This window comes from Symphodus melops (genome assembly GCF_947650265.1).
Source record: "Symphodus melops genome assembly, chromosome: 8".
NCBI lineage: Eukaryota > Metazoa > Chordata > Actinopteri > Labriformes > Labridae > Symphodus > Symphodus melops.
Window position 1 is genome coordinate 16,162,136 of NC_136698.1, and position 101,020 is coordinate 16,263,155.

The 101,020-nt window shown below is 40.6% G+C and overlaps 7 protein-coding genes across 11 annotated transcripts in view; 4 read left to right on the forward strand and 3 right to left on the reverse strand.

Moving 5' to 3' along the window:
* The window catches only part of glis1b (GLIS family zinc finger 1b), a 71,494-nt gene extending 42,435 nt beyond the window's left edge, over nt 1-29,059 (reverse strand). The window contains exons 1-3 of the mRNA XM_079349550.1: nt 28,683-29,059; nt 1,742-1,934; nt 1-398 (exon numbers count right to left, since the gene is read on the reverse strand). The exon at nt 1-398 is cut by the window's left edge and continues 1,100 nt beyond it. Coding sequence (XP_079205676.1) covers nt 1-398; nt 1,742-1,934; nt 28,683-28,962 — 871 coding nt within the window. The 5' untranslated portion in view covers nt 28,963-29,059. The remainder of the gene's footprint in view (nt 399-1,741; nt 1,935-28,682) is intronic.
* A 2,544-nt stretch (nt 29,060-31,603) lies between these two features.
* On the forward strand, nt 31,604-34,834 carry dio1 (iodothyronine deiodinase 1). The gene is made up of 4 exons (XM_079349577.1): nt 31,604-32,022; nt 32,117-32,260; nt 33,024-33,223; nt 33,572-34,834. Exons 1-4 carry the CDS (start codon nt 31,686-31,688, stop codon nt 33,635-33,637), a joined length of 747 nt encoding a protein of 248 aa, XP_079205703.1. The 5' UTR covers nt 31,604-31,685; the 3' UTR covers nt 33,638-34,834.
* Nucleotides 34,835-36,642: 1,808 nt separating this feature from the next.
* On the reverse strand, nt 36,643-51,533 carry ssbp3b (single stranded DNA binding protein 3b). Of its 4 annotated transcripts, XM_079349562.1 has the most exons (18): nt 51,335-51,533; nt 50,559-50,631; nt 50,345-50,406; nt 50,178-50,262; nt 43,901-43,990; nt 42,683-42,757; nt 42,359-42,421; nt 42,185-42,248; nt 41,339-41,412; nt 41,071-41,135; nt 40,938-40,986; nt 40,614-40,649; nt 40,451-40,505; nt 40,289-40,353; nt 38,561-38,639; nt 38,326-38,354; nt 38,140-38,241; nt 36,643-37,988 (listed from the first exon to the last, which is right to left on the reverse strand). In XM_079349562.1, the coding sequence occupies exons 1-18, from the start codon at nt 51,388-51,390 to the stop codon at nt 37,959-37,961; spliced, it is 1,152 nt and encodes a 383-aa protein (XP_079205688.1). In that variant the 5' UTR covers nt 51,391-51,533; the 3' UTR covers nt 36,643-37,958. The 4 variants fall into 4 exon arrangements, with proteins under 4 accessions (XP_079205688.1, XP_079205689.1, XP_079205690.1 ...); XM_079349563.1 differs by lacking the exon at nt 42,683-42,757; XM_079349564.1 differs by lacking the exons at nt 50,178-50,262; nt 50,345-50,406; nt 50,559-50,631; nt 51,335-51,533 and adding an exon at nt 46,061-46,196.
* A 632-nt stretch (nt 51,534-52,165) lies between these two features.
* On the forward strand, nt 52,166-61,655 carry acot11b (acyl-CoA thioesterase 11b). Of its 2 annotated transcripts, XM_079349554.1 has the most exons (17): nt 52,166-52,424; nt 53,356-53,554; nt 54,379-54,448; nt 54,890-54,950; nt 55,043-55,144; nt 55,238-55,381; nt 55,463-55,616; nt 55,723-55,816; nt 56,547-56,666; nt 56,830-56,968; nt 57,076-57,131; nt 59,149-59,215; nt 59,320-59,403; nt 59,765-59,898; nt 60,162-60,293; nt 60,490-60,616; nt 60,750-61,655. In XM_079349554.1, the coding sequence occupies exons 2-17, from the start codon at nt 53,365-53,367 to the stop codon at nt 60,957-60,959; spliced, it is 1,884 nt and encodes a 627-aa protein (XP_079205680.1). In that variant the 5' UTR covers nt 52,166-52,424; nt 53,356-53,364; the 3' UTR covers nt 60,960-61,655. The 2 variants fall into 2 exon arrangements, with proteins under 2 accessions (XP_079205680.1, XP_079205681.1); XM_079349555.1 differs by lacking the exon at nt 55,723-55,816 and having other exon boundaries at nt 52,172-52,424; nt 55,238-55,373.
* A 2,089-nt stretch (nt 61,656-63,744) lies between these two features.
* fpgt (fucose-1-phosphate guanylyltransferase) lies at nt 63,745-66,700 on the forward strand. The gene is made up of 4 exons (XM_079349556.1): nt 63,745-63,871; nt 63,968-64,135; nt 64,226-64,318; nt 65,252-66,700. Exons 1-4 carry the CDS (start codon nt 63,796-63,798, stop codon nt 66,652-66,654), a joined length of 1,740 nt encoding a protein of 579 aa, XP_079205682.1. The 5' UTR covers nt 63,745-63,795; the 3' UTR covers nt 66,655-66,700.
* A 2,010-nt stretch (nt 66,701-68,710) lies between these two features.
* tnni3k (TNNI3 interacting kinase) lies at nt 68,711-80,461 on the forward strand. The gene is made up of 25 exons (XM_079349551.1): nt 68,711-68,826; nt 69,119-69,227; nt 69,375-69,460; nt 69,714-69,811; nt 70,089-70,199; nt 70,288-70,386; nt 70,509-70,647; nt 71,139-71,283; nt 71,362-71,466; nt 71,612-71,706; nt 71,804-71,953; nt 72,040-72,123; nt 72,396-72,452; nt 73,034-73,126; nt 73,213-73,270; nt 73,353-73,547; nt 74,508-74,612; nt 74,700-74,752; nt 75,667-75,719; nt 76,228-76,360; nt 76,682-76,791; nt 77,926-77,985; nt 78,081-78,250; nt 79,367-79,446; nt 79,963-80,461. Exons 1-25 carry the CDS (start codon nt 68,787-68,789, stop codon nt 80,040-80,042), a joined length of 2,508 nt encoding a protein of 835 aa, XP_079205677.1. The 5' UTR covers nt 68,711-68,786; the 3' UTR covers nt 80,043-80,461.
* A 144-nt stretch (nt 80,462-80,605) lies between these two features.
* On the reverse strand, nt 80,606-94,014 carry erich3 (glutamate-rich 3). The gene is made up of 14 exons (XM_079349549.1): nt 93,752-94,014; nt 91,873-91,966; nt 90,794-90,919; nt 90,620-90,691; nt 90,324-90,452; nt 88,540-88,698; nt 88,120-88,329; nt 87,742-87,922; nt 87,188-87,374; nt 86,722-86,945; nt 86,476-86,625; nt 85,860-86,234; nt 84,639-84,773; nt 80,606-84,532 (listed from the first exon to the last, which is right to left on the reverse strand). The coding sequence occupies exons 1-14, from the start codon at nt 93,769-93,771 to the stop codon at nt 81,174-81,176; spliced, it is 5,421 nt and encodes a 1,806-aa protein (XP_079205675.1). The 5' UTR covers nt 93,772-94,014; the 3' UTR covers nt 80,606-81,173.
* Nucleotides 94,015-101,020: the final 7,006 nt, after the last annotated feature.

Here is a 101,020-nt window from a genome sequence, read left to right on the forward strand (position 1 = left end):
ACTGTGAGGCCAGGGACAGGCAGCGTCTCTTCTGACTGCTAGCACTGAGCAGCCGCGCTGAATGACGGGAGCCAGTTGGTGACAAAGCCAGCGGGGAGGAGCCATTTTCATTATTAAACGGCACTGCGTCCCCTGATACAGCAATGCTTACACCACTGACAGTGCACACGCCATTACTGTTGCTAACTTGTGGTGTCCCAACTACTTGGCCCGTCCTGCAGTTCTGAAACCCAGCCTGAAGGGTGGCTTGGACCCTGGACCCGGTGTTGGAGATCTTATAGCCCATTGGGTTCTCCTGTTTGATCGGGTAGTGCAGAGAGGAGTGAGGCCCATTGGCATTGCCACAGCCCTGGCCGGGTGAGGCCCCCGGCAGGGTCCTTTGGAAGCCAGCGGAGGATCTGTAAGGAGAAAAGGACACAGACGGGAATATGAGCGCTATTAGCTTGCAGCCTGATGACAGATTGTGGCTGGTTGATCCTTCCCACCAGCAGCACTATGCAATGGCAGAGCTTTGCCTCCTGCAAACCATTCACCTTCAATCTTCCTCTAAGTATTACGAAAAGTCAAGTCATTGTAAATTAGCATTGACTTGTTGGCATTAGCAATTAGCTCTCTTTTTATTAATTAGGCCAGTTTATGGATGCAGGTATAAGGTGATGTTGCACACCAATGCCAAAGATTCAAAGTGTTTTCATGAATAAATGAAACAGGATCCTGTGGTAGTGAGGGGACATGAATGGGCATTTATGGCTAAGTATAAGAAAGGGGGGTGGGTGGGGGTGGCTGCTGAGACTGAGAGGCCACTGGCTAGTGTGTCCATCTGACAGGCTTTGATGACACAAAAGGGTTAAACCAAACCCAACTTTGGGGATAAATAGGGAGTCACCTGTTTTTGGTGACATAATTGCAGCCTGTGAAGGGTCACTTTTGACAATACTGTGTATTATGGTGGGAATCTTTGCCCTGCTGAATGGGGAACTGGGGTCAGATTTCTCCATGCGTTGCTGTGATCTCCTACATAATCATTCCTGTCAGTTGGCTCATTATGGATTTTGTCCAAAGCCCCTGAGTGATGTGAGAAGAGCTCGCTTTTCTGCAGGCTGTCTCATGAAGGCATCATCTTTGTCCTCCCCTCCCCCCCACACTGAACACATTGGGGGAAAGAGCAGAGCTATTGCTAGCTTGGACTTTACAGAGCCACAGGCGGACTTTGTCGCTGCTGCTGCTGCTGCTGCTGCTGCTGCTGCTGCTGTTGTTGTTGTTAATAAAGGTTTCACCTCCCCTTTGCTTTTTTTTGGTCGAACGCCATTTCCTGTTTGGCTGCAGCAAAAATATTGAAAGACAATATGTGAGGGTTGACTGTCTGTCCAAAAACTGTTTGGGTTGTATGGTTGAAGATAGAGGGAGAGAAAGGAGGAGGGAAAAGAAGGAGGATAAACCCCATAACCCATGAAAGAAAGCTTTCCTGGGGAGTCCTATGACTTACAGTAGTCAAAGTTGCACAGCAGAAGAATCGCATTAGTGCAACATAAATGTTGTACTTTGGACCCCTTCTCGTTTTTTTTCACGAGATGCCGTAAAGCTTTCCAGCTACATATGTGTGCATTTGCTTTACAAAAGCAAAGATAATGGGAAACACATTGTACCTGCATATTGTTAGTAATACTACACCCACAGGAAGCGTTCAAGACTGGAACAGGAACAACAACCATTTTAAAGTGGCATGACAATGACAGTTTACCTGGTGTCTTGGTGAGGACCGTCCTGCAGAAGGAGGTCCGGTTCAACTCTGCCACAGTGGAGGCTCTGGCTGTAAAGCCCCCCTAAATGACCTCCCACTAGCATTGGCAAGCTCTGCCCACATCGCATCAGGGAGCCGTCGGCGTCACCCAGCTCGCCGTCTGCATCCTTCTCTGAGCAGTAGGCCCCGTTCACTAAAAAAAAAAGGATATGAATCACTTTAGAGTTGAAGTTATTGGTATATGTTAGAGCAGAGCAGTGACCAAAAGTAACAAATTAAAAAGTCGCCGTGCCAACTGGACCCAGTAATCTACTGCTTTGGAAGAATAATCAGTTTAAAGTGGGATCAGTGCCATCAGTGACATGTTGAAATCCTATTAGTTTATTAATTGTCTCCTGAGGAATAATTGTTGGCTTGCGTCTGGTGATATACTGTATGCAGAGCTCTTTGTGGCAGAGCCCAGATAGTGACACTGAGAATACAGCCAGAGAGATTTATTTCCAAATATTATTGCGAGAGTAATTGAGGAACTGTCACCCAATTGGAGATGTATCGTCTTAAGAAAAACAAACTCCCCCAAATGAATGTGTCCGGAAGAGCCAGCCAATTAAAGTGTCACTGTTGTTTCAATTAGGAACTGTAAGTGCAAACGTTCCATGACAATTACCAACAGTAGACAAAGAGGGTTAACATAAATGCATTTGAGAAAATTCCTATTAATTAATACATACTTCTTTTTGGGTGTGTGGGGGGGTTATTAAAGGGGCTGAACTGTTATTTGAAAGTGTTAATTCTAAGAACCTTCAGAAGATGTTTTGTCTTTTATTAAAAAAAACAAACTGATGTAACATAGTCACTGTGATGAAGGTATCATTCAGAAAAATAATATTTCATAACTTTAAATGGTGCGAATATTAAGAAAAGTCAATAAGGTTGTTGTTTTTAATCAAGTATTCTGGTTTTATTCCAAGGCCTAAAGCTCTCTTTATTGTAAACATATTGCTCTGAAAACATATTGGTTTAAAGTTGTATTCAATATATTGCCTTTGTTTTGTGTTTATCTTTTACTTTAGCAGCAGTGTTGAGTGTTTCAAATCTTTTATTTGCCCTAAAAGAATGCTTTACTCTGTCTCTTATGTTTGTTATTAATTGTTTTGCTTGCCTTTATCACACAGTATTTATTTAATTTAATTAGATTCATCATTCAAACTTGAACATCAAGCTATAAAAGAGACACTTTATGAATATCAACGAAACATCACGAAACAAAACAAGAGAGGTGGTGATGAAAGAGAGGACCTCGCTGTATGAGGAAATAATTGTGAAGGGAAAGTCGATATCCCCACACATTCATGTGCTGGCGGCCACATGTCCCCTGTTCCAACTCTCCTAACTCAATTTCTCAAACTCAATTTTCTCCTAATGATGTTATTGACAACGTTATCACACCATGAAGTATTGTGAAAAAAAAGTCAACTAAGCACCCTGTATGTAAAAAGAGTAAAAAGGAAGTGGACACAAATGAAAAAGAGGGATATGGGTTAAAAAATACAAGAAAAAAAAAACACTCCTATATTGGAGGAATATTCAGCGCCATAAAGATTTGGTGGGTAGATGAAATAGGAAACAAAATAAAACAGATATTACAACATGAGTAACAGATGGAGAGGGAGAGTCAACAGAGTAAGGACGAGTTTGGGAATATGGGAAAAAGGTTACACGGACAAACAAAAGACAAGAGAAAACACGGAAACTTTGTGAGCCATGTTATCCACAGTTTAAGTAACATCTTTTGACATATCCCTCCTACAGCTGATGTATCATTAGTCCCCTCTACATTTGTCTATTCACGGGTCACAGCGAAAACACAAAGACACGGAGAAAAGGCACAGCGAGCAACGCAAACAGTCCAGTATCGCCAGGGGACCAAAGGAATAACACTGGTTTCACTCAAAGCCGTTAACAGAACGCAAGATGTTTCTCAGCTCGGGTCTGTTTTCAAGCAATACAAATCACTCTGTTTACTAAAAACCTTTTCTTTTTGTATGACTTTATATTTCACTGCCTGTTGGCTGAGGGAATACAAGTGTGTTTCTGTATGAAGGGTTCAAGGCTCGCTGATGTGCCGCCAAGAGTTTCCCTGCCTCAAGTCAGGAGTAATTCAATCAGGATGGCCAGAAGTGACATGACTCAGTCTTTAGATGACTAACATCATCAGCGGTCGCTTAATTAGGCCTGGACTATCCTTACGCATGAACACAACAATGCAACCAATCAAATAAAATAATGTCATCATAAAACAATGGATGGGCTGGCAGGGGGTCAATGAGGCTTTGACTGGATGCACATGCTCTCTGTCACACACGTATGATCGTCACCAGTACATAAAACGCAAACAAACAACAAGCAGTCCAATAAATGTCACACAAATTATGAGACAACACTTTTGCTATTTTTCTACAACACAGAATATTTGCCAGGAAAAATCCACCATTAAAATAAGTAAGACACAGAAGAGCACTAAAAAGACCATTTTAAACAGACAGATAGTAAAAACAGACTATACATACAATTACAGTCGACGGAAACAGCACTCAGGGCCAGAGTTTGGTTGTCAGAGCACCTAGAGAGGATGTCATTATTTGTTTGGTCGGGTCGTCCAAAATGAATCAGACAAATGTAAATAAATAAACCCTGGCATACATCCGGTCAGATTCATATTCCTGTTTATTTATTGCATGATCACATTTTTCCAAATTAAAAACACATTCTGCATGTTTGAAACCATTTCAATAAAGAAAAAATGTACAGCTGTTACATATGTTTCCTCTGTAGATATGTAAAAGGATTGATAGGAAAACACATTTAAACATTACACAAATACTGACACACTGATAGGCCAGGTAACATAATGAACACCTTAGCTGGCATCATTACTGATATGGGATTTTTAGGGCTGATACTAATATGATGTTGGGGAGAAAAAAACTCTGATTCTGATATATTGATTTATGTAGAGATTGAATTAAATATACACACATTTATTGTGTTGATCCCAAAGATTGCCGTTATAAAATGCTTTTCGAAAAGATGGTCTCTCAACTGTGCATGTACATGCATTACCGCATGTCTCTCTGTAGAGTGAGAATGCTTGTTGTAATCCAGACATCACACTCTGCTATCTGTGATACTGATAGTCACCGGACGCTTATATCAGCTGGCCGATTAATCCGTTGGGCTTTATTACTGATACTAACATATTAATAGTTACTAACATATTAATTCTTAATCGTAAGTAAATAACTAATATCAAAACACTTTTACTCAGACCTGCAAAAACTGATTTCTTTTCTAATTGGAAGCTGCAGAAACAAGATGAACTTAACATTGAGGGATGAGAGTGAAACACACAGGGAAGTGGCGGCCTTTAAACTTAAGTTTCTGAGCTGAATAGAAGGTTGAGTCAGTCCGCTGATAACGAGCTGTGGGTTTGTCACTATTTGTTCAGACTCCATTCATGTGCTGGTACTCATGTGATTTATTGTTAGTGCAGAAATATCAAATACAACTGTTTTTAGTTTAGAAACAGAAAACAGTAAACACTTTTTGACAAAATTCATTACTAAAAAGTAAATTTTAAATTGTATTTGTGTCTAAATTGTCTGAGCTTGATTAAAGAAATCCAGTATGGCTTTGTCACTGAAACCATTGTTAAATCACTTGTGGCTTTAAATCACTTGTGCAGGTAAAAAGAAGATCAAACTTCCAGAACGGGCTAAAAAGAAAAAGACCTGCTTCCCTGTGCTCCTTTGTCAAACACTTGTGATGAGTGCTACATCACGTTGCGAAAGCTAGAGACGCCTTCTGAGTGTCTCCAGTACATTATAGCCGGAGTGTTAAATGAGTGTTAAAAGTCTTGATCCCCGTGCTGCAGAAAGTTTGCGCTCCGGTGATTTAGAGCTTTGCTACATTAACAAAATCAGTCATGCTCTGCTCGGGGAAACAGACTCCTTAACATATGGCGGCTTGGATCGGATCCAACAGTAAATTCAGTTTATATTGAATGTGCCATGGTAATTCAGCGTTGAACATTTCATTGTGTGTTAGAGCTTAGTCTGAGAAAGAGGTGGAGGCCTGAGACAGCAACAGAGAGTAAGGTGAAATGTACAACACTTAACAGCAGCAACAGCAGCAAAGAGAGAAGTCAGTGTTTAAATAAAAGAGGGAGAGAATGTGTGTGTGTGTGTGTGGGGGGTGGGGGCATTCAAATTGTAATTTTAATTGTGAAAAGTTTGTAGTTAAGAAGAGAAGAGAAGAAGTTGCAAGTTCCTTTGGCCGTTTATCTGAGTTCTGGTCGCACATTAAAGGGAAAACTAGCTTTGCAGAAAATTACATCTCGTGAAATAAGCTGATTTCTAAAAGCCAAACTGAAAGGGACAATGCAGCACTTTTCTTATCAATGGGCTCCTGTAAAAATAGTATTGTGACTGCTAGTGAGTAAAAATTGCCTTTTTTTATTTTTCAAATTGCACTTCGAAAAAGAAAATTAGGAAGTGCTATGTAATTAAAACAGCCTATGTTGTCGAATGAAAACTAACAAATGACCTCAAAACAACAACAAAAAGAGAGGGAAACAAACCAATGGTCAAGAAAAAGAAAACACCATAACATTAAGGTTTTAGAAGAGATAGAGAAGACGACATAGAGTTTACCTGCCTCAAATCTCCAGGTAGGGAGATGCAAAGCTGCCGAGCCCAAAGTATTTGTGACTAGTCCAGATTTAGGAAACGCTCACAGGGTCCTACTGGAAGATATCAGGCAGCGGTTGGGCTCATGGTTATAAGCAGCTTAAAGGCTGTAGTCTGGATAGATGGAAGTATGTACAGTACAACTTCACTCTTCCTTACATTTACAGTCACGTTTACCTTATTTAACATCTTTCTTCAGTTTCAGTGAGCACCTTAGAACAAGCAGGGTGGGATGTTACTCTGATATAAACAGTTGCAAACATTCAGGCCTAATTAGGGTGACGCCGTTTGGGCGTGAGATCAGGTAGGCAGTGGCAGAGACAGAGAAAGAAAGAGGCAAAACAATGCCAAAGCACCAGGGGCAAATGTTGTTCTCAGCACAGAGACCATGTACAGATGTGCTGGCTCATCCTCACAGAGAGCCACTGATGTCAGCATCGCTGAGTTAAAACGCAGGCAAAATAAGGAGCCTATTGTTATACGCCCCTTAAAAACACCACCCTTAAAAAAAAAAAAAAATCCCTCATGAACAAGGACTGTAAGTGAAAAAATAATTCCTGCTGTTGATAACATGGTATCTAACAATAATGTGTTACAGCTAAAGTGGCGTGATCCGTTCCATAAATGTCATCACATGGTATCTATCACTCCTCTTCCTCCTGTATAATTAAAGTCGCCCGTTCCTTTCAGAGAGCGTCCCGGCAGCCTGGCTGTAAACTGAGGAGCTCACTGAGACATATTAGAGGAGAAGTCAAATTAAAGGAGCAGTTTGCCTGTTTTATGCTCTACTTCATGTGAATACAAAAAAACAAACGCTTCCTCCAAGAGTGTAATTATAAAGGGATGAACATGGATACTTGAGATCTTGTTTTGGGACCTGTGTGATTATTTTTTGGCTGAGGCTGTGGAGAGAAAAGAGGTCCCAATCACCCACAATGCACTCTGATGTCATCCATTTGTCATGCCCCCTTCTTGTGAAAATCTTTTGGGAATATGGTGCGCAACGCTATAAAACTCTGATGCATCAGCGCCCTGAGTGAACGGAGCTTCCTAATCCTTCCTCTGCTGATTAATGCAGCCAATGTGACCACGGAGGCTGAAAGAATGAGACAAAAGACAGGAACAAGGAAAGAAGGCAGACTCGATATTTTTGATAATTGGAGCACAACTCACTTTTTGGTGGAGGGCTGTGGTCACTGTGACCGTGATTACATTGATTGTTGAACACGCTTCACATACTGGATGTATTTCACAATGGGGATGGCCGGTTGGAGTGCGCTGTAATTGTACACCTATTCAGGCTGCCTCCGGGCCGATGATCAGAGTCATGTTCAAGTTCAGCAGTGTTGTGCCTTGGCTAAAAACTCTCCCCTGACCTCAGTGACTAATAAATGACTAATAAAGCAGGGCAGACACATGTCTCCAATCTAGCAGAAGTTAACCCCCCTGAAACAACAAAGCTATCATGCCAAGATACACATTTATAAACGTGTTATCATACAACGCATTCCAGTCTTTGCAGTATAGAAAAGATCAAACTACATCATCACATAGTTTGAAGTGTGTGTTGCTGTCTCGCTCTATGAAACTCTCTCCTTCTCGCCCCTCTCTAGCGTCCTTAATTCTACTCTTCCATCTGATCAGCAGATGGTCTGGACGGCATTATTAAGTGTAATTGGTGGTAATCTAGGGCGATTTTTTATTTCGGTGACACTTCATTTTCTATAATTCTTGCCTCTCCCTTTTAAGTCACCTAAGCGGCGTGTTAAGTGCCAGAGCAAGACCGTGTTTGTGCCAGCGTTTAATGTGTTCAAGTCTTCGGAGACATGCAGGGCCTCAATGAAAAGCAGATGTGCAGTGCAGATGGATGGATGGGTTAGGAAGAGAGGAAAGGAGAGCCATCAGAGGTGTACTGTACTTAAAGTCTCAGTGTGTGTGTGTGTGTGTGTGTGTGTGTGTGTGTTGGGGGGGGGGGGGGGGGGGGGGGGGGGGGGGGGGGGGGGGGTAGGGGATGCAAACATCTGAACCCAGGGTACAACAAGCTGCCAAAACCGCAAGACAGATGCCTCTGGAAATGTGATTTGACACCTAGACTGGCCCCACTTTGGCTCCATAAATCATAACAATCAGCACTTAAACACTTAATAATGATCATTTTATTCCTGCTTGCCCCCACCTGCTGCCACCTTTCTCCCCCCCCCCCATTCCAACCTCCCTTTTAACACAAGACAGGTCAACAGATACAAGTGTGTGACCGAAGGCCGCAGGACTTCACAGAGGGATGCTTATGTTCTGGTTTTGGGTCTTGTCGGCGGCAGATGTTGTGTATTAAGGTCCAAATCCTGCCCGGCTTCTCCGAATCTCATAACTCATGTCTATATTTGTGTCTGCGGCGTAGTCCCGGAACTTATTTGTTTGTTTTGTAATGGATGTATGATTGAAAAACCTGAGGGCACAAGTAAATGAAAAATAACATTGTCTACGGAGAAAGCTCCTGCTCCTCTTAAAGCAGGTGCAGAGCGAAGGGAAGAAGAAAAACTTTATTAAATTACTGTCGGCGCAAAGAAATGTCAGTGTTTTTGTAACAGGATTACCAGTATCAGCAGACATGAGAACTTTCATGGGGATAAAGATCAATTTGTACTTGCTGATTTCAACTGCTCTCAACCAGGTATTCATGTTCCTGTCCATGTTCTCATGGTCAGCGTGGTCACACTATCGCCTTAGGTCTGATGAAGTGAAGAAGACGCTTTGAGCCTCGACAGCAATATCTCGCCTCAGCTCCAAAAGAATAATATAATGAAATAAATAATATTAACAGCTGACAAAGAGAAACCCTGTGGTCTAATTAAACCTCTCTGTGTTTATGTCTAGTTGTCTGTGCTTAATGACTATAAAGTCTTCGGTTGTGTTGGTGAACGCAGCAGTTGGTTAATGATAAGCTGCCCGTAAAAGAAGAGGGCACATGCTGTGGGAAACAGGCATCCCCACAATACCAGGCTCTTCAAGTGGAGCAGCGCAAACCGCTGTCATGAATACAAACAAATAGTTGGCAGCCAATGACCGTACCATTCCCAACCACCGCACCAAGATTCCCCACCCACCCCAATCCCTCGGTGCCCGCCGAGTCCCAAACACCAAACACTCCACCGCATGGATTAAATGGAAGGCTGTAAAGCACCTATACATGTGAGGAAATATTGAGGGATTATGTGACTCCGCACAACACACGCACCTTTGTCTCTGTTTCTCTAACACACACACCCTTACAAGGATACACTCACAAAGAACTCTAACAGAGTGAAATTGAATGTAAAGCAGCGTCCTGATCACTCCCTATGACCTCCTTCACATCCTCACAGCCAATCGTCTTCTCCGCTGTCCTCCCTGATTAACCTAATTATAATTTTACACTTGTACATGACACCACCTGGTGGTAACACCCTGCCACTATCAGGGCCTTCCAGCCCTTGCTACATATGTAGTCTTTTATCCATACTTGATATCAGATAGATTATTATCATTTATTTGGCATGGACATGACAGGTCGGAACTAGATTGCATTGTTTAGGTGTTTTAGCATACATGCTAGCTCTCAAAACCTATCCACAGGAGGCTTCCTATCTTTAATACAATTAAAGATAGTAAGAAAAGCAATATGACAAGAAGAACAAATAAAGAGAGAATTAATTAATAATAAATAAATGATAGAAAAAAAGCAATACATTGTTCTTGAAATGTTGTCTCTTTTATCTATGGTTTCATTAAATGAAAAAAAAACACAGTTTGTAAACACTGCATGAATGACACACCGACACTAACTACATGTATTATTAGGAATTCATTGCTTAAAGACTTCACTCACAGACCTGCTACTGATGCGCTTTATAACTTTCAGCTGTTTTCTAAAAGTGCCTGGTGAAGCTCGTGGTCATTTGAGAGGATGTAGTTTGTGGTTCTGCCTAATTTTTGGAAATCTTTGTGCCAAGAGGTACGTTACATTCAGTCCACTTTACTAGTTTACAAGTTATAGCTGGAATGATGAATGATGTGCACATTTGCACAAAACATAAATAAAGAACATTTTGCCGCTGTTTAAAAAAACATGTTTAAGCCATCTGTGTTTGCTGCACCAAACTCTCAGTGTAAAGTAAAGACCATGTGATAATATCAGAGGAGAGAAAGTGAAGAGCTTATGAAACTAAGACCAAATCGCAACAAATCCGGGAAAAAGGACGCATAGAAGCTGAGCACAGTGTCTACAAACTGACCTCTGAAAATATCATCAAAGCAACAATTAACAATCACAAAAAAGGGACTTGTCTATTTTTGGTCAAACAGATGGTGACATAATACAAAAAAGTGTATAATCAACAAACTACTTCAAACTTCAAAGCCACTGGTTAGAAGATTTTGCCCACTAATCTGTCGACTGCCAAGATTAATCAGGCATCACAAATCTTTAGATTGAATGCTCAGCCAAACCACATCCTACAGTCTGATTGAAAAACATTGTAAGGTCCAAACAGAGCACAAAGCATCAATCAGGCCCATGCTCTGCCCTCATGGACCAGAGAGACTGACAAGACGTAATGCAGTTGGACGGCAGACATGACAGGAACGTCTGGCCTAGTGACAGACACCTTTACAGGGCTGGTGAACAACCCGGCACCGCATCGAGGCCAACAGGGATCAGAACTCAGCATGGAATCAGTTCACTGATGAGAATAACCAGTGTGCAGTAATCTGCTGTAAAAAAAACAAACATTGCTGCTTAGTGCAGAAGCTGCATTTTTTCCGGTCAGAACAAAAGGCCTCAGTTTGTCCATGTGCCCACTCCAGTCGTACAAGACACAGCCGGCGTCCCTCTGAAACAGTAATGAAACAAGATCTACACGCCAAACATCAGCGTGGCCCTTTATCTGTAGTAACTGCTCTATTAAGACTATAAATCTATACTGTTTCAACAGCTGGGTTCCCATTTGTTATTCTAATGTTCATTTTTCTTCTATGTGGCATAGCAACAGAGGGAAAACTGGCATGAAATTATGCTTATAGGTAAACTAACCATAAATCGATTCAGTCTGTTTTTTATACGTCACGTCAGATTGTAAAGTAAAACGAATGCTGAAACATTAACTACAGAAAATGTAACAAGTACAAACAAAATGTGTTGGATATAAAAAATATATATTATGCTCATGCCGGAATGATCATCAAAATCTTGGTTTGCTTCATCAGCGTCATAGCAACAAGTTATACATTTATCATGTCCCCCCCCCCCCACACACACACACTTTGCCTGATTCTAGGAGTTAGTCATCATTTCCTGAAAGGCGTTTCTATTATTGGGCTTTATACTCCTCTTCAGAAACCAATGTGGGACATCCTTCAGACTACGTCACTCATTAAGACAGTTTATCACTAAATTTAATGGCAGTCCATTCAATAGTTTCTGAGTTATTTAAGTGATCAACTGACTGACAATCATTGTTATCTTCATATTCATGACTACCTACCAAACATTGACTTATTGTATTGTTCCTGTACTATTCCTGATGAGTTACTCGAATCTGTCAAGTACAAAACTCAAAGAACCCTTTCTGTCCTCTTCAACCAGCATCCAATATTTACCAGCAATCCTGAATCTGTGAGAGAATTCGATTGAACACAGATGGCAGGAAATTCCTCGAAAATGGCAGTGGCCAAACTCAACCACAGAACATGAGGGTGTCTTCATGTTAGAGACGTATCGAGGCCCATCTGACAGATGGTCTCTCTTCTTCTCTCACAGCTACGGCTCTTGCCATTGATTTCAGTTTGACAAGAGTGGAGGACTTATGTGACTTCTGTAAAACAAGTGATCAATTTCAAGCAATTACTGTTAATTTATAACAGTTTCGAGACAGCATCGGGAGAGAGAGAAATTAAAAGTTGGAGAAAACATCTGGATAAAAACTTCCTTGACGGTCGGTGGTTTAACTGAGAGGTTGAATTTAACTGTTGGTAATTAGATCACATTTGAACGGAGCAACATTTGAAAATGATTATTTTCTTACCTTCACACAGTGCATATAACCTTCTGTTATTCTCAGAGGGCATGCTGGTTGTCTAAAACAAGGGCCAAACCAGATGTTTTGGTAACCAAAAGAGGAATCTAATTTCACTTCCTACTTCTTTGTTACTTTTGGTTGTTTTGCAGAACAAGAATAAAGGAATGCTACTTTGAGAAAGGGATATGTTCAAAGCCTGCATAGTAATAGTTTTGGCTTTGAAAGTTTCTGGTTAAAGTTGAGGCCACTGCTTCTCCACGATGTCCGCCACTAAATATTGGCCAGCCAGGATGATTAGGGGTTAATTCACCTCAAAAATGGGGCTCTTTGAGGAAATTGAGTTTTTCAAAAGCCCACAATTTGCTTTGACAGTCGAGTACCCGAGGGGAAGCTTTGATTTTGATTTGATGATTTGATCATTGGAGTTATTGATGTTGTTTCATGTCACTAATTTAAGAAAGCTTATCGGCTCAGACAAAAGGGACTTTTGCGTATGTAAACTGATACATGGAATAAAAAACACTACAGAAATTGCATAAGCGACAGCCTTCAGCTGTGTAACAAATTCTGATAATGTGAAGAAGTTTGGTCATGGTCTTACACAATTTTCCTCAAATTAGTTATACTGAAATGCTGGTAATAACTTCAACGAAAAATTATATAACCTAAGACACACTTTTTCAGCAAACCATAAAAAATTGTGAGCCAGGGTGCCAGTTTATAAATCAGTGGGCAGAGCAGGTGGCCTATGTACAAAGGCAAAGTTTGCAAACCCAAAGACCACATGGGTCCCAGTGCTCCTCTGCTCGTACATGCATAGCAAGCACTCTCTCACCGTTTCTCTTTTAAGATGTCCTCTAAAAAAATTGCAAAAGGCCAAAAAAAGCTTTAAAATAGGATTATGAGCTAATTCAAAATCCTAAATTACTGTTGCAAATTGCTTAAAGCCCCTGTGAGCAGTTTTAGAGTGGTTACGAAACCGATTGAAATTAATTGTAATGCCTCGATATGACCTAAAAAAACCAAAACAGTCAATCAGAAACAAGGAATTTCGTAATTTTTAGTAACTATAACTGCTGCCACATGTTGTGTTTCTGTGTGTGTGTCTATGTATGTGTATGTGTATATAATATTTGTTTTCCTAGAGTACACTGCCTAGTGCCTATACATGTACAGGTCAAGATCAACACAGGGATAAGACATACTATTTTGTCCACAGGGGGCCTCAGGTTTTCCATTGAGCAAACCTGTGTTGGGTTTCAAACATACACATACCTAAGGAAGTCAGCAATACCATTCTTTTATTGTACTGGGAGTCTTCATTCACCAAAGGCTTTGGCATACAGGACCACCCCGTTGCCACCACCACACAGACACACACACCCCTCTGGGTAATTCAAGATGGACAGTCCAGCAGACATTATACATCACTCCACATCAAACAGAGCCCCATAGTGCTGCTGAGAGGAGAAAGAGGAGGAGGGGGCTGCAACTCAAAGTCTACCTCTGGACTCAGACAGACTCAAGAAGAGCCCACTGTTTGGGCTTTAAGGCAAAACTTCTGTATCCCCTGTGTATTCAGGGACTAAACACCAAAATAGTACCAACTGACACGTTTGGAGACCCATACAATTTTGTGCACTGGGAGGTCAGTATAGCTATTGACACAGACAGCAGCGCTGCGTGTTACAACAGACAGGGCCACCATCAAAGAGCTTTATGAGCAAATATATTCTCACTGCGTAAGCATTTCAGATGTCCAGGCCATAAAGACCTCCTGTGTTTTTCTTCTCTTGTTTAATGGCTGTAATAAGACCACTTTTATTATGATTTCTGCTCTTGCTGCGTCCCGCACAACGCAAGTCAGCCAATAGGAACTTCTTAGTTGAGACAGGCATTTTGTCTCTGGTGAAATGACTTCAGGGTTGGGAACTTTACACTGTTGTTGTTATAGAGTGGGTGAGACCAAGCGCCTTGAGTAACATTTCAATCTTAGTTTATTTACCTTTTATGATGACTGAGTTTTAAGTGTTTTAAATATATTTCATAGTTTTAGAGAACATGCTCACACAATGACGACAAAGACAAATGGTGCAACAGGTCATTGGTACAACTGACAAAAGACAAGTTACATAAACACCTAAGCCAAATTTCCACCAAGCGGTCTGGTCTGGTCCAGTACGGTTTGATACGGTTTACTCCAGTTAACCCTGATCCTGTTAGCTTTTCCACAGCCAATCAAACCCTTGCTTAGTCGACGGGATGTACGCTGGATGGTGATAGCCGTGTCAGCTATGTAATAGCTTGCCATCATAGCAGCAGCATGACATCGTGTAGCTCGCCAATAAATCCAACGAGAAAGAAGAACACGACACAGTAAACGCTCTCTGCTATGTGTGTTGTTTGGCTGCTTGTTGCCCAAGAGTGTAAAGTCTGAATAAAGAAGGAACCTTGAAGGACTCCGGCCTGCACCATGTGTCAGGCCTTTCACATAAACTGGCATTCATTCTGAAGCTCTTTTACGAACCATAAAAAAAATATACATTTCGCCACCAGACCTGTTTTCCAATATAGTCTCCAAATTCATAAAAAGGTTTGCTTTTCATTTATTTTTATTTGAAGAACTTTGAAATGCAAATGTTTGTTTCCTTGCACATTAGAAAATGAGAGAAGACATCTTAAGAAAGAATTTTGATGTGAAATATGAATTCTGGCCGTTTTACATCATCTCTAACATAAACATGCGAGTTCTCAGTGCAAGTCTTTTTGTGCTGTTAATTGAGTGTACTTTGGCAGGCTGCAGTATATACTGATGCCTCGCCTCGCTCATTGGACTCCTTCATGGCTCAGAGCTCTTGAGGCTTGTAGAAGACTGGCATCTTTACAGTGGCCCAGATTGGCCATATTCTCCAGTCAAATAACAGGGTTTAGCCCGTAAAAGTGGGCGCTGTGGTAAATTACGCATTTACAGCCAAAGCTATCAAGGACATGGCTAACAAGTCCTGTTGACCTTTGTTGAAATGTGGTTAAATATTTCTTAAACTGCAGCCTGTTGTAGCACTCAAATGAAAGGAAATCCTTTCTAAATTTCTTTAAAAAATAAATATTCCATTTAGTTTAAGTTACCGTTGGACTTCTACATTTTACGTTGGAATATGAAGCAGAATGGTTTAATTGTGTATCAAATCGTTCACAAAAATGTAGCAATAATAAAATACACATGGAAAAGGTGATGTATACTGCCATTTATTTCCATCAGTTATGAGTATCAAGACAAAAAAAACACCATTGTTGCATGCGAATTAAGTAATGTTTACGGTTACGTTAACAAATCTGGGGAGCAACTGTTCAAAGTAATTTCACTGACAAAAGTCCAACTCAATAGTTGAATCTGGCATCAGTCCTAAACTGCTGAATTTTTTTTATTGTATAGGATGTCCAAAGCCATCTGAAATGCAGGCCAATATTCACACATTAAAAGGGACAAACTGGGTAATATCTGATAATTGATGAAGGATCAGGAGCAATGTACAAAAACTTGACAACTTAACATTTCTACCAGAACCTTTAAAAAGAAGTTTTGCTTATTAAATGTCGGTTTAGTCAAATCGGGTTAATGTCGGGTTAAGGAGTGATGACGTAACTTTTTGAGCAAAGCAGCTCCCTTCTGAATCCAAAAACCTTCAATTCAAACCAGAAAGTCAAAATCTTGGCTGTTTGGTTCACGGTTGTCATTTTGAATTCTGGTTTTTGCTGATTTTGTTGATTTACTTTCACTGTGAATGTAAATCACAGTTTGAGTGTAACAAATACGAACAAGCAGAAAAGAAAACATGTCAATTTGGTGTGCAATGTTTGGTAAGCCTTTTTGTTTGTATGCCATTATGGAAAATATCAAAGGATTTCACAGTGAAGCAAAACTGTCATAAGATCTTTTCCTTCATTGTCAAAAAAAAAAAAAAAAAGCTAAATCCCTGCAAGGGACATCAAAAGTTTACACAATAAAACTCTCCTCATTCAGAGGAGAATTACTATACCTAAAATATCCTGCACCGTTTAACCACCAAATCCTGAAAAAGCCTGTAACACAGTAGGCCTGTTTGTTCCTCTACAGAAATGCAAACATGCTGTCAAACTCCATGCAGTGCTGCAGGATGCACAGGGCTGTGTAATGCTGTAGAACAAGCAGCAGGTATTTGTTAGTTAATCAGCGTTTGAATTAAGTGTGTTCAGGAGCAGAGCGGCTGTTTTGACTAAGCCATCTCAGCGAGGGCCAGGTCATGGAGACTCCCCGCATTTGTTAAAGATTAGCGGCCTAGTCCTGATGCAGTGAGCCCGGGTCAGGCAGAGTGCAGTGCTCGGACGCGAGGCAAGTTTCACTGTATCTCTACCATCTGCAGCTCTCACACAGCATACCTACAAGCCCGGGTACATGAGACACACTGAATAATGTGATTAAAGGTTAGAGTTCAAAGATTAAAGGTTTTCTGGAGGGGGTGGGGTTGAGGTGGAGTTCTCTGAGGTGAATTTGTACAGAAGTTGTTGCTTTAGGAAGCCACTTTGACAGACAGTCACAGTGAGGTCATGCCACAGAGGTACTTAAGGAAAATACAGAGCAATAGGCCTATCAAGATTGTGTTCTGACTCTTAATGCTAACCTCTTATAATCTGCGTACCATCTGTCTATGATTGTAAATCTTCTGTGTGTCATGTTTTGGTTGGTTCCTCTTTTGCTTCAGAGCGCTCTATCAGATCTGAGCACTTCCAGTCAGAGTATCTATGCTGAATAAAGGAATAACAATAGCCCACATGCTCTCAGCATATCATTAGCCAAAAAGACTAAATGAAAACCAACTGTGTGGGAACAATAAAATAATTTGTCAAGGGAAAAGGCTGCAGATAAATTCTGCAAAGCATTTTCCAATTGGCTGGGGTTTCCGATATGCTGAGCCAAGTGTTCAGCACCTGGCTGTCATGGTTCTGGCGCAGCCTAATTCATTTCAACTTTCAAACACATGCCTATTAGATCACTGTCAGTATGAGCTGAAAGAGCCTGATTAGGCATTTTATCGGTATCAGTCAGCATGCGCTGTGAGCTAACTTCATAAGAACAAAAGTTAGGCGAACAGAAAGGAGAGAAGAGAGAACAATCTCTCGCTCTCTTCTGCTTTCTTCACTCCTAAATGTGTGACGCAACTTCAGTGCGGACATTTTGGAATAAGGAGCCAGTTACTCATCCTAAATGTTCTTCCTAAAAGCGCTGCTGGTGATATATAAGAGACATTTCCTGCTATGGGAAGGTTTATTAGTTACTAGAGCTGTGGGATGATGATTGTCTGAACAGATCCAAGATTCTGAGCCAATCAGTTTGAAGGCGAGAGAAGGTCCTCTCTTAATGAGATAGATAGATAGATAGATAGATAGATAGATAGATAGATAGATAGATAGATAGATAGATAGATAGATAGATAGATAGATAGATAGATAGATAGATAGATAGATAGATAGATAGATAGATAGATAGATAGATAGATAGATAGATAGATAGATAGATAGATAGATAGATGGATAGATGGATAGATGGATAGATGGATAGATAGATAGATAGACAGCCTTTCTTATTTATTTGAACATAACATGCCCATCTCAATCATCATGATCACATTTTTAAGGAATCAAGAATTGGACCGTCTAACAGTTGGCTTTATTTTTATATATCAATAAAACAGACATGTACTCGTATACACCCACCAACACACACAATGCCGTGTCTCACACAGTGTGCAAATGACTCAATACACAAACAAACACAGAAAATCAATTTGTGTTAAGCTGTCCCAAAGCAGTAAATCCACACAAAACCCAAATTCAAAAACCCTCCTAAAAAAAGCTTTGATTTAATAAAGTAAGCACCTAAGAGGTCTTTGAAAATACGTGTAAATCCTGGTTCTGTATTTACGTTTGTATAAACATCCTCTATATTGGTGTTGAATTCTGAATGTTCATACGTCAACAGATCTTTACAAAAATGGAATTTATTTGTGTCAGACGAAAAGTCACAAGACAACTTTTTGACTTTTTACACACAGTGTGAGTGTCGTCCGCAAGTCATTTTTGATGGTTGCAGATGTTGCCACAGTTTATGGCAAGCTGCCAGAGTTTAGTGCAGGCTGTTGATGATCTATTTTAGGTGTAGTAGACAGATGACAGTAAGAGATTTGTTACTGTCTATCTAATCCTACAAAGCCAACATGCGGTATTGCTGACGCGCCTGTGTCTGCTAACTATTTCAAAGAAAGAGTTTCATGGATCGTAGTGACGGATTTGCAATGAATGATGTTTACCTGGCAGTCCTTCTGCATCATTATCTCACTCGGAAACACCTTTTCTTTTATTTTTAAACGTGTATTTGCACAAACTTAATGAGTCAGTCAACATCTAGATCATGTTTGCGTTTGAATTATTTCAAGACGTAGTCTCTGAGGCTTAAATGACGCCAGCATATCTTCGATTGCTGTTGAAAAGTATCACTGGCCTAGCACTTTATTTGCCAAGTAGTGAAACTTACAAGTTTCAAAAACAAAGTTGTGGGTGTCATTTTGGAGTCATGCTACAATTGGTCAACCAGTGTTGCAACACAGCTCTTTTTTTGTTTGCTGGATCCCAGCTCTAATTAGCTGGCTAAGTGTGTGCATATGTTATCAACTTTTAAAAGGCTTTAAATCAACTTTCACGCTTTGAGGCAGTGACAATGATAGGTTGTTGGTTTTTTTTTTATGTAGTGAGTCCCGGGACCCACGTGTGCTATTCTGAGTGGGTCCTGGGGGAGATTGAATCAGTCTCAAGAAGAAAAAAAAAAGGTTTTGTTTCTTGTGTAACACTTATGGTTGATTTTGACGTGGTATGATACGGTTATGATTTTACGGGAGATTTTCACGCACGAAACAGTTTGTGCCTTCCTACACCGTACAATCATGATCCAGTCGAGTATCCTTGGTTGCCTTTTTTGAATTCTCTTGAATAAATGTAAACACATGGGCTTTAACAGTTCTGGTGATTTTGTAATACTCGAGCCCCTCTTACTTTCTCTAGCTGTATTGAAGTAGCAAATGAATTGTTTATATGTTTTTCTATGACATGAGTTACCATAGGCTCTTTATGCACTTTTAAAAATGTCAAGAAACAAGGCACATCTTTAGTATAATCCAGAGTGAGATCAAATATGTGATACATGATGATGCAGTGACAAATTTACCTTACCTTATTTTGAATTAAATTGACTACAGGGGTGTGGACAAAGCTTTGCAGCCTCACAACAAGAGTGCTGCTGTCCTGCTTAGATCACTACGAGCTGCCCCAGAATAACTGACACAGACTCATTACCCCTGAATAACACTTTTTATGTTGATAATAATGACCGTGTCCTGACCTCGTGGACATCATCGTCTCCCTCTGTTTCTCTCTGCCTGTTGGTTTGTTTCTTAAGGTGGCCAAAACTACACAACTCCTGTTTCTCTTCTCGTCCCTTTATCACGACAGGTGAGCCTCGAGTCAAGAGGCTTAAATAATGACCAGGCATACTGAGGAAACTGCAGAAAAACATGGGCATTAATCAGCTGCTTAACATGATTAAAATAACAGTTTTTGAAATATATTTAAGATGAGACACATAAGATGTGAGGGAAGGCAGTTTCTGCTTTATCGTTATACAATCTTATCTTAGATAGCAATCACACACGGATATTAAAAAAAAGAAAAATGACAAAATGGTACAGCTGTGCAGTCCGCCTAGGAGGTTTATGTGCGAGAAACACTGGGGAGAGAGGAGGTGCATCTCTGCGACGCACGGATTCTGAGTTTCCTGCGACCTTTTGAGGGTTTTGATGCAACAGTGACGCAGGGCTGATAACCTTCAGGACTGATACCATCACAGCGAAGTCATGAGTGTGTCCATAATATATCCTCTGCTTTGACTAAAGCTTTAGCACAATCCCCCTCATGCACACAAACACATAATCACACACTGTCAAATCCTCTCACTTATAAAACTGCCAACTGCCAGAGATCCAAAGAGTCCCACATGATGTTTGTGTTAAGCGGGGTATTAAAGAAGCCGACTTCTGGGTCTTAGGGGGAATGTTGAGCATGTTAATGAAGAGTGCATACTGAGGCTGTTACTCAGTGTAATATGGATCCATTTAGCACAATTATTGCACCGCCCAGTTCAAATGGAGAAAACGGTTCCTACATCTAAAACTAGAAACAGTAAAACAAAGAAAACTGAACAATTGTCAGGAAATTGAAAACTACACAGTTGTCTATGAAGGCATTTGGATATATTGAAGGTAAAGCAGACAGATAACAACTAGAGCAAGCAGATAACAGATGTTTCTATTGTTTCCAGTGGAAACTTTTGGACAGAGCTACCAGCTCATCTGTGTGTTATTTTCAGCTCCAGAGGGTGAAGCCAAGAAGACATATCTGATAGGCAGCAACGTCAGTCCAGCAGCCACAAAAATTGGTGTCATTTTCTTCTTCTTTTTGTTGGGCGGCACTTTGTCAGAGAACATACTCTATGACATCTGATGGACAGAAGGAGTGGGCAACGCTTGGATAAGTTGTGGAAATGGATTATAAACATAGTGAACAATGCGCCCTATCCTATTAGAAGTTGTGTCAGAGTGTGTGACAAACCTTCATTTGTCTGGAGTTGGAGTTGGACATGAACAGGGTTTTGGGAGTGATGTTATAATGACAGAGGGAAATATTTCATTTTAAAGTAGAAAGCATGATTATTTTTAGTACTTCGTGAGGAGGGGGGGAGGTGTCTTATTTAGAAGACATTCCCACACAATGAAGCACTGAAACTCACTCTGCAGCGTCACATCATGGGAAATTGCATCTTCTTATCACATTTTCTATCTCCTTGCCCTGATATTAGCCCTCTGACAAACAGCCAGCCCTTTCAAATATAATTGTCTGTAAAAAGTCTGTAAAAATAACCCTAAGCATTACAGATCACAGTGCTGGCAGTGAGCCTCTAAACTTTATTAACATCCAGAGTCAGCCTGGCCAAGCTCCCAGCTCCCTGCAACTTGGACTTGCAGGCATTAACCTGAACAGAGCAACAGCCTAACTTTCCCCAAATCCTCCACTTCCTCTCTTCGTGCAGCTCTGTGCTGTCCAGATATTTTTGAAACATTTTCACAAAACGCACGTCTACCTGTGCTACAATGCTGCCTGTGTGCTGACATAGGATGGACCAGATTATATCTCTTTGCACTCGTGGGACATTCAAGCAATACATAAGCTATAATAAATTGTAAGTGTAAGGTTTGCTTGGCCATGCTTTCAAATACATCACTGGGAGAATGATTCAAAAATACTATGTGTTATAAAACTTGGCTTTCTATCCGGGACAATAATGCATACAGATGTTTATCGGCCAAGACAGAATGCCCAGACTGTATAAACTTCTGAGTCTTAATCTGCAGACGTGCTGGTTGTCACGCTCAGGTTTTGTGATTGATGTTGCCAAATCTTTCACGGACAAGTAAGAGTGCTTTTTTCTTCAAGCAACCTTTATTCCATCACTCCTTTGTGCACTTATTAGTCCTGCTAAGCAAGTTAATGCAGTGCAGGGCCTGGATTGCAATGCACATGACTAGAGAATAAGTAATTCTTCCAGAATGCCGGGCTTCTATTAACGAGCACTAATAAAGTACATAAACTTGCACTATTAGACTTTATAATGTCTTTCATAGTCCTCTGGGGTAGCGCCAGCCAATGGTGCAGTGAGCTGACTGGGCACTGCCCCATGGCAGCTTCCTGGCAGAGCTGGGGAGAGAACAAGAGAGAGGATAAAACTCAGGCTTTTTTGGCTGCTTTCTCCTCTGCTCTAATGAAGGCATTAAAACAGCCTTGGTTGCATAATGTTTGCACATTTGTTTTTGACCCACTCGGTTGAAGCTGATGTTTGATTGGCTCGCTGATTAATCACCAACATACACAGCCTTGTAAAAAAAAAAAAAAAAGAAAAAAAAAGAAAAGAAAGACGCTATTTCAGACACAAACTGTTGCTGTTTTTAAAAAAAGGGATCTAATCCCTACTAATTAACTATAACACTTGAAGAACGTTACACACAACTTAGTTACAGCTAAAAAAGAATAAACAGCTGTTTTAGTCATAACATACTCAAAAATATGCAATCCCCTTAATTGACTAAGATGTCCAGAACTGCCCTTTCACACTCAATATTTGTCTTGCAGCTTATTTAGCCCTGATACTAATAGCCACCTCTCTATCCCTCTTGTCCCCCGCTCTCGCTCTCCAGCTGACAGCTGGCCCAGCCGGCTCACTCTGCCCCGCTCTGGCAGAGGCAGCACAGCGGCAGACGGCCGTCTTCACTACCACAGTCAGAGTGAAGCGGATTTTTCTTTGATGAAACACAGCAGAGTCGAGCCAAGAACAGCAAGTGGCACAGCCGAGATGTAAATCAAAAACCCACCCGTGTGCTAAGTCATACACGGAGAGGTCTGCGAGAGAAGTCGCTGCTGTCTGAAAATGCATGAGTAATAAAGAGTGTATAGACGTGTGGTCAACTGTGGCATGTCTGTCCACACAAAGAGAATACGGTTTAGATGAGGCTTTTATACTGTATATGTTGACTATAGTTGAAAGGTAAAGTAGATCTCAGTTAATACACAAGACCTGGCAGCTTATTCTCCTAATCAGCAGAAATGGAGTGTTTGAAACCTTTGGAGCACTTCTTGAGGCGCACTGTGCTAAAAATAAATTTTTATGACAACATATCTGAGCCAACTAAGCAGATTTCTCTTGATTAAATTTCTGCTGGGAACATGTTTCCTCTTGAATTCCATTGATATTTCAACACTTACTCAACAGGATCATATGTCTGCTCAGTGACTGCTTAGAGTCTTTGGCAGAATAAAAGTCTTGGTTACAGTGAGATGCCGAAGTCATACCACACTGGTCACAAAAGAATGCGAACATCTGACCTGACTGACAATGACCGTGAAGAGAGAAAAAGACAGCGGTGAAGCCGTAGTATTAAATTAATGCATTATATGCGACAAAGCGTTTTTTTGTGGGTTCATGCAGGCTTGACTTAATTTTGCAACTTCAGATCAAACACACAGCCACAACCTCCCATAGCTCTTCCCACTCTTTGAATCCGACCTCAGTCAAGTTGATGCAACACTCATCTCTTCCTCTGCCGCTTATCTCCTCCTTTCCACCCACGTCATGTGAATTTCTGGCCAGGTTTGATGAAGGTGATTCAGCCGAACAGATGGCAGACCAAGGCTTTTTCTCTCACTCTCCCTCTCTAGTGGCTGTGAGTCAGGATGCACTCTCATTCCATTACCCAGCATTCCCTCGTCAGCTACTTGGCCAGACAGAGGTTTTACGGGAATACCGCTTTGGGAATCATCACCAGGGCTTCGCTTTATGAATCAATGGAACATGCTGCAAACATTACACCCTGTAACACCCTTCCCAGGCAGCACCCTCGCATTTGCCCATAACTCACTGCTGAGCTCATGCAAGATGCAAAAACGTGGGCTGAGACTCATGGGGAATGTACTGAGTGGTGAGAAAAGTTGTGAAAGAATGTTACTATCACTGCACAACTTTGATACATAAACAGCCAAGCATGTTTCGTTCCACATGGTTTAGGGGCACAATAGCAGAGAGAGCGGATGTTAGGCTGTTTCTCTCTTGATTCTTGTAAAAATAAATAAATAAATAAAAAAAATACCCGAAAATAAATGCTTTAAAAAAAGGTTTCAACTTTCTCAATCAGCTACGAGAAAGTTCTGGGTAAACCTCAGAGTTAAAGCTCAGAGAAGCATTGGTTCAGTAAAAAAAAAAGAAGGTTCAATCTCTTTTAGCAACAGAGATCGTGAAATCTTCCTCTGAGGGTTGATCAATCTTTTACAACATTGCTGCTTCATAAATTTAAAGGTATTCAGTGCTTAAATTTAGTATTTAGCTCTTTTTCACAGAGAAGAGAAACTTAGAGGCGGAAAGGATTCAGTGGCTCAATCCAGGAAGGAAAAGAAATCTGGTTTTCCTGCATATAAGAAAGGACTTATTGTATTGTTATATTCTTCAGAGAGAAGCAATAAGGTTTTGTTTTGGCTTGCAGGTCGCTTTGTAGTGAAGCTCAAACTCTTTAAAAATGACATTATTAAGGTCAGCACTTCACACTCTCTTTATCAAATATCTTCTGGGAGATGTTGATGACAAAAGACTTTTCCTCGTCTTATCAAATTCTGGACTTCAAAACTTCCATTTCACAGAGAGATTGCCAAACCAGAATATGACACCATGCTGAATAACTGATACTGAATCACTGCTTGGCTTACCATAAGACCATAACTCTCTTCTCATTTTGCCCAGAGTGTCTTAATCCATACAGAGAGAAAAGTCATTCTCCCTTGGGATAAATCAGTCTACACTAAACATTTGACTATATTTAGGATCTTCTAGCTTCTTAGGTTACAAGTATTTAAACGACGTTTAACTAACTCGTCCATCTTTGTCAAAGACTGTCAAAACCTCCTTAGTCAGCGAAAGGACACAAAATTCAATCAAAGAACTGGCTTGCAAAACTGGAAATAATAACTGAAATCCACAATGAATTCATTGTAATAACTTTGCATATAAAGGCAAATTTAAAAAAAAAAAGAAATTCAAAACTCCTCGACACAGCTGAAGCTAACATTTGCCCAGCACTAAAGCAGTACACACAACTTCTGTGACACAGTTCGAAAGATTTACTCCGACTAAAGTCTCCAGACAGAGCATGGGGACATAAATGGTGTCATAAATACTTTTTTCTTGTTAATTTCATTATCATTGTGTTTTGTTGAAAGTTACAAAAAACAATTAGTCGTCTCGGTCAGAAACTGAATGGAGAGAAAATATCACTTTCAAGTAATAAAGATGTCTCCTGTGTCGCATTTCTGCTGTCCAACAGAGAAGAGGCACGAAAACTGCCTTTTCCTCTTTCAACGACATAGCAAATCCTCCAAATGCCATGGTCCAATTCAATTCAAAAAAACTTTATTTGACCCTGGGGGGTAATTCATACTTTAATTAGTAAAAGTGGAATTCACAAAAAGCACTTCAAGCTTTTCTTTGTGTAAACTCAACCAAAAGAATGCACAAGCTACTGGGCTCTGTCGTTAAGTGCTGGACACAGCTGAGGCTCAAAGTGGAGCTGTAATATTCAGTTGTTTCTCATAACAGTCAGATTATCGCCGCAGCCTGACGTCTACAAATGCTACTGAGGGAAAACACAGGAAACTAAGTCACTGTGAAGAAATTCGCCATCTGTGCCAATGCCAAGTCGACACAAAAAGTGTGTATAATTACGTGTTTGAGTATTTCAGCGTGATGCACTTATGTGCTAGTGAATGCGTTCAGCTGTGTGCGTGTGCACGGCTCCTGTTTGCACTAGTTATGGATGCTCTCAGTTCGGTGTGCGTGCAGACAGGTGTGTATTCTGCACACTGTATGTGAAGGTTTATAGTGAACCAGTCTGCATGATGAGCGCTGATTTAACAGAACCACAAAGAATTAGAAAAGTAAAACTTCTGACAATGATTGAATCCAAAAGTCAGGGTTGACAGACAGAGCTCTACTTTTATCTGAGAGAACAAGCTCGGGACTGGAGCACGCGACTCTACCTAAAATTTTCCTTAAACAAGTCCACATACGGAGCAGCTTCGTCCCGGCCAGGAGAAACTTTAGTTAGGTATCAAATGATGCTAGAGTACACACTTCATTCAAACCTGATATTCTTTTTCAAGAGGGGGGTCAAGCGTTTTCTGAGCAAGCACAATATTTTTTTTGCTGCTGGGCACCAATATTTATAGCACAGAGGACTTGTAGTCAGACAGGATGATCGCCCGGCGGTCCACATTTGAAAAGCAACAAACTGTTCCCCAACCTTTACACCAGGTCTGACATACGTCTCTGTAATTATGTGCTTCATTATGTGGCCACCAATCCTTAAAGAGGTTGGTTTTTAATTCAGCTTTATAACTCACATTCATTCAACCTCTCTCTCTCTCTATCTATCTTTAACCAAATGTTATGTTTCTTTCTTTCTTTTTTAAAGTCATTCTAAGCTAAATGATGTTCTTAATGTTCTGATTTAAACTCTGTAAAAGACTTCAAATGACTTAGCGCATGAATGGAACTTTAAAAATAAACGTTTCCATCTCATTCACTTTAATAACACACTGGCTGATGTGGTCAACAGCTCAATGCAGCGTAGATTTGCATTTCATAAAACCAGCAGGGTAAATAGTATTGAAAGCAAGTGTGTCAGAGTGCACTACCAGATACTTTATCTTCCTTACTGAAAAAATAAAATCCTACATGGGGGATTAGATGAAACCACAGAGATTTTTCTGTATTTAATCACTGAGTAATCGTTCATAGTTTGCTCTCACCGGCTACATGTGAAAGGTCACAAATCTCCCGTGTTAGGTAAGATCTTCCATTGCTGTCTCACTTCCATGAGGATGAATATTACAGTCTGTGACTGTTCGAAGATTTATTTAAGAATAGATCTTAAGGTATGATAGAGAATGCAGTTTAAACCCTGGCTCTGTCCCCAAATGGGAGTAGGTAATCCGATCAGCCTGAAATGAGGCATGATACAAAAGACTGATGAGTACTGAGCCTACTTTCATACTCCAAGCTCACCAAAAGAGACGATAAAACAGCACCAATGTCTGACCCACTGAATATTTTTATAGCAGCATCAGTTGAACTGTTTAAACATCTCATTGCTTTGACATTATTTTAAGTATGTGCGAAAATAAATTCTGTCTTGTTAAATCACTGGGTTTTTTTTAAGTCGTTTGTTGCACTCCAAAAGGAGGCTGAAAACTATTTTGATTCATAAAAACCACAAAATATTGAAATAATTAAAAATCCCACAACTGCCCCAGATTCGGAAAAAAACAGATATGAATGTGTCTGCATCAATGTCAATCTGCACAAAATAATCCACAAACACATAACACATCTTGTATTCCCACAATTTACGGGAAGTGAGTTCAAAAGCATTGCAAAGACAATGAGACGATTCATTCTGCTTCGGGATGTCGGGATGGAGTGCTGAGGGCAATACTGTGCTCTGAGAGAACTCGTAAAATGCTGAGACGTGTTCAGCCGACATATGGTTTGTGTTTAGCAAGAAGAAACAACAATCAAAACTGTTGAGCCTCTTCTTGCTGGAAGGATGATTGCTAATATAAAAGTCTGTTCCGTCTAATCATAATTTAGGATGGGGCTGTAATTACATCCGTCCCTCTCACAACAAGTCCATCTAAACAGGATGGCGGAGGCTTCCACTCAGACCCAAAGCCCAGTTTCCAGCCTGGATGATATCTCTATGACTGTATTTATTTCATGTGTGTAATTATTTTAAAGTGTTGTCCTTTTCTGATAAGTCTATCTGAAATGGGTTTTTTGCACCAATGGAGATTTATGTAAATTTGTAATTGGGGAAAAGTGAGGAGTAAATAATTATTTGATTAATTTATGTTTAAAGCCAAGTATGTAAATGAGCAAAAATCACACTACTTATCCTGTGATGTAAATGCTGCCATGCCTGATTACCATCCATAGGAAATGCACACTTGCTTGGCAGATATTACACAAACTGTTCATCACTTCACGTGGCCTTAACAGAGACTTTGATTCTGGTGTAATTTATGAGTTGGCATTAAATCCGAGAGAGATCTGGGTTTAATCAGTAGGCCAATTGCAAGCACGGCTCTCAATCGAAATACTTCGTACAGCTGCACTAAAGTTCTGCTCATGTGCAGCCAAGAGGAATCAGCATTATTTGAAACGATGGATAATGTAAATCCTAAATTGTCTCCAACTGCTTGTTGGCCAAACTTGAGAATGACACAGCTGCTGTTTGACTTAATATTGTATTGATGTTCAAGTTAGTTAAATTACAGCAATAATCACTAATAAGCTGGATGCAAATCCAATTCCAACAGTCTTAAAAAAAATCACTTCAGTACTGATTGTGTGTTAATGTTAGATTACTGCTCGTGCTTCAACGGGACCTATACGGGGCTTACCTTGCACGGGTGGGAGCGAGACGCACGAGCGCGAAGCTTTGCTGGACACATGCGCTTTTTCCTCGGCTGAGTTGAGTCTCTTCGGGCTTGCGCAGTTCATGTGAGCCGCAGTGTCAGGAGGGCTCCGGCAAATCTGTGCTCCAAAACCAGCGCTCCCTGCACGGCGCGTGCAAACGTCCGCCTTGCTGCCGTACATGGAGAGAGACAAGCCGGGGAAGTCTGTGAAAGTTGGGGTCTGACAGTGGCTCACCATCCCGAACAGCGCTGAGGAGTCCTGCATTGATGACTCGGCTTCCCATGCAGTGTGTGGCACGCGCTGCTCACATTACCTGCGCACACGAAAAGTACAACAGTCAAACAAATCTGCGAGCATCCGCGCGTGAACACACAACAAACGCACGTGTATTAATGTGACACAACAGGAAAAAAAAATCTCATAAGACAACCCGATAACAAAAAAAGAGAAGTGGTAACACCTACCTTATCCAATCAGCCAATAAGGAGAAGGAAAAGACTTATTGTGCCTATCATCAGCATTTTTTTTATCAAACTAGAGGTTTAAAAAACCTGCAACCCAGATAGAAAGCATCCTCCCTGTGAGGATCAGTCATCAGCATCCCATGCTACTCTCTCTCTCTCTCTCTCTCTCTCTCTCTCTCTCTCTCTCTCTCTCTCTCTCTCTCTCTCTCTCTCTCTCTGATTGACACCCGATAGCTCTGCAGGAATCAGTGCAGTGTCCTTGTTTCTGTAAGGAAGGATAAGCATAGTCTGGATGGAGACTATGGAGGCTATTGTTGTTCAGAGCTTGGATGTGAAGTTTCTGACCACCTGTGATGAATAAAAAGCCTGACTGATAAACTCGTAGTTACATTGTGTTGTTTTATATGAAGTTTTTCCTTACATGATTCCTAAAAGATCGAGACAATATCGCTGAATTTCCATGTAATTGTGATATAAAGTGTACACACACATACTTTTCATTTAGCCTAGAAAGTAGGCTATGGGTAGCCTGTATGCATTTGTCACCACTATATATTATATTACTGTTTGCTGTTAGGAATGAGACACACACATGGCCTAGCCTACAAATGCGAGGGGTTCATCGCAATATGAACCCATATTTACACAATATTTACATTAGATAGCCGACATGGCTGTATAATTCTCCATCACTTCCTCGAAACGTTGATTTTAAAATGTATCAAGAAAACACAAAGTCAAACGCCTGTGGTATGCAGAGATGATGTTCAATCGTTCAACCACAGTATCTCATAGTGATGCAGGATAGTTTATTCTGTAGACTAGCGCCATCTAGTGGCCTCTGTGTTAAAGGGAAATTCCCTTAATGTCAGCTGAGGCTGATGGAGCTAAATACTTGTAATCAAGTCATGCAATCCGAGTCACACAAACAGCCGTGTAGGTGTTCGAAGTATTTTCAGGTATTTTCAGTATTTTCTGGTGTGTAGTTGGGAGTGTCAGGTTTCCTGCACAGACAATTTCAGGGGGTTTGTAAAATGCGGAAATGCGGAAATGGAACTGGCCAAGATGCTGCATTCATGTACCGTGGAAAATGTAAAACCAGCTGGACACTGACGACCAGAGATAACGTTAGACGTAAAATAAAAATAAACATTAAAAAAACAGTTTGTTATGACCCGTATTGTCTGTCTAAAGCAGATTGTTTTCAGATAACTTCACAATACGTTTAGGAAATAGGTGCACATAGATTAACTTTCATTGTGGTCACTTATCTTTTTTTGTGACCATGGTGCATAAGATTTGACTGACCTTAAATAGAGAATGGGCTCACAGTTCAGTCTTTATTGTTCAATTACTGTTTTAAAGAGTAATTTTGGTTATTCATTGGAAAGTAAAGCAGAGCAGGTTGTTGTGGTTAAAACAACATTTGACCTATTATGGCAAGTAGTTATGTTTTCACTGCTGGTAGTAGATTTAAATATGAAACTTGAATCGACATTTGACTTACATTGCACATATGGCTTGTACATGGCTAATTTTAAGATGATTTGTCCTTTGTGTCCTAAAAATGAATCTATAAACTATATAAACAGTTGTCAGCTGACACATAAAGGACTACCTCACCTTGCCATGGTACCTCACAGATTTTACTATAAAGCGTATCTTCTTCTAGCTGGTTACACACATTTTCAGTGGGAAAAAAACTAAGGTTAAACGAAAAGAAGGTCGGAGGAGGAGGAGACAACTTAGGTTTTATGTTATCATAAAGAGGCAACCCACTGTTTTTGCCTTCTAATAATGAAATAAATATATTAATAATAACATTGGACACATTTCACACTTGTGAGTAAAACACAGGGTGTTCACGCCACAATTGTGCTGATAAATGTATTTAATCTGCAGCATTTAAAGGTGCACTAGATTTGGTGGTGGAAAGAAGAAGAGAAGTGAAACAGCTCTATAATATATTTTCAAAACTAAAACACGAACCTTATTCAAAGAAAAAAAAATGGATCCTGAAAAAACTATTTGGAGCTAAAAAAAAAACTACCAGGATAGTTTAGGTTGCACTGATGCGGGCCCAAAACCACAACTTCTCTCATAGCATTTTATCTTTAAACTATTTCTAGGGACCAAATTTGTTTGTGTATGAAGTGATAAACATCAACCATAATCTACACTTTTCTTCTAACTACACAGTGCGTCTTTAGGGATTGAGTAATGTGTGTGTTTGTTTGGTTAGATAGACATTTAAGACGTGTCGCTTTCAACAATGTTTGGAGGTGTGAGGACTGGGCAATGTGATTTTGTAAATAACTCCTCAATGAATCAACCTGACCACAGAGGAACCATGTTTAGCGCTCCACCAAAGTTTGGAGTCTCTAAAGTACGACGTCAGAAAGAGACCATAAAGGCATCTTTTTTATTGAACTTTAGCCGAGTGGGCGTTCACGTTAAATACTCAGATGTCAACTAAGCAAGAGACACTTACTAACGACGACCACCACCACCACCGAGGGTAACATGTTTCTGCAGAAACTGATGTTGTATTTATCGACAGCATGGTTGTTTTGCTTTTTGATAGGAGTGAACCTCATACTCAAGATTTTAGGTTTCATCTCACCGAGCCTCTCAAAGAAGATCATCCTGAAATTGGGCGAAAGTTCGACGATGACCCAGAACCCGAACTTTAAGTATGAAGACTGGGGTCATACCTTCTGCTCCATGGTGTTCATAAAAACAGCCTCTCGGCACATGTGGTTGTCGCTTGGCCAAGAAGCATTTAAGGGAGGAAAAGCCCCGGACTCACCTGTGGTCACCATGGAGGGAGAGAGGACAAGTGTGTGCAAGTTCTTGAAAGGTGCTGAATGGTTTCAACGATTTACTGCAACAATAAAATGTCATTTATCTCTTTACTCCTAAAAGTTCTTGGGTTTTTTTGTTCATCTGTGCAGGCAACAGACCGCTGGTGCTCAGTTTCGGGAGTTGCACCTGACCCCCGTTTATCTACAAACTTGAGGAGTTCAAGCAACTCGTCAAGGACTTCAGCGATGTTGCAGACTTTCTAGTGATTTACATCGCAGAGGCCCATTCAACTGGTGAGTGACAGAAGGGCAAGGTTAAGCCATGAAATGCATTAATGGATCTTCCATAATCTGTCAGAAGAAGGTTAAGTAACATGGACAAAAGGCCATTTTGTAAGTTGGAACCTTTTGCATAGTTAAAAAAATGTATTCATTAAAATCACGTTCACTTACTTGTCTCTCCCTGAAATATACAATTGAAGTAGATGTCGTGTTTTATAAGTGGATTTATTCTTCTGCTCATTGTTCTCAGTTTTTTCTTGTACAACAGCAGAAGGTGAGGGGTGTAAGGTGGGCAAGAGTGGGCGAGCTGTCTGCATCTTTGCAGTTTGTTTGTTATGTAACATGTTTGTTTTTGTCTCTACCTGCTTCATTTGTATTTGTATCTGAAGTCCCCATCAAAATGAGATACTAATCCTTAAAGTGCTTTTTAAATAATAAAATAAACACACTCCAATGTTCAAAGTGTGACTTTGTGATTTAGGTGGCCTTGCTTAAGTGTGCAGCATTGTGTGACTGAAGTCTTTTTTCAACATGACAACAATCAGACCAGAGATAATTAATAACTGTTTCCTGGGTGTTTTCAGACTTACCGGTATGACTTGAAATTGAGTTGAGTTCATGTTTACCCTAATAAAAGTGCTGTCACATCTCACATATAGGCTACTCATATGACAACCATAAAACAGGTCTTCTTACATGCTCCTTGACTTTGATGTACTGCAGCTTTCAAAGTCATTCCAGTAAGAACAGATTATTTGTGTCTCTTTCTTTTCAGATGGTTGGGCCTTTTCTAACAACTATGATATCAACCAGCACCAGAGCCTGGAGGACAGGCTGTCTGCCGCTCGGATCCTTCTTCAGAAGGAGCCCCTGTGTCCTGTGGTTGTGGATGAAATGGATGATACTGCTGCAATAAAGTATGGTGCTCTGCCCGAAAGGCTTTACGTATTGCAGGCTGGGAAAGTAGTTTACAAGGTGAGACTTTGCAGTTGTTGCTCCGAGACCAGTTTGTGTGTGTGTGTGTGTGCTTTTTTTTAATTCAGCATTGTGCGATCTTGATTTCTTGTTGCATGCAATTGCGTGACTAGGCTGCACCAGCGATGTGTTTGTTGCTACACTATCTCTTCTGATGCTATCGTGTGAGGAGGGGAGGTCACAGAAACAGTCACAACACTCTAATTGTTGGCACACAGCCACATTCACGCTCGCCTTACCATAGATACAGACTAGCACATATGACACAGCAGAAAAATGCATCTGATGTTCTGTGTGTTCCTGATATCTAATTACGGGAATTAACATTCCTTACTTTGTAATTTCTAGGGTACTGAGGGGCCTTGGGGATACAGTCCAACGGAGGTGCGTTCATTTCTGGAAAAGATGAAGTAAGAATTCAAGTCCAGCCATGTGTTTTCCATCCAACTGTTCTTATGAAGAGAGGTCTCTGAGTTCAGGCGGGAATGGGAGTTACAGACCAACATCACTCGTATAACAGAAAAGTATGCTGCTTTTTTCTGTTTTGTTTTTTTTTGTTTTTTTTATTCCGAGACTTAAATGAATCCACTGTCACATCATTATCTAGTCCCCTAGCTGCTCTCTTTCATTTCTGACATCAGCAGTCGCATGAGTAGGAATATTACAGACTGTCCAAACATGCACTAATATTCAGACTCTCCTGTACAATGAAAACCTATCTCACCTGACAATCTCTGAGCTGGAGCTCAGCGCTCTGTGTTTCTTAGTGACGGCTACAGTTTAAACCGCTGGCCTCTGTAGCCTGATGAAGTCAAACACATAGACAGTGCAGCCAAGAGCTTATCTGTGAGTTATCACAAGAGGGAACTTTTCAACAAACAGTACAACTTTGGTATTTAAACCCAATAAAAGTCTTTGTTTTTCTGCTTTTCTCTGACAGGTTCTAATTTTCATTGACATTGTGAAGAGTATTAAACACTGTAGTTTGCGGTTACTTATGAATGCTCCAAGGTCATTTTGCAGGGGGTTACTTTTTACATGAAGATAACAGTGAAAACCTCTGGTGACTGTGATCTGATGAAAATCAAAAAGTCGGCTCTCTCTTTATTATGTAGGAGCATTTGTGAATTCACAGAACTACTAAGCATCTTTCTGAACAGTCTTTGGATGATCTTGTTGAGACTTTCTTTAAAGTCGGCTTCACTCTGTAATAAAAAATGATGTGCAAAATACACCTATCTGCCATAACACAATGACTATCAAGAGTATGCAATCTAATACAATAATTTAAACGTTTACTTCAAGTGTTATTTAACAAAGCTTCTACATTCTTCGCTTTTGTTGTCATGATCAGAAAGTGAATAATTCAACTTCATATTCATTATTGAAGCCGTATTGGTTTGGTGGTGGTGTTTAGGAGTCTGTTGAAATAAAAGGTATTTGCAATAAGATTTATAGAACTGTTGTATGGGATTATATTAGGTTGCTGATTGGTGTATAATCCATAGTGTGTTGCAGTTCTTTTTCTTTTCCATTTTATTTGATCATGTTCCCAAGTTGTAATTTCTTTTCACTTCTCTTGCTGCAAATAAATAAGCTAAAAAAAAAAAAGTAGAACAGTGTGCTACTGTGTTATTTGCAGTGTGTCTGTAGTTGTCTCCTCCTACTTGTCTTTGTTCTATTATAACAATTTAAGATTATCTTCATTGTTGAAATACGGATACAACCTTTTTTCTTGTTCACCTCCAGCAGAGGATCGGGCTGTTATTTGCCATCTTGTCTGCAAGTGGTAAACTGCTGTGAGGGTCAAGCTTCTTAAATCCAAACATACGTGTTGTTGATTGTGGCATGAAGTCTTTGATGTGAGTTAATATTTAACTGTTTAATCTCTGCACATTGATTGATTTAGTCTTCCATTAAATTACTGATGTTTTCCCTCTTTGTCGTTGTAATGCCTCCATAAAGTTACATAACCATTCAGATCAAACTGTGTTTGCTTTTCAAAGCATGTTTTATCAGTGAAAGTCTACATACTTTGGGAATTGGCACAAAGGGGATTCCATCTAGCGGCATATTTTCCTTTCAAGTGTTTGGATTATGTATCTTTTATTTCTATAGACCACCAACCAGCTCAAGCACTAGGATGCATTTTAATCTGTTCTAAATATTTAATTGTTCCCTACAATAACAGGACAGCATTTTATGCCTCGGCTTGATTGGTGTTAAAGTGTGTTTAAAAGTGTTGAGAAAAGAACGTTATGTCTATATATAAAGCACAATGGCAAACAAAATAAGGCCTTCAAACTTGAGGATCATAACTTGTAATAACAAAGCGAGCTCTGGGATCTGGTAGTGAACAAATCCCACTTCTAGTATTTGGTAAAGAACAAAGCTGTGTTTGTGTGGTTGCAGCTTTCATAACATTAGCTGTGTGGTTCTGAAGTTGGAAAGCAGGCCACATCCTGTGGAGGGCAGCCAACAACAGCTCAACCTCGTTTCCTATTGTTAGACAGGAACCAGAACACTGTCCGATCTTTCCCCAACCCAAGACCTTTGTTCATGTTCACATCTGAATCTTAAAGTAAAATTGAAGCATAGTTATGTAATATTGCTTTCAGGAAGTGTTCATGAGTTCACTTATCTCGTTCATTAATCTCCACCAGAGGGCGATGCGAAGACGTTTTATACAACTAACCATTTTACTATGGCATCCCATAATAAGAATAAGAACGACATATCTACATCTTCAGAAACTGTTTGTATGGCGAAGAAAATCTACTTTCTTTAATGCAAGTAACCTCAGCTGCTTCAGCTCTGGACCAATCCAGATGGCAGACCCATTTCCACATCGAGAAACAGCCCGAAGCACAGCAGCAGTTCCCACATGTTGCTCATGTCGTGTAAAAATTAAGGCGAGAAAATCTGTCATGTTTTTTTTTCTAAGCACGTTTTAGTGAATTGCATAAAAAGTACACGAGGAAAAGGATGCCTGAAAATTTTTGAAAATATTAGTTTGACCATTCACACCTCACCTGCATTTTGAATGATAAAGTCCCCTGAATTGAAACGTAACATTTCAAGCACAACACATATATACATCTATTCCCTGAACCCAATGACCTCTGAGCTCCATGGTTACCCACTGGAGTTTACTCCACACCACGGATTGGGATTAATGTGTGTACGCAATACAGTTCACAGTCCTTTCTCCTGTCCAGCAGGTCAAGCTGACCTGCAATGGGGCTCCTGTTGGATTTCCTGTTTCTTTGCTGCTGTGGACCACAGCACCCCCTGGGATCAGTGCAGTTATGATGCAGGTGCATTCAAAATGTTGTTTTGAGCTACTGGGAAAACAATGTGCTGGTATTGAGCTAATCTGAAATGTGATGAAAATAAAACACAACACACACGACAGGTAGTTAAGTTATTGTAAAATTATATTAACAAGCAATCTTTCCTCAATTTGAAATAAAAAAATATCAGCAAATAAAGGCAACATAGGACAGATGTGTATAATGCATAATGTTCACAGGAAAAACAAATACTCATCACATTAAAAACCTGCGACTAAATTGATAATGATGCCTACAAGAATGGGTTTAGAAAGCTCTGAATAACTGGGGCAATATATGTCATCAAACATTGTATCAAAACATATTTAAAAAAAAAAAAAAAAAAGTTTAGTTTGGGAGAGAAGGGGCAGGGCCAAGGGGATGACCGAGAGTACAGGAGGAAAATGTGAACAGCCAATATGCAGGAGAGGTTTAAATGGGCAGGTGGTTCATCATCATGAACCCAAGCGGAAATGAAGGCTGCGGCGATGAAGAGCACAGAGTGTTAAGCACAGACAGGTAAAGAGATACACGCCACATATTGAAGCAGGTGTCCACATAGAGAAGGGCAGCACTAGGTAGTATGTTGTACACAGAGTCTCAGCTTTCATGCACTCACTTCGTATGGCGTCCTTTAACAGAATGCAACGGCAATGTAGCCGCTTCAATTCTAACAGCAAAGAGCACCGACTTGCTTTCGAAAACAGTAGAGGGAAAGTGATCAAACGGGATCAATTCGACATGGTCGCCCTTATTCTGAAGTCTTTTCCCCTTACAGACCATTTTAAATAGAAGGGTGAGCATTTGGGAAAAACTGTAAGGTACATTATTCATAAAAGGTGGCCACAGAGTTAAAGGCAAAAATCGGAGTCCTACGTCATCTGAATTTGGTGACCTTGGTATGCATGGCGAGAAGTAAAATGACAGGACAAAGACTTTCCAAGCTCACAATGCATATACACACTCTCCAGTGTTTCGAGTGACAAAAGCGGAGACAAATCCTGCACATCTTGCAACACAAAGCAATAATTAAAAAGTACAAGAGGTAAACTTCAACCATTTTTTTTTCTTTTCGCTCTAGGGTTGAGGGGACTGAGAGGGTTAAGGGGGGGGGGGGGGCTCTGCAAAGAACATGAACATGTCTTGTATGCATTTTCAGTAGCTGGTTTTTGTCACACTTGGGGTTGTGATAAATGGAGAAAATTGTCCTTCATTTTGAGCAAGGAGCAGTAGTTTGCCAGCCATTTCCCGTTTTCCTTCCCATCAGCATTCTGGCATTAGAATGGAACCAAAATGGTGCCGGTCCCTGATTCGGTGCTGATGTGTTTGGCCGTGTCCTGTGGTTAGTTTAGATCTTCGGAACGATGGCAAATCATTTCACGTGGTGTGGAGGGGGAGGGGTGTCACACACTCATCGTCATAGTTGGAGAGTACTATAGGGGCACAGAGAAGAGAGAAATTACACACTTGGGAGAAAAAAAAAAAAAAATCAAACTTTTTTTTGTTAAAACAACAAGCTAGCTGTCCACAGATGTCTTCAAAGTGCAGTCCAGCGGTGTTAGCGGAGGAAGAAAGAATGCTCACGTTCTCGCTCTGAAAGGAGTGGAGGAAGTTTCCACTCAGCTCCCCGTCATCCCTCGGGGTCCCAGGAGGATTGCTAATGCCACTTAAATTGTTTGGAGAATTCTGGAAAGAAAGAGTGAATGTTTTTTTTTGTTGTTTTTTTTTAAATCAAGCATCAACGTCTCTTAATGAGGTTACAATATTTACCTTGTTCATTCCATCCATATCCCCCGAGCCTAAGAATGAAACAATTACACTGTTTATATTCTACCACCATGAGAAAGACATTTTCAAGAAGTGTATTAAATTATATAAAACGTCTTGAAATAAAGTTCGACATGACAGGGTACAAACGTTTTCTATTGGATCCTTTATTTCTGAACAATGGAGCCCAAACATGTCTGCAACATATAAGTAGGTGTTTTGAAGTGTGCGGTGTTACCTAGTGACCCATTCATGTGGTGTGGCTCCATCCCAGCCATGGCTCCCAAGGGTCCATCAGAGCCCGGGCCCATCGGGAACTAGAGGAGAAACAAGACAACATGGACTCACTAAAGCACAGTTTGACGGAGTTTGTAATTAACTGAGAGCCCTGCATACACCAAGGACGAGTACAGTAAGTGCTGGAAATTAAAAGTGACCAAATAAACCAGGGACATTAGTTATAATAATGTGAACACATTTAATACTCCCAGAAGAAGAAAGACTCTGTGATTATTGTAACATCGGTGTCGAGAATGAGTTCCATTTTGTGTTTTATTGCCCTTTGTATCATGAGTGTTTGTTTAACAGGTGTAAAACTGTTGAATGTATGTGGATGAACGACGCAGATAGACTGAAATGGTTCTTTGATTGTAAGGTATTCGCCCTTGCTGAATATTTAGAGAACGCCTGGGTTAAGCAAACAAAAAGTACTTAAGTGAGACAATATGTCTGCTGTTTCTTTCTTTGCTTTTTTAAATATTCTTCTTGTTTTTTTGTTTCTAGCTGTGTGCACTTTAAGGTGAAGCCAAGTAATCTCGTTGTACAATTTGTATAATGACAAAAAAGGCAGTCTAGTCTATTCTGTTCTATTCATTCACTCATTTATTTTTGTGTTAACCTACTGTATTGTGTGGCAGGAAGTGAATGTTATAATTCGGCACAGTTGTATGGTGTCTTATAATCCTGAAAGGGATGGGTCCTATTTTGGACATGACACATTAATAAAATCTCATTTATTCATTCATTTATTCATACAGCTACTCTGAAGTTCAGGAAAAAGTAAAAAGCAAAATCCTCCTTCTGATAATGGAAGCTCTAAGGGAGAGCGACAGAAAAAGAAGCAGGCGGTATCAAATAACACACAGGGAACCTGCACAGTAAGTGCATTTGTTTTGTTTCTATAGAAATATTATTTGTGCATTCCTGGACCTCAGGGACACTGTTAACGTGCTTCAGTGGAGTCAAGCTCTGGTATGGAGTTTAATGAATAAATAAAGACCAGCTTTATCTCTGAATGAAGAGGTGAAGTCTGGATCCTTCTTTTTATCCCTGATGTAAATAATCAATTCAATGTTTTGTGTCTGAACACAGATAATACAAATATCTGAAATTTGGGTCGTGATTTTTCCTGAAGGAGTTGGTGTTGGGTCCTGAGGTTAGACCGGTTGAGAACCACTGTTTTAGATGGACTAACACAAAGATTAATGTGAAAGAACAAAGAAACTTCATGGACTTTTTGACACAATATCTTTTCCAGGCACACATTAGTGACCCACTGAAAATGACGGTTCAGAAATACTGATCTTAAAGACGCTGCATTTTATACCCATGATTCATTTGTGACAGAGAAATATTCAATCATTTCATGGTTTCTATTGGACGCTGAGTAAAGTTGGATGTGGAATGTTTTTACTTATATTGTTTAATTCTTAATCCATCAAACTTTAAGTGTGAGACAACAGAGACAGTCACTAAGTGTTTTTATAGTTCAAAATGTCGACACATGACGCAACTAGCAAAAAATATTTTGACAAGCTTCAAGCAGTCATAACACATTAAGAGATCAGATGATTTGATAAGTTAGAAGAGCTTTTGATTCAAACCAGAGCACTGACCCTGGTTACATTCCCCTCCCAGACTCCTTAAAGGAGACACTAACACTAATGCATGATGGGAGTTTACTTACATTATTTCTGTTGCCGGGTCCAGTGTTGATCATGGTGTACAAATTGTCCCCAGAATTGTTTGAGTCTGAAGAAGGTGAAAGGATGAATATTATTGGTGTTGGAAAGTGCATGTAAAGGGTCAAGAGTGACTAAAAGTGTTGCTACTAAGGGGAGGTGATTACCTGCAGGGCTGGGCATGATGGGAGTTCCCGGGGGTCCCCCACCACCAGAAGCACCCTGTAGAGGACACAGAGATACCGTACTGTCATGTAAAAACATACTTCAAGTTTAAATGTGTTTTGTTTTTTTTCGGAGAGAGAGTGAAATGGAAGGTTGTTTTCTTACCCCGTATGCACCGGGAGATGGTGATGAGTAAGGCATCTGAAACAAAAAACACAAAAACAAAGTCCACAAATGGGGAAGTGCAAATCCTTTCCATACGCCAAAATGTCATCATTCATCATTTGATCATCCTAATACTATTAAGGCCGACTGTCCAATGGTCTGTGAAGATTGTGACACATAATACTACAATTACAGCCCAGACTAGAACTCTGGAAATACATTAGACCAGCACTGAGAGAAAATCTGCCTGCAATCTGAACCAGCATTTTTTTTTTTTTTTTTTTTTTTGGGTGTATGTGCTTGAGTGAGTTTTTGTGTACTCACAGAGTTGGCGTTGTTAGGATTCGGCCATGGTCGACCAGTTCCTGGGCCCCTAAACGATAAAACCAATAGAAGAGATGTTAGACTATGCATAATTGTTGAAATGTTTCTAAAGACATTTTTAAAAAGAGCTCACATGTTCACTCCTGGCATACCAGGACCCATGGTGTTGTGTGGAGGTCTCATCCCACCACCAAAGTTCTGAGAAAAAAAACAAACAAACAGTACAATAGTGTCGGTGAAATTTGATATTAAGGTAACATGGGGCCAGATAAATTGTCACGGATATCAAGTGCCTTCAACATTTACAAAAACCATGTCATAATTGAGGCCCCCTGCTCTCTAGCAGAAGTGTCATCAGGACCCATGACTATTACAATATCAAGGCAGTAATAAAAACCTACCTGAGGGCCGGGTCCCATGGGTCCCATGCCTCGAGGGCCGCTCATTCTCTGCATCGGACCCAAGTTAGGATGGCCTGGAGCGGGAAAAGGAAAGGTACATTATGCAAGGAGCAGGTTCATCATTTCTCTAATGCTACAAGTGAAGGTGTGCGTCAGGGATTTTTCTGCAAAACTAAATTTCCCTTGTTGATAAAACAGAATATTAAAATGTGTCTTGTGCAAAGGTTAGAAAACATTCAGCAAACAGTCAACAATGAACACAGTTTATTAAAGGTGAGGGGAAGCATATCTTGGCTAGTTATTGTCCTGATGAGCTTTTATTGTTTTGTTTTTTAGACTGAGTTGGATCACAGCGTCTGCAGGAGAACTATGTCTATCATGTATTATTATTACTCTCTATATGTCCATTTGCAGAGTGTGGCTAACACTAGCAGTGCTAGCACCTCCACCGTTGGTCCTCTGTACAACTTAACTTCCACATGCCTGTGCTGAATGCAGGTTCCCCCTCTGCTCCGGTCAATATGCCAGTTAAACCTGACACAGCCGACATACAAGTTTATCCACATTTTCTAGTTGAACATTCCACCAAACCGCACTGCTCCGACATGATGCCATCTATCCACATTTAAATATCAGGCAGTGTGGAGAGAGAGCCGGAGTAGTTTGACCAAAGTTCTTGCTCCGCTTACAACACCTAAACAGCATTGTGGGCCGACATATAAATAGATTCATTTATTTCAATGATGAGTCATTCTGGAGCCACCTAGTGAGAATGACAGCATCTAATCGTCTAGCCCCCCCCCCCCAACCCAGTCTAAATGAAGTGATTGTGGTGTTGATTCACACCTTGTGGTCGTGTCGGGTCCATGTTGGGTAGCATGGGATGAGGTCCAGGTCCTCCGCCTGGAGGCTGCCAGGGACGAAGCACAAACAATCAAGTGAAACCTCCATTTTAAATAATTGATTGCTTCACATGTGTATTCTGAAGGTGTCGATTCAAAAGGTGTAAATAAAGTCTACCTGGTTAGACATCCTGATAGGGGGACCTCTTGGACCCCCAGCAAAACGAGGCGACATGAAGGACTGCAAACACAAAACAACATTATGCGATACACGTTTTCATTCAGGGGAGACACACGTGTATTAAAATGAACTCTGATTACAGTAAAGCATCTGTCTGTGAATACTGACAGCAGCATTAAAAAAAGCATTTAGCAGAGAGGAATGCCAAAGCGTGAAGCATCAGCGCTGAGAACCAGAGTTCCCTTATGACAGCAAAAACAAGAGACAAAAAAAAGAAAAAGAAAAAAAAAAAGAAAAAAGAAGAGGGCGAGGGAGCGTTACCTGGCTGTGAGGTCCCATCATATTGTTAGGGGGAGGAGGCTGGGGGTGAGGAGAGCCCTGGGGACCAGGAGGACCCTGTGGCATTGCATGAAATAGAGAGGCAAGGAGGAGGGGCGAGAGGGGAGGATAAGACAAAATTAGAAAGGAGAGAAACAGAAGTGACAAAAGAGAGGCAGACAGAAGCAGGGTTACTGCAGGGCAGGGGGCAGTGGAAGTGCAAGAAAGTAAAGCGGGGGGAGGGGAAGGGGGCAATAAAATGTACAAAAATAAGACGCTTATTTTCAGAGACACAGAGCGAGAAGTGCAAGCAAATGACTATGCATGATTAGCCGTGCGGTGGGGGGATGGGAGACACAGAAACTGGAGGATGTGCGCTCTTTTGCCTGTCACTCAAGACATTAAGAAGCCTGCTACATGCAGCATGTTATCAGCGCTAATTTCCCTGAATTAACAGCATCAATTAAGCTCTATGCAATTAGCAGTATAACAACACTAAACACCGGCACTGTGTCGCTAATGTTGCTGATCTCACAGAGAGGGAGGGGAGAGAGAGAGAGAGAGAGAGAGAGAGAGAGAGAGAGAGAGAGAGAGAGAGAGAGAGAGAGAGAGAGAGAGAGAGAGAGAGAGAGAGAGAGAGAGAGAGAGAGAGAGAGAGAGAGAGAGGAGAGAGAGAGAGAGAGAGAGAGAGTCTAATTGAGCCTCCTCCAATGGATTCTGGTATGGAAAGTATGAGTGTGTGCGCTCATGTATCAATGTAAAAATGTTTTCCCTGATACAACATGATCACATAACGAGTCACGCCTTTGTGGCTTCTAGTACATAATAAGCTGGTGGAGTTTAAAAGGGAATAGTTTGGTCGAGCGAGGCAGAGCAGCGTTGCAACATCACGTCTCCTCTTACAGTCAGCCCCACAACAGCCTCCTGCCAAGAGTTTATCCCTCATGAGATATTGATTTACAGTAGGTGCTGCACCTTTTCGATTTCTCTATTAGGGAAAATGGCTTGGCCACGCCTGCTTGTTTACAGCACTGGGAGAGGCCTGAGCAGACAAAACAGCTATGACGTTTACTACAAGTTCCCCCCCGAGCAGGGCGGAGAGAAACCTTAGACAAAAGCAGCGCAGACACAAACCGCTAGGTAAATGGAACGGAGCCCTGACAGCGTCTCACAAAAGGTGAAGCCTGTAGAAGTGAGAGCGAGGATAAACGGTGCACTGACCTGGAAAAAGCCGGGTGGCATGGGTCCTCCTGGCATTCCCTCACCGGGGGGCATCCCTCCCATCACAGGACTGGGGGCTGCTGCTGCGCTCTAAGACAAAGAAAGAAAAAGTAATAGAACCTTTAAAAACGCTGCACATGATACATTAACTGATTCAGACAAGCTAAAGGCCGTACAGGCAAGGAGCCTTAACAAGAGGAATCCATTTGACTCCCTCATGGCCGAGGGTCTCTGCACAGCTGGACACAGGAGGAGAACACCTGAGGAATCACACATTATTATAGACATGTGCCGACTGTTGATGTGGACGGTTTTATGTATGTTTAAGACGAGGCTTCACTTCCTTTACTGCTCCAATGGAAAGAAGGGAGCAACTACAGGTGAGGCGGAGCTGAGCAGACGTCAACAAGCTTCTTTGAATCGACTTTGTTCCAGTTGAAGTCGAGGCAGTTTGATTTAAGGTGTTTGGTTAGCCGATGAAAGACGTACAGGCAAAGACAAAATAACAGACAAAGATGGTCAGTGAGTCTTTGGTAATGATGTCGCAGCTTCACAACTTTGGCCACATTATGTGAATGGAATTGCACGGGGATGTGGTATAAAATGTAAAAAAAAAAAAAAAAAAAAAAAAAAAATGCATCTCTTGCAAGACATTGAAACTCCAATACTTCATAGAAACTGAGAAATGTCACTTTCTTTGGGAAAATTATTTACCCAGTTTGAAATTGATGGTGATGTTCCAAAATAAAAAATTCCCAAAAGTCCCCTTCGAAGAATTGTTGAAAGATAAAGGAATACAACAGAGTGATAAACATGACCCAGTCCCCCAAATGTATTGAAATATGTTACAGGTATCACATTTATATATTTATTATATTTTTAACTGAAACGTGGCCGTCACTAGCCTCGTGGTTAACGTGCGCTCGCGATATACAGAATCTTTAGTCCTTGAAAAGCGGATGACCTGGGTTCAAATCGGACTTGTGTTTCCAACCCTCTCTCTTCCTGGTTTCTGACTCGTGACATTTCCAAGTTTCAACGGTATATGACATGTCGCCTTTCCTCTAGTTTCAATTAAACGTGCGGTTTCAATGTTCTGCAGAGTCTCGTTTTATTCACATCTTGCATAACGGCCCGACGTTTTTTAAAATTGTGAATGCTGTTGAAATGTAATTCAATATCCATTCACAAGGCCTGAACTGTTTTTTTTTTCTGAGGCGTCGTAACCCTGCAGCTCCAGGATCCAGTAGATCAGATGAATATCGGAGGGATTCACTGAGTCAGAGGCTCCAAAGTGCTGCTCCACAGCAGGAGCTTGCTGGGCTGATTTCCTGCTCAAACCGCAGCCTTAATTCACTAATGTGCCATTTGCTTCGGTCACACACCCCTAATTGACTTGAGTTTTTTTTTTTTTTTCTTCGCCGTAGCCGAGGCAATCTGAGACGGGCTAATGTGTTCAGGGCAGAGGGGTTCAGCTTCCAAAGAAAAACGGCTTCACAACAACAGAGGCTTCTTTCGTGCTGTTTGTGAACGTGTGGCTCGCTCGACATTCAAATGTAGATCTACACAAAACAGCCAACGATTACCGCCACAATGGATGTGTCACACTTGCAAACACAAACACCCACCTCGTCTCTGTCCTGAGCTCTGCCGACATCGCTGCTCTACAGCCAACACACCTCCCTGGTAGAGGCCGCACCTCCCCTAATTATATCTGCACAGGCTGCCACCGCAGGGCCCCTGTGAAATACCTCAGGAGGAAGAGAAGTGAGGCCACGGGGGAAACGCCACGTCTCATCGGGCCTCAACGCCACTGGGCCACGGGCGGCCTCGAGTGACTATTTCTCCGTCACAAATGAGGCACCCTCATATACGGCCAACATCTCGTTCAAATGATACAAACAATACACTGCTGGAGAGTGTAGCAGCGATGTTCTGGACATGGCAGCAGCAGCAGCAGCGAAGGCCAAACGCCCCTCCCCCATACTGACCAGGTACTCTCAACTATCCACCCACTCAAGTAGAAATGGTTGCTCTTGACAACCCTTTGTAAAGATATTTGACTAAGAGTCAAAGTTAACAGGATTTACGTGACGGGCAGATAATAACGCGGAAGAAGCAACAGAGTCCGCTACTCGACGCCATAATGGGAATATGAACCTTTATCTCAATGCTGTGTGAAGTCCAACGGCATGACAACGTCAAGCAAAGAGCGGAGAACAACACGCCGACGGAAAACGTAACGCAGCCGTTTGATTACGTGCACGGAGACGGTAGCGGCGCTGCACGGCGGTCACAGGATATAAACGTCACTCCCTCTTCCTATTGGCTCAGGGGAGAATTCTCCGGAGAAAATCCTGTCGTGTTCTCACTTCAGCCAACTCGGACTAGCTGCAGAAAAATGACTAGGAGGTCTGGCAGGAGAAACTCGAGGGTGAAGTCCGAGTGAAAAAGGCGGAGAGGCAATCTCCAGAGTTTCTCATAACATTTCCATAAGTGTGAAAAAGGTGCTACTTAGCTGTATGCAGTTAAATGCCAAAGACCCCCCCCCCCCCAAAAAAAAGAAAAATGTCTGTTTAAATGCAAGTTTGTATTTTCCTCACATGACCTGATCAGTCACCTTGTTTCCACATTCAACACCAGATTTTTTTTTTTTTTTTTTAAAGATCAAAATATGCATCGCTTAATAAAGCCTCCGAGTCACGACGATAACTAGAATCTAACAATACGGTCATTGTGGGACAATTAGAAAACAGTGCAACACAGTATGGTGAAACATCTCGATATCTGCTGAACTGAAGAATATCAGTTCCCCCTTAAAAAAAAAAGATGAAGTGCTGTTTAAATGTATTTCTTTACTGCAATTTGTCGTCAGATTCACCTCTTATTACGTCTCATCCTTTATCGTCTTAAACACAGTTTCTTAACACATTGTCAACAGTCCACATCACGTGTGCCAGACTGAGAAGCAAAGCGTACCCGAGCGTGTTCTGTTAGATCTTCATCATGTCTCCTCAAAGCCCACAGCTGTTCTTGATGGACTGTCCCAAAGCCTCCTGATGCTGCGTTCGGACTAAACTCGCCTCGAGCCTCTCCGCTACAGGAAAAGAGAGGCAGATGTCTCAGTCGTGCCCCGGGCTATGAGGCTCTTGTCTGGGGCCTTCCTTACAACTCCCCAGGGGACATCCTTTAAGACAGACAAGGATACCCCCCCCCCCACACACACACACTCCTCCCCCCTCAATGAGCACCGTGATTCAGCGTGTATAGACAGTATATGTGTGCGCGCTCAAGAGCACAAGCAATCCGAGCCAAGCAGATTTTCCCCTGAATTCTTGAATCACTGAAGGAGGTTACAGAAGGCCAGAGGGGCTGCGGATGTACTTGTGCTTTCCAAAAACAAAAGACAGAGAGAGGGGAGCGAATGGGGGGGGGGGGGACTGGGAAGAAGGAAAGGGAAGAGTATATAGAGAGAGACACACGTGCAGTAAGAAGAGAAAAAATACTCCGTGAGATTTAAGAAGAAGATCAAGGTGAGGTTTGGTTGTTTGACTTCAACAGAACAGACCACCCAACAGCCATCTTCAACCCCTCGTAGCTCTTAAAAGCCTCAAGTCTTCCACTGGAACCAACGCTCAAAAGAAACCAGCCCCGATGTTTAGCTTGTAAATGTTTAACCATCAATCAACATCATAAAAGCTGCTCGGGATCCTGACTGGATGCCACACCCCCCCCCCTCTCTCTCTCTGGTTACTTCAAGTAGGTCTGTTCCCCTTCTCATCTCCCTGAGCTCTTCCTCCCCCACCTCAGCTCCTCCGCCGAGGTGGATGCTGGGCATATGCCACAGTGCCACTCCCCTTTTTGCTTTTTTTTTTTACAATCTGCTGCTTCAGCTCTGTGACAGCCATCAATCAGCCGCTGACGCCATGGTGACGGTGCTCTCTGGGGAGCGATCGTCAGGCCCAGCGTGAACACGCCAGGGCTTTACGAGCCCTGCTGGCCTACGGAGCAGCACTCACCTCCCCCACACCTTGAGACAAAGGCTGGGGGTCCATGGACCAGTACTGTCCACACACACACATTTACACACAGTTGTCTGACCCCCCCCCCCCCCCCCCCCCCGACATACACAAAAGATCACAAGGAGAACCAGCGTCAGAGGGAAGGGCAACCGCAAGATGTCGGAGAGAGAGCAAACAACACTCAAACTCTCCGCTGCTCGACGCTACAGCAGCACAAAGTCATGACGGCTGACGTTCGACTGTTCCTTCATTTGTTTAATGTTTTCCATGTTATGAAAATGACCCCAGTAGAAGCACAGGATGCAATATAACGTCTTGTTTTTAAGTCTTTCTTTAACCTTTGAATTATAACAATTCATGAGGAATGACGAATGCAAAAAGACTCACAGATCTTTTTTTTTTCTCAAAACATGGAGCATGTTTTAAAAAAAAAAAGCAATATCTAAATCAACGTTTGGAGACCCAACTCTCAAAAAAAAGATAATCTGAAATTGGGGACACATTTTTTACTTGGAAAGTTAAAACGCCACCAAAATAAGGGATAAGAAGAAACACGTTTCTTTGCGAGGGTCTCTCCTGGCTCCCAGGTCATCTGGTAGATCAGGAGGCCTGTTGCCCTGACAACACTATCAGCCAACAGCAGGGCCAAGATCTCCATTTTAACCCCTTCCTTTGGGATACAACGCTAAACTACCTAAACAAAAATGGGCCTCAGTCACCCTATAAAGACTCCTTTAATGTGCTGAATGGTATCCTTTTTTCTTTTTTTTCTTTTCTTAAATCAGCTACACAGTGATCGTCTAATCTCGGGAAATAAAAGCAGGGGAACAGCTGGAGCCTATGATGAGCAGTTTACATGACATTTTCATTCTTTGATCTTTACGAGGGTCTTTCTTTTGTCTTTTATGAGGTCTGACTCATTGCGAGAAAACAAAAGACACAATCTTTAAAATGGCATAATTATCGCAGTCTCAAATGCAAAACACCCCATTCCACGCAAATGTTGACGAGAGCGTGTAACGTGCTGCTGGAGGACTCACTTATCCTGGACAACATTTCATGGAGATTGGATCGAAAGCCGTTTTTTTCTCGTGCTATACTGAAAAAGTCCTGCAGGATGCTTCTGAAATCTCAGGAGTAGGGCTGTTTTTACCTTTGTCTCAGTTCTGTGTGTAGATTGAGACATTAGCAATATCAACAAAAGAGCGGAGAGGACAAACTGGCGGACAGGAAACATAACGAAAGTTTCATTTCGTGTATGGACATTTCAGCAGTTGCATGCAAACAGTCTATGGTCATGCGCCTGTTGCAGGATATAGGCATCAGCACCTCCTCCCGCCTACAGTAAATTTGGCTAACTATTTCCTGTTGCGTTCTCTCATCAGCTCACACCACCTTCAAGGGGGGAAATTTACTCGGGGTTTGGCAGGAACGTTCCCGGGTGAAATCTCTTTGAACATTAAGGATGTTTGTGTTTGCACGTGCAGCTCACCCTTATAAAAAATAATAAAAAAAAGGTTCAGGAAGTTTTCAGGGGTTCTTTTCAAATGTGAAAGCAGCAAAGGGTAGATTCACAGTTCTTCAGGTTTAGACCCCATTAGTGTATTTAAAATGCAACAGTGAGTACTTAAGCTACCAAACATCAGCTTAGCTCCGGTTGTTTGTAAAAATAAAAAATACAAATATTTTGTGAATAGCATCTAAGGAGCTATACACAGCTTATTGCAGACTGTTTTGCTGTCTTCAAGGTGGAACTCGACAGGTCTGATTTAAGGACATGCTGACATCAGCATCATTTTCACAACAGGCCTATGAAGCTTATTGTTGGGCGCATCCTTCGGTGCACCACGAGGCAGGATGACCAACTGTGAATGCAGGAGAACATGTCTAAAAAAGTTCAGCATTTGTTGAAGATTGTTAAACGCAGCTATGTATACAACTGTAAAAGGCAAAAAAAAATCAGAAATCTTTTTTTCAGTGACCTCTTTAAGCTTAGAGGAAATCACAATAACCTCAAGTATGGCAGCTGAATCCCTCCTGAAGAAGCGTGCAGATGATTTTGTCAGGACTTGAGTGTTGACAAGCACATTACAGAGACTTTGCCCTGATCGCTCTAACAAATTGCATTCACACCACCAAGTTGGAGGCCTGTTGTTTACACCCCCTCTAAGACTTGATGGCGAAGTTGTTGTCCTGTTTAGAAGGAGACGGAGCAATTTGTGCAACAGTTTCCATGCAAGCACCGCTGTACTCACATAATCGTGGAAGGCTTTCGCTTCGCTGGAGTGGTCACATGTCTCTCTCCTCTCTGGTGCAGCGCAATACAAGTCCCAGAATACACTGTGGACAAGACAAGTCATGAAGCAAAACAACAAACAACCTCTGGACATGTTTACAGGGGGGTAAGAGTATTATTTCTTACCACCACCAGGAATGTAGGAATCCAGGGGGTTCTCCGAGTGTGATGTTTTTCTCCCATCGGATCTGTGAAAGCAGGATTTCCATAATAGGTTTCCATAAGATAGTGATTTTTTTTTTTTACTGAACAAGCAATACATCTTCATGCAAATACATTGTCTGACTTATTAAAAGGATATTACAGTATGGTTTAACTTGTATCACAAAATACCACATACCTCTGATAAAAAGGTCTGTGCAGACTTCTGTGCTCCTATGTGCAACAAATACTCATAGACGTACAGGGCTAACCTGTAGGGAAATAAAAAAAAAAAGGGATTTAAAGGTTAATTTTAATTAAAAACATGTCTAAACATGAAATTAAACTTTACACAGGAGGTTAAATCTTCAAAACGAGCAAACTAAGGGGGAAATGGTCGGGCAAAGGCCCTCTGAACAATGGCTGCCAAACAGCATCTGCCAAAATGAAACGGGGGGACACGGTTACCAAACCAGGTTAAGATGCACTACTATGAAAAAAGGTTGCAAGAAAAGTGCTAAAACAGGCAAAACATTTCACGTCGCGAGTGTATGATCTGATTATCTGAGGTACAGAAGTATCCCGGTGGCAGTGATGGAGCTGAGGGAAATAAAAACGCAGCCAAATCCAGAGCGCAACAGAGGAAACAATGTAATGTGTGGCACGGCGATGTTATTGTTTTCTCCTCTCCGAGATCTTCAACCTGAATAACTGCAACAACAACAAAATAACCAGGCAAACCGGGACGAAGGAGGTTAAAATCCCCCTAGGGGAAAAATAGTCGGGGAAGGATTTCAAAAAGCAGAGGTAGCAGAAGAGGCACAGCTCAGGGGAGGAATGGCGAGCAGACAAGGCGGTTCATTCAATCCCTTTCTCGCGAGGAGGAAATCGCCTCTTGCTGGCCTGTCCAGAGAACAACAGAGAGCACGAGAGAGGAAAAAAAACACACACACAAATAACCGTGTCTGAGCTTACTTTTCTCGTGCTTGGCCGTCCGATGGCACCGGGGTGCCTTTGCCTTTGGGGAACATTGTTTTTTTGTGTAGGAGGACGCCCGCCTTCTCTTTCTTTTTCTATTTCATCTGTCAGATCATCGCGACCCTCCCGCACTCCAACCGCACTCCTCCTCCTCAAACCCGACGACTCAACCGAGCCTGGTCCGGAGGGAAGAGGCGGAGCCAGGCCTGACTGATGCTCATGATAACCAATGAGAGAGCGCCATTTTTCTTAAGGTAGTCTTTTTTTGTGCTTTTTGTTCGCTGTCGTTTTGACGGTGATAGCTTCAGGAAAGGTTTAAGTTAATAAAAACATTTTTTTTTCTGTTATTTTTGCAAGCCCTCGTCCTAATATAAGCAAATGAATAAAACACTCTTCTAAACGGAAACTTTTCTTTTTCTAAAATAAAAATTTATAATTATATAATAATCTCAATGAATTACAGTACATGTAATGCATTTTTTTTTATCAGATAAACAGGACAAGACTAATGCAAGTATTTTCTTATGAAAATGTTTTGTTTTTCCTTTTCCATCTGATTTAAGGTTCAGGGTAAAGTTTATATCCCCATTACTAGTTTTTTTTTTAATATTTATTTATAACTACACTAGGGTATAACCCTTGACCCGAAAGTGTAGAATGACATAATTTTACATGAAACATACATAAATAATTGCTGGTTGGACACGAATACACTGATATATTTTACTCACATTAAGCATGTTGATTGTCGCATGTTGTTTTTAAATCTACGGGTCGCGACAGTTCCACCTTAAAAATGTCGTTGAGTCTCCGTAACCACTACAGAGGAATGTCTCTCTCTCTCTCTCTCTCTCTCTCTCTCTCTCTCTCTCTCTCTCTCTCTCTCTCTCTGTCTGTCTCTCTCTCTCTCTCTCTCTCTCTATTTCATAAAGCTGTGGCGTGTATGTGCATGTGTGTGTGACTACTAATAACTTTAGTGTTGTTTAGGGAAATGAAAAAAGTCACCGTCCGTCTCACTGGCTGCTCTACGTCGATTGGCACTTTAAGGACTTGTCTCGACTCCACCAATCAGGGACTTTTAGACTCGGTGAGACATTTTATTTTGTTTTTCACATTTGGTTGTTTGTGTTCACGACTTGTCGTGCAGAATATAAAGAGGCTTTTGATGGCACCATAGTTTTAGTTCTCACGATGTGTTCGTTTTTCACATCCAGTCACATTTCTCATGAAGTCAGTGTTAAAGGTCATTGCAGCTCCTGTCATCAGTAACAGGAATGACAGGTGACCTCACTGAGCCTTACTACGGGCAAAGACTTCAATCTCAACAAATTGTTTCCACGAATAGCAGAGCAGCATGCTTTCACCTGAAATAATTTGTTTAAACTGCACTGAAAGGACAAATCCCAGCTGTCATTGATTGATTTTTACAACAATAAGTAGGCCTCGTCATTAGATGAATAAGCCATTCAGGTTTCTCTTGATCCTTGAAAAATGTTGAGCAATTGACTGGCAGATTATTCAAAGCGTCTTATGTTGCAGAAATGGGCCTAACTTTGTGCAATGACTGTTTTCAAACATAGTTCATAAACCTGCAGGTCCCTTAGATTTAACATACAATATAGACCTAGGCTGAGTCATGGTTCGATGGGTTCAAACTGTGCTGCAGACTACTGTAACATGTTCTTGTTGTCTGTATTGTATTACAACTCCGTCAATGAAATACAGCCATTCAATTAAAGTGTTTACTGTTTCTTACCATTCATGTTCATAGGGAAGAGTTATTGTTTTACCTGGATTTTTTTCCCATTAAATCTGAAGCTGTTGTTTGAGCTCCTGAGTTTTATTCTGCTCTCATGAACCCACATATTAAAAAACACATCCAAGTTATCTGTCATAAGGGACATCATAGGCTTTATTGTATGTTTCTCTTGTGTTGCAACCATTTCTTTTTTTTCTTATAAAAGTTATCCTTGTAATTAATTAATTCAGTTGCTCCTCTTTTTTTTCTGTCTGTGTAGGTGTGAATTATGACGTCAGAGGGGGTTTATGCAGACACCACACAGGACCCTCTGTTCATTCAAGAGAATGAGGAGACGTACAGAAACCCCACTGAAGTCAAGATGAGTCAGATTGTGCTGCCATGTCACGCAAACCACTGTGGAGAGCTGAGTGTGGGGCAACTGCTGAAGTGGATGGACTCTACCGCCTGCTTATCTGGTAGGAGAGAGTCAAAGAAACGTCTCACTCCAATACATTACAACTGTTGTGTTGATACTCGCCAGAAGGCAATACTATACAACAATGTCCACTAAAAGCTCATAGCAGAAAGTAGTGGACATGCAGTAAAACTTCTATTCAGACCATTACAAAACTAAAACTGTGATGTGCACAATGCTCTTTGTTTTGTGATGGACATTGCACCAAGAGTCTAATACCTACTATACTACCATGTGTGAGTATAGAAACACTATGTACACACCCTAATAAAGTGTTCTGAACTTGTTTGACACTCCACCGTGAATATCTTATCGACTTCACAGCTTTTTAATCATCCACGGATGGCATTATAGCTAGTATCTGCAAGGATTTTTTAATATTTAATCGTATATGTCCGTTTCCATATACGTCACATTAAAAGGCCTTTTTTAGGACATTAATTAAGGAAAGAATAACCTTGCAAAAATGGTCTGAGTTTACAAGTCCAAAACCGCCATGTGCCAAGAAGTCCTGCACATTTACATATCTGCATCAATCAAATCAGAGAATATTTAAGAGATAGATCGTGCAGCATTGTGTTTTATGACCCCTGATGGTTTGCACATTTATAATCTCCTGGAAGCACAACATGTAGACATTAATGTATTCTGATGCTGTGTAGACAGATTTTTGATTCAGCTGGATGACTGTGTATAATGTAATGGATTATTTCAGTGCACCGCTACAGATGAACATATTCACAGCTCATAATGTCTCACATTGCATGATGCTTTGTGACTGTCTGCTGCACTACTTCACTATGCGTGTCTCCTCTCTTCTCCCAGCTGAGAGACATGCCGGTTGTTCCTGTATCACTGCGTCTGTGGATGACATCCATTTTGAACACACCATAGGGTAAGGCATTAACCATGATGTTGCTCTATCCTCCAACTGACAGGCACAGTCAGGTCATGATGTTGCTTTGACTTTGAGGGTGGGATAGGTCATATTCAGCTCATATTCAATAAACATCCTTTTTGTTCTGCTTTCTGTTCTCAACAACTTGTGATAGTGCAAAAAAAAATAATCCTGATGATCAAAACCTGTGAACGCATTAAGATATATGAATGTATAAAGGATTCTTGTAGTCTTACTCTTCAAGCTATCTAGCTCACATTTTTTTTACCTGTTAAAAAAACAGAGACATGTGGAGATTGGAGAAGAGACACGTTTTGAGCCTGGTGTTTACCTTAATGGATCTTGTGTGTCGTCGTAGAGAGGTTCAGATTGTGTTGACAATGTAATCAAGGCTTCATATTGATAGTAAAGAGAAGTGTCTGTGTGTGTCCACTTTAGAGTGGGGAAGGTGGTCAATATCATAGCAAAGGTCAACAGAGCTTTCACATCCAGTATGGAGGTTAGTGGACTTTATTTCTATGTCAGCAGAGTGACCCAACATTGTATTTAAGAAGAATCAAATAACAGTCTGCGATTGTGTTTATTTTTTAGGTGGGAATATTGGTGACTTGTGAGGACCTTTACACTGCCAGGCTGTGGAAGGTTTGTCATGCCTTTGCTACCTTTGTCGCAAGAAGAACTGAAGCAGGGAAGGTAAGGGATTTGGAACGCAAAATAGTGACCCGACGACTTCTCTAAAGCTGATTTAACATCCTCTGTGTTTGTGTTTATGCGGTGTTCATGCAGGTACAGCTGAAACAGGTGACTCCTCACACACAAATGGAGCAGATGGAGTACAGCCTGGCAGCAGAGCGGAGGAGGATGAGGCTCATCCATGCTGAGATCATTACAGACCTGCTGAGCAGCAGCACCGCTCAGCTGGGTACAGACGTGGGACACCATGCTTTATAACGCCACACTTTACCAAGCTTCTACATCACTAAAGCTCTTTTTGTTTCTTGCTCTCAACAGGAGAATGCCAGGAGTTTCAGGAAGCTGTACCAGCCGAGCGGACACGGGTGGAAAGTGTGGAGCTGGTGCTCCCTCCGCATGCCAACCACCAAGTCAGCACCTTTGGGGGCCAGATCATGGCCTGGATGGAGAATGTGGCAACAATTGCAGCAAGGTATATTCTCAGTTGTTCATATTTTCTTTCCCTTTATTTTGCATATTTTGAGAATGGGGAAACAAGAGGGAAGAAGTAGCCTGGCATCAAAATATTTCTTGTCCAGGAAGGTCAAGTTGTGGATTTGTGGGCAGGTACGTGCTGCTGTATTTATTGGCCAAGCCTCCAAAAACCATCAGCGAATCCAGAAACTGCACCAGGTAAAAAAAAATAGTGCCACAAAAAAACAGTTATAGTCTATTTACACTTCAGTATCTGTATAGATGAAACAAACAAGATAACAAGAGACTGGTAGATAATAATTCTTACCTTTGAACAGAGCTAAGTGTTAGCTCATGCTAGCTGTTTTCTCTCCGTTTTCAGACGACATGCCAAGTTAAGGTAGCTGACACTGACTTTACTTTCATGTTTAATTTAAAAGTGTCATTCTTATTCCTGTTACTATAGGCAGGATAACAAATAATAATAATTCATACTATATTGATCCCGCTAGGAGAAATTTGGTTTTACACTCTGTTTAATGAAAACACACACATACTGTAGGTGAAACACACACACGTATGCACAAACAGGATCCTATGGACATGTATTAATGGAGAGGTCTCAGAGTGAGGGGGCTACCCACAGCAAGCGCTCCAGAGCAGTTTTGGGGTTCGGTGCCTTGCTCAAGGGCACCTCGGCAGTGCTCAGGAAGTGGACTGGAACCTCTTCAGCTACCAGGCCAATTTCTAGATTTGGTCCGTTCCAGGACTTGAATCGTGGACCCTCCAGCTCCCAACCCAAGTCCCTAGAGACTGAGCTACTTCTTCCTGAAATCAGCTGTGTTCTTGTTTTTTTGTATCTGCGTGCTTGTCCTAAATCTTTGTGTGTTCAATATGAGATTTAAAACACTGTAGACTCACTACAAACAACTTTTTTCCCTATCTTTAGTCGCCTGTGTAATGCTCATCCAACACTGAGGTCCATAGACATGTTCCATTTTCGTGGTCCATCTCATATTGGTGACCGATTGGTGCTTAAGGCCATCGTTAACAATGCCTTCAAACACAGGTGAGTCTACTCATAATGACTAAATAACTCTTATCTCTTCTCATGATTGTGTCAATGTATAACTTCAACAGATATCTACAGCCAAGGCGTGCATATTCTGTACGTTTGTGTGTATGCATATGTTTTGGTGAGCCCACATTCTGACACACATGGTGTGCTCCAGCATGGAGGTGGGAGTGTGTGCTGAGGCCTACCAGGGTGGGGAACCTCTACGCCATATAAATAGTGCTTTCATGACCTTTGAGGTGCTGGACAGTGACAGGAAGCCAAGTACTCTGCCGCGGATACGACCTGAGCCTGTGGTGAGTTTTCTGAGTGTCCTTTAGAGTCTGTAGTTTACTGTGAACTTTACAAAGCAAGGACCTTTTTTTTGAAGATAATGGTATCGTTGTTTTTGTTTTTTTAACAGGATGGAAAAAGACGTTATCAAGAAGCTATTGCAAGAAAGAAGATTCGGCTTGATAGGTATCGCTCATTAAAACCAGCAGGTTGTGCAGCTAAAATACAAACGATAGGGCTCCCATCCATGATATATTTCAGATTTTAATTTTAATTTTTTTGCAAATCCATAGGTACAAAAACTATCTATCTATGTATCTACTTCCTAGAAATTCTTTTTGTAAATGCAGAAAGTTTTTTTTAACCGAAAAGCATACTGATTGAAACTGTATTACAAATGTTTGGAACATTATTTAGTGTTACATTGGAAGTGGTTAGAATATGAATCTAACTCATCAAAAATATAATTTTCTTTTTTCTGAATAAATAGAATTCAATATATGATATAGAAATCTGTACATAGTTGATGAAAAAACAAAAATGTAGCAAGTGTTTCCGTTAACTGGAATGAAAATAAAAATGAGGCATTACCAAAATACACTAACTTACTAAAACTGTATCGTGTTTTTACAAAACTAGCAGAGATAAAATCAAATAAAGAGAACATGTCATTATTTCACACAAGCACGCTGAGTGACTCACAGTCTTACACATATAATGTCTTATAGGATATTTTCAAAATTCTCTAAATTTTCTTTGAGCCTTTTATGGTACAGACAGACAACTGAACGCATCACTACACTTTAAAAATGTAACTCAAAGTAAGCATTTCACAACATAAAACAAAATGAAAATAAAGACTAATGAAAAAAGATTATAACCTTGATAAGAATTAAGTTGCTCTTATTTGGCATTTCAAAAAGTGAAAATTATAAAAAAAATTAAATGACTGATTGTAATTAAATTTACAGAAGAGAAAACACTATTAATCCTGCGATATCATTTTAGTCTGTTGTGAGTGTAACTTTTGCAGGATTCCCTTGAAAAGGAGCTTTTTAACCTCAATGGGCCTTTTCTTGGATAAATAAAGGTTACATAAAAAAAAACATAGGCTGAAATACACACACACATTCACAAACATGATCCTATGTCATTAATGGAGAGATGTCAGCTGGTGGTTCAGTGCTTTGCTCAAGGGCACCTTGGCAGTGCTCAGGAAGTGGACTGGCACCTTTCCAGCTACCAGACCAATTTCTACCCCATTACTTTATTGTGTCTTCTCAAAATGACACATGTACTGTATATGTCAAATTGAATTCTAGCTACCTGTTATTTATTTATTGATTTGTAAATGTATTTCATTTATCAACATCGCAATGCAATCAAATACGAACATGACTTTTCTCATCTTGAATGAAAAGGAGCAGAAAGAAGAGTAATCGCATATAATGTGCCCCTCTTTCCCAAGACATTGATTAACAAAACACATCATTCAAAATTGTTGAATATTAACAAGTTTGAATAGAAGTTAAAGCAGAAAATGCTCTTGTGGTAAAAAAAAGAAAAGGTTTGTGCAATGACAGTGTGACCATGAAAAGATTTATTGACGGTATCCATAACTAAAACTGTGACTACTTAGAAATGAATGACAGAAATACTTATTTAGAATAGTTTCTATTTCAAAAGGTAAAATGGAGATGTTGTCTGGGATCTGGGTAATAAATCAGAAGGCACATTTTAATTCTAAACTCTTTTTATCGTGACTAATTTCATGTTTAAAGTACCTGCAAATACTACATCTTCAAAATACTATATTGATACAACCTAACACCACCATAGAATACAGTTGGAATAAACATTACAAAAACAACAAAATACTAAATGGTATGTGATGCAGTATACAACACATTTTCTTAAGTTTTGCTGAGCAGTTCCTTCATTGCTCTGTTTGTCCAGAATCCATTGTTTACAATCCTGATCCACATGACTTGGCAGTGCAGCACATCACAGCTGAGCAGACTTTGGTGCTCATTCTGTCACACATAATAAGTTCATTGTTCCACTGTAAAATACAGGCCTCAAGTCTAATTTTTATTTCACGGTCTGATTGCAGAACAGGCTTTTTTTCTGCATACTGGTCAGGTTTTAAAGATCTTTTTTTTTTGTATCTGAATGCCAATCATTGTCTTCTTCATGTTTACAGAAAATACATCATCTCCTGCAAGCAAACTGAAGTGCCTCTGTCTGTACCCTGGGATCCAAGTAACCAGGTTTGCTCTTTTTTTTTCTGGCCAACAGAAGGCATCAATGTTTTTGTAGGCTTATAAGATATTGCCACTGTGTTCAAGAGTTCAGGAGAGCCCTTTGTTTTCAGATGTACCTGAGCTACAATAATGTATCTGCACTGAAACTAATGGATACCAGGAACAACTGGGTTTTAACTTCTGAGAAAAACAAGGTCAGTGTTGTTTGTAATATCTTTCAGGATATAACTTGTTAACGTGTCACAGCTGTTGTGATTCAGCCCTGCATTCTGATCAGTATTATTTTGGACATGCTGCACGGTCACTGTGGCTGACCTGGAAACAGGCCCATTTTGCTTTGATTAAATTGTGGAATATTGCAAGGGAGAAGCAGGAAAAAAAAAAAGTTTAGACATACCTCTGCCTTACTACTGTCCATAGAGCATTTTTATATAGCTACTATTCAATAGTCAGACTGAAGACTCTTTTTTTATGAGGATGCATTTCAATACCTTTATGAGTTCCTGTTCACACATGTGTCCCACCCACTCTTTGTGAATCTTTTGCATGTTTTAGGTCAGATTGTACACACTGGAGGAGAACCACATGCTGTGTTTTAAGGTGGAGATGCACGTCGGCGTACCAGCAGAGCAGACTTTCCTCCTACTGTCGGACCTGAGGAGGAGAAAAGAGTGGGATCGGCATTATGAGTCAGTAGCTTGTACATTTTGGGCTAAATAATAAAGCATTCGTAGTTATTTATTAAAGAAATGTTAGACACCATGATATTCCTGCTTTATTTATATAGCATGTCGGCATATGTGAAATGCTCAAAATCTGATGCTAGAGCAGTCATGTTGGCTGGTGATGACAATTCAGTGAACTGAAACAGACATGATAGAGATGAGGTGAAGTTGGTAACATTTTCATATCTCTCTGCTAACACATGCACTTTCCTTTGTGGCTGCGACAGGGAGTGTGAGGTGATCAACCATGCAGATGAAGAGGACACACTTTATCGCGTTGCTACACCATCCATAAGTAAAGGGGGCAAAGGCCAGGACTTTATCTTGCTGGCATCTAGGAGGAAACCATGTGATTTCAGGTGTTGTAACATACTGCATGATATACATGAGCGCTGAACTTTACATTTCGTGTTTTGTTTGTCTCTTCCCTTCTTTTCCCCTATCATATATTTCTGGATTTCCTCTTCGTATCTTGTATGTTTATGCAACCATTGGTTAAGTTATTGCGTTACTGCCTTCTGCTTTTATGATGCTATGCTCTTTTGTCCCTCTCAGGGACCCATATCTTATTGCTCTGCGGTCTGTCACTTTGCCCACTCACCCTCCCACTGAGGACTACACCAGGGGGGAGGTGCTCTGTGCTGGCTTCACAATCTGGGAAGAGTCCAGTACTGTCACCAAGGTTGGCCAAATGTTTAACAAACACCTGCTAAAAGCACATTTCTGCACCCTTACGATTAACAACTGCAAAACGAAGTCATAACAAGTCGATTTATTTCCTGCACCACATGACCTGATGTTTTCACTTTATTCAGATCACGTACTACAACAAGGCCACGCCAGGCGTCCTCCCCTACATCTCCACAGACATTGTCGGTCTCTCCTCCAGCTTCTACAGCGCCTTCTCTGCCTGCAGCCACTTCCTAGAGGACAACAGGGACCGCCTGGTGGTTGCTCCATCCTCTGCACTGTTACATGACTGTGCTGCTAAGCTCTCTTTAAACGAGGAGCAGAAGCATCAGTAGGAGGGATTCACTTCTCCTCTGTAGTGGAGTTACTGTGCTTTTTGAATATGCCATGGTTGAATGTGTGCCACTGCAATGTATTTGTATTCTTTTTTTTTTTTTTTAAGTCTGTCAATCTCAGCCCTCCCTGTACGTTTTCTTTTCCCACAAATAAGAGATTTTTTTGAGACAGGCTATAGAAATACACTGTGAAGGGTTTTTTAAAAAAAAAATCATATTTTTAGTGAGATTAATAGGTACAAAGTAAGAGCGCACAATACTTTCTTCAATTTTAAACCTCTGATTGTTATAAGAGCAAAAAAGTTGTGCAAAATGTTCTTTATTATACTCATCTACAAATCACTGAATCATACTTTGGTACATAGACGTAAGTATTAAACATGATTTTAATTGTGTTCAGTTGACACAGCCATGTTTGTATTGTCTTTACATAAACTAACAAGATGATATTATTAGTTTATGCTGAGGTATTTGAATCTGCCTCTTTTGATAAGTTTAGTGTATTTTCTACCTCTTGACTAAGGTTTATATTAAATTAAATTCTAAGTTAACTTAAATGTATATTTACAATGTTGTATTTTGAGATAAGAATGCACTGACTGTTGGAAGTAAACATTAAATGGCCAAGTATTGCACATGATAAGGTGTTTTTCTTGATTGAACTGAAACAATAAACACAATCGATTAGCAGATTAAGCTAATTTCAGCTGTTATGTTGGTGTTCAGCTCCCTCACAGTGCATTTCTCTCATTCCTAACTATGTTTTTTATGACTGAGAACTGGAGCTTGGAGCTGCATAAAACTGTAACTTGTGATTGTAAGTGTTGTGACGTGCAACAGCTAGCAGAGGGGCACAATGGAGTGAAACAGTGAGCCTCTGACTGAGGGTGTAACAGAGGTGGTAGCTTTGCTTTGCTTTCCAGGTAATGTACTTGTTCCAGGATTATCCTGTTATGCTAATGCTGCTTCCTGGACTGGACAGGACAGCAAAAGGCATCTGTAACCAAAAATGAAATGCTGTCAGACACAAAGCAGTCAGTAATCCAGTGAAATAAATCCAAAGTATCCCTGGATGAGTGGATCATGTGTCTTGGCTTGCAGTTTCCTGCACACTGCCAGTTTACACTGCTCTGCCTCTGTGTGCCACTGAACAGCGTCTGATGTGTACTATTTTTGTTTATGGACTCAGTCTGTGAGGCAAGTTGCCCGTTCCTAAACCATCCTCCTCATCCTCTGATTCAGAAAGGCTGCATGCTTCTCCCCCGCACTCAGCACCTGCCATGACGTCTCCCTGGCTCTTGACACTGTAGAGCTGCCTCTTCTTTTCGCCACCTTCTTTTGCTCTTCAGCTGCTACCTGTTGACTGTTTGGATGCTGGTCATTTTGAATTAGTCTACTAAGAGCTGGAGCAAAAACTCAACTCACACATTTTGGATAATTATGATGAAATAATGTGAGTCAGAATCAGCTTTATTGGCCAGGTATTATTTTATTTTGTGTGTGTGTGTGTGTGTGTGTGTGTGTGTGTGTGTGTGTGTGTGTGTAATGTTTATTCTATTATAGACAGAAAAGGAAAGAAAAGGAGGCTACAGTACATGTTTAAAGATTTTGACTATCTGTTTTTTAGCAAGATCATTTCAGGGTTAACCCCAGGTTAAGGGGTAAGGTTCAGTCCTATAAGGGTTGTTACCTGGGTATATCGCCATGGTAACTTACACTGCACACCTAACCTGGTCAGGAGCAGGTTGTGTTGGAGATAAGAGATCAACCTGTGAAAATCTCCGCATACTGACCAATCAGATCTTTTGTTCATGGCGCTCCCAGCTCTTCCTGTGTCCTAACCATAGAGTGTAAATATAAATGTTGACTTTATAGTATCAAACGTGTGGGAGGATCACAGTGCATGAATGTAGAATACATTGATCCCTGAGTTCAAAACGACAAAACGACAGTTGACATACCACCAACTGAACATATTATGAGAAGTGGCTGAATGGCAGTAACAAACTAACAATGAGATAACAGGACACTTGATGATGTTGTATATTTGAGAGAGTCTTTAAGAAACAACTGCAAACAGGATCAGGCTTTACCGAACCAATCCATACCAAACTGTACTGATCTTACCGATCTTACTGAACCGCTTGATGGAAACAGGACTTCATACACCCCCAAGCTTCCTTTTATATAGGAGCTGGAACCTACCAAATGAGGTTGGAAATTGATTTACTCTCAGGTAAGTATTAGCTGTACAACAAACAACACACACTATCTTCAAGAAGACATAAAGCATAGGCTATAGAATTACGCTTCATTTAAGTAAATACTTAAACAGCCTTTTAAACAACATTTTTGAAACCTAAACACCCCTCCACTTCTACCAAACATAGCACCTTCGACCTGACACATCCTCAGTTCCTGGTTGAACTCTATGAGTGAGATATAAGAATGCAGGCAAGGCTGTGCGGGCAAGGATATACAGTATTTACAGCAGCTTCTTTTGCTTCTTTCTTGCAGCGCAGTTGATGCTTATGCAGATGTTTTGCCTTTTTACAGCACAGTTTGTTTGTTTGCGTTTGTGCATTTGTTTGGGAGTTTGCATTGGCTTTTGAATGTGCAGCATTTCTAAACTCTCAATATGCTGCGCGTTTTTCTAAATGTTTGTGTTGTTTTCATCAGTTGCCGAGCGTTTGGCCTCGACCGGCCACCGTATATTTTACTTCAACACCACTCAGAGAAAAGCAACTAATCACGTGACGGAACCCGGAAGTAAGAGACTGAAAAAGAAGGGTTAAGGTGGTTTATTTGATAAGCAATTTGCAGCGTCAGTATCAGTATGAGCCAGGAGGAATGGAGCACAAAATTACAACTTGCAACGAGAAAAAAAGTCAGAAAGTTTAGCGATCTGCGCGGTAAGTATTGTTTTGGCTCTTTCATGTAGTTCAGTTAAACCCTGTGAAAGTTTAAGATTGCACAAACTTAAGTAGCTGCTTGTTGTGTGGCTGCAGGTCGGGAGGTACAGCCCAGGGAGTTCTGGGATGTGGTGGTTTTGACTGCTGTGGATGAGAGTCAGAGAGAAGCTTATGAGCTGCAGATCTCAGAGAAACTGCAGAGAAAAGAGCTTCCCCTTGGTGTTCCCTATAAGGTCTTCTCTGATCCACCTGGATCTAAAATAGGTGAGCATGTCACCGCTCCCTGTTTGTTGTTTATTGGATTGAGAAATCAATGCATGATTATTGTTTCTGACATGACCTTGTGTTTTGCAGGTAATGGAGGATCCACTCTGTACGCTCTGCAGCAGCTCAGTTACTTGTATGGGACAGCGGTGGGCACACTGAGAGTCATACTGATCCATGCAGGTTTGAAAATGCTCGTCTTTAAATACATGCTAATAACGTTATTCAATTATTTTAACATCATTCATAATATCTAATGATCACTGACAGGGGATGAGGGGGTTACAATAAAACAAAAGCCATGGAAAATGAGGAGCAACTAAGTATAAGCAAATTTGCAACAAATTTCTTCACAAATTACAAAAACGAAACAACAAAGAACAAGCAAAAAAAACAGCCAAAGAAAAGCCTAATAATCTTGAACTAAAGGAAAGCAGGCTGAGAAGCAACACCTGAGAGAGAGATTTTAATCAACTTTATTATAGAATATTTAAAACACTGTCAGCTGACGGCTTCACCAAAATGATCAAATATAATATTTTAACAGACAATACAGATAAACCTACTTATTGAACACACATAACAGGATAAAAACAATGAATAAAGCAAACAAGTTGAAGTACAAACAAACACCTGCCTGAACAGTCGAGTGTTTGTTTGACTGGTACAAACTGCAAAATACCACTTTGGGGTTTTTTTTCTTGATAAAACACTTTCCGAAACACAATCGGAAACAGTGGCCAATGAATTTGTTAATAATTGACAAAACGTTTACTCCCCTGACTTATTTTAGTGTGATGTCGTCCTCCATAAGGATAAATAAAGGAGTGTGGGAAAGGAGCTGCATGCTTATTTTCTCAAAGGGAATGAAAAATCTATTAAATCCTGTGAATTGCTAAAGCCCCTTTCCAAAATTAGACACTGAATCCCCCTTTAAAATAATGTTACGGCATGCCCAAATCACAACACACATGCAATAACTGCCCACACTCCCCGCAAGTGCTATGCTTGTATTCATCATTGCCATTTTTTCTAAAGTTCGGTTAAGATTTAAATTTCAAGTTCTGAGATATCTTATTTTATGCACCTTTTGTATTTTTATTTGCAATCTTCCAGGTGGCTGGAGTCAGCGTTTGCCCAGTGCCAGCGCCCTGGGGAAGATCTTCACCGCCCTGCCTATGGGTGACCCTCTCTACCAGATGCTGGAGCTCAAATTGACCATGTATGTGGACTTCCCTCCTCTCATGAAGCCTGGTGTGCTGGTGACCTGCGCAGATGACATCGAGCTCTACAGTATTTCAGAGGACGAGAGCGTTAGGTTTGACCAACCTGGCTTTACAGCTTTAGCCCACCCCTCCCCGCTGTCTATCGGCACTACACATGGAGTGTTTGTGTTGCATGCTCGTGAAAAGTCTTGTAAAAACTTTGAAATGGAGAACGTCTCGTGTCGCTGCTTCCTGCACAAGCCGAGTATCCAGAAGATGAGAGACAGTGGAGCTGTTTGTAAAAAACAGAGTGGTTGTTCTTCTCTTTCTGACACAGAGTATGTCTACACAGACAGCACATATTATGTCGACTTTGACACCGCAAAGTCTCTTCTTAATTTGCTGAAGGAGCTGGGGCCTTTGGAGTGTGAGATAGACGCATACGGAGACTTTCTTCAAGCACTGGGCCCTAAAGCCACCGCAGATTACACCAAAAATACTGCAAATGTTAGCAAAGAGGAGAACAGTCTGGTGGAAATCCGTCAGAAGATCTTCCATCATCTGAAAGGGACTCCTTTCAATGTCATTCTACTAAACAACTCCAAGTTTTATCACATTGGGACCACGTCTGAGTACCTCTTTCACCTCGCAGAGGATTTGGCGCTGAAGAGAGAGCTGGGTCTGCGAACATCTGCTTTCAGCGTACACCTGAGTGAGAACTCTGAGGGCTCCTCAGGAGGCTGCGTCATGTACAGCTTGCTCGACGCCGGCTGTTCTGTGGGAGCTGGTTCAGTGGTGGAGTACTCCAGACTAGGTGCAGAAGTTTCTGTAGGTAAGGGCTCTATCGTCAGCAGCTGCTGGGTCAGTCCAGGCCTCTCCGTACCTGATGGAGTCTTTATGCACTCGCTGTGTGTTAATCAGACTAGATTTGTGACGGTCTTCTTTGGGATAAATGATGACTTGAAGCGCAGCGTGGAAGCACCTGCATATATGGAGGAGCTGAAACTTTGTGACTTCAGTTTGACGGAGTGTTTGTCTCGTTGGGGGCTGAAGAATGACGCCCTCAGGTTCTCTGGGGATCCATCCTGCTGTAGTATATGGAACGCTTGTTTGTTTCCTGTTTGCTCCGATCAACAAAGCTCATTCTCGATGTCTTTGGAGATGCTGCAGGCTGCCCTGAGCACCTCTACGTTCACCTTATCCAAAGACACGAGGCTGATGTCCATGCAAGAGTCTTTACTGTGTAAGAACCTTCAAGAGATGCTGCAGCTCAGGAAGGGACTTTATGATGACATCACACAGAAAATCAAATAATTAGTGTTCTTAATATGGATGAATGAAGACTTTTTTTTTTTTTTTTTTTTTTTTTAAAATACCTAATTAATAAGCCTTTAAATCACTGATATATTGTAGGACCATTCGATAATCACATGGTTTCCTTTCCTTTTGGTCTCAAAATTCGATGATTACGAGAGAATAAAGAGAGATACACAATCTTGCTACAAATTCAGAGCCACAAATCAAATAAAGGAATAAAAGAGAGAGACAAATATTCAGCATTCATGACATTGTTCATTTTTGATAACATTGCGAAGTCTGAGGAATACACCAAAATTACACAGTCAAATTGAGTTTAACTCATTTTAAAGGGGACACATGGTAAAAAAAACAAAAAACTACTTTCACAGGGTTTTTTAACGTTTGAACGTGTAATGAGTTAAATAAAAAATAAAGTCACCTTCCTATTGTGGCTAACAGAAGAAGTCACCTGCTGTAGTTAACTAATCTACTATTTCCTAGATGATCGGCGCTAACAATAAAATACCTTAACACCCAGACAAGGAGAAACGGTCCATCTGACTGTAGCCAGGATTTACTGCCTAAAAATATCCGCCCCGTAGGATAATTAGGTTCCAGTACAAACCCTTAACAGCCACCCCTCTACTGTCCATGCTAGGTGGTATGAGGTGTCGAAATCAGTTTCTTTTTTGTGTGTCGTAGTGTGGTGGGTCCATGCTTACCTCCGAAACTCATGGGGCGTTGTGAAGAAACCCAATCAAAAAAGGATGATTTCAGAAGATTTCATGAAATGTATTAGAAATTCAAAAAGGACAAAAATCTGACTGTCTTTTTAAAACTCCAATACAAATCAGTAAAGTATAAAGTATAAAAGGAAAAATAAAAGTTAAAATAAAGATATCAAAAGTTATGTGTACTTTGTGTAATTGGGTTCAGTGCTGCAGGTGCATCTGCCTCTGCGCTGGGGTTACATTCGCACCTAGAGACCACTAAAAGGTCACACCGCACCGCTCACCAAGAAGTCACGTTAAGGTCATTTGTGAACCTCTTCGCCTTTTGTAAGTTTAAACTGGTACATCTCGAAACCACCTCAACTTGTTACAACTTGGAATGTGGTTAAAAAAAACAAAAAACTACCCTCCGCCCATCAACTTCACCCCCAGCCTAGAGCAAAACCTTTGCACAGGTCTGCCATTTTTATTCTTGCTTCGGAGGAGGGATGTCTACCAGGAAAACTCAGGTGGCACATTGCTTTTAAAGAGACGCACAGAAAAACAGAGTGTTCTGATAGAGCTGGTTCATACAGAGTCACAGACCTCCTCTGGTGCTTGATTCATTATATTTTGACCAAAGCACAGAACTGATGTTTTATTTAGACCACAGGGGAGTGTTTGAAAAGGTTTATAATATGTTCACTTTAATGTCTGTATGCTGTTCTTCATGTTTTACACAATACAAATGTTTGCAACATTTCCCTCCTGAATCCCGAGGAGATGCACATGGATTTATCTTCACCACTAAATTGGCATTAATTTCACTGAGGGCAGCTGATAGTTAGCCTGTGGGTTTTTTTTTTTTTTTTTAACTGCATTACTAAAGCTGGCTAAACACAGGCCTCTATCTAATGGCTAAAATGTATGTATGTTGAGTGAGAAAATGTAGCATGTTTGCCTAAAATAGTTCTTGTAATTTATTGAGATAAATTCAGACTTTTATAATGAAAAACTATATTCTGTATATATATTTTTTTAATGTTAAAATTGTAATGTAATGTTTTAATTTTGTATCCAAAGCAAACTTGTTTTTCCTTTCAGGTGTCACTTTGATTGCAATAATTATCAGGAATGGTTTGGTGCTGTGTTATCTATATTAGAAAAATAAAATAAGCACAGTTGAAATCCCCAACAAAACACTGACTGTCCAGTTTGTTTTCATACACACATAATTGCACAGACTGTGAAAAAGCCTGCCTGCATATGGAGGGAGATCAGTTGTCCTAGTTGTCAGGCATTCCACACCAATGTGTTTATTTTTAGCCCACAGACATGATCCCCACTTTATCTGGACCTGTGCAATTGTGACAGAGTAAGATTGTATTACGAAACCAAACTATACACAGCAGATTTTACACGAGACGGACCTCATCAATGGGAAACTACAAATCCAGACCCTCTCAGACTTGTACAGGTAATAGCTTCTTTTGTGACATTGTGAGATTGTATTAATATGAGACGGAGAACAGGGTCTGTATTGAAGGTGGAGTGCTCGACTGGCCGCCATTACTCTCTATCAGAGAGACTGACAAGTTGAACAACTCTTTGTAAAACTGTGAGTTACTGACAGTTGCAGACATTGAAACATAAATACAATGAAATGTATGTTTGCACGCAAAATTACAAAAAAGAAGAAAACCTGCATGTTTCTGCACATGGCTGATAAGAAATCATATTGATTTGTCACTGATAATTGTGCTTTGAAGATGAGTGGAAGAAGAATGTGGGTGAGTCGTACTCTGTGATCATCGAGAAGTTGGAAGATGACCTCCAGCTTAAAGACAGCGAGCTTGTGGATCTCAAGCTTGCTTTCAGGTGACTCAAACCTATTGTGCATTCAAATAAAGAAAATAAATATATTCAAGTCTGTATGAGTTATAGTTTAACATGAATTTTTCATTCTCTGAATCTTCACCTTCGTCTGATGCTTACTTCTCTGTTGTTGATTTTTCTGTGGCTCAGCTGCGATGAGGCTTTTCAGAAGGTGAACTTGAGCTACCGAACAGAAAAGGGTCTGTCGCTGCTGCACCTCTGCTGTGTGTGTGGAGGTATGCATGACTACAAGAGGATATTAATAACTCCCAGACTAAATGTGACAGCGGGAGAGGATTACAGCGAACTGACTGACATTATTGTCTAGAAATGACATCTGTTGGTGATCACACAAAAGTGAACAACATAAATATAACGTCTACATTAATACTTAACAATTAGTTCATTTATTGTTTTTGTTTTTTTTACCTTTTTAAATTACTCATACAAAACACTTCAAACAAGTATTTGTTTTCTTCTTGTGAACAGGTAACAATGACCATATCCGCACCTTGATGCTCAAAGGCCTTCGTCCCTCCAGGCTGTCCAGGAATGGATTCACTGCACTTCACCTGGCTGCTTATAAAGTATTAAAGAGTAACAAACATAGATTTAAAATATGTCTTTAGGTGACAGGTTATCTGTATGATCTTGTTCTGATCTTCTGGCTCTAAGAGATGTCTAAGTTTTACCACATGGTGGAGTGCAAGCACACGCAAAGAATATATGTATAGCTTCATGTCTGAGCTGGGTTTTTTTCTACTATTAAGGGATGTGGTGAAGCAGATCAATCATGGCTAGCCTGTACATGTTTCACATTAATCCATAGCAGAAGTTTCTGCACTGTTTGTTTCTGCACCATAGGATGATGCTGAGTTGGTTACTGCACTTCTCCACGGAGGGTCAGACGTGCAGCAGTTGGGTTATGGTGCACTCACAGCCCTGCATGTGGCCACCCTGGCTGGACACCACGAGGTGAGAGCTGGACTTGTTTCGGTCTAATGTGTGAGGAAAATGTTTTAATTGAATCAGCACATTTATAATTTTGTACTTTTTCCACCAGGCTGCAGATATCCTGCTGCAACATGGAGCCCATGTCAATGTTCAGGATGCTGTGTTTTTCACCCCACTGCATATTGCTTCTTATAACGGAAATGAGCAGGTAAAATTGTGACTAAACAACCTCTGCTTTTTTTTAATAGATATGCACAAAACTGACGAATAATATACTTTGTTCAGAAAGTTGATGTCGGATATTATGTGCTTACTATTTTTACTTCTCAGTTGACAAAGCTGCTGCTGAAGTTTGGTGCAGATGTGAATGCAGGAGGTGAAGTTGGAGATCGTCCTCTGCACCTGGCTGCAGCCAGAGGTTTCCTTGGCATCATCAAACTTCTGATGGCGGAGGGAAGCAAAGCTAATGGTGAAAGCTACAATTACTATCGTACTTCTTTTATTCACTCTTGATTTAGTCCGTTTTCCAAAGAAATAATAATCCTCATCCATTATTACCCAAAGATAGTTTCCTCCTCTGCAGCAAAACTGTTTTGTTTCTCCCATCTTACAAAGATTAGCACCTTAAAGTCTCAGAGACAAGCCATCTTATCTAATACAGTGATTTATTCAACCATTTCCCACCATTTGTTGAGGTTTGGGTGCCTAGGTTTGTATAATTTCCTTGCATTTGCTTTGAGGCAGTGTTTTACAGTGTCCACACTGTCTCCATCAGTGGTTAATTGCTGATTTTTCTTTTTATATTTGTGACTAAACATAAAAGCATAGCTTATTATTTTCTTTACTTGCATATGGTTGTAATTTCTTTTAAAAATGCCATAGGGGAGATAATACGGTCTTGCAGTTGAAAATGATAGCATTGAGGATTTGTCAACTCGTCTTTTCAACTGTTTCCTTCAGTCAATGCCACGGATAATGAAGATCATGTCCCTCTGCACTTCTGTGCTCGCTTTGGTCACCATGAGATCGTCCGATACCTCCTGCAGGGCAACTTTGACATTCAACCTCACTCTGTCAACATCTACGGGGACACGCCGTTACACCTGTAAACGCTTCACAGTGTCAGTCGCAGGCTGTAAGTGTTGGACATATCACCATAAAATGCTGTATTTTATTCCAACAGGGCCTGCTATAATGGAAAATTTGAGGCAGGAAAGGGGATTGTGCAGCTTTCTGGCACAGAGAGTCTGTCAAAGGAGAACATATTCAGTGAGACAGCATTTCACAGGTACAGTTTCACACACTACATCTTTTTATAGACACAAATACAGACGTGCTTTGGGTTGTCACATTGTGAAATACCTGTACAGAACCTTTACTGTGGTTGATGTTGTTGTGAGGTAATAATAATGAGTGTGTATTTTGTGTCACAGTGCATGCACGTACGGTAAAGACTTGGAGATGGTCAAGTTCTTGTTGAGCCAGAACGCTATAAGTGTCAACCATCAGGGCAGAGACGGACACACAGGTCACTCTTTAAACTCCTCTATAGAAAAAGTGTAGGAGCAGTTGTTCTTTAAATTATAATAGTCTTTGGCAGCATTGACATATTTCTTTTTTTTTAGCTCTACACAGTGCCTGTTTTCATGGACATATCCGCCTGGTGCAGTTCCTGCTGGACAGCGGCGCAGACATGAACCTGGTAGCTTGCGACCCGAGCAGATCTAGTGGAGAGAAGGACGAGCAGACCTGTCTGATGTGGGCTTATGAAAAAGGTCTGTCTGTTTGGAAAAAGAGCGTAGCTGTGGGGAAAGGTGTAATGAAAATTTTATATTACAGTTCTTTATTTTGTCTCTCTCAGGTCACGATGCCATCGTCACCTTACTGAAACACTACAAGCGTCCTGACGACTCCCCCTGCAACGAGTACTCCCAGCCAGGAGGGGGTGAGTCACCCCTTTTCAACACTATCATCTGGGCCTGTTTAAAGCGTTAACCAGCAGTAACCTGGATCAGATTGAACCAGATTTGGGGAACCACATGTTTTGCTATCCAGGATCAGGTGATGCAGTTTGTGTCCTGGTTATAAGAAACAAACAGATTTTATCCAAATCAATAACTTTAATCCGATCAGATTACTTTTAAACAACTTGGCCCTGGACTAGAATCACACAAGGTCCCCTCATTAATGTGCCTGAACATGTCGGCTCTCTTCCAGATGGGTCCTACGTTTCTGTCCCGTCTCCTCTGGGGAAGATCAAAAGCATGACTAAAGGTAGTGAGGTGGAGTGAAGCGCAGCACATTTTCACACACTTGTCATCACAGCACACACACTGTCTGTTACCAAGGGAAAGGGCTTCACTGCTAACGAAAACACTTTTCTGTTTTCCTAACCAGATGTGTACCTAAATCTGTATATGATATGATATCTGTTCTTTATATCTATAACTGCTATTTAGAAATTGAACTCATTTAAGTAATGATTATTTGACTTCTTTCAGAGGAACTTTCTGCATAGGTGCACATAACCACTCCGAGGGAAAAATATGACTTATAAGCTATAGAGTCCATCAAATTTAGTGCAGCATAGCTTCCATTACGTAATTTTCACTAAAGGCCTTTTAATAAATTAAAAACAATTAAATTCATTTTTCACTTCCATTCACAGCAGAAAATACAACATTGTGACCTCATTCTAATGAGCCAATGTGTATTGGCTCATTAGTTTTATTTTGATTTACAAATATGTGATTATAACATTTTGAACTTAAGACCTCTAAAGAGACATTTTTATACTCCAGTAAAACTCTTCATGTGAGAGATAAGGTTGCAAAAAGTGCTGCTATGTATTTCAGAGAAAGCAGAAGTCCTTCTGCTCAGAGCCAGCATCCCGTCTCACTTCCATCTTCAACTGTCTGAGCTGGAATTTAATGAAATTATTGGATCAGGTAACTGCCTCCTGTTTTCTTGTCAATCAATGAAAACTTCTGAGATCTGATAGTAGTTTTGAGCATTGAATTGATCTCACACTCAGGCTCCTTTGGAAGAGTCTACAAAGGCAAATGTCGGAACAAAGTTGTTGCCATCAAACGGTAAGTGTCAAAAGAAGACATTTTGTACCACGCCTTCGGTATAGGGAAAAACTGACTTGTGAATGTCTGCCGTTGTTTCTAGCTATCGAGCCAACACCTACTGCTCAAAGTCAGATGTGGACATGTTCTGCAGAGAGGTCTCCATCCTCTGTCGATTAAATCACCCCTGCATCATCCAGTTTATGGGAGCGTGTTTGGATGACCCGAGCCAGTTTGCCATTGTGACACAGTATGTTTCTGGAGGCTCGCTGTTCTCTCTGCTGCACGAGCAGAAGAGGTGAGGAAATGTTTTTGACACACGTGTTATATATTTTTTCATCAGTATCAGTGCCCCACTGACCAGTGAAACACAAGATACTGAACTGTAACAGAACTCATATTTTGAACAATTTGACAAAAAGATAATTAACATTTAGACTGAACTATCCAGTAACCCAGGGTGTTGCAGCACAGCAGTTTTGATGAAAGTTACCCTTTCATAATCTCTCTTGATCTAGTTCTTAAGTAATTTATTATCCACAAACAAAAAATCTGTTTCCTGCTTCTTAAACGTGAGGATAAGCTATACTACCAAGTTTTACATGATTGAAAAAAACAATATCTGAATGAATATCTTTGGATTTAAAGACAAAAATGTCGGTGGATATAAAAATGTTTTTATTAGGATGCAGCCAAATTTACTTTAGCCAACTACAGCCTAAGGACCATGACCTCGAGTTAAAAACTATGACCCTTTTAAAATATATATATATATATAATTAACCTATTGTAGAGCCCTGTTGCAGTAAACCTGGAACTTTATAGCTGCTGCTAATTAAGTGAAGAATGATTTAAAACCTATGAAGTAGTTGTCAGTTGTTGTTGTAGGTGAAGTAGTTGTAAGTCCTGGGTGGTTGGATTTCTTTCATTTGATTCTTCACACACATTAATGTGATCAAGGTCTAATATCTAAAAATATCTCAAACTGCCTGAAGAAGTAACACAGTGATTTATTAAGAAAAAAAACCCAAACATGTTTGCACAGCCCAGCCAACTGTTTCAGGTCTCATTATCCTCTTTGGAAGCTTCCCCTCGGCCGTGATCGTCATTGATCCAGATGAAGTGTTCCGTAACTGTGTGGCCAGGTGCTGTCTTTATAGACTGCCCTATCGATCTGTGTAAAGTGCTGCGCGTGATTGGCAGGGACTATTGATCTGGCACTAAGTGGCTTCTGCTTTAATGATGTTTCAATGGACAGGTTGATCGACCTGCAGTCCAAGCTCATCATCGCCATCGACGTGGCCAAGGGCATGGAGTACCTGCACAACCTCACCCAGCCCATAATCCACAGGGACCTCAACAGGTGGGGGGCCACAGTGGATGAGGTGGGACAGTTTTAGCTATTTTAAATGACTATTGTCACCACTTATGATACATTTGTTCCCTGTAGCCACAACATCCTACTGTATGAGGATGGACATGCAGTTGTAGCTGATTTTGGAGGTAAGATATGTTATGCATTGGGGGTTTTTTGCTGTAAGAAAATTAAAGATCTATTTACCATTTTCTACAGTAAAATAGAATGAACTGTCTCCAGGGGATGTCACAGATGTACATGCTCTCTGACCAGCATTTAATTACCGGTACATGTATTTGGCTCCTCTTTGGATCTACTGTTGAAATAATCCCTGAGCTCATGACTGCTCAGGATTGAAGATCACTTAAATTATTTTCAGTGACCACATGGCAATGGTCATCAAGCTTGCATTCTATCTGATCAGAAGTCTCTGTAGCTGTGGCATCGTTTCTAATATGTTTCTCTCGTACTACAAATAGTCCAATAGCTTTTTTTCTTTTAATTTCCCTGACTGAATGTTGCAATACTTAAATTTAAGCACCAGCTAATTATGAGCACCTCTCTGATACCAGAAAGTAGAACAAAAATTACACATGATCTTGCCCATTAAAAAACACAAATTATGGACTTTTTGCTAGCATTGACTAACTTACACTCTACAAATACTAAACTGTCATGTGTTTTTATACAATGATAATTTACCTGAAAAGGGTTGAAAAGGTGCACTGATTGTCGTACTTGCTGACACTTGATGACTCATTTGAGGCAGAATCAGAGGCTAATACTGGGACTGGTATCCTTATTGGCACACCTCTACATGTACTATTACCATGCACCCATTGCTTCAGTCAGAGGAAATATTGATAATAATAATATAATAATCACAAATATGTAATGTTGCAGCTATGTTTCTGTTTGTTTTACTTGTGTTAGTATCATGTTATCCTAAGTAATAAACATTTGATTAAGTGGATCTGCTCTGTATGAGTGAAAAATAAAATTTAGCATGCCTGTTGATCACCATTGTTAAAATGTTGCATTTCCTTTCTGTCCTCTACAGAATCTAGATTCCTTCAATCTGTGGACGAGGATAACATGACCAAGCAGCCAGGGGTCAGATATTTTTTTTTCTCTTTTTGATTAACTTGGCGATCAATAAACCTTTTGGAATGATTGTTTTCTTCCAGTTTTGTCCACAAACTCTCTCACACCATTTGCAGCATCCATGAAAGGATAAAGACACTCTGTCTTGCATGCGAGTGAATGCTGTTATTTTTAAAGGGGTTTAAGCCATGAGCTTCTCTTGGCACCTGCCATCAATTACCGGCAAAAAAAAAATTGCCTTCATGCAGAATTTGTCTCAATGTGCTGACTCATCTACGCAGAGTGCTTGGCCTGCAGATTAGTGTTAAGTGTGTTACACCTCATGGGAACTGCTTGTTGTGAGGAAGTCCTTGCCCTTGCTGGGAAACAGCACAGTTAATTGTATAATTTTGGTGTGAGTGTGTTTATGATGGCCTGATGTATAAATACACATATACAATACAAATATGGTACACTGCAACATGGTGCCTTGCTGGATCTTCATATGCCCATATGAGTGTGTCTTGTGTTTGTGCAGAACCTGCGCTGGATGGCTCCTGAAGTGTTCACGCAATGCACACGCTACTCAGTGAAGGCTGACATGTTCAGCTACGCCCTCTGTCTGTGGGAGCTGCTCACTGGAGAAATTCCCTTTGCTCACTTGAAACCTGGTATTTTTCCTTTATGTCTATCAAAGGTTGAAATAGTGATTGTGGGGAAAGCTCTGGTTTGAATGATAATGTTTAAAGCGGCTCAATTCCACCTGGCTTCTTCGCTTTCAGGTTGCTGGTTTCCTGGTATTTGTGCATGCTATACCTAACCCTCACATTAGGCTAGTAAGCTATGTGTTCCCATGGATTGTGACGTTAAAAAAAAGTTAAAAGCCATAGAGAATAATATAAATAACAAATATGTCATTCACATACACTGAAGTTCAAGGTTGATAAAAAAAACCCTGTTTAGATTGATGTTAGATGTTCTTCTGTCGTCAGCGGCTGCAGCAGCTGACATGGCTTATCATCACGTCAGGCCTCCTATTGGTTACTCCATTCCCAAACCAATCTCTGCACTTCTGATGAGAGGCTGGTACGCCTGTCCGGAGGTAAAAGATCTGATGTAACCTCTTTCAGAATATCATTTGAACTCTGTTGATCAAGTCTCTTAAGCTTTAACTATACAGTCATTTACAGTGCACAGTACTCATTGCATTTTATGTCTATGAGGAGATGTGTTGTCCTCTGTGTAAGTGAAGACTACCTCATAGTTTTAAACTGTGTTTGATCCCATCAATAAAGTGACATACGCTGTTTAAACCCACTGACACTCAGAGAGACATTGACGCTGAGTCGGCTGCTTCGGCAAACATGTGCAGCAGTAATGAACATGACCTGCGTGTCCCCAGGTGATACATTATTGCATTGCTGTTCACTTTTAGGTGCAAACATGACCTGGATGAAGGTCCCTGATTACTGAGCCGGGCATGTTGTCTCAAGACCTCATTAAGATACATTATTACACAGCAGAGCCAATGGCCCAATTTTTCCCTCTTGGTAATTCTCCTTCCTGTTTACCAGTTAAAGGTTGACTGCTGGTTTCATCCCCCCTCAGTGATATTATACTGTCATAAAGTTTCATGAACTTATATTTATAACAGCACCTAAACGGGACATTACCCCAGCTCCTGTGGGGCTTAGAATTGGAGCACTTTGTTTACAGGGTTTGAACTACAAATGATGTATTTGATTGAGGAAAGAACACATATATATACACATACATTTTCTCCAGTATACATTGTCAGTACATATTTTTACACATAGGCTTGATAACTTACTATAATAATCATAATTAATAGAAGAGGAAATGATTTACTAAGAACAAGATGAGATGATTTTAAAAAGAGTCATTTTAACATTTATTGTTCAGTATTCTTGTGTTTTTGCACTCATGAATCTCATGTGTTGAAGCAGACAGCAGACAGGACTGGGCCCCTCTCTGAGGATGTGATGTATAATTGAACAGCTTCAGGGTGGCACTGTTTGTTCTTTTATAGTGAGGCAGGAGATCTGAGGAGCCCCTTTGAAGAAGAGTTCACTCCTGGTTTATGTGTGGGTGGACTCAAATGAAAACAAGTGTTTGAGGAAATAAATATGTGTCTTTCTTGTGTTGGCTATACCTGATGTGTGTGATTGTTTATAATTATGGCAGATGTAAATATATTTCACTTTTTCTAATTCAGGACAGGCCTGAGTTCTCTGAAGTGGTTTCCAATCTGGAGGAATGCTTGTGCAATGTTGAGGTGAACAACATTCCTCATATTCTGCAAATAAATGACTTATACTGTATGTTGGTTACTCATGTGTGTGTGCGTGTGTGTGTGTGTATCTGTTCCAGCTGATGTCGCCAGCCTCCAGTAACAGCAGCGGCTCCCTGTCACCATCCTCCTCCTCAGACTGTCTGCTTGGACGAGGAGGACCTGGCCGGAGCCACGTAGCGGCCCTCCGCTCTCGTTTTGAGCTTGAGTATGCGCTCAACACTCGAGCCTATGCCTTCTGGACTCAGAGGTACGAGAGTTAAAGCACCTTCATAGGCAGGTGAAGGTCTAGCATGATTTGCTTCACAATGATTAGATTATTCCAAAAATCCATTCGGTACAACATAAGCATTTCATAAACTCTCTACATGGTGTCCCACTGTTAAAAAGATGATGTGGCCACTCACCATTGTCACTGCTGGGTAGGTTTTCCCTTGAAGTTAACATTGCTTCACATCACATTACAGATGCTATAACATCAAGAAAGCCTTTTGATGCTGGAAAATGATTGGAAAAACACTCCCATACAAATAAAACACATCTTTTCCAAAGCAGATATAACAAGTCCTGCATCTTTTGTCTTTTGTTTTCTCATCAGTGAAAGCTAAATGTAATGTTTTGGAGGTAAAGTTACTCTAGCTGGGATTTCACAAACATGTCTGGAGCTCACCTAATTTTTAGAAACAGTCTCCTCCTCACAACTGCTGTGTTGGCAGGTAATCGTAGATTATTTAAGATCCTTACTGAAACAGTTAAGTGTGGAGTTGCTTGGATACCCAACAGGAAACAAAGGAAAGAAACCCAATAAAACATGCATGGCATTCTGACCGAGAAGGAAGGCCTCTATTAGGCGCCTGCCTTTGAGCCTCTGTGCTGTGTGACTCAGTGTGTTTGTAAGATAGTCAAAGCTTAGTAACAGTCTCTATGGACCCAGAAACAGGACATCAGGTTATTGTGGTGTGACTGAGACTTTTAATGAATCTCTTTGTGCTCTTTCTAAAATGAGTAAAGATCTTTTAGGGGTTTATTTTCACACACATTTTAATCACATGTAGTTTCTGTACATACATAAATATATTGTGTATGTTAACATTTCAGATACTTTTTTCACTCCATTTTATAAAGTGGCAGGTACATTGTGTGGATCCCATCAAACCTGTCATTAATTTTGTATACTGTCCCTCCTGTAGAGAAAGTGAGAGCAGCAGGTATTATGTGGGACATTACATATTGAATTTCTTCTGCCTCTATCTGGCTTCATCTTATCCGTCTCTCACCATGTAAACAAAGCAGTGTATATTCATGTATCAGTGTTGTCTAGCAGTGGATTAGAGTTAGGGTTTATGTTATGTATTTAATTTTTCAGTGAGAGCCGACGAGCATCCGGAGGACTTTCACTGGAGGAGCTCAGACGGAACATGCAGTTTTCTCCAATCGATCGAAATGGTTTGTCTGCAAAACACATGTGCACTTAAGCATTATATGGTGACAATATTTGTTTTTCAAAGTGAAACTAGTGCACTTCAGCACTCAGATATTATTCATAGAGAAAAAATAACCTGTGCCATAAACAAGGTGAAAGTTTGATTTGAGATGAGGCTGGTGCTATTCCATATAATATTTATAAATTTTAATAAAATAAAAATGTACAGATCTTACAACTTCTCTTTCCTGTTTGCTCCAAATATACAATACACAGTCATATAAAACATATTCATCTTAATAAAAGACCCGTTCATTGCCTTAAACAGCTAGATGATTATATTTAGTGACTCAAACAAGAACTAAAGGTGCTTTTGTTGGGAACTATTTTCTGTGGCGGATGAACACACTTTGAATATTTCTAACTGGTATGTTTGCAGGGCTGACTCAATATTATTTTCAGTATGATCATTTTGCACAAATGAAAAGGGTTTTTTCTTAAAAAGAGTAATTCTATTCATTGGTTCGTCTCTCTTTCAGGGTACGTGTCTGATCCAATGAGCACCGTGAGATTCTGCTCTTCTTTCAGCAGCAGCGGCAGCTTCGAAGACAGTAACTGAACAGTCATTGATGCTTTATTGGACGGTTTGCTGCTCTCAAACTGTATCAATGGGGGTAAACATGAAGTGACATCTAAACTAACTTTAGTTGAAACATACTGCATGACCTTTTTTTTTAAGCATACTTTTAGATCCTATATTCTTGTTTTATGTACATTTTGTTATACAAATCATGTAACATAAATATTGAATTGAAACCTCAAGATCTTTGTAAATACTCTTTGTCTGACACGCATAACTTGTTTTTCACGATTTGCATTTAATCTGAAATACAAGCTTTGAGAATTCTAATGTGCGTATTATTTTTGACATTAAGTGTCCACACACCCTCATGAAAAGAGGAGCTGGTAGTCTGTGGTGCTGCTAGCCTCGTGACTAGTTCTTCTGGTTCAGAGGCTTCAGTCCCCCAGTAAACCAACCTGCAGGCCACTTCCTGCATGTCGTTCCTCACTATCTCTCCCTCCCTCCCTCCCTGATATTTGACTCTATGAACTGTTCTATAAAATAATAAATAAAGCTGAAAGTCAATATGCATGTGTTTTTAATGGTTAAATCACACATCAAGTACTCAGTAAATGCCTCAAACAGACTCGAAAAATAGAGCTTCACAAACTCACACTGGCAATAAAAAGGTGAAAAGGTAACCTACTAATAAATATTCAGTAAATTATTCTGATTAGGAGGTAGTGTTTGCAGAAGTAACGATAAAGTGTGTCAACTAAGCTGCGGGAGTTCAGCAACTATGAATTATTGAATTATTTGTGAATGTGAGTGGCGGGGTATCCGTTTACATGTAATAGATGATAGCGGCTGCACCTGATCCCTCGCAGAGGCCTCTTTGTTTGCAACAAAAGGAAGAGATGGCCTATTGTAAACATTTGATGCGGCAGTCAAAACCCATTAATGCAGCTTCTTCTTTTTAGTGATTGAAGGAAGTCATTGCTATGTAAACAGAAACCACAAGCCCCTCAAGGGCCTTTGTATGAAGTAATCGTTTCTTCATTGTATGTCTTAATGTGATTGTCTAATCAAAGTGCAAAATCTTCTTCAGTTTGAAATCATTTAACTACTGTCATGTTTGTTTTATTTGAAACAACAATGACGAAACAGAGGCGAAGCATCACTGCACCTTCAATGTCCACTCTCTGTACTGGCTACACCCAGTAAAGGGTATGAACTTCGAGGGAACAGAGTTTCATCCACTGAGTAAGTGCTCAGTTGGTCTTTACTCAGAGTGTGTTTGATGTCTTGGATCAGCTGCAGCTCTCTACTCTCTCCATTGATGGCTGCGTCTGCTGGTTTTGGTTTGACCTCTTCATGGTGTGACTCCTCGTGGCTTCCATCATCTGACCTGGACTGTGTGAAATCACTTATTTCTGTGACTTCGCGACTTTTTTCCAGCGTTTCTTCTGTACCTTCTGATTCAGTCACTCTAAATTTGGAGAACGTTTCTGGAGTTGGTGAAAGCCTCCCATGCTCTTCTGTTTTAGAGGAAGGCAGATCTTTCTCTTCTTCTACAGCTGTTATTTTGTCATTCAATACTGCAGCTGTTTTCTCATCAATTTGGTACTCGGGGATACTCTCAGGTTTGCCACTAGTTACTGAAAGGTTAGCGCCTGTGATGCTTTCCACCTCAGTTTTGGAGACATGAATCTGGTCAGTGTTATCCTGCGTTGACACTTTGTTAACCTTGTCTTCTTCCACAGACCCACGTCTCTCTGTGTGCTCTTCTGGTCTCACGTCCTGCCCAAGCACAGACTCTTTATCAATTTGTCCACTGTCTGTTTTTGTAAGGAAATCCTGAACCTCAGTCTCATTCTTTTCTTGCGTTACATCTTTTGCCGGGCCCTTCTCATACGGGTCACCATCTTCAGGGTGTTCGCTCTCGATGCCCGACTTCCCTTCTCCCTGTTTGGTCTTGTCCACCGGTTCGTTCATACCTTTTGGTGTGTTCTCTAGTTCTACATTTTCAGAAATCTCAGGAGGACTTCCTGACCTCTGTAGCTCTGTGGATTGTGTCCCTTCTTTGTTGGAGTTTGACACATCAGCCTCTTGACTTAATTCCTTCAAGTCTTCCAACGGCTCCACGAATGTCTCAAAAAACTTGGATGCTTGGTGCATGGTTATCCAGTTTGTGACCAGATCCTCTCTCGCTAAATCCTCCGGAGTTTCCTCAACTACTTCAGCACTCTTTTCTGTTCCGTCTGCCTCATTTTGGTGAGAAAGTTGTGCCGACTCTGCAGGAGGAGGCTTGAGCAGAACACTCGCTCCTTCCTCCGAGGCCTTGCTCGCCTCCTCTGTGTCTCCGTTCTCTCCATCTGCGGCTGAGAGGTCCGTCGCAGCAACATTTTCCTCAGTATTCGGTTGTTTTTCGGTGTTTGAGTCAGACAGTTTCAGTGCAGTGGATCTCTCCAACTTTAGAGCTGTATCATCTGAATCCATGGCTGTGGGACTTGTAGACTTAGCATGATCAATCATAGGAGCTACTATAACCTCATTGATATTATCGCTCTTACTGGTCTCTCTGTTTTCATGATCGCTCTCAGATAAGTTGCCGTTCTCATCTTGTTTTGTTTCCTCGGTGTCTCGTCTTTCATCTGATGCAGATTCCTCTTTTCTATCTGTCCCAGATTTCTCCAGCTCTGACTCATTGCTGGTTGACTGATCTTGCTTTTCGACTCTGTCATCTTCTTCATTAGCCTCAACTTCCGGCACAGCATCGACAGGAGCCTGAGCCGGCTCTTCGGCATGGTTCTTTTCAGCAGCATCTCCAGACTCCACACAGCCGTCTTTCACCTCTGTGCTGTCTTCCTTTGAAGCTTCGGCGTTTCTCTCCTCTTCTGTCTGCTCGGCTGTTGCTGTGCCACGCGCGCCCTCGATTTGAGCCTCGTCCTCCTCACGTTTGTTCTCGGCTCCAGCCGAGATCTCTCCATTTTCAGCATCGATCTCTCCCTCGTCACTATTGTCGCCTCCTCCTTCAGTTGTCTTCGTCACATCTTCAGCTTCCATTGTTTGGTTCAGCGTCTCCGCAGCCATCACAGTCACGAGTGCTATGTTTGCTGCTTCATCGTCCCCAACATCTGCTGACTCATTCTTTCCCTCAGATTTTTCCACACAATCTTCATTATTGTCGCCATCTGCCCTTTTGTGAGGCGTTTCTGCTTTCTCTGATTTTTCTTCTACCTCCACAGTTGTATGAGTCACAACTTTGTTCCTGACAGATTCCTCATTGTCCTTATTGTTTGCAGCTTGATTTTGCTCTGCCTCGTTCTCGAGCGCCTCTCTCTTTGCCTTCCCTGCGACACTTTGCTTCTCTTCATCGCCAGCTGCGATTGTCTCACTTATCTCGTCAGCTGCACTTGTCATTATCAGAGTCGTGGCGATATTTTTGACGCATTCGTCATCGTCTTGATTCTCGGCGCGTTCGCTCGCCTCATCTTTCTCCGTCTTTTCTGATTCGTCTGCCCGCTCCACATTTGCAACCTTATCTTCCTCGCCGTGGGCTTTCTCAGCTTGCTCTTCGTTTGGATTTTTTTCCATCCTACTCTCGTTATTCTTCTCTTCTTCTGTTTGATCTTTTCCATGCATTTGCCTTTGCTCGCAATCTTTACCCTCTGTTGTCTCGTCTGCATTCGTTTGCTTTTCTTCCTCCTTACCTTCCTCTTCAGATTTCTCCTCTTTCTTATCATCGATTTCCTCCTCCTCATTTTTTGGCTGCTCTTCCTCCTGTTGTTGATTATCATCCTTACTGGCCTCTTCTGCTGACACTGACTCTCTGTTAATATCGTTAATGCTATCATCTTTTGCATTTTCCTGACTCGTATCTGCAGTTTTTTCATCTGCGGGCTCCCTGCTCCCCTCTGTGATTTCAGTGTTTGATTCTGCAGCTCTGGTTACAGGTGCCTCCTCACAGCTGAGGGCCTCTTGCTCCTCTGATGACTCTGCTTTCATCTCCACTGTTTTGCTCGCTGTCATCGCCTCCGCATTATCATTCTCTGCTGTCTCATCAGTCTTTTTATCTGGAGCTGATGGCGATGACTCATCTCCCTCGCTGCTTTTTGCCCCTTGCCCTGTCTCTTGGGGAAGCACATAATCCTCTGCCACGGCTGTCTCCTCACTGTCCTCCTTTTTCTCAGCAGCAACTGTGGGTTTATCTGCTAAATCCTCTCGAGCCTCTGAAGTCTTGTCTTCCTCGCCAGTTCTTTCTACAGGTACAGGAAGCAGAGCTGCACCCAAATGTCGTGCTTCCTCTGATTCATCGTTCACTGCTGTAGTTTTGTCCTCTTCTGATTTAACCTCGTCATTGCGCTCATCTTTGATTTCTCTCTCATCAGGCTCCTGTTCAGTTTCTTCTTGGTCTTTTTGCTCAGACGTCTGCTCCTGATCAAGCACCAAAACAGCTAAAGCAACGACACCTTCATCACATTTGGTTTCCTCTTCGACCGTCTGTTTCTGTTCAGTAGCTGTCACTGATTTCTCTGCAACTGCATCTGCAAAAAAAAAAAAAAAAAAAAAAAAGAGAGCACATTTTGGAAAATGTGTATTTCAACGAAAAGGTTGTCATTTGCAGCTTAACTTTTTTTAAGCATCTGGTACCCTTGTGGTCCCGTTCCTGGCCTTTAGTGACAGACTCAATTGTGTCCTCTGTACTGGTGTCACTCAGTTCAGGCTCAGAGCTGCATTGGAACTCCTTCAGAATTGCTTCTGCCAGTTTCTCCTGCACAGATTTGGCTTCGGAGAGAAGAAGAAACAACACTGATACACGCTCATGTTTTAAGAAATCATAGGCTGACCTTTGAGTGAGACGCTCAGTGTGACACATGATGCCTGAATGTTATTTGGTATTGAACCTAATCTGGGAAAAACAAATGCACACAGAGAAAGAATCAAATGAAAAAAAAAACCCCACAAAAGCCATAAACTCACAAAAGTACTTTAATTTTTCCAGACACAAACAAAGAAGAACAACACGACATGCAAAAGGATAACAAACATGCTCAAAGGAAAACATAAAAAATAAATCTTTCCTCACACAGCAAAAGCAGAAACAATGCACAATTATAAAAGTCTTTTTTCCTATTGAACATCGTGTTTTTTTTTCTCTGCGCATGACAAAGAATCTGGTGATTAAAAAATGTCAGAAAGAAACTTAAATATTGAACTTTGGCGCTCATGTGTTTCATGCAAACAAATATCAGAGGCAAACTTTGGATGTGGAATCCACTCTTGTTTTATAAATGATAACCTATCTACAATTATGAGAGTTCAATCTTTACAGACAAGGAGAAAAAAAAACAGTCTATAAGTCAAAGTTGGATTGATCGGGTGTCGTTTGTGCGTGAATATTTTTTCCTCAAAGCTGCAGAATTTTATCAACAAGATGATGTTTGTAGGATGTGAAAACATCCTCCCCTTCTGATCAAATTTCACTTTGCATATGCTTTTTTTTTGTTTTGCTTCTGAACTGTATTTGAATTGAATTCTCATCATTCTCACTTTAACAAGAAGTGCGACAGTGATACATTTCACAAAACACAAGTTAACAAAGGCCTTCCAAACACTTGGAATAAAACTAAAGTTTGCCTCATGAGAACATGAAACAAAGATCATCAAACACAAACCGAAGCAAAATGAGGAAAACAACAACATGCACATCATTTTTCCACTAATAGATAAGACTAAGTCATTATGCAATTTAAAATATGACAAACTGACAGTTTGACTGAGTTGTGTTAATAGTGGAAAAAACATCCAAATGTGACGGATACATTCCATCACATCAAAGCTCCACAGCTGTATTAGAAGGTTTAAACTCACCCCTCTCCTGTTCCTCCTCCTGTTTACTCTCATTTACTGTTTTCTCCGACTCCTTTTCTCCCGACGTGCCGTCCCTCTGTTTGTTCTCGTTCCCTGATGGGACGCTCGTGTCAGAGGAGATGTTGATCCCTGTGCTCTCCCCCGCACTGTTCGGTACATCAGATTCTTTAGGCGCAGCCGACTCAGCCTCAGTGGGGGGGGTTTGTCCTCGTTGCAGTTCATCTTTTTTTTCTGGTGGAGCAGTCGTTTGTTCTTCATCGGCCTCTTTTGGTTGCTCAGCTTTCTCTTCCTCTTCAGAGTTTTTGGTGACTTCAGCGTCGCTCTCCTCCCGGTCACTGCACGACGAGCTGGAACCGGACCGGGACTTCAAGTCTTCTGTTCAAAACAAACATTTAAAAATCTTTGATGAAAAAAATCTCTAAAATACTCAATATTACGTGCATTAAAATACGGAGCTCAGTTAAATATTAGAACCATAGAATAGTGAAAAAGAGTGTCTTTGCTTTTATTCTTAATTATAAGCCATTTTTCAAATTAATAAAATAGCTTATAAAATGCTTCTTTAATGCAAATATTTTCTTTTCCTGCAGAAATTCAAAAAAGAGATTTCAGCCACCATCCTTTTCCTGGTCGTCTTCGGTCTCAGAGGCGTCTCCCTCTCCGACCTTCCTTTCCATTTCAACACGTGGAGATGGCGATTTCTTTTCTTTTGCCTCGGTATCTTCCGCAGGGCCTTCATCGTCTGCTTCAAAGTCTTCCTCATAGTCTGAGGAAGAAGAGTGAAGTTAAAAAAAAACACTATACTGAAAATACATTCAAAGTGTTTTGTTTTTTTCTACCTCGATGTTTTCAATCATTGTACCGTCTCTGACTTTATCCTCCTCCTCCGCTGCTGCGTCTTCTCGATCCTGCACCTCCATGTCCCGAGCTCGGCGACTTTCACTCCCTGAATGGGATCCTGTCCTCTCTGCTCTCATCTCAGGAGCTTCTTTCAGGGTGATGACTGACTCCTCTCCTCCTCGATCCTCTCTGACCCTCTTTGGCGGAGGAGTGGGCTTTTTGTCCAATCCCATTGCAATGATACATCTAGAATTGTGCAAAATACACAAACCACAAAGAACACATTTTACATTCTTTTTCTTTTTTTCTTTTGCAAAAAGGAATTGTTGCTTTCTTGTTAATAAGCAGCCCTGGTATGCATTGGTAGTTATTCCTTTGTTAAAACAGAGTTGATGCTTGACTAAATCTACAAGCATTAGTTCTCTCTTAAACAACTTGGATGTTTAAAATCAGTGATATTTCTTTCTAGCCTCAAAAGGAGGACTGACTTGTAGCAGGGCGAGGCTCCCGCCACACCGCAGAATCCAAAGTGTCCGTGCCTGCCACCGAGTCTGGAGCCCTTCCTGTGTTTGAACTCACAGCAGGAGCTCAGCCTCTCCACCTGCAGCCCGTTCAGGAAGAACGTCAAGCTGAAGGGGAAACCGCGGTGTCGCCTTGAAATGAACTGGAAAGTCTCTGAGGGAGAGATTAAGGAAGTAGATATGAGGCAGGATGATTGTGAGGGTCACGTTGATGTTTCAGAAAAAAAGCATCGTTAAAGCTTTCCATTATAAAAAAAACACCATACATTTATCTTTAGACTAGAAGGATTTTGTGATTTGTTCCAATGCAGAGCAGCAAGGATGCTTTTTTTTTTTTTTTTAAACAAACAGAGATCTGCAGAGGTTCATTAAACATAATCAAGGTAAAGTGTTCAATGAATCGTGATGTTGATTTGAAGTCATCCTGCCCAGACATAACTGCAGTGCTCAAGATGTCCACTTGTGATCGAGTCGAACCGTATGCATGCTAAACTCTGGTGTAAACAGATCGTTACCCTCACCTCCTTCACAAAGCTTCCCCTTGTAAACACACAGGTTCTCTCCTCCACAGTGTTGCTGAAACACTCTGACCTCGTCCCTCATGTCTGTCAGGTCGTGGGAGAGGTGGACTGTTTTGCCAAAGTACATCATGTTCACAAGCACTCTGCTCTGGTGCACTGAGCTCCTCAGCATGGGGGGGTCCTGGAGGGACGATACCATATTTAAACTCAATTTAACCCAGTGGAGGAAATGACTTCCTTGATGATGACCCATCTGCACATACAAACCTTTTTTTAAAGTGACGAACACAGACATATAATATTACCCTCTCGTGCTTATTCTTTTAAAAATCAAAACGCATCTCCAACATAATCCAAAACACAAAAGGAGCTAAAGACCTCAGTGATGTCAGCTCCACTGGAGGCAGTGGTTGGACGCAGCCTGCGGCCTCTGAGTGTGCCGCTGGGATTGAGCTTGAACCCCCTCTCTTTCCTCTTGGTGGGTGGAGGCACAGGAGTGACAAAGTTGTTAATGACTGGAAGGACGTAGGGTGAGATGCCCTGCGAGGCCTCCATCGTGTTAACGTGTCTGCGGGACTCCTTGTTCACCTACAGTACGAGAGAAGAAGTTAACAAAGACATGCTGCGGAAAGATCTCATTGTGTTGTTTTTGCAGCAGGGTAATAGTAGTGGCTGTGAACATGTTTGAGAAAAGAGTTAAAACAATGTGATCACATTTAAACGAGTGCACACATGAATGAATGAGTGAGTGAGTGAGTGAGTGAGTGTGTGTGTATGTCTCATGTGTCACTGTCTCACAGTGCAGCTGAATGGCTGGTTGTTGTCATTGGAGGACTCGTGGAGTCTGTAAGGGGAGCTGCGTCTCAGAGAAGCTGTGGTGCTGTTACTGTGGATCGGCTTCAGACGCACCGGCCTCTGCATCTTCCCTGGAGCAGTGTTGGGTCGAGAGGAGCCCGGCTGCAGCAGCCGTAAAACAAACACACAGAGATGATGAATGTTTTGTGATACAGTGCGTGATTCAGCACTTTCCTGTGTTTCACTAGTCATTGGTCAAATTAGTTTTCTTCTTCATATACATACACACATACTTCACAACATATAACCCATTTCTTCCTGGGTCTCCACATTAAATTGATTACAATAAATATATTTGATAATCATGGGGATTATTGGAGTACACTTAATTGTAAAAGACCTTGATACCACTTGTGCATAAAACACAACACAGAATTTTTTTTTTTTCTTTTTTTCAAATGTTTATTCCAAGAGGCAACCTCCATTTTTTTTTTGGAGAACTCATCCATTCTGATTTAAAGAAGGTTATGATTTATGCATATTTAGGGGTGTGACTAATCTGACTGATAGCAAATGCACTGTGGTGGTTCTGTCAGGAGGCTCAGCTCTAGCTGGTCCCCTGTTGTCAGGTTGACTAAAAGTGTGAGAGTCAACATTTCCAATATGGCAACCCCAATGGATGGGCTCTTAAAATAGCCCTTAAGAAACCAGTGGATTTCACTCAGACTCAGTCCATGTTTATATGCAGTCTATGGTTTCATCCACCTGAGTTCATTTAATGAGGTAGATGGTTATGGAAACTCCTTTTAAAAAGTTGCTGAGATCATTCCACGCTTTTTAAGGTATGAACTGGTGTAAGCCGTTTGTTTCTCTGGATGACGTGTGGCTTTGTGAAACACTTATTATTTAAATGTAATAAGGACTTATTTTTGGATACGTTTGGGATAAGGCATAATGTCGTTTCAATAATACAGATACTCCATTATGCGGTTCCTGCTGGTACATTTTAGAAATCTTCCCTAATGTTCCTCAACATTTTCCCAACACTTCCCTGTTTCTGTCATTGAAACGAGCCTCCACCTGCTGAGGTCAGATCACTGCAGACTGAAGAACAAAAGAGAATTCAAAGAGTAGACATTGAGATCAGGACCAGGGTTATGATATCTATTTATTCTGGATTTAAGATCTATAACTTTTAAAGAAAACACACCTGTAATACAACATCTAACCCCGGCCAGCGCAGAGCGAAGAGGAGACAGCTCTTAAACACCAGTGTAAAGAAGCCAACAACTGGCATTCATAAATAATGATATATTTCCTGAGGCAAAATCAATGACATATGTGGCTTTGAGGTTTTGATCCTTTTCTTTGTGTTCATATGTTTATCAGCAACAATATTTTTTTCTAAATTCACACTGGCTTACAATGAAAAAGATTAACAGCCTGACTCACATAATGTTATTCTCCTTTATGGATTTATTATCCAACTTTTATGTGATTTTTACCAGAGCTGGTTGACCCATGTATTTAGACTTATAAAGTCTATTTAACTAAAGGTTGATTCGTTTGCATAATCTCAGAGACTATTTTGTACTGTACTGTGACATTTAAAAAACATTCTTTGCATGATAGAGATGGTATAATTAAAGGTTAAAGTCAGTTAATTAACAAAGGGGATCAGTGGTGTTCCTCTTTGGTCAAAAGGGGGGCTCGCATCATTCACGTACATAATTAAGCTGATTTTACAGCAACAAATGATCTTTATTTAAGCAGACATTTTGACTCACAGACTCTGAGGATTCAGAGTGCTCTCCGTCTGGTCCAGAGTGTTGTTTGCGGGTGCACTTGGCACCTGTGGGAGGACGTGGGGAAAGGATGTGGATGACGTCTTCTTCATACCTTTTAGATCGCTCCACCTTCCAAAAAAGACCAGTGACAGTATCGTTGTTATATGTAGATGCACAATTTGAAGTTCAGCTTATTATAGAAGAAAAAAAAAGGCCAGATCTGATTTGCATTGATTAAGGAGTCAGTATTTTACAAAATAGAGCAGCAAAGCAGAGTCTAATTGTAAATGATGTACCTTGATCTTGTGTACTCTGTCCCTCCTTGCAAACTCCTCCAGTTTCCTTTTGATCTCAATTTGATGGACACGCTGTATGAGAGATGCACATAGTTAATTAGTAGCTTTTTTTTTAAGCACGACGGTGCACGGATCAGCTTAACGTGTTCTCTCCTTCCTTTGTGTTTCGCCTACCTCCATCTCCAGCACCTTGTGGAAAATGGCCTGAGCCAGGCATTCTCGAACATGCTTCTGGTGGGTTCTCTGGATCAGCTTGTGTCTGTACTCCTTATCTGGAACAATACGCCCGCTCCTGGTGATCTGATAACAACGATAATCTCAATCTCTCTTTGCTCAGATGGGTCAACAGCGTAACATTTCTGTAGTTCTATGTCTTGCATCTATGGGATTTTTTTTTCACTGGCTTGAGATTTGCGGTACTTAAATGGAAACAGTCGATGTCACAATCTGAGTCAGAAAACTCAGTTCATTTAAAAGTGCGAGGTTTGGTGTCAAAATGCCTTCTCCCACATTTGGTTTGACTTGAAATCAAACAACGTGTAAAACCCTGTGAGGTTTTTCTGACAAGTGGAGGACTAATGGAAAAGTAGCTCGTTAAAAATACTCACTTTAAATGGACTTTAGTTCTCCATAACACACAGACATGGTATGACTTCGTAGCTAACATTTAGCATTTGTAAAATGTCTGAACTCCTGTCAGTTTGTTTAATACTAGGAATGTCAAATGATTATTGGGAGAAGTTCAAGAGTTCATTTAGATTAATTGCATTTTAATCGCATTTTTAAAATTCCATTATATTGCATTTCAAAAAAGTTTTTAAGTTTATATTTTGGATGTACAGTATGTACCGTCTTATGATAAGGGTGCTTTACTTCCTGTTTGGATAAAACCTATTTTGATAGAGAAACTAATGAACCTCTGGTAGATTGAACATTACAATATAAGCTCAAGAGAACCTGTCAACTGAGCTGTGCAGGACTTTTTTTTTTTTTTTAAAGAAGAGACATGAGCCCTTCAGAAGAGCGATGTTGTTCTTTTCTATCACTATGACTACATGGAGACACTGTGGAGGCTGAGGCCTTTATCGTGCCCTGAGTAGCACATTATGGCTGACGGTCCTTTTTAATACTAAAACAACAGTAATCATAGAGATAGATCGTCATGGGCCCACCCAATGTTATTTCGTTTTTTGTGATTGGTCCGACCTTTATCAAGCCAGAATTAAATCCTTCTCATCCTCCTGCTGACGTACCAGTCCAGCTCTCTGCAGGTGTCTCCTGATGCGAGTATTGCTGAAGTATCCAGCGAGATGTTTGTCTGTGAGACTGTTGTACGCCGAGAGAAGTCTACAGAAACAAGACGGGCAAAAACACAAAAGAGACACTGAATATGTTCAGTAACTTCATCCTTGACAAACGGACTCACTTCTGTTTTCTACAAGAATATGTTGAGACTTGTTGATTACAGTTTACACAAAAACCCAAATCTTAATCAAATGGTTTCTTGTGGCACTACACCGTGTTTGTTTGTAGTCCTCATTAATGAGACATCAAGTTTGTCTACAGCCCAGCCCCTCTGAAAGTGTTTTTTTTTCCAACACAGATTCGATTTCCTCCAGCATTTGTGTGTCAGACAACAGTATCTCACAACTATAGGGTCTATTACCAGTGTCTGATTACGCACCGGAATTAGAGGGGATTGCACACTTAACCCTAGGGCCTGCTCTTTGTGCACCTGAGCTGTTTGTCTCTGATGCTCCTCAGCTCTGGCTGCCAGTTTCTTTTTGAACCACAACATAGTGGTTTGACTATCAGCTGTCATATCACACTTCAGTCTCTGCTTTCTCTGATGCAGTGCTCTTTAAGAAGGCTCACAGAAGACTTTGTTTCTGCTTCACAGTGTTCCTCCTATTAGACCTGTTCTATGTCCTTTGTGCTTGCTGCTGCTTCCTCTTCTTAAACTATTTGTTTTTGTGTTGAATGTGTGTGTTAAATAATAATAGTCCGACAGTGGCATTAGTATTTGCTAGTTAGGAAAATATCAGCCAAATTCACAGCCTATAATCGTGTCAATAAGAACTGCAGCTGTGCAGTCAAACACTTTCCAGTAATCTTTCAAGTATTGTGTTTGAACTTCATCTAGAAAATGACAGAAAATTCTGAAAAATGTTGTATCGGTATCTCCAAAAGCTAAAGAGGATTTTGTTTGTCTTCGTTTGTCTTCAAACCAGAGACATTCTGTTTATTCATCATGAGGGGAAAAGGCACCTGGAAATATTGGTTTATGATGCTGGTGCCAAAATAATTGACTTTTTTTTGTTTGTTTGTTTTTCACAAAATGCCTTCTAAATTGACTGATCAACAGTACATGTCAATATAATAGTTGAAAAATAACTAATGAACCTTTCAAATCTATTGAAAGAGGCACTTTTGAAAATCATTGTATGAAATAATTAATGGTCAATTTCATCATTTTCATTAGCATAAAATTGCCCCACTCTACTTTAATGTTTTATTTCTGGTACTTTTAACACAGTAAAGTCACACTGATGTGTTCTTAGTCCATGCATGTTTTTAGCTTAACTTTGTGCTTTATTTTCTCTGGCTAAGTTCAACCTCACATGCTGTCAAAGCAACACATTTTTAAGTGTTTTAAAAAACGTTTTCTTTTTTAAAAAACCTCTGGTTTATTTATAAAGCTAGTAAGCCTATTGGTATTTAGTCATGTAAAAGTAGTGAATAGCCTACAGCCTCAGGGGAAACTTATTATTATAATTATGGGCCTTCAGTTTGTACAGTTGTGTTCATGATGTTGTTGGCATGTGTTTGTATTTTGTTCAATTGGGACATATTGGTTGACTAGCCTAAAAGTTGACCAGCATTAGCATCTTTATCAACCCAATTTAAAGTTGCAGCCTCTGTGTAGTGATCAAGTTTATGAATCCAATCATCTTTTAGCATACAAGATAATTTCCTCTTTCTAAGAGAAGCTGCAGCACTAAAAAAAAAGTCAGATTCAGCCAACAAAAATGATCGTGATTGATAATGAAAAGGATCGACAAAAAAAAAAAAAAAAAGGTAGCCTACTCAGCACAGAGGACTTGAAAAAATGAGATATTAAAGTGGACTTACCCCGGGTTGAGGTGACTCATGGTTTAAGCTCGCGCTCTCTTTAATGTCTCCTCTGTTATGAATCGGGTAACAGTGGCCCTGGACCTCTGTTCTGTCCTCGCTAAAAAAGTACAAAGGCTAATTTGGGGTAAAATTTATCCTGCAGAGTTGTTTTAAAGTGTGGCAGTAAATTGCCAGCTGAACTGCACTGAGGCAGCACTTCTCCTGGAGCGGAACTGATGACACTCATCGGTTGCCATGGGAGATCACGTGACCATGCTGCCAAACGCCAATCCAATGAGGCTGGTTTCATCTTGCAGGAAGTCCAGCTAACATCTAAACACACACACACACACACACACACACACACACACACACACACACACACACACACACATTCTCTCTCTTTCTCTCTCTCACACACACACACACACACACACACACACACACACACACACACACACACACACACACACACATTCTCTCTCTTTCTCTCTCTCTCACACACACACACACACACACACACACACACACACACACACACAGAGGTATACTTAAGCAAAAGTTTAGTCCATCCATTTGGCCCCCTTTAGATGGCTTCAAGAGGTCAGTCTGGGGGGTGGGTGGGGCGGGGGGTCTATCAGCACTGAAGATGCCAACATTTTAAGACGTGAGCAAGTACAAGACTGTATCTGTAAATGTAAACAATGTCACATTTGAAGTTATGACTTCATTGAAATTGACTTGACAAACTGAAGCACTCAGTCCATTAGACTGAATCAGAGACTTTCATTTCATTTCATTTTACAAAATAATCTGGAGGACAATAGATGTATTTCAAGGCTTTATGACAACAAAATGCAGTTATCAATGTAAAACTATGATATAATTGTGGACAGTTTGATCATTTTTAAACAAAAAATCATTTTATGTGTGACAGAGACACATGCAAAAATCATACCATGTAACTGCTTTTGACATATTTTGGTCCTGATAATCTTGATGACATGAAACATAATAATGAATTTCTTAGATATTGTAAACAACTACTTTGAGCAACAAAATGAAAGGTGATAGGTGATTATTTCCCCAGAGATCTGTAATGGAAAGGGAAAGTTCATGAAGTGAGAGAGTACTTAAAGAGATGTGTTTGGGATTTTTATTTGAAAGCTGTTCTTGAAACATTTAATAAACATTTAATAATGTGAACATGATGCCTTAAGAAAGTATTGACACTGCTTAATTGTATGGCTTAAATCACATAGATTGCAAACAATTAAATGTTTGTAAATATATAAACTATAGACCTATAGTTAAAATAAAGATATAAAGTGAAGACCAAGCAACATCAGATTCAGAGTAAAACCTTTTCACCTGATCATCTGAGTCCATTCAAAGCAGACACATGTTCAGATCCTCTCTTGCCCTCTAGTGGAAATGAAGAAACATTACTTGGCCCTGTAAAGGATCATTTGCACATTTTCTATTAGTTTGTGGACAATAAAGTGTCTCCTCTTGTGTGTAATTAGTTATTGTTAAATCACCTCTATACATTTATACAGAGTTGTATTTCTCTCCCTTCATCAAGACTGGTAACGAATAAATAATGCACACACAGGATTTTAGATAATTGTTTTGCAATTTAATACCATATTATGAAAATGTCTTGTCAGTACCAGAGCTGACCAGTAAGAGGAGCCATGTTTCTGTGTGCTTTTTATTTGTGATAGATGTGGGAAATCTTTCTACCTTATGGTTGCTGATAAATATATCAGAAGAATGGAGTAAAAAATGTTCTTTGTATTGAAGGTTTTAAAATAAAGAAACTTGTTCTTTGATTTTGTTTTTAACGGGTGACATCAATATAAATATGCTGTTGGAAGGACATTCTGATTGAATCAGCTATAAATGTAATGATCATTTATGTAAGTAGGTAACATGATGTGAAACTTAAAGGAAAGTAATTAAAGTGATGGCAGAATAGACAGACTATCCCTTTAGCATGATGAGGTTTAGGGTCTTTTTAAACAATACATGAGCTCCCTCAACATTTGAGTCTGAATTATAAAACTCTAAAGAGGTTGTTTTTTTTTCACTTAAATCAAATGTGTCAGTATAAACAATCATGTTTTGACTGAGATATTGTGTGCGCGGTAAACAAAATACTTTAATATCAGTGAATCAAAATCCAGCAGGATCAGTATTTATGTTTTGTATTATACTTATATATTACAATACAATGCACATATTTTGATTTGTGTCAAATTTCTATATGCTGCATACAAACATCCTTATTTTTTTGTGTACATGTTATTGTGCAGCTTCATACTATTACCAGCTGCTTACAAGTTGAGGTATTTAGGATTTTTATTGTCTCTAAAACTCAAGGTAGTTGTCTGCCGACAAAAAGATAAAGATATATATATTCTACCAGAGTTTGATACACTGAAATACTGATGTAAAGTGACATCTGAGCGTTTAATGTTAGGTACATTTGTGTTGTAGCGGTGCTAAATTTACTGAGATTAATTTACTGAGACAGATGGTCTTTTATAGCCCTGCGTAAAGGTAACAAATATTGTAGATATTATATATTTTTACTAATATTTAAGCCATGAGAACATTGCCTCTTTGTGAGATTGCTGCCACCAGCACCTCTGTATGTTGTCTTTCCCCTCCAGCATTCATCTGGGGATGTCTGAGACACGTTTTTAGTGCAGCTGCAAAGGTTTTAGTTGAATGAATTTTGCAGAATTCACAAGAAAAATTCAAGTTTAAATTCTATTTTACAACATTTCTTAAATGTTTTTACATTATAATAACTAATTGCCTGACCCAGTTAGACTGTAGTTGCAGAGGGCTATAATCAAAAAAAAAAGTTTCTTCGTATAGGCTAAATGATGTGTGTAGGAGCAAACTAAAGTCAGAGGTGTTGTTAGTATTGTAACTGTAGTTTTTTGATGAAATAAGAGTGGGGGAAAGAGAGCAGGGGGGAAGCAGGCTGATGGTGTGTGCTGCTTATTAAAAGAAAACATCTGTGTAAATGTTAAACTGTCATGTTGGATTCAAACTTTTATTTCAGTAGGGTCTGAAATTTAAGTCAGAGTATTTCATGAATCATTGTAGCTGCATTATCACATGTACAGATGTGCTCTGCAGGAGTAGTTCTCTCACGAAGCGGTGGACATTTACTAAACCAGGTATATGAGACAGAGACACACCTGTTTAACAGTTTCAACCTCTCAGGCTGGTGGAATTGAGAAAGGGTTATGCCTTTAAATACAAAAAAAAAAAAAACTGTAATCAAGGCAGAAATTTCAGCAGCACTAATACACCACCTAGCATTAAAATAACAATTAGTGCAGAAATAAAGGAGGGGTGATTATAAATTCCATTCAGGAAGGGTCTTGACTGTAAACTGGGAGGTGGTGGGGAGATGTTGGGGAGTCATGCAGCTCTGAGATGGGGGGGCAGCAGCTTTTGCAATCAGCATTAAATAGAGCAGTTTTGTGCCTGTGTGATTGTCAAGTGGGCCATTACTGGTTGATAAGAGCCCTTTTTCCTTATGTGGCTCTGATTGGGCTGAGCATGCTGCTCCCTCTCACACGCTGTCCCAATGCAATCAGGCCCCTCTTTTACCACACTGCCATTTTCACTGCTGTGATTTCCACCCAATCCCCCATCGGCCCCCAACTAACGCAACTCCACCTCTACCCCACCACCCCTCCTCCAGCACCCCACCGCCCCCTTCAGATGAGTACCCATTTACAGCAAGGAGAAAAGGTCATGCCAAACTCGTTGTGACAATTGTAAACCACCCCAATTCTCACTGATTTCAATGAAATAAATGAGGAGATGCAGCCCTCAAAGAAAGCACAGGTCCATGTGGAAGTAAGAAATTAGGACATGTTCTCAGAGATTTGCGAGGGCCAAAAGGTCAATGTTTTACTTCGGAAGAATCTCCCACATTCCTTGTTCCTACTCTGAATATATTTTATTCATATCCTGTAAATCAAACTTCAACAAAGTAATAAAAGAACTGATCACATTGACAACAGCAAAAATGCAAAACAATGCCAATTTTTCACCCTAAAATCCGAAATGTACTTCTGATTGAAACTCAGACTACATTAAATAATCCTTGACATGTCGAGAGAGTCTGAAGACGTAGTGTTATGCTTCCTAGAGAGTGAAAAAAAGAGTGCTCTGTCTCCACCTCTTATTACAGTTTGTCATGTCTTGTTTAAACAACTTTTTCATGAATGGTTTATGTGGGGAATACATTATTTCAGATATTCAGTTATATTTGTATGTTATCAGTTCACATGTATCTCTTTTACATTTTTATAATACATTTTGCATTTGCCTCCTTCAAAACCTCAAATCTACAAAGAATCTTTGACGTTTTTGGGTTAACAAATAGTCCAACCAAACAAATGAATGTCAAGTATTCTACTCTATGAAGACATGTTACTATTCTGATGAGGAAAACAAGTGAATAAGTGATTCTCTTAAAGTTAGGGAAAGTCATGGATTATGAAGCTGGTAAAATAATGTTATATATCATAACAACAACACACCTGTCGCCCTGACATCTGTAGTCATACAGTCCTTTGAGAGACGGGTGTCGAGCCACCTGAAGGACATCACAGGCCCCCTGCTGGACCATCTGCAGTTTGCCTGCCGGATATCCTGCACCGTAAACTCACTCAGCTCACAGCACCTGTCAGTGCATTACCAACTTCCTGATTGACAGGAGGCAGCAGGTGAGGCTGGGAACCATCACATCCAGCGCCCGAACAGTCAGCACTGAAGGTATGTGTTCTCTCCCCACTGCTTTTCTCCCTCTACACAAATGACTGCACCTTAAGGGTGACTCCTAACTCCTTTCACAACCGTCATTGGTCTTAACCAGAATGGAGACGAGTCTGCCTACAGACGGGAGGTGGAACAGCTGGCTCTTTGCAGTCAGAACCAGCAGGAGCTGAACCTGCTCAAGACTGTGTGGACTTCAGGAGTGGTATAAATCCCATGTGACTCCTCACACCTCGGACACAAAACTACCTCATGTAAATTAACCCATCTGTCACATATTTTTTTTATCGTCATGTTATTTCAGCATCTTTTGCACTACTCACCGCTGCACTGCTTGTAATTTAGTCTTATTTAGTGTTGTACATATAAGTCTTTGCTTATTATGTTTATTGTTGATATCACACATCTACATCTACTTCCTTTGCTGATCAGTCCGGTACATGTGAAAGAAATGTTTATGATGAAGAAAATCTCATCCTGCTGTCTTTTAACAGGGAATCTGAAAAATGAAAAAAAAAGGCAGTTTTAGCATGTGCTAACTCACTTCTTTGGATAATAACCCTGCAGCTGTGACCAACTAATATATAGAATCTTGTTACTGATGGTGTTTTTGCTTTTGTAATCCACATAGAACTATCAGTATTCATTTTAGTCTCTTCCATTACCAGTTAAAAGCTCCACACATGAGCTATAAAACGTGGTTGACTCTCAGGTAATGCACCTTGACATCGTCTAATAAACCACAGCGTCCCGGACCCACCTCCTGCCTCCTACACTTGAACATGGAGTCATTTATAGATCTCACTGTACAACAGCTGCCTCAAACATATCATAACACACTCTCAAACTCCAAGCAACAGAGCAGTCAAACAGGTTTGTAAGCCTGCTGAAGGATGAGACGTTGTTTTTGTCTGGTCCACATCACGCAAAACATTTAACAAGTCAGCCGTGCAACATGGAAAATGAAAACATGCAATAGTTACACAGTAAGATTGACATCTTTCCTAACTTCTCTGCCCTCATCATGCTTTCTGCAGATGGGTCAGGCGAGTGATAAAGACTTTCTGATGTCTGACAAAGCATTTTGTCTGTTCAAGGCAAACTACTGTCAAGGTTTTTTATGTGTTTTGCTTGCATCGCATCTATCCTTTCTCGTTGGACGTCTCCTTCCAAGATCATTACAAATAAAGCAGCTTTTCAGGATCTTTGTTATACTTTGAAGTGCTACACTGCTCAAACACTTGTAGAAACAAGGATTTATCGAGGTCTGTTTTTCTCACCGGCTGCTTTAGTGAACCCTCTGCTCCACAGCATGAAATGTTTGATATGCGTTATCTGATAAAGAGCATTCATCTCCACCAGGTGGAACAGGACACATGTCGATGGAGGCACGCTAACTCCTTTATCTCTCTGCGATGGTGCGATACAGACGCAGGCTCATGCTGCTGCAGGTCTGCAGAGCTGTTAACCATGAGGACAGAAAAAAGCTGTTCTTACTGTGTGTGTGTGTGTGTGTGTGTGCGTGCGTGTGTGTGTGCGTGCGCGCTCATGTGGCTAGAATAAAGAGCGTGTGTGGGGTAATGATGGGTGGGATTGCTTGCACGATTGGGTTGAACAAGTGTGTTAAAAATGAGAAACAAGTGGCAGTTTTTTCTCAAGAAACCAAAATATCTTTTTTTATCTCTTGCTGATAATCCTTTAAAAGTATCTGCACTTCCTCGTGTCCCTTTCGATACATTTGATGTTAATTGCATACAAACTTAAAGCAGATTTAACAAGATGAAAGTGAAGACACAAAACGGACAATTGGCCACTGATCAGTACATGTATATTTATCTAGTTGCTCTCATTATTTGTGTTTCCACAGATCAAATTGCTTTATGTTTAAAACTAAACTAATATGTTTTACTTTTGCCATTAGTTCCACCATGCTGAAAAGTGTGCATGTTTGACGATGGTGAGTATACTGAAAAGGCCAAACCGCCTTTTCATTTCACCCTTACAGAAATAATTGCTGTTGGACATGTTCAGAATCAGACTAGTTTTTTATATTGTTAAGGACATTTACACATACAAGGAATTTGTCTTGGTGTATTGGTTTAAAAAAACATATATGTTTGCCATTGCCTATCATAACAAAATCTTGCCCCAATTTGGGCATTTATATGTTGTGTTTAACCAACTTTTAACATCAAGGATTTCCTCTACTATGGCTGAATTGACAATTATGGGAACTTGGGTATCAGGGTATATAACATAAAGGGCATTAGGCCTGATGTCAAGAGGTCCTATTGGACATTTTTTTTAATTACTAACGCCAAAGCGGTAGTTCCCAAAGCGGGGTATTCATTCACTTTTTTTTGTCATTTTTAGTCATATGTTGGCCTTCTTTCTTAGTCGAATATATTACTTTGACCTCTTTTACACCTAAATAATGTAAGGGGGAAAAAGTGCCACAAGTGCCATAATCAGAGA

Bases quoted from the DNA above. Each gene is read 5' to 3' on its own strand.
- ssbp3b (XM_079349562.1), bottom strand. From the start codon at position 51,390: ATGTTCCCCAAAGGCAAAGGCACCCCGGTGCCATCGGACGGCCAAGCA. The intron at 38,640-40,288 runs GTAAGTAAACTC...TTTCTCCTCTAG, and splicing joins GACCCGGCAACAGAAATAAT to TTCCCGATGGGCCCGGGCTC. The intron at 38,355-38,560 runs GTAACACCGCAC...TTTCATTCTTAG, and splicing joins CCACATGAATGGGTCACTAG to GCTCGGGGGATATGGATGGA.
- acot11b (XM_079349554.1), top strand. From the start codon at position 53,365: ATGACGTCAGAGGGGGTTTATGCAGACACCACACAGGACCCTCTGTTC. The intron at 55,817-56,546 runs GTAAAAAAAAAT...CCCTATCTTTAG, and splicing joins GAATCCAGAAACTGCACCAG to TCGCCTGTGTAATGCTCATC. The intron at 56,969-57,075 runs GTGAGTTTTCTG...TTTTTTTAACAG, and splicing joins GGATACGACCTGAGCCTGTG to GATGGAAAAAGACGTTATCA.
- fpgt (XM_079349556.1), top strand. From the start codon at position 63,796: ATGAGCCAGGAGGAATGGAGCACAAAATTACAACTTGCAACGAGAAAA. The intron at 63,872-63,967 runs GTAAGTATTGTT...GTGTGGCTGCAG, and splicing joins AAAGTTTAGCGATCTGCGCG to GTCGGGAGGTACAGCCCAGG. The intron at 64,319-65,251 runs GTTTGAAAATGC...GCAATCTTCCAG, and splicing joins AGTCATACTGATCCATGCAG to GTGGCTGGAGTCAGCGTTTG.
- tnni3k (XM_079349551.1), top strand. From the start codon at position 68,787: ATGGGAAACTACAAATCCAGACCCTCTCAGACTTGTACAG. The intron at 69,812-70,088 runs GTATTAAAGAGT...TCTGCACCATAG, and splicing joins TTCACCTGGCTGCTTATAAA to GATGATGCTGAGTTGGTTAC. The intron at 71,284-71,361 runs GTAAACGCTTCA...TTATTCCAACAG, and splicing joins GGGGACACGCCGTTACACCT to GGCCTGCTATAATGGAAAAT.
- erich3 (XM_079349549.1), bottom strand. From the start codon at position 93,771: ATGAGTCACCTCAACCCGGG. The intron at 90,692-90,793 runs GTAGGCGAAACA...TCTCTCATACAG, and splicing joins ACAAGGTGCTGGAGATGGAG to CGTGTCCATCAAATTGAGAT. The intron at 87,375-87,741 runs GTGAGGGTAACG...TCTCTCCCTCAG, and splicing joins GGGGAAGCTTTGTGAAGGAG to AGACTTTCCAGTTCATTTCA.